Here is a 144,179-nt window from a genome sequence, read left to right on the forward strand (position 1 = left end):
ATATGTATCTTTAATAATATAGTAATTGCTTTAAAAAACCAGGAAGATAAACTATAAAATGAAACAATATGGGTCACTATTAGGGAAGACCCTAGAATGGGGAAAAGGGTAGAAGTTGATCTTCTCTGAATACACCTTGTTTTATACTTTTGCTTTTGGAATCATGTATATGTTTTACATAAGTATAAAATAAAATAAATGTTTTTAATTCACAAAAATAGAAATTAAGAAAAAGACAAATGAATCTAACTCTGAATCAAGTTAGAGGCACAATCATACAGTAAATAACTATTCTAAATGACTTTTTGTAATAGTAATTTGATTGTAATCCCAGAGGGATACTCTCTATAAGAAACTATAAAACAGGGAAACTAGTTTATTCAATGACAACAAAAAATTTGCAAGGAAATTAAAAGGCAGAGGAATGGAGAGGGAAACCCATAGACTTAAGTCTGAGAGGGCGTATCTATGTCCATTGCAATGTATAGATTATATTTAGATTCTGATTCAAACAAAAACAAACATTCTAAGAAAAAACATTTCTAAGTAATATATAAAACAAAACATTCTAAGACACTAGGGGAAATGATACTGACTGGAAATTTCATGATGTTAACAAGCAATTATTAATTTTTTAGATATGAAAATTTTATTGGTTAAATTTTATTTTAAAAAGAGTTCTTAGGCCTTAGTGATACAAATGGAAATATTTAAAGACAAAATTATGCCTAGCATTGCTTCAAAATAATCCTAGGAGAGGGAAAGTGGTGATAAGTATATGGGGCTCATTTATACAACTTTTTATGTCTTTGAAATTTTCCAGTCTAAAAAATAAGTTGTATACAGGGCAGCAGGAGACATAAAATTCTCCCTGAATGGTACATTTACAAGTTTTGTGAGTGAAGTTTTCTTCACACAATTGAGGTCGTTAGCCAGATTTGGATATTTGTGTCCTCTTCTGTGAATTTCAAACCCCTCCAGATAATGTACTCTTTCAGACCACAAGAGAATGATGAAGGCTTTGAGGAGATCAGTATTCAGAGGTTCTTGGGGCTGATTTTAAAACTGGCCTCCACATTTGCTTCCTTCATTCATCTTTTTTTTTTCCCTTCTGCCACCAGCCTAATTCTGTCTTTGCCAATTATGCCTAGGCTATTATAGTCACTACCTTATTAGTTTTTCCTACAGCATAAGGCTAACAGAAGAGAATCATCTCTATAGCAGATTTAGAAGATCTCCCTAAATATAAATGTTTAAAGAAGTCTAACCAAAAAAGTCATAGAATGGAGAGGCACTATTGATGAAAAACATTTACACCAATGATCAGAATTTATTTAGGCTTTTTGTCTAGTTAGGTAAATGATGATTTTTATTTTATTTTTATTAAAATTTTTTTTTAATGTTTACTTATTTTTGAGAGAGAGAGAGAGAGTTCAAGCAGGGGAGGGGAAGAGAGAGAGGGAGACACAGAATCTGAAGCAGGCTCCAGGCTCTGAGCTGTCAGCACAAAGTCCAATGCGGGGCTCAAACTCACAAACTGTGAGGTCATGACCTGAGCCCTTTTATCTCTAGTCCCCCAGTTCTCTCTCTGGAAGCATTGATACTAACAGTTAAGGGTGCCTGGGTGGCTCAGTCATCCTACTGAGTAGTTAATCATCCTACTCTTTTTATTTATTTATTTATTTATTTTTAACGTTTATTTATTTTTGAGACAGAGAGAGACAGAGCATGAACAGGGGAGGGTCAGAGAGAGGGAGACACAGAATCTGAAACAGGCTCCAGGCTCTGAGCTGTCAGCACAGAGCCCGACGCGGGGCTCGAACTCACGGACTGCGAGATCATGACCTGAGCCGAAGTCGGCAGCTTAACCGACTGAGCCACCCAGGCGCCCCAATCCTACTCTTGATTTCAGTTCAGATTATAATCTCATGGTTTGTGGGTTTGAGCCGTGTGTTGGGCTCTGCACTGACAGTGTGGAGCCTGCTTGAGATCCTCTCTCTCTCCCTCTCTCTCAAAATAAAAAAAAAAATAAATAAATAAATAAATATTTAAAAAAAGAATATTTATAAAAAATACTAATAGTCTATTGTCTATTTCTTGAGATATAAATATATTTGCAGAAAATATAATTACATATCACAAATGGTAGATAATTAAATATAATTATTGAATAGTCTTTAACTTTTCCCACTCTGTGATTTTTTAGGGCTTCTTTTTATTTCTGGACTATCATTTGCATAGCCAGCTCAGAAAAACAATTCTGAAAAAATGTTTGCCTCACATTTGTATTTTTCTTTGGTTTCGAAAAACCCACAAAATGTCAGATACAATCACAGACATTGGGATGCAAAGATGAAGAAGGCATTCCTTCAGAGGGAATTCAATCTAGTTCAGTCATGTTTTCAAATAAACAGAGTTAACGACTGACTGTCTTCATGTACTCAACACCTTAATGGGGATGGTGTTAAATATATATTTTTAAAACCTATAATGGCAAAAAAAATCACATTACTCAATTTACTTGAAATATGAAAATTAAAAACAAATTCCCCCCTAAAAATGGTGTACCAGAGAATGTTTACAAATAGCTCAATACATTAATGATTGATGTTTAAAGTTATTTGACAACCATAAAAATACCCTCATTTATTAACAAATTTTCCTGGTGATGAAGAAAACCAACTCACTCTTCTAAGTGCTTGATTATTGGATCTATAGATGATTCAGACCCTTAATTTTTCCATTTTTCTGTGGCCTATTTTTGGGATACTTTATTTCTTAATTAAAATCTCTCTTTAAGATGGCTAGGAGGAGACAGGAAATGAAGGTTAGAGCAAAGCTCGAGTGCATTTAGGTTAGTCATGTAACTCCTTGCTAGCAGCTCTGTTCAATTCCTATGGAGAGAGTCAGGAAAGTCACCAATGACTGTGAGCCTTTGGGACTATCACTGAAGTCTTTTCAATTGTGCTCATGTGTCTTTTTATCGAGATCCTCTTTATAAAAAACACTGTTAACTCTTTCATTGTTCTTTCTCAAAACCAAGCCTCCAATATACTAGGTGTTGTTAATCGACACTGGGTTGCCTAGAAAATGGAGATACGGATTGTTTAAGGCACTTATCTTGAGTCAGTGATAGATCTGGGAAGATAATTTGCCAAATGGCAGCCAATCTCTTATTTTGTCTCTAGTATCTAATACAAACTTAGCCCATACATACTTTATATACTTACAAGTGTTTAACCATGATGTTCCAACAAGGGATAGTGACTATTCTGTAACTGTTTCAGACAATTGCTGACCTGTTTATATTGGTAGCCAGTGTCCTTGCTGAAGACAAAATAGACAAAATGGCAATCATTTCCCAAAGCAAGATTCTTAGTTTAGCTAGGAATGTTTTCTTTATTACTATTTTGGCAGGATTTAGGGCAGGCCAGTGGTGACTGAAAGGCAAGTTTTGTATTATTATCATTATTATTATTTCACTTTTAGTTTTGTACTCATTTTAGCTATGGGTGAGGAAAATAATAAACTTGCCTCTGGCCACTGGCCAGTTTGATTATGCTGTTGCTTCTGTTATTACTGAACACCAAGAGAGTGGACATTATCCAAGGCAAGAAATAATTCAACAGAGACATACAGAGGTGTACCAAAAATTACCATAGTAAATTACTTTTCCATGTTTTGAAACTCAATTTCAATATTTTCCTCATTAACTCTGGACAGTGTTTGAAAACAAACTGCTCCTGACAGAACCAAATGAAGGTCAAGCCTGTCTTTCACACCTGAAAATGAAGTTCTCTGGAAATATAAGCTGTCAAAATATAGCATGAGTAGTATTTATAATCAATCATGTGCTTTGGACTTGGTCAACTATATAGACCATTCTAGAGAAATTGAATGGTGGCAGTGCTCTCTACTGTCATGCTGTGATTTTGATATCACAAAGCAGACATCCTGAAAAATATTCACTTCTGTTTTTGTCTGCTTAAAGAAACTAGGATCAGCGCTAGCAAGTGGAGGAGAGAGTATAACTCCAAACCCAAAGAAATAAAAATAAACTTAAAAAGAGGACAAGATGTTCTAATAGGGCAAGCAAGCATTATGAGCTATTTCCTTTCTTGTAGCCATGTGCAGAATGGTTAATAAGTGGTCAACAGAAGCAGCACTATAATAAGTCTATTGCTTTGTAGCATTAATACTTGGGAAGTCATTAATATTGTTATAAGTTCCTCTTTTAGAAGTCATATATGGTCCATTCTCTAAGTAGGATTGAGCCTGAAATTTCCAGGAAGATGGGTACCCAGAGTTATTTTCTTAAGTATTTTGATTTATTTCATAATTAGAGAATAGATATGTATTTAATTTTTTAAAAGGGTACCCAGATAATGGGTATTCAGGTTGGGAATGAGGCATAAAATTACAAACTGTAGTTTACCACCATTAAGTCATGTCCATTATGGTAGCCATGACCACATGGGGCCACCATCACTTAAAATATGGCTAATGAACCTGAAAAACTGACATTTTAATTTAATTTAAATTTAAAAATACTCAATTTAAATATGTGTAAACAATTCATTTTCATCCTCTCCAATTTTCTGCAACTCTCCTCTTAGTTCGAACCCATCATTCACCATTGGGGTTCTTGCAATAGTTTCTTAACTGCTTTCTGGCCTCTAGTCTTTTTTTTTTTTTTTTTTTAATGTTTAGTTTTTTTTGAGAGAGAGAGTGTATGAGAGTGAGGGGGACAGGGAGAGAGGCAGAGAAAGAGGAAGACAGAGGATCCAAAGAGGGCTCTGTGCTGACAGCAGAGAGCCCCATATGTGGGGCTCAAACTCATGAACCTGAGATCATGACCTGAGCCAAAGTCGGCATTTAACCAACTGAGCCACCCAGGGTCCCTTGGCCTCTGGTCTTATACTCTACCCTGCTAGGCCAGTCTCAAAAGAACTTCCAAATATAATTAAATTTTCAAGCTTTTCTTGAGGTATAAAAGGCATACAGAAAAGTACAAAATTATAAGTATACAGTTTGATATGTTATATCATAAAATGAACACAACTGGTAAATGAACAACCAGATAAAATCACACTGCAGAAGTTCCCTTCCATGATCCTTTTTGATCACTTCCCTCTTCCTTTTCTCCAAAAGTAATATCCTTACTTCTCACACCCACAAATGACCTGTTTTATATAAATGGAATTGTAAGATTATGCATTCCATTATGTCTGGTTTATTTTCTTCAATATTATGCTTGTGGAATTCATCCATATTATGATGTATTTCTGGACTTCATTCATTTTCACTGCTGTGCAGGAATTTAACATATGAATATACCATGATTTACCTATTCTACTCTTCATACAGCCTTTGGATATTTCAAGTTTTAGGCTATTATGAATAATACTACTTAGAACATTTAAAATTTTGTTTTGTGCAGACATTTCTATTTAAAAAAAAATTTAGTGTTTATTTTTTGAGAGAGAGAGACAGATAGAGACAGAGCGTGAGCAGGGGACAGGCAGAGAGAGAGAGGAAGACACAATCTGAAGTAGGCTCCACACTTCAAGCTCAGCACAGAGCCCGATGTAGGGCTCTAACTGTTGACCCATGAGATCATGACCTGAGCTGAAGTTGGACACTCAACTAGCCACCCAGGCGCCCCTTGTACACACATTTCTGTACAATCTATTCCTAGAAGTGAGTTACTGGCTAGTAGAGTATGCATATGCCCAGTTTTGGAAGATAATGCCAAACAGTTTTACAAAGTAGTTTTTATCAGTTTACATTCCTGTAAATAGCATATGAGAGCTTCTGTTCTACATCCTCATCAATGTTTGATTTGTCAATCTTTTTTTTCAATGATTATTTTTGAGACAGCAAGAGCGGAGGAGGGGCAGAGAGAGAGGGGGACAGAGGATCTGAAGCGGGCTCTGTGCCAACAGCAGAGAGCCTGGCACAGGGCTCTAATCCATGAATAGTGAGATCATGACCTGAGCTGAAGTCGGATGGTTAACTGACTGACATACTGAGGCATCCCTGATTTGACAATCTTTATTTTTTTACATGATATCCCTCAAATTTCCTTTTATTAGTTTTTTTGTGGGGCTTTTTTCATGTTTAAAAAATTTTTTTAATTTAATTTTTTAATTCAAATTTTACTTAGTTAATATGCAATGCAATATTGGTTTCAGGAGTAGAATTTAGTGATTCATCACTTATGTATAACACCTAGTGCTCATCACAACAAGTGCCCTCCTTAGCACCCATCACCATCTCTCACACATCTCCCTCCATACCATAGTTTGTTCTCTATCATTAAGAGTCTCTTGTGGTTTGTTTCCTTCTCTTCTCTTCCTCCACCACCCCCACTTCCCATATGTTATCTGTTTTGTTTCTTAAATTTCACATATGATAGTGAAATCATATGGTATTTGTTTTTTTCTGATTTATTTCACTTAGCATAAAATATTCTAGCTCCATCCACGTCATGGCAAATGGCAAGATTTCATTATTTTTGCTGGCTAATATTCCATTGTGTGTGTGTGTGTGTGTGTGTGTGTGTGTACACATATATACCACATCTATTCATCGAGTTGATAGAAATTTGGGCTCTCTCCATAGTTCGGCTATTGCTGCTAATTCTGCTATAAGCAGAATTGGGTGCATGTATCCCTTTGAACCTGTTTTTTTTGTATCCTTTGACTAAATACCTAAAAATACAATTGCTAGATCGTAGGGTAGCTCCATCTTTGGTTACGTGAGGAACGTCCATACTGTTTTCCAGAGTGGCTGCACCAGTTTGCATTCCCACCAACAGCACAAGAGGGTTCTCCTTTCTCTGCATCTTTGCCAACACCAGTTGATTCTTGTGTTGTTAATTATAGCCATTCTGGATTTATCAACCTTTTTAAGTTTATTCTGTGAACATTTAAAGGATTACTGTTGTGCTTTTATTTACATTTCTTGATGATTAATAAGTTCAGCACCTTTTTGTATTAGAAATTTGTTCTTTTGAACTGCCTGCTGAAGTCTTTTTCTCATTTTTCTATTAATTGCCTGTTTTTTTAAATTGATTTGCAGAGTTACTTATATATTCACTTATGAGTTGCAAATATCTTCCATTCCATGGCATTCTTTTCTATTTTTTTTTAAAGTTTATTTATTTTGAGAGAGAAAGCGAGAGAGAGAGAGAGAGGTTGAGAGAGAGAGAGAGAGAGAGAGAGAGAGAGAATGCATGCCAGCAGGGGGAGGGAGAGAATCCCAAGCAGGCTCCACACTGTCAGGGTAGAGCCTGACTCAGGGCTCGATCTCATGAACTGTGAGATCATGACTTGAGCCAAAATCAAGAGTTGGATGCTTAACTGAGCCAACCAGGCTCATTTTTTTTTCATTCTTAATGGTGTCTTTGATGAACATAAGTTTTTATTTTGTTATCCATTTATCACTGTTTTCCTTCATGACAAAGACTTTTTGGGTCCTATTTAAATCTTTCTATATTCCTAGGTTTTGAAGATATTCTAAGTAATCTTTTAGAAGTGTTATCTTTTCTGCCTTCTAGATTTACAATACACCTGAAGTATATTTTTGTATATAGTATGAGGTAAAGGCTAAATTTCTTTCATTTTACCTGATTATCCAATAGTCCCACTATAATTTATTGTAAAGTTTTCCCTACCACTCTAAAGCACTACTGTTGTCTAGGGTGACCAACTCATTCCAAATTTTCCTAATTTTAGCTCTGAAACTCTGAGACAGCCTCAGTCTCAGGCAAACCGGGATGTATGTCATCTTACTTTTGTTATAAATCTTATGTGTATGTAAGTATAGGTCTATTTCTCAATTCTTTCTCCTGAACAGAATAATAAGCCCACTTTGTCTTTATTTTAGCTTTATAATGACTTATTATCCTGTAAAGAAGGTAATCCTAACTTGTTCTTGATTTTCAAGAATCTTGGCTAATTTTTATAAATTTTCCATTTCTATTTTAGAACCAGCTTCTCAATTAATACAAAAGAAAAAAAAAAAAAAAAAAAGAATCCCAAGATTGGGAATGCATTGATTCTATAGATCAGTTTGAGAAAAATTAGATTTTTATAATATTGAGCTTTCTAAGCCATAATTTATTTGGGTCTGCTTTAATTTCCTAAATGTTTTATAGTATTTTGTGTGGAGGTCTTATACATGTATTGTTAGGTTTAAAAAAATTTTTTTATATTATTGTATATAATATCGTTAAATTGTACATTCTAATACTTGTTCCTGTTGTATAGATATACACTTGAATTTTATATATTGGCTTTATATTCAGGGAACTTAAACTTATTAATTCTAAAAGTTTCTATGTAAGCTATATGTAACATTCTTACATTATTTTGGATTTTCAAATAAGTGGCTGGCTCTCACAGCGTATAGTTTGCTGAATTCTGTTTTAGTCCATGTTTATACTTCTTTTCCTGGCAGGGAGTCTCTTGTCTCTATGGTGTGTGCTAGATGCATGGTAGATGCAGCAGAAGATCCAAATTGCTGCTCATGGGCACAGAGTGAGCCTTGAGCTATTCCAAAGCTGTTCCTCCTTTCCTCGATAGTCTGTAAATTGAGTCAATGGTGCCAAATCTATTCCCAGTACTCGTCATTCATTTATGTAGATCCAAGGTTCCATCTGGTATTCTTAAGCCTGAAGATTTTCTTTTTTTTCACATTATCATGGGGTGTAAATATTCAAGGAAAAATTCTTGCTGTTGTCTACAAATATCTATTTCACCTTCATTTTGAATGACATTTTCACTGATACAGTGAATATTTACCAGTTCACAATTTTTTTCCTTCTGCACTATTTAGATCTGAGTCATTCCATTACCTTCTAGCTTGCATATTTTCTTATGACTCTTTTTTTTTAAATAAGGAGTCACTATTTTTTAAAAATATTATGTTCTAGTAAATATTTTTGGCATTCTGACCATAATAGTCTCTGTCAAAACTACTCAACTCTGCCTTTTTAGTGTGAAAACAGCCACAGACAATAGGTAAACAAGTAGGTGTAGCAGTGTTCCAATAAAACTTTATGAGAAAACGAGGCATGACAGATTTGGCTTGAGGGTTGTGTACAATTTGCTGACCTGTTTTATATGTAATGTGGTTTTATTTTGGCTGCTTTTAAGAATTTATGATTGCTTTTAACTAATTTGATTATGAGGTCATTGTATGATTTATGTTATTCTGCTAGGGTTGAGCTTCTTGAATTTTCCACTTTCTTCATTCTGTTCACGTTTTTCTTTACATTCTTTTTTTTTTAAGTTCATTTACTTATTTTGAGAGAGAGAGAGAGAGAGAGAGAGAGAGAGACAGAGAGAGAAAGAGAGATTGTGTATGGAGCATCAGTATGGAGACTGATGTGGGGCTCAATCCCACGTACTGTAAGATCATGATCTGAGCTGAAACCAAGAGTTGATTATTTAACCCAGGTGCCCCTACATTCTTTCAAGCTCCTAGTTTGTCAATTCTCTTTCATAATTTCTGAAACTGTTTTTTTTTTCCCCCCTTAGGTGGTATATTTTCCTCCTTTGAATGCTTGATAATTTTTTATCAGATGCTGGAATTTTACTTTTTTTTTTTTTTTTAATTAGTTTTAGAGAGACAGAAAGCATGCTCAAGCAGGGGAAAGGGGCAGAGAGAGAGAGAGAGAGAGAGAGAGAGAAATCCTAAGTAGGCTCCATGCTGATGATACAGGGCTCCATCCCATTACCCTGGGATCATGACCTGAGCTGAAATCAAGAGTCAGAGGCTCAACTGACTGAGCCACCCAGGTGCCCCTGGAATCTTTCTTAAATGCGAAGTTTATTGTAAAGTGCTGGAGTTAGTATTTGTACTGCCATTAAATTACTCACAGATGAGTTTGATCCTTTCAAGTCCCACTTTTAATCTTCGTTGGATGTAAATGATCAGCTTTTTCCCTAGGACTAATTTCATTCCACAACTAAACCATGGTCTTTTCAAGCAGAAGCATAAGACACAACCCAGGATAAAATGGGAGACTAATCAGTTTGGCAGCTCAGAATGAGAAGACTTGAGCATAGTGAAAGGTGAGCAGCAATGAGTCAACAGAGAGCAGGGAGGGGAGAGTAGAGCAAGGGGAATGGTATGCTAACTGACATTTGCATATACAAATGCCTAGAGATGGCAAGTAATGATTTTGAATAAGAACTATGCAAGATCCAATAGGATTGAGGGAGGACAGAAAGGGAAAAATGGAAGAGATTAAGCTAGTAAAGGAAGTGGAATTTAACTTCCTTTGCTTTAGGAAATGAGTTTGCTCAACTGTTTAGATCATTACCTGTACGTTTTAACAAAGTAGATCTCACTTTTCCTTTTTTTTGAATCATATTTGAAGGGTACAAGAAGTGAAACAGAAATTTTATTTCATAAAATTTATTGGAAGCCTTTATTAATATGTAATTTGCATAAGTCTTTTGCTCACATTTTTCTCCCACTTGTTACTATCTCTCCATTAGAATACCGACTTTGGAGTCCTTAAGCCTTGAGTTAATATCTCAATTCTGATGTTTAAAAATCTCAATTTTTAATTTTTTAGCTGCATGATTTTGAGCAAATTCCTTCATAAGACTATTTATTCAAGTGTAAAGGGCTTAGGGAGAGCAAAGTTATGAGAAAAAACACACAGAAATGTCAACCAGTCTCCAGCACATGGTAGAAACTCAACACATTAGTCCTTTTGGATAAAAGCACCAGGAAAAAAACTCCTTTTCTAGCCCAGAAGTTCTCAACCAAGGAGGCACATCAAAATCACATGAAGAATTTCAAAAAAATATTGATGTTCAATCCTCACATAATTTAATTGGTGTGGGGTGAAGACTGGATATGCTATTATTTTTTATAAACTCTCCAAGTGATTTTAACATGAATGCAAGGTTGAAAACTGATCTAGCTAGAGACAACTTTTTCATCTCTCTGAAATTCAAAGGCTGTGTGTTTGTGTATGTGTGTACGTGTGTCTAGCACACAAAGCAAAATGTGAAAACATGAGATCTATTACGAGAAAAACAACTGCAGGCCATAATTGACACTGAGGAGTGCTGGCAACACACTTGGCTGACTTCTTAGATTCTGTTTTCAATGTCAAATCCACACTGGTTATATAACATTGGGGCTAAAGGTTTTACATAACAAATCCCTTTGAATTTGTAAAACCCAGATTGTTGATTTTATAAAAATCTTTATTTCATTTCTTTAAAAATTATTTCTATAGCAATTTCTTTACAAGATAGCTTTTTTATAAAGCACTGTTTACTTTATATCTTTGTTTTTTAAATCCCCCATTCATTTTGAGATTCTAAAAAGAACTCTATAAAAAAATTAATGTAAAATGAAATAAGGCTAACACTATGATGGAAAGTGACGGTTTGGTAAATACTTAAGAATGTATATATATGGAGCAACTGCTATTTTAAATTTATTTTTTAAGTTTCATTGAGATAATTTTTAATTTAAATTTGCTAGTTGTTGTACTTTAGCTTCTTAGATTACATTACCCAAATTAACCTTACTTCTCCAGATGACGTTACTGAGTTGTTAATAGAAGTCAGCTAATACTTCCTAATAAGTTTTTATAAAATGTGAATAACTTATCCTTCTTTACTTTAGTAATAGTTTTAGAAATCTAAACTCATTAGCAGAGGATGAAAGGATATAGAAAGTATAGCATTCATATGAGAAAAGATACCATACATAAGTGTGCACTATTATTTCTTCTGAAACAATCACTTAAAAAACTCTTTGTATAGAGTATATTATGTGAAGTGCACAATCACAGAAAAAAGATATACTGAGAATTAAGAACTGTAACAACGTATATGACATCAAAATGGTAATTTCCATTAAGATTTGAATACTAGACAGACTGTACCAATTTTGTTTTTCTTCAACTGTCCTTCCTGCACACTCAAGAAGCATTCAGAAAGCTTTTAAAGAGGAAGTATACAAAAAGACAACTACTTTTGTAAATAAACATTATCATAAAAAGAACAAAACTAATTGAAGAAGATTTAGATGAGCTTACAACTTAGTTTTTAAATATTTTTTGTTCTTTCTAGATAGGAGTTAATAATAGGCTTTTGGAACCTGTTACAAGGACCCCCAATACCTCTAGACATCACGAGGGATCTTTATTTCTACATCCAAAAGATTCTTCTGGAATCTTAAGGTATGGAGACAAAAGTCAGATCTCTAGCCCAATGTTGCTTTGTTTCTGATTATTTAGCGAGAAGAGAGGTGGAAATAGAATTTGCAAGAGGAAGAAGAAAGCACAAGGGTTAGGAAAATGGGAAATGGAGCTTCTGGTTATTCTGGTTTCAATTTCAGCAAATGATTAATGTTATTACATTTTTAATCTTAAAAGTCTTTAATTTCAAGTCTTTGGTATTGGTATGAAATTATCATCTGCATAGTCCCAGTATTCTTATATAACTAAAATTTATATCTTAAAAATTTTTTTTAATGTTTTATCTATTTGAGAGAGAGAGGGATAGAGAGGGAGGGAGAAGGAGGGAGAGGGAGGGAGGGAGAGAGGGAGGGAGGGAGAGAGGGAGAGAGGGAAAGAGGGAGAGGGGAGGGAGGGAGGGAGAGAGGGAGAGAGGGTGAGAGAGAGAGAGAGAGAGAGAGAGAGAGAAAATGAACAGGGGAAGCACAGAGAGGGAGACATACAATCTGAAGCAGGCTCCAGGCTCTGAGTTGTCAGCATGGAGTCCGACGCGGGGCTTGAACTCACAAACAAATCATGACCTGGGCCGAAGCCGGATGCTTAACCAACTGAACCACCCAGCCGCCCCTAAAATTTTATCTTTTTCTCATTTTGAAAATTCTATATTACCTTGACACATAAAATCCTTGAATTGTTTGGTATTCATAAATAAAATCATGTGTAGGTCTGTCTTTAAGAAATTTCCCAGAAGTAGCTGAGCCCAGTATTAATACAGCAAGTATTAAATGACCTCACCAATTTCAATAAATACTAACACTGATTAATCATTAATAAATCATTAATTAGCCAGTGGATAACTGAACACATAGGGTAGCTTAGGAATTCACTATTAAGATAAGAGGAAGCTCACAGGAAAGACAGTGTGATAAAAATTCGTCTGTTTCATTCATTTATAGAAAAGACAAATCTCAACAAATGCTGCAAAGAAGGTCCAATTTTAATCCAATCAGGTTTCCTAATTTTCCTGGTGACTGGAAACAAGTTAGAAGTGGGACATAGTGGAATGAAGATGAGGAGTTCTGCTTTTAACTACCCCATTAAAAGCTCGGGAAAAAGATAAACTCCAAATCATCAAAGAACAGTCTTTCCTTAAAATGTTTTCAAAATAAATATGAGACCAATTTCAGAACAATGATTGTACAATCATGGATAAGTTAAAAACCTTTAGGAAAGGGGACAACTGGGAGAACTCTTGAATATGTACAATCAAGACCCAGGAGAACTGACTTGTTTCCCATTCTCTGGTAAAAGAAAATGTGGGATAGTAGGGTCTGACATTTTACCGTTTTATCTGAAACTATGAGACAGAAACAACTGTGCAAAACACAAGATTCAAATGGAAAAAAAAAAAAAAACCCAAATGTACAACTCTAGAAATATGCAATTGATGTTTAATAATCTGAAGATTAACAAAATCAAAGATTTTTTTACTTGACTAGGTTCATTTCCTCTGAATTCTTCTAAGATTTAAAAATAATCTATCACACTTATTGATTTAGAACCATCAGATTTTACTTCAGGAAAATCTAATACCTTTCAAAAAGTTATAATTTTAATGTTAACACAAAAAATTACTTCCTAACATTTCATTTTTAAAAAACTTTTCCGCAGCCAAAGATTCCTATTTTTGAATTACAGTACTGCAAGGCACATACAGAACTCACCTCCTTCAAAACACAGAGAAGATATACTCCCTGAAATAGAATTTTAAAATCCTTAAACAATTAGAAATACTACAAAGTTAGCAATCTTTAGGTAAAAATGTTGTTTCTACAGGATCATGCACCTTTCTTAAAATCAATTCAGCATATATGTATAAATAATCCTTTTTTAAAACATTTGTACTTGAAATGCAGATACAGTGATGCTGAGGACAGCACTAAACAAAAACCTGAAACGTACTATAGTTGATAAGTTTTATGTTATTGCCTTCATTAGAGACTGTATTATCTTTAGCATTTTAAGAGATCTGAATTTAATAATGGGGTAATATACAGGAAACAAAATTTTTTCCATCATTTCTAGCATCAATTCTTTTATAAAAGAGGCTAAATGAGTTATACTTTTTGTTTAGTAAAACTGAGAATGAGATCATTTAAATGCCTCTACTAAATTTAATGCAGCTTAATTAGGGACCAGGTACATACTTTCCTCTGAAAATTTTTGGTCAAGCATGTCTAACCATAAAAGTAAATGGAATTTTAAGAGGTAGTTTTTTTTTTTTTCCCATGATGCATCTGTTAATAAATGTATTGTCAAGAAAATAAAAACAAGCACTGAGTGTGTTTTCTTAAAGTAAAAGGGTCTAATGAAAAGAAAAATAAAAGATAGTTATGATATTTGTTACAATCTGACATTTTAACAGTCATAGTAATAGATGTTTTGTGACCAGTGCATTTTGGATTCTCTCAGGATTAAAATACGAGTCTGCCAACAGTATTAAATCCTCCTCCACCCCCTCCACCAGTTGGTCCACAGCTTCCTGGTGGGTCATTGTCATCAAATCCATTGGGCCGAAATGAACATGAGGCAGATGCAGCTTGTAGGGCCCGGGCACGAGCGTTCAACTCTTGTTCCTAAATTTAAAAAGAATTTTTATAAAATTAAAACCCTAAACACAGTGGATGAGTATATCATCTACATACATTTTAAAACTGACTTAATCCTTAATAAGCATCCCTTAAATTTCAGTATTTTAAAAAATATTTACTATATTAATCCCTGTCAAATCTTACTAAAGTACATAATCACAGATGGAACAAATAAGAATGCAAAATCCTGGGGTAACTCTACAGAATGACAGATCCTAAAGGCCATTCTGTTCAATACCTCAGTTTGCAGAAGAGAAAACTGAAGCCCCACATCCTAAAATTCCTCTTTGGAAATATTAGTGTTCTTGCAAATACTCATCAACACATATGGGAATAGATTTCCTTTCTAATATACTGAATGTAGAATTTAAAGGTTATGACGATGGATTATCTACTCTTTATCAAGTGGGGCTATTTTGTAAGTGGGTGATAAAAGGTATAAATAATGAAAAATCACTGAATGTTTCCTACCCTTAGAATACTTCTCAGTAAATAAAAGTAATATTTCAATAACATTCTTAAAGAAAATGGAGCCTATCTTCTTACAGTATTACTTAAAACTTTTCCCTACCAGTATCATAACTTTTATCAGGAACCAGTCATATTCATTTATGTGCCAGACACATATTAGGTGCTCAGTAAATATTAATGATCATAGATTAGAACACTATTAGCTACTTAGCCTCAAAAGAAGCAAATGTAAATAAATAATGGCAAATTCATTTGGCAAGGTGTCAAACCGCATTCTATAACTGGTACAAACTCCTTGGAAAAAAACACAAAATATTCTGGCATATGCCCATTTTTCTGGGAAACGGTCTATAACTTTCAAATGAAGTCAATGTCAATAAGGTCTAGAAGACACTCTTAATGTGTTAGGCATAATCATCCTGAAGAACTTAAAAATAATTTAACAGTAATCATGAAAACTATACTATTTCCAATTTTCAGATAAGCCCAGTTACTTTGCTCCAACTGGCAAGGTAGTGTTATAGTTTTTAGCTACTTTTTTTAGTTAACTAAAAAAAGCATCTTCACAAGATGCCCAATTTTTTATTATGGAGTAAACCACCAGGCTTACTTGGACATCTATTTTTCACATTATGAACCCCTAATTTCTCAGTAGCATATAGCAACAGCTGTGTGATTCCCAATAGAAAAGATGATAAAGAATCACATACTTTTATAGCTGAATTTGACCTTACATAAAAAAATCCTTGTAACAGAATGGTCTAATTAACCAGTCTCTGGCAGGGCTTAGACAGGCTTTTAAAACTTAATTTGTAAGATACTTCTCAAAAACCTTTTTTTTTTTTTTTTTCCATTTACTGTACTGGTTCCTCTGTATAATGTTTTTCAAGAGACAGTTTATTTTTTAATCTGTGAAAATAAAATAAGAATTTTAAATAGAATAAAATTTTTAGTTTTACAGGTAGAAAATAAAAGCTATGGATATGTAAGAAATAGATACAAAATAAGAAACAAAATCCTCATTGCTCTAGCTCTATAACCTACTAAAGTATCCAAACAAGCAATGAAAATCTGACTCTGTGTCTAAGATCTGGTTTCAGATAGAGATCATGTTCCCTAATGAAATAAATAAAACTGAATATGCAAGGTAGAGTTCAAGAAGTTCTGCTCCCAAAAGATAAGGCAAATTTCATTAAAAAGTAATCCCACCCCCCCAGAAGTAGTGTTAAAGGACATACATAATACAAAATTAACTTCATTGCTTCTGAGACACATGAAAACTGTATTATATTTCAAGACAGAGATTCCCAAGGAAGGAATATTCCTTTTTTGCTTTCTTATCTACTTATATAAATACATAGCTGACAGACAAAAATGTAGGATATTCTGTTTTCAGAAAATAAGCTTAATGGATAGAAGCAGGGAAAACTGCCTTTCATTTTCTTTTAATATAGATGTGAGCATTGTGTGACATTGTGACATTGTATGTAAAAAAATATGATTCTCATAGCGTCTAGAATTTATATTCCAATTTTACATCAGGTATTAAAATCAGTTATTTCAGTAGTGGACTTGGCTTCGAGTTAGTTACTGTTGCTTTGGGACAAATAACTTTCAGAATATTTAGATCTCTCACTCAAGTAACTATGTTAACGTTACAATAATCCATCTTTTATTTTTCTTTAAACTACACATATATATTACGTATACTCTTCTGTATGTACAATAAAGAAAAATACTAAGACATTAAGCTACCATGTCTTCTAAAGAAACAGGAAAGAAACCAAACAGGAAAGGACAGAAGCTCTGTCTGTAGTTGATGCGGGACATGTGGGGATAGCTGGTGATCTTCACAGTGCCGTGCTGGTGCTACTTTCATAATCTTTGTCTCACTGGATCCTAAACAAAAGCATGATTTTTATAGTCCAGACACTAAAATAATAGAGATACTCCTTATGGAAGTTGGACTGAAGGGAAAGAAAGAAAGAAAGAAAGAAAGAAAGAAAGAAAGAAAGAAAGAAAGAAAGAAAAAAGCCCTTCCCCAAATTTACTTCGAGATCCACAATCTGTACTGCGATCCTATGTGTACACACAGGCTATGACACACACAGAAAATGGTTTGGTCATACAGGATTTTTTGCCCAGGCTTTTCAAAACTACTAATCTCACCGTTTCTTTCTAACACATGTCAATCTAGATGTGATTTTAGTAAACTTTAAAAATGGAATCCCAAAAAGAGCTTGTTAAAATGATACAAGATAAAGTTCTAATGTAATGTGAAAAACTAGAAAAGTAGCTACCCTGATATGTACTAAACTGGTAAATTCATTTGCAGCACTACTTAGTAGCAAAGGAACTCAAAATGTCCACTCCACATCCTTACTTTACTTAGACTGGATTAAATTTTTATAATTGTTTTACAAATAGGTATAAAGCTGTATCTTAAAACTAACATATTCTTGACACAGCAATCTATTTTAAAGCATTATTACTATGAAATGAGCACAGACTTTGAACTATATCTCAAAAATGTAAAAAAAAAAAAAGAAAATAAGAACAAAACCATATATATACACGTTCCACGTGTTCAAAACAACATAGTCTCTTAACACAAACTTAAAATACTAGGATGATTCAGTTAAATAGTATGAGTAGTGAGAACCATCACAATTCAAATCAGCACAAATCAATTACATTATTGTATTTAAAAGCAAATAAGACAAATATAAATGTTTAAGTTTCTAAATAAGAGTTGAGTATTTATAATTTGCTTTAAAAAGGTACTTTGGTAATAAGCTTTGACTCAATAGCCTGTCTTAATACTGGAACATAAAAATCTTAATGTAAGATTTGGCAGTATCATTTTTACATTAAACAACTTGCCAATTTGAGACTTACGATGGAATTTAGAACAATTGCAAACACTGAAAAACTGAATTAACAAAGTACATAATAGTTTCCTTTATAGTGACATAAAGGCCTTAAAACAATAATGAAAAGAATGGCTCCTCACACTCAGATATTGTAAATATTGTCATGGGGTAAATAGTAAGAATAAGAAAATCATTTAGAGGTAGGCTGTAATGAAGTAGTTGTTATGGTTATAAGAGTTTTTGGCAATCCAATCACAGAAACAGAGCAGTTCCTCATCTTTTTAAAACCCATGTCCCCCCTTTGATAAATATGCTATTTTACTCAATCATTGATAAATAATCTGCATATTGCTATAAATCAAGATTGCACTGAATCTTATTTTCTAGATTTTAAATTACAGAAAATTCCTATTCCAACCTAACCCTCTTGCCCTTACTCCTATTCTCTAATCTTCAAGAATCATGACTATTAATATCTAGTGCTTATTTGAAATCTAGCAAGAAGGATAGGGTTGAATACATTCTATTACCTTGATCATAAGCCTTCTGACTGGATGTAAGAATCTTTGGTGGTAAATCAGGTTTAATAAATATTCTGAGTTTCTAATTTTTTTCTGTGAAATTTATTATTTTTGTGTGACTCTAGAACATTGCCATACTCGTTTAACAATATATCATGTATCATTATTTGAATATTTTATAATGCAGTCAATTTGAAGACCTTTGAGAAAACTTTCCTCTCAAAATAAATACTATAGTGACCCAATTCTTCTCTTACTCCATCTGTATTTTTCAGCTTTCTGAGTTTCAAACACAAGATTTTTAGAGCTTACTTATGTAAACTCATAAAATCACTTGGACTACCCAATGAATATACCTACAATTTCACTGATAATTTAGTTTTGGTCCTTATGCTGGTAACAAGTTGGCAGGTTTCAAAGAAAAACACTTGCAGCAAGGTCTTTATTAACTTTTAAGTAATAAAATCACTAACTTCCTGCAAAAAGTATATTTGTAAGTAAGTTCAGCTCATATGAAACCTTTGTTCCATGGCTTTTATACACTAATTATTCTATTATCTTTTTGGTTTTATTGCTTAAGTCTTTAAAGAATACAAATACCTTTTTTTACATATTCTACCTTGCAGTGTCTTTTATCTTACTCACCCGAATGTTAATAATTACCCTTAAAATATTTATACAATAGTCTAGAAGGAGTAAATACCAAACAGTAGTTGTTTCCCCTGGTAGGTAGGATTGAAGGGAAGAGGGAACTTCCTATATTTCAGTATGGAATGATTTTACAATGATCACATCTTTTGTAAATTAAAGACAAGTGAAGTCTTTCACACTGCATCTAATTGCAACTATTCATAATTCATAACATTAGAAAGCAAGATAATTTATATAGGCTGAACCCATTTCACATAAACCCAGACTCAAATTTCAGAATTACTACTCTGTAAATTCCTTGAAAATGTCTAAGTTGGGTTTTAAAATTAGGGCACTCACTTCACCACTGTCAATTGCTTCACCATAAATGATGAAGCGTATGTTTCCAACTTACCTGTAAATATAGTTTATTGTCTTTTGTTATAGCATCCATAAGTTCTTTCTGTAGAGGTGGGTCGCCATTTACCCAGAGTCCACTGGTTGAACTGTTACCACTTAAACTATTAGTGCTACTCTGTTTTTTATACAAAAGCACATAAGCTGTGTCCTTTGGAAACCTACTTGTAATTTTCTGCACTGACTGAAATGAAGTAAATGTCACTCTGCTGTCATTAAATAAAAACCATTCTTTTGACATTTCCTTATTTTCTAAATCTTGTTCAATAACTGCACTGGGACTATTTCTCCCGAGTAAATGACTCTGGGAGGACGCTAATGCCAGAGTTTCAGACTGGTGGCACATCTGGTATGAGGACTCTGTACCCGTGATGTTTCTGGCATAAGAATAGTAATGCCCACTTTCAGAGGAGATACCAGAGTGAACGACAACAGAACTTAACAGATACGGCACCAATCTGGAGCAGCAAGCTTCTTCAGTTCCAGAAGACTTTAATTTTTTAGCTAGGTTCTCACTAATATCAGTGAAGTCAACATCTATCGACCAACTTTCTGACAATGAAGAGAAAGTAGTTCTTTTAACTGGCAACTCCAAAACCAGTGGCAGGGACACGTTGTCTAAGATTTTTCTTCTCACATGATACTTCTGATCATATGAAAATCTCAGGAGAGTTAGAATAAGGTATTCAGGCTCCTCTGTGATTTGCATAGTTTTCTCGGCATTCTGCAGAGAGGCACAGTTTTCACAATAATACTGGTTGTCGCCAGTAAGAATCTCTGGAGCCAAAAAATAATTTAGTAAGTCGGTGACTGAAGGTGTGCTTCCACCTCCTGGTCTCTGAGGTACATCTTTATTAACAAGAATCTTGCTAGATTCATGAGGGACAGAAGTGTTATCAGTACAGCAAAACTCATCAGGAGGACTGCGTGACATTCTTTCATTCACAGCTGAATCACAAACAAAGGCAGCTGTTGCTGGACTATAAACTCCTGGTTCTTCTGAAGGTATACTGGCTTGCATTAGATCTCCATCTTGTGTATTGGGTGATGATGCTGCATCTTGAAAAGATAAATTTTCGATACAAGAGGAAGGACAAAAGGCCAGTGAAAGATCAGTAAAGGCTTCCACTTTTTGTGAGGTACTCCTGCAGTTCAAACAACATATGTGAGTTCGTAGTTTTCCTCCAAACATTTTTTCTATTAAAGTCTTCTCACCCTCACTTGTGCAAGGGCTCTCTGTTAGTACAGCTGCCTTGCTCGCCACTTCCTGGAAAGAAGTTTCATTGCACCCCAGACTTGAAGGAGGCTTGTGTGAGGACTGAACTTGCAAGATCTTTTCTTCTTCATGTAGCCTGCAGGAGAGTATATCATTATATAGCTACTTCACTTAAGTTTAAATGTCACTTATTTAAAAATATTGGGGCCTTATATGAACAGCCAAATTATTTTTATCAAATATAATGCTTAATGTAAAAAATCAAGTTTCTCCTCTTTCAATCAATAGGACCACTGAATAGTTTGAGAATGTAGATTACAAGTTAGGGGTTATCACTACCTTATATTCTCATACTTTCTTTAGTAAATTATATATGCCTATTATTTATCTTCTGTATCTTTGTCTGCCTGACATCTCATAGAAAGCCTGGAATAAAGAAACCACTCAACATGTCCTTACCTGAATCAACGGAAGATTGCATATGTTGAGTTCAACTAACTTTACTAGTCATTTACGTAACAGAAGGGAGGCAATCACAAAGAGAAGGAAAAAGATATAGGTTTTACTAACTAAGTGGTAAGGAGACCATTAAATATACCAAACCCATCTAAATATGAACTGGTCTAAAGGAGCAAATATTAAATTTTTTGGTCTCAGGACCCCTTTATACTCCTAAAAGTAATTGAGGAACCCAAGAGCTTTCATTCGTGTGGTTATATCCACCAGTATTTACTGTATTCAAAAGCTGAGAATAAAAGTAATATTTAAAAACAATAATAAAGCCATTACATGTTAATGTTAATAATATTATGAAAAAGTTATATTTTCTAAAACCCAAAAATTTAGTGAGAAGAATGGCATTGTTTTATATTTTGCAAATATTTCAAGTATCTGGCTTAATAAGAAGGCAGCTGGATCCTTGTATCATTCAATCTATTGTGATATGTTGTTCTGGATGAAGCATATGAAGAAAATCTGGCCTCAATTACAGATCTACAGATAAAGAGTTAGAAGGGAAGACCCCTGAAAATGTTTGACGAACCCACAGGAGGTCTTTGTACTACACTATGAGAACAGCTGTTCCAAAGTAAGAAAATCAACAAAAGAAACCAAATTAAAAACAAAAGTATACTTAAATACATACAATGAATGCAAGGTATTTTAAAGATTAACACTTGAAATATATTTTTAAAGGCAAAACCAATATGCTACAGAAATAATCTGTTATGAAAGAAAATTTAAATCATAACTTTAAAATTGCTTTTTACCTGTCTAGCAGAAACCTGAGGTATTCAGAACAGTCTTGCTGTGATCTGGGGGTAAACCATGGAGGTCTGGAAGCCTCAAAGAACACCCGAGGTGCATATGCTTCTCTCTTTTGATATCAGTAGAGAAAATACAAGGAAGTGATTCTCACACCATGAATCAAATAACTGAAATCTTAATATAGGTTTAATAAAATTACACTGTGCTTAACCTTACTACAAAGTGCTACAACTAAATTTAGGTAATCTTCAGTCACAACTTCTCATTCTGCAGGTAAGAATTATCATCTAAAGAAACATGTGACTTGCCCAAGGTCATACAGCTAAATTAGTGCCAGAGGGAGCCAATTAGAACCCAGATCTCTCGAACACTTAATATAATGTTACTGGCATTATCCCTCCTATGACAGTCATGTGCTTGAGTCCATAATTTTTTGAAAAACCAAATTTGAAAAAGACATGTTAATATGTATATATAATTATATATCTATATATAAATATATCCAATATATATTTTGGATAAAGTAATAAGGGGAAAACTCTATAGGGCCATGCATATCTACTTTGGGTGAAAATTTCGTTGACCAGGTACACATTTCATAAATGTACAGAATGTAAGCACTATGTTTAGGGTCCTTGTTGATTTTATTTTTTTAGCATGGAGTTTAGTGAAATGGTTGCTTATGGACTTTGTAGCAATCTTGGTTCAAATCCTAGATTCTGCAACAACAAAAAGGAATTAAAAGGGCATCTGAAAAGATGTGATTATAACTTGAAACTTTAGAATTCTGACATTTTGAATGTATGTGGTATATAGCAGAATCCTCAGTTAAGAAAAAACTTATCAAAGTATGCGTATTGATAGTATTTTGAAGGAACGAACTTTAGCATACTGACTGAACATGAGTTCTAGAGTCATTTAGTTCACATCCCCACTTGTCACTTGTTAGCATGACCTTGAAAAGCATGTGACATAAACTCACTTCCTTCATCTATAAAACAAGGATACTATCTTATTACCTCATAGATGGTTTTTGAGGATTAAGAGATAATACATGTAAACTACTTTGCACAGAAGCTAGGCAAATTTAAATGCTCATTACATGTTAGCTTTATCAACTAAAAAAAAAACAAAACGACTTTTCAATTATATAAGGGCAATCTACCTACTAAAATAATCCTTGTTGGCTTGCTATCAGACAGGGTCTCAACTGTGACAGAACTTTAATTAGGTTCTCTTGTGTGTTCTTTCTTCTTTTCTAGGGAACATGGAACCCTCCTATGGTGTTTTCTAACAACTATGGTTTAATAATGTAATACAGTACACAATATAGTATATGTAAGGTATTTACATCTACATATACACAGATATATATCATATACGATATGCAGTAAACGTAGACTAGTGATAAAGCAAATATATAAGTCAATTTACTTGGAAAAATACTATTTGCCAGTTGGAGGGTAGAGATTTCATCTCCCTTGATCCCGGGACGTTAAATTTAATTTGTGAACATACTTCCCTCAGAAAGTGAATAATAAAATTATCTCTGAGTATATTGCTACTTATAGGCCATCGCTCATATGTTAATTTTTTTCCATTTAAAAAGTTATACTTGAGCTATTTCATAGCTTGTAGATAGGAAACAAGGCATTCTTATCAACTCATCCCACCAATCTTGAAGCTATCTTTCTGCCTCTACCTACCTACTCCTTTAGACCTCTATGAAACTAACATAATCAGAGCAACACCAGGAAATAATATACATCATTTATAAATGATATATATATATCATTCATATGTATTGCTCAAAACTTAAAGTTCCTTGAGCATAAGGATTCCTCTTTGAATACTTATCAGACTCCATATTGTGTCTCTCAAAAATGTCTATTGAATGAATGTTTACTACATGTGACTTTCTTGCCAGTAGCATAAATTCACTTCCTTGGATTAATGTGTGGATGTAAAAGATCATCTTAAAATTTTAGGCCCTAGAACATAACAGATGAAGTTGTTTATCCATTAAGTTCTAGAGCTTAACATTTTGGACATAGTGAGAAGGTACATATTATTAGAAACAGGAGAAAATGAAGCCAATGTACCATAAAATTATTTTAATTGTTCATTATTATGAAAAATATATCCATTTAGTATCTATAACCTATTAAATATGCATTTAAAAAGACTTACATAGAAGCTTATTTATTGAATAGAAAATCAGATTTTATCTATAATAATGAGAACAAAGGGTCAGTATAATATTCATTTACAAGAATGGAAAACAGGAGGAAGAAATAAAAACTTCGATCATATCGTGATTTTAGGCAGGATCTCTTTAGTATATCTAAGTGGATTTATTATATGTTAAATGGTCACATACATATTAAAAAGATTCACCAAGTTTGGAACAATGTGCAAGGAAGTTAACATATATATAACTACACACACAACTCACCTGTGTATGGGCCAAAAAGGCAAAAAGATGCTGTAATTTTTTCATTAATGAATTGCACCCATTTAGATTTAAAGATAATACTTGCCTCCTGAAACTGAAAGAGAATACAACATAGTGATTTTTGTTCACATGTGTACATACACACGCATTTATTAAAAGCTAAAAGGAAGTTAGTTCAAGAAATTATCCTCAAAGTAAAATTTGATTCATTTGATGGCCCTTCACTTAGCAAAGTTACTACTTACAATGAAGTGAAGAAGGAAAGGAAGAATGACAATAAATTAACAGTTACTATGGGACTGGGCAATGGCCCATGTACTGTTGTAAATTATTCCTATTTTCTGGATTAGCAAATAGAAATGAATTACGGTATCAGTTAATAACTTACTTTCATACCAGCATGAAATAAAAAAATGTGTTGTCAACAAAATATACTGTAAAGTTAGAGTTATTTAATGGGTGTGGTACAAGTACAGGGTGGGAAAAGGATAAATTATTCAAAAAAGATAACAGAAACAATAGGTATCCATTTGGAAAAAAATGGAATTAGATAAAATTTTACATTATTACAAATGCCACAGAGGAATAATGAGCTAAATGTGAAATACAAAACTACGGGAGTACTTAAAAGGAAAAAAAAAGGGGGGGGAAATGGAGAGGGGGAAGACTTCTTATAATTCAGACCCCACAAATGAGAAATAACCGATCTCGCTGTACAAAACAAAAACTATAAATGAAACACTCTACAAATTTAAATCACACTGATACGAAGAGAGAATGTAATGAAAGATTATCATTCAGAGTACATATAAATCAATATGAAAAAGAAAAAGACAAAGACCCAAAAGAAACGTGCACAAAATTAAAGAATAGGTTATTTAGAAAACAAACACAAATGAACAAAGAAAAATAGGGAGGGAAAACTCTGTAATGGTCAGCGATGTTGCAAATTAAAGCAAAAAGACATTTTTCCCCCAATTAGAAAATATTTCAAAGACTAATTATATCAAGTACTGCTAAAGGTATGGGGTCACAGGTACAATTGTATATTAGTATGCAAGTTCAAATGCCATAGTCTTTCCGGAGAGCAATTTGGCAAACCCTATTCAAAGCAAATCCTATACATTTGCACAAGAGCAGAGAGATGTTAATTATGAGTAAAATAACTTAATATTCATCAATAGGAGTATCGTCAAATAAAATATACAGTACATCTATTTATTCAGAATGACAGTTCTGTCACTACCCTATCACGGGAATACTTCCAACCAGAATCATTAAATGATAAAAGCAAGTGCTTGGAAAAAGCATATAAATAGGATTATGAATATTTTTTAAAAAACATTTTAAAAATAAGATTATAAGTATTTAAAAAAACTTTTTTTAAATAGCATTTGTTCTTCTTCTAGATAAAATCTTATAACAGTAAAAAAAATGGTCTGAAATGATGCACACAAAACTGCTAACAAATGACCTTTGGGGATGGGAATTTTTTTATACACTTCCAAATTTAATTTTTTAAACCACAAAGGATTTACATTATTACCAAAGGAATAAAATATACTATCTGCCTTTTCTTAGTATCATAGTATCATACAAAAAGATGATACTTTTTGAAGCTCTTTGAATTGCTGTTCCTGGTTATAATTGCTTTGGGTCTTTCCTTTCACTATCCTCTGTAAAATGAGACAGCAGGCCTAGATGACCTCTGGTGGTGAGATACAGATTTGAATTTAGTTTCATGCATAGTATTACTTGTGAGGAAGAGTATACATTTTTTTTTTAATTAAAAATTTCAAATACAAACAAATTAAAAAAATAAAAGAAAACACTAAGCCAAACAAAAAAAACTCCTTAGTGTTAACAGTAGACTCTGGGGCCAGAAAATAAACCCAACTCTTCATCTTTTAGTTTGTGATTCCTCTAGGTAGGCATACAAACTTACAAAGGCTTGGAACTCAATTGGTAAAGATCTGTGGTCAAGATTCATAAATACTCTATTGGTACTGAAGAGAAAAATTCAACCAAGTTTTTGCCTTTTGGAAAATTTTATCATTATTTTGTACCTTTACAGATAGCACTCACATAGCTAACAACCTCTGATTTCCTATCTGTTTGGTTGCAAAAGAAAGTGAATTTGAAAGTAAATCTGTACGAGGACAAAGAAACATATACATTTATACATTTGTTTATTATTTATCAACTTGAGGTGGGAAATAGAGCTTAAACTTCTTTAGCAGCAATGAAGAAGTTATTAATCTGATAAACAGCAAAATACCTGCAAGCAGAAAAAACTAAACATAACTCCCTTAAAAGACATATAGGTTAAAAATACACTGTCTTACAGGATAATAATAAATTAGTACTTGAGGACACTTAAACTCTTTGGAATATGCTCACTTAATCCCTGTTATACTAAAAAATATCATCATTCAGAATATTCTAAATGCAATACATAATATAAATGTAAAGTAGAATTTATATAAGTTAACATTTAATAGTTCCTGAGCACTAAGAGCAATTTCATTTCTGAGTAAGGCAATTATATAAAAATATTAAAATTTCTGCCATTTATAAGAAATAATGTGAAGACAAACCCATTATCTTACATTTCATCACTATGTATCAATTTCTAGAGTTAAAAAACAAAATGTTCAAATTTAAACTTACTCTGTGGCCATAAACAATGCTTGTATAACACTGTTCATATAACATGTATTTCCTAGATTAATGAGGCCAGTTTTCCCAGTTTCAGATTTTCCAGAAAGTCTAGACAAGCAAGATGCCAAAGAATTGGATTGAGAAGTCCAGGCACTTTGATTGAGAATTAATTTAATCTTCTCTTCACTGGGCTTAGGAAAATCCTGTAGATCATAAAGAGGAGAAATAGTTTAAAAATATAAACCATTTTTGTTATTAACACCATAAAGAAGATTCTTCTGCTGACATTTAACCTTTCTTTCCTTCCTTATTTTTTTTTAATTTTTTTTTTTAAATTTACATCCAAATTAGTTAGCATATAGTGAAACAATGATTTCAGTAGATCCCTAATGCCCCTTACCTATTTAGCCCATCCCCCCTCCCACAACCCCTCCAGTAACCCTCAGTTTGTTCTCCATGTTTATGAGTCTCGTCTGTTTTGTCCCTCTCCCTGTTTTTATATTTTTGTTTCCCTTCCCTTATGTTCATCTGTTATGTCTCTTAAAGTCCTCATACGAGTGAAGTCATATGATTTTTGTCTTTCTCTAATTTCACTTAGCATAATACCCTCCAGTTCCATCCACGTAGTTGCAAATGGCAAGATTTCATTCTTTTTGATTGCCGAGTAATGCTCCATTGTATAGATATACCACCTCTTCTTTATCCATTCATCCACTGGTGGACATTTGGGCTCTTTCCAATAGTTTGGCTATTGTTGATAGTACTGCTATAAACATGGGAGTGCAGGTGTCCCTTCGAAACAGCACACCTGTATCCCTTGGATAAATACCTAGTAGTGCAATTGCTGGGTCGTAGGGTAGTTCTATTTTTAGTTTTTTGAGGAACCTCCATACTGTTTTCCAGAGTGGCTGCACCAGCTTGCATTCCCACCAACAATGCAAAAGAGATCCTCTTTCTCTGTATCCTCGCCAACATCTGCTGTTGCCTGAGTTGTTAATGTTAGCCATTCTGACAGGTGTAAGGTGGTATCTCATTGTGGTTTTGATTTGTATTTCCCGGATGCTGAGTGATGTTGAGCACTTTTTCATGTGTTGGTTGGCCATCTGGATGTCTTCCTTGGAGACGTGTCCATTCATGTCTTTTACCCATTTCTTCACTGGATTGTTTTTTGGCAGAAGCTTTTTATTTTGAATTTTTTTAAATTTTATTTTATTTTTGAGAGACAGAGACAGAGTGTGAGGAGGGGAGGGGCAGAGAGAGAGAGAGAGACAGAGAGAGAGAGAGAGAGAGAGAAAGACAGAATCTGAAGCAGGCTCCAGGCTCTGAGCTGTCAGCACAGAGCCCGACACGGGGCCTGAACCCACAAACTGCGAGATCATGACCTGAGCCGAAGTTGGACGCTTAACTGACTGACCCACCCAGGCGCCCCATCTTTCACTTACTTACTTTTGAAATCACCTATAGAACTTGACAGAAGAATGTTTCGAAATAAAACTTTGAGATCAAGGTATACTGTAGTGCTATTCAAAGGCAACAGAACACGGACTTAACACATAATTGAATAAATAATTTGCTTTCAAATTTTCTAGTAAAAATAAAAAATATCTCTTTTTCATTCACTAATATTTATTCAATATTAACCCTTAGAAACAAAAGCTCAAAGAAATCTGCACATGAAAAATGAAAATCATCTAAGCACAATGACCGCTGACTTTGAAAAATAAAACTCAATGTCGTGTTTAACAATATAGAAAATTATTACAAGATACAGATTCTTTTATGTGCTCTATGACATATGAGATACAATTTTAAATCAAAGTGAATTCAAGCACGAATAGAACAATGGAGAATAATGAAAGTTGGTAACATCATTCAACCTTTTTTGGACTGCTATTACCATCTGGTACTTAGACCTTAGAAAACAAACATTTTCTGAAGGAATTTTAATCTCTTGATTTTCTTGCTATTGTTGCCAGCTAATAGAAAAGTGCTTCCCTTGGGTTTAGAGTGAGAACCTTGCTTCTTCTGAGCCTAGTTCAGTTATCAGAATTCTCAATATGTGAACCACTGAAAAATAACAAACAGCAAGAGGTTTCATCTATGGATACAGAAAGACATCGTAGAAAGACATTAACATTACTATTGAATCTATGATAAAAAGCTCCTTTACACAAAGACATACATAAATATCAAAGTGCCATACCAGTAGTATACATTAATTGTGCAAGAATCTTGTGTTCTGGGTTCAACCAAAATCAATTTGACTTCACCCATATAGTAAAAAGAATAAGCTTTGCATTCATTTCAGATACAGAAGAAGTAATAAAGATAATGAGATTTATCTTGTATTTAAGATCTCAAAATTTAACATTTCAAAAAAAACATTATTAACACAACTGATTTCTAATAACTTCTGATTAGTTCTGGCTGAGGCAAGTTCTCCAATTCTTTTGCTATACCCTGATCATGCAGTAAGTTTACTGAGTAAAGTGTACACATTGTGACCCATTCTTTAAGACAAACAGAATCAGTGCTTTTTAGGTCTAATAACTATACAAAGTTAAAAAAGGAGGGTAAGTTCACTAATAACTCAAGTAAAGATTCTATAAAATATGGATATTCATGAATAGTCCACAGCAAAAATGGAATAAAAACAGGTAAGGAAAAAAGTCAAATATTTTATTAAACTGCCTTTCTGGATTCTAAGATAATCTTAATGTATTTTAGCACTTCTGATATTGGGATACAATGGTGATGTATGTATTTACATAATGTAGCATTTCTTTTTACACTTGATCTTTGCCAAAAGTCTGAGAAGTGATCGTGTGCCATTTCTTTTTAAACAAATTTCCCCAAAAGTTGTTATAAATTTTTTTTACATTTATTTATTTTGAGGAGACAGAGAGAGAGAGAGAATGAGAGAGACGGGAGTAGAAAGAGAGGGAGAGGGACAGAATCCCAAGCAGGCTCTGCACTGTTAGCACAGAGCCCAATGCAGGACTTGAACTCACGAACCCGTGAGATCATGCATGACCTGAGCCAAAATCAAGAGTTGGACGCTTAACTGACTGAGCCACTTAGGTGCCCCACAGGCTGTTACAAATTTAAAGATATGCCTCATAATTGATGGCATTGTAGAGCTAAAGAAACATGGTTATTAACTCAGATTAGTTACAGCAAGTAAGAGATTACTTCCTAAATATTAATGAATCCTGATTCCAATTACATTTTCAAACAAAATGCATATTATACAGAATAGTAAATTGAATAGCTGGTTATAGAAATCTTTCACTACATTCATCTATCACATCATGGTCTGCAGCTGTATAAATACTGGTGCAACTATCATCATACCTTTATTGCTTCCAGAATAGGTTCGTAGAGATCTGGAAATCCAGAATAATGATACATCATACACTGTATCAATTCTGTTAACTGCACTAAGAAGGCTGTACTGGAAGGCAGACCATCGCTTTTGAAGGAGTGAACCAAATTAACTACATGAGGAACAATCTGAAGAGAAAAAAGACAAACATTCTTCAATTTATACAAATTGGCAACAAATTCTCTAGCCTACAAATGGAATGCAAATGTTACATGATCAGCAAATACTTTTCTGTATGTTCAGTCACAGCCTTTTTCTAAAAAAGCTATGAAGTTAAAAATTTCGAGTATCAAGGTAAATCTAGTTTCAAAGTCACATATAATTATAATTCCATGAGACCCCTTTCCTCATCCTTATGCTCCATCTAAAACAAACTAAGGTACAAAATAGAAGGCTTAGTTACTCCTGCCATTCTGAAAAATGCCTTAAGTTGAAAAATGTTAGGATTATTATATTTACCAGATTGTTTACAATAGGAACAAATTTTTAAAAGATAAACTGAGAATTAGCTTAAGGGCTCCATCTAGTGTGAACTTTAGATTTTTCACTTGAAAGAATTAAATGCTGTATATACTTTGCACATTAAAGTCTACTTCAAGAAAGTAAAGTAACTAAAATTACAGCTCAGGCTATAGGATTACCTTTCTTTTAGATAAGCAAATAAATGATGTCTTATGTTAGCATGGTTATCCTTATTAACAACTGCCATTCTCCACCTCCAAAAATAGGAGATGGTTCTAAAAGGGAATCAGAGATTTCTAAGAAACTGGGGTTAAAAATAAAAGGGAAATCTAAAACGCTCATTGCTCAAAAACACACAGAAAACAGCATTGATAATAAGCACAAGAGTGTCCATTCATTATAAAATTAGGCTAAAGTCAATACAGTGCCATTACGTATTCAAGATGATATTAACAAATAAACCCTGTTTTGCTTAAATGGTTCATTCCATTAGTACAGTGGTATCCTTGTTCCAACTAATTATTAATTATAATCTATTACTATACATTTATACTTCATATGTAAAAGGTATCTAAGAATATTATGTTCTATTTCTAAAACAATTTTTTGGTTGCCTAGTTGTAATAAAGGTGAAGTTAAAGTTTTATGGTCTCCAAATGGCAAATTATAGTAGTATCACAATCAACTTTCTTTCCTTCCTTCTAAAAAGAACAATCATATTCTTAAATTAACGCTGCTATTCTCTTTTTGCTCTGATTCTATGCTGGAGATCTTAAAATTATATTTTAGCTTTTGCACTACCTTCTTTAATCTTACCTCCATCAAAGGTATTAATTTGACCATGAAACCATCAGTTCCTAATGAGTTCAATCTGCTGCTCTTATCTCTACATTTCTACACAAAGCTGAGTTATAATTTTGCTCCATAAGGCCATTTCTATCAGATACTCTCTTGCTAAAATAGTCAGAAATCCAAAATTATTTTGTTTCCTCACAGGTAAAAAGAAAGAGAGAGAGAGAAGTGGAAGAGAAGAAGAGAAAATAACCAAAAAAAAATGATTATTTAATTTATTTCCAAATCTTCCAAAAGCCTTCCTAGTGTAGATCTGTTCTTTGCAATCAGGTAATATAGTTGTCTGCTATACATCCTATATGGTTAAAATTATCACTGACATAGAAATGAGACTAAGTTTTTCATAGGCATAGATATATATGTGCAAGGAGGCTATTACCTTCTAAATGCTTGGAAGTTGATATTTTTTGAATGAGAAAACCTAAATATTTGTCAACATTACTGTAATACTCATTAAACTTAAGTTACTATTTGAGACAATGTATATAACTTATTAGAAGCTTTGATATTTTTCTTTTGTATAAATTTCTTTCCACTTATAAAAAGCATAAGAAAAGTAATTTGATCTATAAATACACACATTATAACATCAATCTTGGTTTGCTCTAAAATAGTATAAACAGGTAACGTAATGAAGAGTGATGGTTATTCCAGATTATTGCTTATACTTAACAACTTCTAAACCTGAATCCTTCACTGAATTAGTTATAGCTGATTTAACTACCACATGATTTAACTACCACTAGATGCTCAAGTTCATTTTAGTTGAGTAGCTGGTCTGGCTATACAAATATACATATATATGTATGTATATATACATACACCATGCTTACAGTACGGAAGCAATAATTAGATCTCAGTTTTTAGAATTTTCTAAGCCAGATGACAACTTTTAATTTCAGATCTAATGATTTCTTAAATAAATGATTTCATATTTCAATAAGCTAAATATTTCAGTCAACCATTTTTTTTAAACTATATTTTTTTCAGAAAATAAAAGCAATACAACAATATGGAGTATCTTCCATCTTTTAAAAAACTGTGAACAAAGAAATGGGTTTAGAGTATGGCATAAATGACTAATCAGACAGATTAAGAAATGTCCTCAGTTTGAGGAGCAATAAACATTAGAATGGATGACTAAGTTATGTTAGAGAATCTCCTTCCCAGAAATTTTGAAAAGAAAGCTTTTCTCAATTGGCCTACACGATTGTGCCTGAAGAGACACAAATAACTGATGTTCTTTACCTTGTTAAACTTTGCTAGTTCACCTGATGTATTAGCTCAAGTTTTGAGCTTTGCTTGTATAACCAGCAGATATAAGGTTATTGGTTGATGGTCAAGATCACCAATTAGACAATTAACTGTAGAAATTCTCACTAGACTCTGCTAGTATACCTGCTATATTAGCTTAAATTTTGAGTTTTGTTTGTGTAACAAATATAAGGTTACTGGTTGATGGTCAACATCACCAATTAGGCAATTAACTGTAGAAATTCTTGGAATAACACAACCTAAGTGACAATGCATAATGTAATTACCTCTTGGTAAGGTTTACTTTCTACAAAGCCTGCAGATTTTCCTTCAGTGGCAGTGAGGCACTGAGCAGCCTATGCATGTATATGGTTCTTGAGGCTAGTTAGTTATATTTCTAGCTAACAATGAACAACTGGGATTCAGCACTTATTCATCAGTCTCCTTTGAATCTGCTTGTAGTGGGTCCGCATTCCTAAGATTTTTACATTGTGGCTGGATTGATAATGAGGTTCTAGTCCTATAAAACCGAGGATCAGACCCTGGAGGAAGCAAGTAACCAGATAAAGCACTGCCTTTCTGTGATGTGCTAGATAGATAAGTGGACAGGTTCTTTGAATAACATTTTATCATTTCCACCTGTAATAACTGATAACCAAATAACTGAAATCAGATCAAATCAAAACCAGTGATGTAGCTCATTAAAAGTGGTAGGATTCCAGATATATTTTAAAGGTGGAGTCAACAGGATTTGTAGGTTATACGCTGGGAGAGAATGAAGTCTTAGTTCTGGGGCTATAAAACAATTGATGTTTTCACGTTTCTGAAATTCTAGAGCAGTCAGTGGTTTTAAACCATTTTTCTTCTTCTACACTGTTCATACATGAAACAGACAACCATCAGTGACGCAGACATGTGACATTTCTCGTGTAGAACAATAACTTTCAGTTGCTGGTAGTGGTTGCAAGTGGAGCAGTTTTGGTGAGACTCAGACATTCCAGAAATATATTCTTTGGAGGGAAATCCCATAACCTCAATTTTCTAAGAAATCATAAAGCTACAAGAAAATAGATTCAGGACTAACTTACGATCTTTTGACTACATGTAAATGTGACTCAATATTAAACTAAAATTTTAAAACAAAGCTTTTCAATGTAGAAAGCTTGTGTCCCAACTTACCAAATGGAACGCTTCTGGAGAATGCTGAAAACTAAGCAGCATATGTGAAAGAACTGCAAGAGCACCAGGTCTCACAAGAGGAAACCAAAGTCGATTAAAAACCTTCAAAAAAGATAAGACATCCATCTTAAAGAGTTTGTAGGGAAATCATTAACCCAGTCAGCGGTTATTTTCCTTGGACCAAAAATATGTATCTGAGTACCCCCTTTCTGGAAAGTTCTATCATAACATGTTATTAAACTCTGGGAGAGAGAAAGGTGGGAGATAACAACATGACTGACATCATGGGAATGCAGTGGCCTAAATAACTCTTAAAACCCCTTGATCAAATAAAAATCTGTCAAACCTTATTTACAAAGTGATAGTTCCTTTACCCACGCTTCATTCAATTCATTCAACAAATATTTACTGAGTACTTACTACTGCTCGGCATTGTTCTAGGCACTGAAGATACAACGGTGGATTAAAAGAAAAACTCTGATCCGATCAGGCTTACTGTCTACAGGGTGGGTAGACAATGAAAAGTAACATGGAGATAAGTGCTATGAAGAACAGGGACTGCTGAGTAGCAACGGGGTCTGCTATTTTATTATGATATTCAAAAAATTACTCATGTAAAAGGTGACATCTGACTATAAAAAACACTGAAGGAAACGAGAATAATCCTGGCAGATACCTGGGAGAAAAGCGTAATAAGCAAGGCAAATGCCAAGCACTACAAAGGCCCTGAGGCCTGCAGCTTGCTGTACTAGAGATACAGCAAAGAGAACAGTGTAAGCAAAGCACAAAGACTGAGGCAGTAATAGATTTGATGAGAGAAGCAGCAGTGGGCGAGATCACGTAGGAGTTAGAAGACACCTGTCGGGGACCAAGGGCAGGAGCAGGGAGACTACTGCAATCAGTACATCAAGGCATGATAATGGCTTTGGACCAAAGTGATAGTGATGTAGCTGGTTAAAAGTGATAGGATTCTGGATATATTTTAAATGCGGCATCAACAGGATTTGTAGGATAACAGCTGAGAGAGAATGAAAAGAGAGAAGGATAGCTTCAAGGTTTTGGCCTGGGCGAGTGGATGAATTAACTACATAAGATGGGGAAGACCAGTCTGGGAGGGAAAAATCAGAGGTTATCATTGAAAAAGTTGAATTTGAGACCCAAGAATAGACAGGTGGATAGGTAAATATGGTAATAATGGTAAATAGGTAATAATGAATGAGAAATAGAAACCTGGCAGTCATTAACTTAGAAACATTATTTAAAGCCATGGAACATATATGCTCTGAGTATGGATTGAGAAGAAAATGGATCAAAGATGAAAGAAACTCTAAAGCACTCTAAAGTTAGAAAGATCCACTATAAGAGACTGAGATGCTAGTGAACCAGGGCAAAAAAAGAAGTGAACTGGGACAAAATCTAAGTGAGGAAAGTATTTCAAGAGGGAGTGATCAACTGTCAAATGCTGTTGATAGGTTAAATGAGAGGAGGCCTGAGAAATAACTCTGAGTTTAGCAATACTGGAAAGCACTGGTGTCAAAGATAGTTTTGGATGAATGATGGTGGCACAAGCTTGATTAGTTGGATGCAAAAGATAATAGGAGGGGCGCCTGGGTGGCTCGGTCAGTTACGCGTCCTATTCTTGACTTCGGCTCAGGTCATGATCTCAGTTTGTGAGTTCGATCCCCACATAGGGTTTAGTGCTGACAGTGTGGAGCCTGCTTAGGATTGTCTCTCCCTTCTCTCTGACCTCCCCCATGTGCGCACACGTGCGTGCACTTGCACACACACTCTCTCACTCAAAATAATAAACATTTTTAAAAAAGGAAGATAATGGGAGGAAATGTTTTCATATTCAATACTTGAAAACAGCAAAACTATTTTAATTACCTATACTTAAATACCATTTTCAGTTTCTAAAGGCTGTTTCAAAATTATTATTCAAAACAAAACCCAAAATAAGAACATATTCAACATTAGATACTTTACAGGGGACAACTCAAAGATAAAACCATTGATTAGGAGACCATTCATTTTAAGAGATTTAAATACTCCCACTTACCAGTTCTATTTTCAGTAAAGTAACATCTATCAAAATAGTAAACTTCTGGACAGCTGCTAGTCCTTTCAGGAGTGCAATTACCCATGTGTCCACATGTTGAGCCAATGGCCAGGACAGCCAGTCAATCATTCTGAAAATTGAAAAACAAAACTATTAATCTTGAAAATATTTTCAACATCTTTTAGTTGGAAACAACAAGGGTTAGAGTAGATAACCACTCCCTTTGTGACTCAGTATTTACTGAGTTTGCTTATGAAAAGCGTTGTTTTAGATGTAGAAATGAGGGGCGCCAAAGTGGCTCAGTTGGTTACTCGGCTCAGGTGATGATCTCATGGTTGGTGAGACGGAGCCCCACACCAGGCTCTGTGCTGACAGTATGGAGCCTGCTTGGGATTCTCTCTCTTCTTCTCTCTACCACTCCCCTGCTTGTACACTCTCCCTCTCACAAAATAAATAAACATTAAAAAAATAAATAAAATTATAAGATGTAGAAATGAGTATAATGGGTGCTTGTACTCAAGGAGTTTCCAATCTTGTAAGCTGATAGTTTCTCACATATTTCAATAAAAAGAATTTCTGATAAAGGGTCATTTCACATAAATGCAAAGTTTTAAGTTGAAGTTACATAGTGGAATCTAGCATTTATTAGGCAAACTTACTCTACGAAGAACAGTTCAAATGTAGTTCTCTAAGATACAAGGGAACAAAATTTCTCCTTTCTGGTAACTGCAGTCTAAATATGAAATGCACTTTTAAAAAAGACTGTATTTTGAATTGTGAAACAGGTCTCTTCACCTTTCAGTATCCTACCATACCAAGAAAAAAGGAAACGTCAAATAGATAAAAGCGTACTGAAGTGTAAATATACCATATATTGAATTAGTGAGTGTTTATATTGAATTAGTGTTTTTCTTCTTGAGTAGCAACCCAGTTTAATGGAAATAACAGCAAAGTAAGATGGAGTTTGACAGAGACTATCCCCAATGTTAGACATCAATCACAATGAAGAGTGGTACAACTCTTTTAGAAAGCATTTGGGCCAAATGTTCATATTATTTGATCCAATGATCCAATTTTGGGGATTACATAAGAAGAAAATAGTAGTGGATAAACAAAAGTTTTAAAGTCAGAGTGATCTAGTTTCAAAATCTCAACTTACCATTTATTAATTGGCGGAGGGGGGGCTCTAATACCTGATTAAGTTATTTAACCTCTGTGTCTCAGTTTTCTCATCTGGAGACTACAGATAAACATGCTTATTTTACAGAGCTGATGTGAAGACTACATGAGTTAATGTATGACACTGGAAATACTCAATGTGCATGCTTCTCTTTTACCAAATATTAACATATGTGGCAATAAATAATTGAACAAAATGTCCAATATAAATACTAAGTATACAAACATATGACCAAAAGAGCAACGAACATGTTTAAAAAATGGCCTTCTAAATTGACTTGGTCATTTTCACAACAGTTACGTTGTAACTACCTACATTAACACTGGAGTGTTATCTTTTTTAAGGTTTTTGCTCTTAAGATTAAAATGTTCCATCCGACATCAAGAGTGGTCCAAAGTCCAAATGCACATTAACTACTAGTTATCTGTATGTTCCCTATGCTCTCTACACATATTAATTTCTCCTCTTGTTTTTCTGGCCATCTTCTTCTAACAATGATGGTTATAAATCATTTAAGTAGTCCCTGACAGCTGTTCCACATCTTCCAACCATTGTTAAGCTGATTTTCATAAAAGTTTATAGTCACTCTACATACATAGAGTAGAGAGACACTTGTATTTGTGTACACAGAGTAAATTCACTGTAGCACTGTATTTAGGATATGAAAAAAATGCAAACAATATAAATGTCTATAAATAAGGAAATAGCTAAATATACTATGGAACATTATGTAGAGTTTTAAAGAATAAGATGGATGTATATGAATCTATCCATGGGGGTCCAACATGGAAAGATCTGAAATACTGTTCAATTAAAAAAGAAAAAAAGTGCCAGTAAGTCTTTTAAAAACTGTTTTTGTTTAAAAGAAAATCATGTGAGTACATATTGTACATTTTTTGAGTGCAAATATGCACACAGAAAAAGATGTGGTTCAGAGAAGGAGTATATGGGAACACATCTCCTGGGCTCTATGGACTCTGCCCTGTAGGGAGTGGCACTGCTGGAATAGAAACTAGGCTCCCTGGAACACAGGGCCCTGGGCCAGAACTCCCCTTAGGTCAGGTCTAAGGGGGCAGAGTAGAAAATTCCACTTGGCTACGGTTCTTCATTATACCTAATCACCCTATCAGCTTTTTCCTCGCCTCTCCATTTCTAGCTTCCCATCTCATAAGCCTCTACTCTTTACCTTATCCCATATGTACCCAAACTCCTGACCATCCTAAAGAAACTTCAAGTCAGAAGTAACATGAATTAGAAGCCATTCACTCAACAAATATTTGAGTGCCTATTATAAAACAGGTATTCTGTTAAATGCTGAAAATATAATAGTAGTTACAATTTCTGCTTTCAAATTGGTAAGAAAAGTTAGGAAATTTGTCAACAGTTACACAATTAATAAACAGTAAGTAGTACTGCTATTTGAACTAAGGTCTGCTGGTAAGTAGTGGAACGCTTTTAGCTACACTTTAATTATATTCCAATTGTGCTTCAATCTGACAGGACTAGCATATGCCCAAATCCTTTCAGGCACAGGCATTGTGAGATGAGTTATTTTTATGGTTAACGACAGTAATCTTGTCCACCATGCATTGGTTACTGCATGAATTTTAAGGACACTTAACCTTGATATATCAAGTTAATTTCTTACCATTTAAGAACATTTAACTGTAGTTGTAATTTATGTACTTTGAAGTCTTTCTTCCTCCATTAGGCCAAGAGCTTAAGAGCAGTGATCTTACTATTGGGTTTTTGTTTGTTTGTTTGTTTTTCGATCTTTAATCTTTGGACCCCCAATATTTAGCACAGTGCTTGGCACTGAGAAGGAGCTCAAATTTGTGGAATAAATAAAACCATTTCTTTCTAGAGCTAAAAAATATGCAACTTGAAAACCCTTAAAATTAAAATTAGCAATATTATGTAGGATATAAAATAGATTTATTCTTAATATGTGGAGAATAAAACCAATTTTCACTTTTAGAAGGCAGCTTCATGGCTAGATCCAGCCTCAGTTGCGTATTTGTTATACCGTTTTAAAAATTGGGAAATTTCACATAAAAAACTTTCAGGTTTCTTTTGAAAAATCAGATCAGCCACACTGAACTCAAATTTCCTTGTGGCTCAAGAAAAATGGGGTTGAGGATCAGCTTCCTCTTTTGGAAGGTGATTGTGCACCCCATCCCTTATTATTTCAGTTACATACAGCCTATTTCATACTTTAATGTTACTTATCTGGTCCTGGTATGGTATTTGGAGTTCTTTGTATTATAGAAAATAACTGTTAAAGAATGGTAAGTGGTCTGTGTGGGGTAGTACGGACTATGAGGAATTATAAGGTGGGAGTATTGTAAACTAATCATAGCTATTCTTTTCAGTTACATTTGCAACATAAGAGTAATTACTCCAGATACACTGTAGGTTAAATAGGATCATGTACGATAAATCAGAAATGCAATACAAAAACTGGATCACAACTTCCCATCCAAACAAATAGGCAAAAATTAATTATTGATTATATTTTATTTTAAAAAATTTATTTATTTATTTTAAGCAATCTCTATGCCCAATGTGGGGCTCAAACTCATGACTCTGAGATGAAGAGTTGCGTGCTCTTCCTACTGAGCCAGACAGGTGCCTCACAAATATATTTTAAAAACAAAACAAATTCATGGGGCACCTGGGTGGCTCAGTCGGTTGAGCAGCTGGCTTCGGCTCAGGTCATGACCTCACAGTTTGTGAGTTCAAGCCCTGCATCGGGCTCTGTGCTGACAGCTTGGAGCCTGGAGCCTGCTTTGGATTCTGAGTCTCCCTCTCTGCTCCTCCCCTGCTCTCTCTCTCTCTCTCTCAAAAATACATAAACATTAAAAACAATTTTTTTTAAACAAAACAAATTCATAAGTTGGATACTATGACTGTTTGAAAACATTGAAAAATTAGGATTAAGAGTGCTGACTGCCAAGAATTGGAATTTGCACTTGATGTAGCAAGTGGTGAAGTCATTATAATTTGTTGATCAGAAGGGAAAAATGAATAGGTCAGGATGATTTAGAGAAGAGAGCTAAGTCAACTGCTGGCAAAAAGACCAACTAGAAGATTCTGTTGTAATGACTTAGGGCATATAATGAAAAATGTTGAATATTATTCCCTATGCAATGAAGGTGACAGACCAATTGATATCTAATTTCACTTTCAGCTCTGAAATCTATAATTCTCCAAATCTTCCCATTTTATTTAGAAGACCACATAATTTATGATATATTCATCTCAAAGAGAAAGAAATTTTAGTGCAGTTGTAGTCACACTGACAAAGGAATTATTACTGCTAGGCAGGACACAGAAGGAATTTCATTATGGAGAGATGGATGAGATATGAGTGTTTCTCAAAAATAAATGAACAATGAGAATTTTACATAAAGACTTGGAATTCAACCACGTATAGAAGAGAACTGATAAAATGATAAGAATAAATGGAGAAGTAAAAATAGAAAGGACAATATGAAGAAAATCCTAATAGAATGGTGTCACAACATTTCTAGAACTTTAAGAACTATGAATATAAAGATACCAAGAAGATGAAAACAACAATACAGACCACCAAATATGGCAAAGAGATCACCATAAATTGAAAGTAGTGGGGATAGGGGTACCGGGGTGGCTCAGTCAATTATGTACCTGACTCTTGATTTTGGCTCAGGTCATGACCTCATGGTTCATGGGATTGAGCCCTGTGTTGGGCTCTGCTTGGGATTCTCTCTCTCCCTCTCTCTCTCTGCTCCCTCCTGCTCTCTCTCCCAAAATAAATAAATAAACTTAAAAAAAAAAAGTAGTGGGGATAGAGGCCATACAGTAAGAACGATTTATATAGATTTTTCTTCAATATACAAAGCAAGTTCACGTATCTATGGAAATTAAGGAGAGAATAAGCAATGAGAATCTGAAAGTAATAGTTACAGATAAATTGATTCAGTTAAATTTAAGAGCACAAGGAAGAAAGAAGGAAAGCAAGAAGAGAAAGAAAGTCCTTTTTAAACACTAGACAAAAAAGGGAAAAAGGTAGAAAATATCAAAGTCCTCAAAGTTTGTGTTACAGACAGTGAGATATGTATACATGTAACTTTCTGAGAAACCAACATAAATACTTAAGTTTATGTCATGACTATAATTTTATAGCAGGTACACAGAAACCATTTTGTTCCAAATCCCTGTATTTTATTTAGATGTGCTATACACATAGATACACACAGATACACACAGATACACACACACACACACACACACACACACACACACAATTACAAGAAACCCCAGGCAGATATGAAACAAAAATAGGTAGAGAGGTAAAGCTCAATTAGAAAAAGAGTCATTGAAATAAAGAAACATAATAGCTGGAATAAGCTCTATAAATGGGTACCTTTGAAGAAAAAATTATAGCAAATTGTAAGACAGTTCTGATGTTTTTCCCCTTAGCTCTTCACAGGGTTTGCTCCCTCATTTCATTTACATCTTTACTTCATCAGCACTGTCTCATTGAGGCTTTCCTAATCCATCCTATTTAAAATTCCAAGCCATTTCCTCATGTTTTATGTCTTTCCTATCTACTTTTTTCCCAAAGCACTCCTCACTATTCAACATACTAAATTATAATCTTATTTATCATATTTAATAAAATCTAAAACAAAATCAACTTTAGGATGTATAATTAGTTTACATATCACTAAGGCAGGAAAAGTCACGTCTACAGCAAATGACTGCGTATTTCCACATGTTAACATCTCTGAAATCAGGATGCATCTTGGAATCAATAAAATATGTTATTAGTTTACTGTATGCCTTTCCATCTAGAAAGTAAGCCCATGAAGACAGATAGTTTTATCCATTTGTTCAAGGAGATTCTGAAACACTGCCTTGCACTTATGGTAAGTGTCCAATAAATGTGATTTGAATAAATAAATGAATGATTGAGTTAATAAAAGCATGAAAATGTTGAGAAGGATAAATAATCTTAAGTTTACACCTACAGATATATGAATAAACTGCAAAACATCAAGAAGGAGAAAAACAAACATTAGCAGAAAAGCGTAACTACTGACAAAGGAATGACAATTTGACTGACAGCAGACTCCGTATCAGCAACAATAGTTGCCAGAAGACAATGCAGTATTATTTTGAAAATACGAGGAGAAAATGACTATCAATTAGAATTCTATATCTTGCCAAGTTCTCCACTGAAGATTAAGGAAGAAAAAACGTATTTCAAGCAAAGGTCGAGCGCATTACCCAGAAATTCCAGTTGAAAGAGAAAGTAAAAGTATATACTTAGCTTAAAAACAAAACAAAACAAAACAACCCAGAGAGAAGAAATAGGTTCCAGAAACAATAATGAGTAAAGAAATTAGTAAATATATTGATAATCTAATATACAGTAAGCATATGTCTATATTTTTGGAATTAAAGTTTAGTTGAAAACGTTCTTTGAATTACTGGAATGCCTGTCAAATCTATAGTATGGTAAATAATTCATTCCAATTACTTTGGAGAATCTTTACGCATTTGATTCTATGATTTCAGTTTTAAAAATCTAAGTTTTTCCTTACCCACACAATACAACAAAATATCTCCTCCTCCCAAATCTACAACACCATCTATAGTGTCATGAAGAAGTACCTGCAAAGAGCTTGGGTCATACTTGCATCTTTTACATTTGGATCCGTAGTTAGGCTCCTGATGAGAACTGTAATCATCTGAAGAGGAATATGCTGCACAAGGCTTGCCAATGCTACAGAAGGTTCAAATGATGCATCTATTTTTTTAATTAAAAAAGAAAAAGGAATATGGCAAGAAAATTCAAGTAAAGTATTTAGAGAGAAACAATTTACCAAAAAAAAAAAAAAAAAATGTTATTGCAGCAAAGGTGTTAATCAGGAAGCAGTTGTTAATGTTCTATCTCATGGGTAGATGTTAAATTACAGAAATGAGAGATGAGGGTGAATAGCAATGACTGTTCATTACACAGAAAATTACTACAATATAAAAACTATGGTTTGCTATTGCCAGATTTAGTCTGTAAGTTACTTTGTTTTCCTGTATTATTTAATATTAAGTTACTGTTGTGCTAAAATTTTCATTTGTAAGTCAGCAATGAAAGGTATCATTTAAATTCCCACTTTAGACCCTTCAATGTAACTTATAACCATGAATTACAGTAGTCATTATGTTGTTCTAAGGAAGATTTAAAAAATATCTTAATGAAGTAAAAATTAAGGTGAATTTTGAGGGAATTTGCTTAAACTACATAATAATTGAACAATTCAAGGTGAGCACCTTTACTGCTACAGCTGACAAAGTTCTGGGGAAATCTTACAGTTCTAGCTACACTGGTAATACAAGAAAAATTACAATCAAAAGAATAAAACAACTAAGATGCTGCAAATATACACTTGGTAATTCTTTCCTAAACATATTTAATTCATCACAATGCATGAAGCTTGTTAAAACTCTACTCTTATTTCTTTCTGGTTCTCAAGATAAAAGGAAGACACCTCCTTAAGAAGTTGATTCAAACAGCAGCCAGGGAGAATGACTGTACCAAGAAGAGAGGAAGTAAACACAGTTTTGGATCTAGTTTCACAAATTACAGAGCTGAAAGCTCCAAGTCCAAAAAGGAATGTAGATATAAGGTAAAATCCCTGGTGAGAAAGCATATTCTTGCCAATTATTACTTGGCTCCTTCCCACTTTCTAAGGATGTAGTTCATGGGCTATACCCTGAGCACAAAAGCACCTATTTAAGGCCTCATACTCTTTCCTTTCGCTCATTCTACCTGCACCCTTTCTTTCCTACACTACAGCAGACAGAAAATGTCAATATTTAAAAACTACATAATTAACTGGAATAATCCAGTAATAAAACAAACCGCACAGCCCATGAATAAAAAAGTGGGAAAATTAAAAAAAAAAACAACAGGGGAAAAACTCGTAACAACAAGATGACAGAGTCAAAGTACAATAATAACATGATAAACATTATCATGCTGTCATTAGTCACTAATGAATAGAAGCTTTATATAGTAGTTGTCAATCCTCAAAGCATTCCATAACTTCAGCAGAGGCTGGGCAATTAAGCAACTTATTTAGTGCCAAAGATCTTAGACCTCAATGTTCTCAACATTTAAAATAGGAACGCTGTCTTTTTTTTAAGGCACAAAGGGACAGCATAAAAAGGGTAGTGAATAGGAATACAATTTTGGATGAGGGTATGGAGATTTGTTTTCCATTGAAAATGTTTTCAGGGCAGAGAACCAAACATGGTTTTGTGTGTGTGTGTGTGTGTGTGTGTGTGTGTGTACGTGTGCGTGTGTAAGAGACACAATGAATTTCCAAGAGAGATTTTTTTGGAATATAGTAATACTTACCTGTGGAAGAAATGCTTGCAAAAACTTCTTGCAGGGAAGGGAGGAGTGTGGAGGGCTCCGCCTTCCAGATGTTCTGCAGCAAGTTACTCACTTTTGTCACCTGAGACACATATTCCCGCAGCTCCTTCTCCTGGGTGGACACGCACTGGAAATGGCCTATCGTTCGAACAAGCTGTTGACAGAAGGTGATTGACAATTTTCCCTTGGGGATGCACTGCACGAAGTCGCTCAGCAGGTCGCTCAATCGGGCACACAGCTGCGGCTCCGGCCTCTCACACACCATACGTAACACCTCCACTTGAAGCAGGCTGAAGAGGTCTAGCACCGACGGGCAGCTCATGATCAGCTTCAGGCCGTTGTGAATGTAGTCCAGAATGGCTACGTCCTTCCTGTCCAGCGAGTGGTAACCCTGCTGAAGGAGGCCCAACACGAACGTCTTGTTGAAGAAGGACTCGAACTCCGGCCGGTGGTACCGTGCATAGGCCTCCAGCACTTGGTGCCCCACCTGCCGTTGAAAGGGGTCTTGGCCCTCCAGGATGAGCCGGGTAGTCAGGTCAAACATGGCTTCGCACTGCGCCTCGTCCAGCCAATGCTCTGCTGATTCCACCACCTTCCGCACAATCACCCGTTTCAGGGGCAGTGGGTGCGAAGAACTCACCAGGCCCTCCAGGATCTTGTCCATTGTCGCCAAGCTGCAAGGCCAGGGCCACGGGGTTAGGAGCGGGGGCCGACAGTCCCGACGTGGGGCACGAGAGTCCCGTGGCAAAGGGGAACTTGGGGCGCAGCAGTAGCGGGACCGACCACCGCCACCACAGTCTCAGCAGCCACATTTATCGGGTAGGGGAGCCCATCCAAGTCCGGGTGGGGGGTGGCAAGCCTGGGTAGCGTAAGAGCCAGCACCGCCCGTCGCGGGCCTAAGGAGCCAGAGGCCCGCACTCCGCAGACGCCCCGGGCCTGCGTTCCCTCTCAGCATCAGCGCGGAGGGGATGGCGGGGACCCTCGGCAGCGGCGGTCACACAGGGCTCGGGGCTGCCAGCCAGTAGGTGGAGGAAGCTCGCCTTCGCTTCTTGGGGCAGGTGTGGGCGTCCGGCCTTTGGCAGGTCATAAGACGAAACCCGCCCTGGGTTGAGTCAGAAGCCGCTGTCACTGAACGTGCCGGGTCAGCTCCGGAGAAGAGAAGAAGCTAACACACTTGACCCGGATTCAGAAGGTCCCACAAACAGGAAGTGAAGGACTAAGACCCTCCGGAAAGGCCCGCCCCGCCGCCCCTCCTCCGCCCCGCCGCCCCTCCGCCCCTCCGCCGTCCCGCCCCTCTCTCCCTCTCCCCCTCCTCCGCCCCAACTCGCAGACTCCCCGCCCCCCACCCCGTCTACGCGCGGAATCCCACCCCGTCTTGCTACTGCTGCGCAGGCGCGGCCGCTGCCTGTCGAGTCGCGCGGCGACGCTTGCGTCAGTGGGCATCGTGTGTCGAGTCACAGGCGGCTTTCTGGGAGGCGCGGCCGCGAGCGGAAGCTGAGGAGGTGGTCAGGATTTTTAGGATTCCTACTTCCTGATCTCTGTAGGTTCTGTCCGGGTCAGGTTACTCGTGAAAGCCCGAGGAAGTGCTATTTATGTAAAATTTTGTGAATAAGAAAGTTTTGGAAACGCGAGAAGAGCATTTAAGTAAAAAGTAAGGAAGGGAACTCAAAACTGGGATTGAGGAGAAAATGTTTAAGGTCTTGGGTCATTCATCGAGAAATGAATTAAGGCTGTTTAACGCGAATGCCTTTCTCCTATGTTGTGGTTATTAAAGTAAGGACTGTGCTGGCAGCTGCATACACATTTTAGGAAGGTCAGTATTGGTAGAGGTTTGCTTCGTCAAGCGTCTAAGTGTTTTTAGTGAGCTTTTGGAACGTACGGAAAAACTAAAAGCCGTCCCCAAAATAGAAGAGTAAGGAAAATGGCAGGTGAGAAAGGATGAAAGGCATATATTGGCCTATGTCGTAGTAAAGAGTATTTAGTACCTCTTTTTCTTGCACTTCACTTAAATAGTGCTTCGCAGATACTGGGATTTTTATAAATTGAAGGTTTGTTGCAACCCTGTGTCAAGCAAGTCTTTTGGCACGGGCTTTCCAGCTGTTATTGCTAACTTCATAGCTCTGTCGCATTTTGATAATTGTAATATTTCAAACTTTTTGGTCATTACTTGTTAGGGTAATCTGTGAGCTGTGATTATTCACTGGAAGCTCAGATGATGGTTGGCATCTTTTAGCAATATAGTATTTTTAAATTAAGGTGTGTATGTTTTTAGACATAAAGCTATTACACACTTTATAATAGACTACAGCGTAGTGTAAAATTAGCATTTGTATACCCTAGGAAACCTCAGAATTCATTTGACTCCATTGTGGTAATTCATTACAGTGGTCTGGAACTGAACCAACAGTATCTCTGAGGTATGCCTGCATGTGTGTTTGCTGACATTGGAGATGGTTTATAGCAAACAGATGCAGTCATCATGCTTGTACTCTTTCAAATTAAATACCAAAGATTCACAATAAGAATTTAGGTTTTAATCAGAGGCCTTTAAATTGGGAAAACATTGCTTCATTATAGCCCCATTCAGGTTTGCCTAATATAGTTGTGAAATTTGGCATAAATAGCCTATAATGGTGACCAAATTTTAAAGAAATGGTTTAAGATTGTTTACTTTGCTAAATATTGTTTTGCTTTTACCAATTTACAAAATGATTACACCAATATATTTAACATTGTCAATTAGGGTAATCTTAAGAATAGTTTAGATGAGGGCCTCCTGGGTGGCTCAGTCGGTTAAGTGTCTGACTCTCGGTTTCGGCTCAGGTCATGATCTCACAGTTCGTGAGTTGGAACCCCACATCCGGCTCTGTGCTGACAGCACAGAGCCTGCCTGTGGTTTTCTCTCTCTCTCTTTCTGCCCCTCCCCTGCTCGCTCTCTCTCTCTCTCTCTCTCTCTCAAAATAAATAAACACACTTTTAAACAAACAAAAATAGAATAGTTTAGATGAGAAAAGGGTTAAGTAGAGGAAACTTGAGACTTAGTTGGTAGGAAGAAACTGCAGATAAAAGAGAAATAAAACAATTGATTTATCATGCTAGAGCACAGGAATAGCTTTGAAATTCTTCCTTTTCAAATAGAGGGTAAAACCACAGAGAAAAGTTTGACTTTACTGGGAATGGTGCCACATTGGAAGACAAAAATAATGTAGAAAGGAAAACATTAAGAAGAATGAATGGTAGGATGATGAATTTAAGGTGTAGCAGAGATTTGGAATTAGCTTAGTGGAGAATTTGCTAGGGAGCCAATTGAGGATGACTGAAGATTGCTAAACAACAGTGAGGTAATTACCCCAAAATATGCAGGAAGAAATATTGGTTGGTTAAAAACTTGACAAATAACTTTAAATAATTAATGACATTTCATTTTTTCTGTTATGTCTTGAGAAATTGAATGTTGTAAAATAAAATATGTGAGAGGACGTAGTGCAAGTTGTTCTCAGTCTGCATAATACACATAGCATAGTTTTATACTATCATGCTTCCAAAAGCACCATGACTCAGTATTTTAAAAGTACTTCCTGAGTGATAGGTTCATGACAAAAAATATTTACTAGGGGTTTTATGCTAAAGTATTCAATGCATGTTTCCCTGTTTGGCCATTGGTTAAAAAAAATGTACATAATATGCTCTTCTTGTTAGAAGATTTAACTTGAAAAAGTGGTCAACTTTGTATAGTTTATTTTATACCACAACTAAAAGTTGTATAATAGTACCATGTTCTTATTCAACATCTTAAGATATTTTCAGAAGTCTATGGAAAGGTTTTGTTGGAAGTGGGTTATGCCACTGATCATTGAATTAATAGGTGTTATTGCTACAGCCTTTAAAATTTTGTATAAAGATTTACTCTAAGGCCCCAGTTGCAAATTAAATGGTTTTATGAATATCTTAGATCTGGGAGTGGGAGCTAAGTGATGGGGGTAAAAGAGAAAAAGCTCAAGATAAGGAATTATCATTTACCAGGCACCACTATTTGCTTGGGACTCAATATAGTATACTTTATCCTTAGTTCTCAAACAGACTTTTGGAGGTAGACATTAGGGTCTACAATTTATAGATAAGGTAATGAAAGTGTGAGAGGTCAAATAAATAGCTGTTAGATGCAAAGTGTGTGTGTGTGTTTATATGTTTGTGATAGGCAAAGAGGAAAGGCATTTCCAAAGGCAGTGGTTAGAGTTGGCCAACTGCAACCATGCTACTATGAGGTTGTGTTTCCCCAGGATGTTATCATCCTATAGAATCAAAAGCAAATTCATTGTGTAGATTAGAAGGAGCTGTGATTAATAAATCATCTTGTGAATGATTACTAATCACTTTATGCAATTTATGTTCATGTACATTTTTTAAATTGTAAGAAAAAAGGTGGAAAGATACCAATCACTTTGATATGGTGGTATAATATTTTTTATGATTTACATAATGTACACCATACTTCCCTAACTACTCAGTTTTAAAACCTTCAGTGCTTTCCATCTTATTTAGAATAAAATTCAAGTGCTTCCATTAACAATAAGACTCTTGAGTCTTTTCCTACCACTTTCCTTCTTACTATGTCAGCCACACTGGTCTTCTTATGTTCTTCATGTCAAACTATTTCAGGTCTTTGGGCTTTTGTACTTACTGAAATGTTCTGCTCTGGCTGCTATAATTTAAGTCTCTGCTCAGAAGTCATCTCCTCCTAGAGTCAGTTCTAGATTATCTACCACTCTATTATGTTACTCTGTTTATTTCTTTCTAGTACTTAACCACCATGTGAAATTAACTTAATTGTTATTTAATTGCCTGCAGTTCTTTCCACATTTCCTGTAGAATCGAATCTAAGCTCCATGAGGTCAAGAAATCCCAATTTTCTTAGTAAACTCCATATCTAGTAGTTAGAACAAAGTAAATAACCTAACAATTTATCGAACAATTTATTGAACTTTTTGTTAATTTTTTTAAACACGATGAATCACATATTTAAACAAATTCCAAGAAATCTACAAAATAACTTCTAGAATTAGTGAGTTCAGCAAGGTCTCAGGATACAAGATAAAAGACAAAAATCAATTGTACTTTTATATACTAGCAATGAACATGTGGGAACCCAAATAAAAAAAATAACACCATTTATAATTACCCCAAAACAAAAAATTTAGGTATAAATCTTTTTTTTTTAATTTTTTTAATGTTTATTTATTTTTGACAGAGAGAAAGAGAGAGACAGAGCTTGAGCGGGGGAGGGGCAGAGAGAGAGGGAAACACAGAATCTGAAGCAGGCTCCAGGCTCCCAGCTGTCAGCACAGAGCCCGACATGGGGCTCGAACTCACTGACTGCGAGATCATGACCTGAGCTGAAGTCAGACGCTCAACTGACTGAGCTACCCAGGCACCCCGGTATAAATCTTATAAAACATGGGAATTAAACTGAAATCAGTAAAACACTGATGAAAGATATAAAAGGAAATATATGAAGGTACGTATTGTGTTCATGGATTGGAAAATTTATGGTAAAGATGTTAATTATCCCCAAACTGATATACAGGTTTAACATAATTCCTGTTATAATCCCAGCAATTTTTTTTTGTAGATACAAAACTATTCTAAAATTTATATCGAGAGGCAAAGAAACTGGAATAGTAACAACAATTTTGAAAAAGAAGAATTAAGTGGGAGTAATCACTCTACCCAAATTGAAAACTTATTATATACTACAGTAACCAACACAGTGTGGTACTAGCAGAGGGATAGACACCTAGATCAATGGAACAGGTTAGACTATCCAGAAATAGATGCACATAAATATGCTCAACTGGGTTTTGGCAAAGATGCATAGCCATTCAATGGAGAAAGGATAACCTTTTCAACAAATGGTGCTGGAGCAATTGGATATCTATAGGCAAAGAAAAAAAAAACTTGACTTAAACCTCACACTTTATACAGAAACTAACTCAAAATGGACCATAGATTTAAATGTGAAACATAAAATCATAACACTTTTAGAAGAAAATAGGAAAAAATATTTGGGACCTAGGGCTTGGTAAGAGTATTTTGGCATGATACTGAAAGCAAATCAATAAATTGGACTTCATCAAAATTAAAAACTTTTCATTAGTGAAAGACCCTGTTAAAAGATTGGGGGGAAAAAAAGCTATAGAGTGGGAGAAAATATTTGTAAACCAGGTATTTGACAAAAGACTTGTATCTAGGATAAAGACCTCTCAGAATTCAATAGTGAAAGACTTTTGTATATCAAATGACAGTATCAAGAGAGTGAAAAGACTAAACAATGGGAGAAAATATTTGCAAAGTGTACATCTAATAAGGGATTAATATCCAGAATATATAAAAAACTATAATTCAACAACAAAGCAACCCAATTCAAAAATGGGCAAAGGAAGTGAATAGATAATTTGTAAAGAAGATGTACAGATATACAAATGACCAATAAGCACATGAGAAGATGCTTAACATCGCTAGTCAGTAGGGAGATGCAATGAGATACCATTTTATACCTATTAGGATGGCTATTATTTAAAAGTGGGGGGGGGGCGATAGCAAGTATTGGTAAAGATGTGCAGAAATTGTGCATTGCTGTTGAGAATGTAAAATGATGTAGCTGCTGTGGGAGACAATTTGAGGATTTGCTCAAGTTAAACATGGAATTACCATGTGATCCAATCGAGGAATTCCACTTTTAGGAATTACCAAAAGAATTGAAAGCAAGGATTCAAATAGATACTTAAACGCCAGTGTTCGTAGCAGCATTATTCACAATATCCAAGTATTCATTAACAGATGAGTGGATACACAAAATATGGTATATATACACAAGAATATTATTCAACCTTAAAAAGGAGTTAAATACTACAATATCAATCAACCTTGAAAACATGCTAAGTGAAATAAGCCAGACACCAAAGAACAAAAATTATAGGATTCCACTTAGGAAAAGTCAAATTTAGAGACAGTTGAGTAGAGGTTACCAGAGATCAGGGAAGGAGGAGCTTGGGAATTAATATTTAGTGGGTACAGGATTTCTGTTTGGGAGGATAAAAGTGTTTGGAATTTGATAGTGGTGATGATTTCACAACATTGTGAATGTACTTAATATCATTGAACTATACACTTAAAAATGATTAAAATGTTTTATGTGTATTTTACCACAGTAAAAAGTTTTAGAAAATGAGCAGTAAAAAAATTAAGCAATCCAATTAAAAAGCAAAAGACATGAAGGCATTTTACTGAAGAGGATATACAGATGGCACATAAGCACAAGAAAAGATGTTAAACATCAGTAGTTAGTAGGGAAATATAAATTAAGACCACGAGATATCATTTACACATCTATTAGAATAGCTAAAATAAAAAATAGTGACATTACCGATGCTGGAAAAGATGCAGAGAAACTAGATCTCATACATGCTGGTAGGAATGCAAAATCATTCAGCTACTCTGGAAAATTATTTGGCAGTTTCTTAACAATTAAATATGCAACTACCTTATGACTAAGCAGTCAAACTGGGTTTTTATTCCAGAGAAATGAGAACTATTCATACAAAACACATACACAGATGTCCATAGCAGCTTTATTTGTAATAGCCAATAACTAGAAACAACCAAAATGTTTGTCAGTAGGTGAATGGCTAAATAAACTGTGGTATGTCCATACCATGGAATATTACTCAAAAAGAAAACTTGATAGACACACAACTTGGTTGGAACTCAAGGACATTATGTTAAGTGAAAGAAGCCAATCTCAAAGATTATATAATGTATGATTCCATTTATATACCATTCTCAAAGTGAGAAAATTTTAGACATAAGGGACAGATTAGTGGTTGCCAGAGCTTAGGGATGGTGGGGTTGGGGAAGAGGAGGGTGGGTATGACTATAAAGAGATAGCACGAGGTTGATTTTTTTGGTGATGAAATAGTTTTGTGGTGTATTAGTGTGGGCTCTCTAGAGAAACAGAATGGATGGAAACAGAACAATATGACATTTATTACAAGGAGTTCTCTCACACAGTTACAGACACTGAGAAGTACTGGGATCTAAAGTTGGTAAGCTAGAGTCCCAAGAGAGTCAATGCTATAGTTCTAGTCTAAATCTGAAGGCAGGTAGAATGAATTCTCTCTTACTCTGCCTTTTTGTTCTCTTCAGGCTTTTATTGGATTGGGTGAGGCTCACTCACATTGGGTAGAGCAATCTGCTTTATATAGTCAGTCTAGTGAATCAAATGTTAATCTCATTCAGAAATATCTTTGCAGACACACTAGAGATTAATAGCCAAATATCTGGGCACTCTGTGGCTCAGTTAGAGTAATACAAAATAAACTACACAAGTCCACCCTTTATCAACTTGGCACCCACAAACATCTCCTTAAACCATATTTAATCTCCAAATAAAGACAATAACAAGATCACAATTTTACCAAATATCCTGAAACTTTAACCATTGATGTAAAATTAATAGTACTTACACACTATATGTTCCATCTTATGTTACATAAGGGAATAAGAGGAAAGAAAAAATTTCTGCTGCATATATTAATATATATACTAAGCAAATACTTTTGTTATATATACCATGCAAATATAGTACACACACAAAGCTAACAAATTCAGGAAAATACTTATGATAACTACAGTCCTCAATTCTGTAACTGGTGTTGCGGACATAGCTGGTACTTATAAGAACCTTTTCTCACTGTCTTTATTTTCTTTGCTTTCAGCAAGCACTTCATCTGGTTGTGGCTCTTTGCCTGGTAGAGTGACTCAAACCTTTATTCCTGAGGAGTCTGGGCCATTAGTAGTCCTGCTTGGATTCTATTATAGATTTCCACTGACTTTAATCACTTAGGGTATATACTAAGAGATGCCTTAAGGTATCTTAATGTATCTCTTGTATTCCAGACAGTATATTCTTTATCTCCACCGTAGACTAGCAGTCTGATTTCCCTTTCATGGTCAGTATCAATCACCACAACCAGCACAGCAACTCTCTTCTTTGCCTGTTGATTCATAGGTGTGAGGAATCCAATGTGTCCTAGTGGCATCCTTAATTCTTAGTTTAGTGGAATCATTGTGTTTCCTGATGGAAGCATTCCTCCATTTGAAGGAGCATTTGAAGGAGCCAGCAGAGCATATGGCCACAGAGGTATAACAAATTTTGCTAGTAGGTCACCAAGGGTAATAGTGGTGCCACTCCTACTTCTATCCCTTGATTTCTGGACCTGTGAATCCTGGCTGTGAGAGAAATAGCACCATGTATCAGATGCAGAATCAGAGACGATATAGCCTTCTGGAGAACTTTGTTTCAGCCCTGCAAGTTATTGTCACCTAATTGGCACTGTAACAGTCTTTAAAAGGCTGTTCCACTGATCTGTCAAGCCAGCTATTTCAGGATGTGGGGATTGGGGTTGGGGGGGGGGCAAGATAATTCCATAAGCATGGGTCCGTTGCTACATTTTGTTTGCTGTGAAATGAGTTCCTTGATCAGAAGTAATGCTATATAGAATACCATGATGGTAGGTAAGGTATTCTGTGCATTCACGGATTGTTGTTTGGGCAGAAGCATTTTATACAGAGAAGGAAAACCCATATCCAGAGAAAATGTGTATTCCAGTAAGAACAAAACACTGCTCCTTCCATGATGGAAGCAGTCTAATGTAATCAATCTGCTGCCTGGTAGCTGGCTAACACCTCAGGGAATGGTGCTGTATCGGGAATTAATGTTGTCTCTTGCCATATTGGACACTCAGCAGTGGCTATAGCCAGGTCAGTCTTGGTAAGTGGAAATCTATGTTGCCAAGCCTATGATAACCTCCATTCCTGTCACCATGACCACTTTGTTCATGAGCCAATTGGATGATGCAGGGGTGGCTGGGGAAAAAGTGATTGCCCACAGTCTATGAATCAATATGTAATCATATATCTGGCCATTTCTCCTTCCAAGCAAAGTAAACAACCAGGTTCACTGCTCAAAGTTCTGCCCACTGGGGGGAGGTTTCCCTTCACCATTGTCCTTCAGGGATGTCCCAGAAAGAGGAACCGTAGTGCTACAACTGTCCATTTTTGGGTGGTGTCTGCATATTTCCCCAAACCGTCTGTAAACCAGGCCAGAATCTTCCCCTGTCAGCTGATTGTAGGGAGCTTCCTATGAGGCCATAGGTGCAGACTGGGAGAGAGAAGGCAATGCGACAGGAGTGAGGACCATGGGCATTCGGGCCACTTTACAGGTAACTTGTGCTTTCAGGGCCTGCTTAAGTCTAATCACATATATACCATTTTCACCTGATAATGGAGTGCCACGGTGCATGCCACATTTGTGGCTTAGTGGGTCAGATAACCCCCAGTTCATGATGAGCAACTCAGGTCACATGCTATCCTGGTGACCCATGGTTACACATTCAGTCTCTACGAAGACCCAGTTGTAGGCCAGGAGTTGGTTTTCAGAAGGAAAGTCAATATCTGCAGAAGATGGCGGGATTGTGCTCTAAAATCCTAGGGGCTTGTTTTGTGGTTCACCTCTAGAGATTTGTTGAAAGCTCCAAATACCATCTCTATCTGCTACAGACATTTCAAGGTCATTGGATATGGCGGATCATATGGCACAAATAGCAGAGCTGCCTGCACAGCCACCTGGACCTTTGGCAGAGCCTTCTGTTCTAGACCCCAGTCAAAACTAGCAGCTTTTCAGGTCACTCAGTAAATGGAATGGATTAAAAAACCCAAATGAAGAATATGTTTTCTCCCAAATGCAAAGAGGTCCACCAGCAGTTCTGCCTCTTTTTTGGTTGTACAAGGGGGCAGATGCAACAACTCTTACTTCACCTTAGAAGGAATATCTAAACATGCCCTATACCAGTGGATTCCTAGAAATCACTGAGGTAGAAGTGAACATTTGGCATATTTATTTCTTACTTTATGACATACAGATGTCTTACCAATAAGTCCACGTTGCTCACCAGGTCCAATCAGCATTTTGTCATCAATGTAGTAGACGAGTGTGATGTCTTGTGGAAGGAAAAGGTGATCAAGATATGTGTGAACTACCTTATGACCTCTATGTTGGGGCTGGAGAGATAATAGCCTAAGATCGGATAGTGAAGATGTATTGTTTGCTTGCTAGCTGGAAGCAGATTTCTTTTGGTGGTATTTACTAATAGATTTTGAGAAAGCGTTTGCCAGATCAAAAGCTGCGTACAGATACCAGGGGATGTGTTAATTTGCTCAGGCAATGGAACCACATCTCGTAGAGCAACAGCAATCGGAGTCTGCACCTGGTTAAGCTTGTGATAATCCATTGTCATTCTCCAAGATCATCTGTCTTCTGCACAGGTTAAATAAATGAGTTGAATGGGAATGTGGTGGGAATCACACTCTTGTAACTTTCACGTCCTTGGTTGTGGCACTAATCTTTGTAGTCTTTCTAGGAGTATGATATTGCTTTTGGTTTACTCTTGTCCTAGGTAGAGGTGGTTCTAATGGATTATACTTGGCCTTTTCCACCTTAATAGCCCTCACTTCGCACAGGTCAGGGAACCAACATGGGGATTCTGCTAGTTGTTGAGTACATCTGTGAATTCTGAACCTTTGGAAATAACTACAGAATGGGCTAGGGAACTCACTGGGCTCACTGTGAGACAGACCTGAACTAAAATTCTGTTATTCTATTCCTTCATAAGCTCCTACTCTGATTGGTAGATCACAGTGATGTTTTGGATCTCCTAGAATTAGTGTCAATTCAGAATCAGTGTCTAGCAGTCTCTGAAGACTCTGATTATTTGTTTTTCCTGCAATGTAGTTAACCCTGGCAAAAGCCTATATGTCACTTAGAGGAAGGCTGAGAGATTAACAATATAAATATTTGGCAATGTACTGGGGTTCTTCCTCAAGGGTATCCAGCCTTCCCTTCATTCAAAGGGATCTGGATCTGTAAACTAGCTCACAGTCTGAGAACTAATTGAGGGGTCATGATTTTTATGATTCAGGTTGGACTTTTGTTTACCTGACCTAGAACCTTCCTGTTTATACACATCAAGTAAGAATTTAGTAGGCTTCCTATCTTTCTCTATTTCACTTCTAGGAATACCGTGATCAGTAGCCAATGTTATACATCTGTGCAAATCAGGCTATTCAGATTGCTACTTTGACTGTGCTGTCCATTATGGTAACCACATCTTGACTGTCAGTTGAGGGCTGCCACTTCACTTCTGCTACTTTGAGATCCAATTACTCTCATTGCATTTAGATTTTCTAATTTGGTGACTGCGGTCTACATTGTAAGGTCAGGCCTATAGAGATCAGCAATCACTGAGCATTTCAAAGATGCTGAGGCTCTCCTGTCAAATTTTTTACAGTAGTAGTGAACAATATGTTTTATGGGCCCTCCTGGTGTGGGTAAGTAGATATTAAATGACAAGTCCACTTTAACATTCCAATCTCCCTAAGCCTTTGAATCCCTTCTTCTGCATTAAAGCAAGGTAGGTTTGGTATTTCTAATTTGCTCACTATGGGGTGACTGAGATTGCTAAATAAATTAGTATAGTTAGAAGAAGAGAAATCCCTCTAAGCTGGACAATCCTACTTAAGGTATTCAGAATACTAGAAAGAAACAACAAAAGAGACTATGAAGAAGGTATAGTGTGATGGGAAAAAACAAAACAAAACAAGAGAGAGTGGTACCCTGGAAATCATATGAAGAAAACAATTAGCTGCATCTCATATTACTAAGCGGTCTGATATGATGAGGATTGAGAACTGACTACTGGATTTAATAACATTAGGATGAGTGGTTGGATGGAGTGGTAAGTGTTAAAGCTTGATAGTAGACTCAAGAGAAAATGGGAAAGAAATTGGTGACATCAAGTATAATAAACTCTTTCAAGGAAATTTGCCAAAGTGAAGGGGAAAGGATGGGGTGGTAGCTATAAAGTGAAGCAGGACCAAGTAAAAGTTTCATTTTAAGAAAATAGAAAAAGCATGCTTGTTAGCAAATGGAAAAAAAAATCTAGGAAAGAGGGAAAATTATTGATATTGAGGAGAGAAGGAAGAATTGCTGAGATCATGCTCTGGACTAGATGGGAAAAGACCTAGTATACAAGTTGAGGGGTTTCTCTTTGCTAGGAGCATGAACAAGTTCACTCAGTAGTAAGAGAAACAGTAGTTGCAGGTAGGTGGGTGAATGTGGTTGTGGGAGTTTGCAGAAATTCTTGTCTGAATGCTTCTGTTTTATCAGTAAAATAGAAAGCAAGGTCATCAGTTGAAAGTAAGAGTAAAAGAAGAGTTGGAAATTTTAGGAGAGACATCAGTGAAGCTATGTAGGAAACACAGTATGACTCCTAGGCAGCATTAAGGGCCCGTTTGAAATTGGAGATCATGAATGTAAAAAAAAGACCGGTATATTTATTTATTTGTTTCCTCCAGCTATGTTTACATGCACAGGTGGAAGTATGGAATAGGCAGAGAAAAGGACAAAAACAGGGTTGTGGTCTATCCAAACACAAGGAAATAAGAGAAGGGCAGGGGAGTTCAGGGTGTGTGCAAGGAAGTGATTATGATTGACCATGCAATACAAGGTGAATAAGGATAGAAGTTAAGATATGAGGGGGTGAGAGACAATGAATTGTAGAAAAGATGTTAGAACCAATGAATTATAGATTTTGGTGGGGTCAGAGACTTGTGGGAATTCTTCAGATTCCAGCTAGAGGTAGTTAACTAGAAATATAGGAGATGGTGGCCAGAAAGTGGGATGCCTCAAATTGAGATGATTGAGAAACTGTAGTTATTACAGATGACAAAGATGGAGGTATGGTCATGTAAGTAAATAGCTGAAGTAAGGTGGAGGATAAAATCATCAGAGGAGAGGAGGTCAAGGACTGAATGACAATGTACTAGGTGGATCATCTATGTGGACACTGAAGTCACCTGAAAATTATGACATGAATAAGGGTGTGAGATGGTGTTGGAGAGTTAAGAACAAAAATCTTGAAGGAGTAGGATGGAGGAGGATAAGATTGAGCACTGCAGCAAGGAAGAGGGAATTAATGCTGTAGCTTAAGGTAATGAAATTTAAATGGAATGTGTTTATGGAAGAGGGAGGAAGAATGGTATGGAGCAACAGGAAACAAGAATGTTTTCTTCTCTTACATCTAGGCCTCCTAATGGTGGAATGAGGACTTTGAGCTGCAGAGGAGAGGGCTACAGGCTTGATCAAGTTTTAAAGCAAGAAGTGAAGAAAATGTTCAAAGAAGGCCATTTTGCTGATGACTGACTCTCAAAAGGCACAGTTGAAAGATTTAAGGTGTTGGACAAGGGTAAGAAATGGGGGTCAAAAAGTGGATATTCAGAGCCTTACAGGAATTAGAGTCCTGAAGATGAGAGTTTACTTTGGCTTTTTGTGAAAACTAAAATCAATAGGCATAAAGGGCATTCTGAGATTAATCTTGATGAAAGTCTTTGATAGAAGCCTTAAGTTCAGAATTGAAACTAATAATGAAACAAATGTGCACCCTTGGTGCCTATTCAAGGACAAATTTGGGCTTAGTTTACTCATGAGTGAAATACCTGTTGGCAAAATGTCTGCCTCTAAAGGGTATAGGGTAGTATATGAGGTTATGAAGGAATCTGAATACCTTGAAGGTAATCAAGGCATATTATTCATTGCCTTTGGTTTACATTGTATGGCAATTATTGCTGCTATCTCAAAGATTTTCATTATCGTAAGGAGATTTTTCTCAAAAGCTAAGCAATAATTTTTTCCCTTTTACCTGAGAAGAGTCTGTATAACAGTAGCATCTTTTTGATTTATAGACATTTTACCTATTGTTACGTTCAAACAAAATTTAAAAATTTTTAAAATGTTTATTTGTTTTTGAGAGAGAGAGAGAGAGAGAGAGAGAGAGAGAGAGAGAGAGAGAGAATCCAAAGTAGGCTCCAGGCTCTGAACTGTCAGCACAAAGCCCAATGCAGGGCTCTAACCCACATTATGATCTGAGCCAAAGTTGGATGCCACCTAGTCACCCCTCAAATGAAATTTTAAACTTGAAATTTGATTAAAATAAATCCCAGAAGATTAAAGCAATTATAACTGGATGAACATAAATTCAAAATAAAGAAATGATAGGGGGACTCCAAAAATGGCCCTATAAATTGGACAGAAATGTTTATAGGTACATAAGAAAACTATAACGTTCCCCTATGTTTCCTAGAATCATCTACAAATAATACAAGAAAAAACAGTGGGGGGAGGGAGTATTAAGTTTTGTGTATGTCTTGTTTTGGTCAACCCACTTATCTTCCCTAAGACTAGACCTGTGTGTCTCCTCTTCCTCACTTATTTATAACAGGAATTCAGAAATAACCATTGCTACTGTTAAATGTTGAAAGGGAAGCAATATTCTGGTTGGAGACAACCAAGGTGTTGCCTTGCTTGGAGAGAGGTATGTAACCACAGGACAGTACAAGTGAAGTGTACAGTACAGTAGGAGTGAAGCAGAGAGTGAGAAAGTAGGGAGCTGTGGCATGGTTGTAGTTTTATTTTGTGATTGGGGTCTTTGCATGGTCTGAAAATTTGTGTTTGTTAAAACAGGGAGAGGGCTGGAATAGATAATTGTGCAGTGTTTTTGTATAGGTTTTGAAGATTTAGATGAACAGCAGGATTGAGAATTTTTTCACTTACTGTTTAGGTTTTTTTTAAGTTTCTGCCCTGACAATTCATGTGCAAGACACACTTTGGCATGGCACATTTTAGAAAGAATAAAACTAGGGTCTGTCAATAGGTACCTCATAGTTTTATAAAAGTAAATTAAATAAAATGTGCAAAGTACATAGCCTGGTGCTTGGCTTAGGTCGAACTTACTTTCTTAAAAATTTCCCAAGAAATTTCCTATTCATTTTTGAATGTATTATAGAAATAAAATAATGACTTCTGGTTGCAACAAACTTCTCTATTATTTAGATAAGATCTTTAATGCTGTACTATAAAATATTCTCAGAGCATGCTGTATCTCTGTCTAGCACTCAACACAATTATAATTATTTTTTTCTGTAATTCTTGAATATCTTGCTTCAACACTAGGAGTGAGTCCCATGAGGACAGGGGTCATATTTATCTTGGTTCCTGCTCCTTACCCAGCACCTGACACCATATCTCCCAGGACTCAGCACTCAATTATTAAATAATTAATCTTGGTTTTAGTCAAGATCTATTTGGGGATATGCTCATTTGACAAAAATAAATATTTTTAAAGAGAGATTTGACAAGAAATAAGTTCTTCAGTGGTATTATGAATCTTTAGGAATTTTGCATCTTAACTTCCTTTGCTGTAACTGGAATATATGTGTGTGCGCATATGTGTGCGTATATATATATATATATATATATATATATACGCACACACACACACATGTATACGTACACACACAATATATGTGTGTGTGTATATATATATATATATATGCACACACATACATACACATGTATACGTACACAGTTGTATATATGTATATATAGCTATATATGTATACATAGGTACATATATGTATATATGAGTTTTCTTAAGATAATGTGGACATAGTCTGTAGGTTATTAAATATTTAAAATAATGTTTCATTGTCTTATTTCTGAGGCTTTGTACATACTGTTTCTGAAAGATCTATCACCAGCTAGTTTTATTTCTTAGCTGAAACAATATGTGATACTCCGTTACAGGCTCCAATGTAGAAAAAAAATATTTGTATTTTAGGAAAATGGTACTTAAGTCAAGTTTAGCTATAAAGCACTTTCATGTGAAGAGCAATCCAGAGTGTTTATTTGAAGTATCCCTTCAAGCTCTAAGTGGTGGCAAACAAAGCACCAGGGAATTAGGAACAAAGCAGAGCACATTGTCTTTCTGTTTTTTAATATGTTGTATATTTTTTCACTTTCAGTTGCAGATTAGTGAAGAAAAACTATTACTGTTTTTCAAAACAGACCAAAGTGGATTCACTCTATCCTCTCTTTTATGGTGGGCCTTGGGTAAGTTACATAATTTTACCTCAGCTTCCTCATCTGCAAAATGAGGATAGTACCACCTTATTCCTAGGAATGTTCTATGGATTAAATAATCCAGTGTTCATAAAGTGTTTGACACATAATAACACACAACAAATATTTCTTTCCCGTCTTTTATTAGTTGGTAGTTTGGCTGAGAAAAAACAGAGATGTAGGATTTTACTGAGCAATATCCTTTGACACTTAGACCAGGTCTTCCCCATCCCTCCCCTCATCTCCATTCCCCTCCTCGCCCTCCCTTTCTTTCCTCCTTTTTTCCCCATTCTATCAGAAAAGTAAAGGTTGTGCTTTGAGTTGTAATTTGTTTTTATGAGGAAGGTCACTAGGGGATGAGAATAATGAGGGATACATTCTCAACTATCCACATCTGGATCTTGGATTGGTTTAGAAAGCTCAGAAAACTGAGGGGTTGTAGTAAGTTTACTGGGAAGAAAATGTTTAATAAAAGCATTGAGGAAAACAGTTAATAGATTATTAAATATATTTATTATTCATGACTGTACTATAGGTGCAAGAGCTTATTACAGAGTTTCTATATTACAAAGGGACCCATGAAAAGAGACGGGTAGGATTGGTAGGCAGACTAGAAATCATTTTTTGTTTGTTTGTTTTGGTTGTTTATTGGTTTGTTTGAGATAAAAAGGATAGTGATGCACTTTGTTTCTAAGCTTGTAATCAGAACTTTGAATGTAATCTATAAGTGTTTTCTTCCAAAGCCAAAGCCTGTCCCCTTTTAATGTCATTTGTAAGGTAAAGTCAGTGTGACTGTATTTATCTAACAAAAAAATTTTCTATCTAATGTTATCTCATAATTCCATATTTTGGTTCTGGTCAAATCATCTGGAAGTGATGGATCACAAGGATATATTAACCACTCTACTCAATTTAGCTTACAGTAGATGCAAATTCCAGTTATTCATATTTTTCATTTGTTCTACTCCAGAGTTTTTTGATTCTTACCAGTGATATGTACCACAGTAACTTTAACTCCCTGTAGGTTATTATACGGTTAATAAAAGATCTTCCTTAAGAAAGGGAACAATTTCAACTAATCAGCAGTCACAGGCCCCAGGTATTACGTAATTCAGTTAAATTTTTATTAATTTGATTCAAATGCTGGGTCAACTCTATAATTCAATTCTCTTACTCCCTGACTGCTGAAATATTAAGTCAAGAAACTGAACTAATTGATACATTTCTAGTTCATGTTATCCACCCATGAAATAGGTGTGTTCATTGCTGTTAAACAAGTTTTATGTTTCACTCTAAATATTTTGTATTTCTCCAGCACTCAATCACCCCACCCATGATTTTCTTTGATAATGTCCTTCTTTCTTCATTGGAAAGATTGAGGACTATCACATCAATTCTATTAATTTTCCTCTTCATTGGAAAAATGTTTTTGAATTTTTACATACTTTCCATCTTCCTTCTAATCTCAGAAAAGAAAATTTCCTCTTTTTGTTAATTCTGATGCTTGTGCCTTCCATCTCTCCTCACCTTTTGGTGATATTTTGCTTCATCAATTATATCCTTGTATCATCAGTCTCTTTCCATTCTCCTCACTTTCCCTCAACAGACATGTTTTTTTCGTTAATCTTGTTATCTTATTTATTTGCCCTTCAAGAGCTCACGGTATTTTAACAACACTTTATAAAGTAATATATGCCTTACATTGTCTAAACTATATGAAAAAGATTGTACACTTGACTCTTGTAGCTTAGGAGCCTCACTGAGAATTACTAGTAAAACTAACCTTAACCGTGTGATTCATTTTGGCATATGTACTTTTAAATGATTGAAAATAGGTTTTTGTTAATTATTTATGTGATTAGATGCATATTCTAATTTTACTAATTTAACAACAAATTATTTTCCTCTATTCATATTTTACTCAAGAGTGATCTATTAGACAAAAATTGATATAGTTTACCAGAAAAAATGGGTATCATTATTCTTGCAGGAAGAACCCCCTCTTGGGTACTTTTGTATCTCTCTGGGCTTATGATTTTCTACCCTGAAAATCAGACTCATTATTTCAGTGACTGTTTTGTAGTTATACTACAAAATACACTACTGAGATAATTTGCTGTCTCAGAAATTAATCAAGGCCAACCCTATCCTACCAAACCTAGAAATAACAGCAATATAACCTTTTGAAAACCAGTTAAAAAAACCCTCATGCTGCTTTATATCACTTAAATACCACCATGCCATAATGAAATAGCCAAACAACTATGTTTTCATCGCATGGCAAAAATATATGTCTCATGAGATTATGAGAACTGTTGTGATTAAAATACATCACTAACACAATCAAAGCATTATTACCTATGACCATCTGTTGGCATATGGGAATAGCATCTTATATAGAACAAGAGAACAGGGTTGCCTGGGTGGCTTAGTTGCTTGAGCATCCGACTTCAGCTTAGGTCATAATCTCATGGTTTTTAGGTTCGAGCCCTGCGTCAGGCTCTGTGCTGAAAGCTCAGAGCCTGGAGCCTACTTTGGATTCTGTGTCTTCCTCTCTCTCTCTCTGCCCTTCCCCCGCTTGTGCTCTGTCTCTGTCTCTCAAAAAATAAATAAATAAACATTAAAAAAAAAAGGACCAGAGAACAAATTTACATTCATACCTAAATATGTACTTTCAAGAATTAGAGAAATAAATACACAAAAGATACATAGTAATAAAGTTCAAATGAAATATACAAATGTTAGGTTTTTAATGTAATTTGGAGACACTTTTTTGCAGGTAAAACCTATAAAATTATTGAATGTTAAAAACACATTCTGGAGGATTCTTGGAAGATGGCAGAGTAAGAAGCACCAAGAATCTGTCTCCCCATTGAGACAACAATACACTGGCAGAATTTGTCTGCTGCAACTGTTTCAGAACTCTGGAATCTATTGAAGACTTGCAAATTCCAGGGGATATCTTGGATGGCAAATTGCAGTTATTTTGGTCAATTTCAGGTCTTAGCACAGTAGTAGCTACCAATTCCCCACTCCTAGCCACTATGGCAGGCAGCTGTGCACATGTTACTGGATCAGTCTGCACATAGCTTGCAGGAACCAAACTGGGCAAAATAGACCCTGTCCTCCACATCTCAAGGTCTGATCACAGAGATCCAGGTGTCCATTGTTGTACCTCCTCCCATTGTTGTATGGCCCCATCCCCCCAGATGGAGTGACTTCTAGAGATTTAAAGGGCCAACAACTTTTTCCTCTCCCAGTCATTTTTTTCTTTCTGCCCTTTTGAGAGCAAGACATTAAAGATTAGGACATTAAAAAACAACTTCACATATGGGGAAAATTAGAATGTGACTATGCATACTCAGAGAAAGGCTCAGAAAAGACCTGGAAGACCTTAATTTTTTTTTTTTTACATTTTTATTCATTCTTGCAAGACAGAAGGAGACAGAGTATGAGCAGGGAGGGGCAGAGAGAGAGGGAGACACAGAATCTGAAGCAGGCTCCAGGCTCTGAGCTGTCAGCACAGAGCCTGATGCAGAGCTCAAACTCACAAACCGTGAAATCATGACCTGAGCCGAGCTGGACACTTAATGTACTGAGCCACCCAGGTGCCCCAAGACCTGGAAGATCTTAATTTTACATTTGCAGCTGATTCTTGGCACAGAGATAGCCTACAACAGCAACAACAACCACTACAACCACCAAAGACAACAAAAACAATAACAAAAAATAGTAAACCCTTGAGAAAGAAGAGAATCTGATTTCCAGAGTTATCACATTATTACATTCAAATATCTACTTTAAAAATTTCTTTTAATGTTTATTTGGTTTTGAGAGAGACAGAGACAGAGTGTGAGTGGGGGAGGGGCAGAAAGACAGGGAGACACAGTGTCCGAAGCAGGTTCAAGGCTCTGAGCCATCAGCACAGAGCCTGATGTGGGGCTCGAACTCACGAACTATCAGATCATGTCCTGAGCCAAAGTCAGAGGCTTAACTGACAGAGCCACCTAGGTGCCCCTCAAATATCTACTTTTCAACAACAAAAAATCACAAGGTATACGAGGAAACAGGAAAGTTTGACTCATTAAAAGGAAAAAAATACATCAACAGAAACTGTCTGTAGAAACACCTAATGGCAGAGGGTCAGTTAAGTGTCCAACTTTGGCTCAGGTCATGATCTCATGGTTTGTGGGTTTGACTCTGCATTGGGCTTTGTGGGGATGGCTCAGAGTCTGGAGCCTGCTTCAGATTCTGTGTCTCTCTCTCTGTCTCTTGCCCTGCTCGTGCTCTCTTTCTATCAAACATAAATAAAAATAAACATTAAAAAAACTAAGAAGAAGAAAAAGAGAAAACACCTAGTGGCAGGTGTACTACACAACAATTTTTTAAAAATGTCTTAAAGATGTTAAAAGAACTAAAGGAAGATGTGGAGAAAGTCAAGAAAATGATGTGTGAATGAAAGGAAAATGTCTGTAAAGACAAAATAAAATTACGGAGGTGAAAAGTAAATAACTGAAGTGAAAAATTCCCAGAGGGATTCAACGGCAGATTTGAACAGGCAGAAAAAAGAATCAGCGAACTTGAAGATAGGATAATGGAAATTATCAAGACTGAGAGACAGAAAGAAAAAAGATGGAAGAAAAGTGAGCAGAGCCTAAGGGACTTAATGGGACATGATCAACTGGATCAACATGTGCACTGTGGCAATTACACCTGAGAGAATATTTGAAGAAATAATGGCTGAAAACTTCTCAAATTTGATGAAAAAAATGGATACAAAGACCAAGAAACTCAGTGAACTCCAAAATGAACTCCAAGAAACCCTCACTCAGACACTTTGTCATCATAATTTCCAAAGACAGTGAAAGAATCTTGAAAGTAGCATGAAAGAAACAATTTGTCATAGACAAGGGATTCAAAAACTAAGATTATTTCTGATCAGAAACTTTGGAGACTAGAAGACAGTGGGCTGATATATTCCAAATGCTAAAAGAAAAAAAGAAAAACTGTCAGCCAAGAATCCATATCTGGTAAAACTGCCTTTCAAGAGGGAAGAATTAATTAAGACATTCCCAGATAAACAAAAGCAAGGGAGTTAATTACCAGTAGACCTGCCCTGCAAGAAATGCTTAAGGGAGTTCTGCAGGGTGAAATGAAAGGATTTTAGATAGTAACTTGAAGCTATATGAAGAAACAATGATCTCAATAAAGGTAAATACATGGGCAATTATAATAACTAAGATTATTATAATAGTTTGTAACTTTTTGTTTTCTACATGATTTAAGAAACTAATGATTAAAAGCCTAATTATGCTAAAACCCAGTATTATTATAACATTTTTTTTTACATAATTTCAGAGACTAATGCATTTAAAAGAATTATTAATTTATTTTGGGGGCACATGATGTATGAATATAATTCTGTGGCAATAACTGAAATTAATGAGCATGAACTTTAGACAAACAGAATTTTGTACATTATTAAAGTTAAGGTGGCATAAATTCAAATTGGAATACTATAATTTTAGGATATTAAATGTAATTCCTATGGTAATCACAAAGAAAATAGCTACAGAATATACACAAAAGGAAATGAGAAAGGAATTTAAACACATCACTACAAAAAATTAAATACAAAAGAAGAGAGTAGTGATGCAGGAATAAGGGATAAAAAAAGCTATAAGGTATACAGAAAACATAGCAAAATGACAGAAGTACAACCTAACAAGTCTGGATCATGAAGAAAAAAAATTGAACAGATCAATAACAAGTAAGGAGATTGAATAAGTAATCAAAAACCTCCCAACAAAGAAAAGTCCAGGACCAGATGTCTTCATGGGTGAATTTTATCAAACATTTAAAGAATTAATGCCTGTACTTCTCAAATTCTTCCAAGAAATTGAAGAGGAGGGAACATTCTCAAACTCATTTTATGAGGCCAGTATTACCCTGATACTTCAAGAAAAGAAAACTACCGGCCAGTATCCCTGATGAATATAGATGCAAAAATTCTAAAAAAAAAAAAAAAATTCTACCAAATTGAATTCAACCATGCATTAAATGGATCATACACCACGATCAAGTGGACTTTATTTCTGGGATGCAAGTGGCACAACATACACAAATTAATAAATGTGCTATAGCACATTAATAGCATGAAAGAGACAAAAATAATATGATGTCTTAACAGATGTAGAAAGAGCATTTGACAATATTCAACATCCTTTAATGATAAAAAACTCTCAACAAATTAAGTATAGAAGTAACATGCTAGAACACAGCATAGGCTGCATATAACCAGCACACACCTAACATAATTCTCAAAGTATTCAAATCTTTCTCTCTAAGATTAGGAACAAGACAAGAGTGCACACTATTCCTATTCCTATTCAACATAGTACTAGAAGTCTGAGCCAGAGCAATTAGGCAAGAAACAGAAATAAAAGGCATCCAAATTGGAAAGAAAGAAATAAAACTGCCTCTGTTTGCTGGTGACAAAACACTGTTAGAACTAATAAACAAATTCAGTAAAATTTCAAGATACAAAATCAACATACAAAAATTAGTTGCATTTTCATACACTAACTATAAACTATCTGGAAAAGAAATAAAACAACCCCATTTACAATAGCATCAAAAACAATAAAATACTTAGGAATAAATTTAATCAAGGAAGTAAAATATTTGAACACTAAAAACTATAGCGTTGATGGAAGAAATTGAAGAAGACACAGATAAATGGAAAGAAAGCTTGTGTTCATGGATCAGAATAGTTAATATTATTAAAATGTCCATACTCAAGAGCATCTATAGATTCAATGCAATCTCTACTCAAATTCCAATGACATTTTCTATAGAAATAGAAATAACTATCCTAGAACTTGATAGAAATCACAAAAGACCCCAAAATTCCAAAGCAATGTTGAGAAAGCTGGAGACATTACACTTCTTGATTTCAAATTATGTTACAAAGATAATAATAAATGGGGAGCCTGGGTGGCTCAGTCAGTTGAACATCTGACTCTTGATATCAGCTCAGGTCATGATCCCAGGGTTGTGGGAATGAGCCCTGTATTGGGCTCTGTGCTGAGTGTGGAGCCTGCTGGGGATTCTCTCTCTCTTTCTCTCTCTCACTGCCTCTGCCCCTCACCTCCCCTTGTGCTGTCTGTCTGTCTGTCTGTCTCTCTCAAACAAAACAAAACAAACCACAACATTAAAAAAAAAAAGCTAATCATAAAAGCAGTATGGTACTGGCATAAAACAGATACATAGATCAAATGGAACAGAATTGAGAGCCCAGAAATAAACCCATGCATATATGATCAACTTATCTTTGTCAAGAGGATCAATAAGGAAAGGATAATTTTTTTCAATAAATGATGCTGGGAAAATTGGATATTCACATGCAAAAATGAGCATTTTTCACTGTCTTACACCACTCACAAAAATGAACTCAAAATGGATTAAGGATTTCAATGTAAGACCAGAAATTGTAAAACTCCTGGAAAAAAACATAGAGAAAGAGCCTGTTGGCATTGGTCTAGGCAATGATATTTTTTTGGATATGATACTAAAAACACAAGCAATAAAGCAAAAACAACAAGTGAGACCACATCAAACTGAAAAGCTTCAGTACAATAAAAGAAACAATCAACCAAATAAAAAGACAACCTATGGAATAGGAGAAAATATTTACAAACTGTATATCTGATAAGGGATTAATATCTAAAATATATAAGGAACTCATACAACTCAATAGAAGAAAACAAAAAATCCAATTAAAATTGGGTAGAGGACTTTAACAGACATTTTCCAAAGAAGACATACCAATGGCCAACAAGAACAAGAAAGGTGCTCAACATCACTGATCAACAGGGAAATGCAAATCAAAAGCACAGTGAGATATCACCTCACATCTGTTAGGATGACTAGTCTCAAAAACACAAAGGGTAACAGATGCTGGCAAGGATGTGGAGAGAAGGAAACGGTGCTCCGTTTGTGGGAATGTAAATTGTTACTGCCAGTATGCAAAAAGTATGGAGGTTCCTCAACAAATTAAGTATACAACTACCATATGATCCAACAATCCCACTTACAGGTGTATATCCAAAAGAAATGAAATCATTATCTCAAAGAGATAGCTGCATTTGCCTGTTCACTGTAGCATTATTCACAATAGCCAGGACAGGGGAACAACCTAAGAGTTCATCTTGGTCAAATGATGTATTAGGATGAATGGATAAAGAAAATGAGGTATACAACTGACCTTTGAACAACATGGAGATTAGGGTTGCTAACCTTCCCCCTTCCCCATGCAGTTGAAAATCCATGTGTAACTTTTGACTCCCCACCCAAAGGTAACTACTAATAACCTACTGTTGACTGGAAGTCTAACATACAGTTGATTGACACATATTTTGTATGTTGTATGTACTGTATTCTTACAATAATACCTAATTAAAATTTTTCAGTATATCTAGGTTACCCATTTATGGATTTTTTTCAAATTGTCACAAATCTCCAAAAAATTTTCAACATACTTATTGAAAGAAATCCACATATATGTGGACACATGCAGTTTAAACTCGTGTTGTTCAAGCATCAACTGTATATATATGGAATGGAAATACAATAATCCATAAAAAGGAGGGAAATCCTGCCACTTGTAACAATAGGGATGGATCTTGAGGGCATTTTGCTAAGTGAAATAAAGCAGACAAAGACAAGTACTTTATGATCTCACTCACATGTAGAATCTAAAAACATCAAACTCACAGAAACAAAGAGTAGAATCATGTTTGCTGGGGGCTGAGGGGGACAGAAATAGAGAGATGTTGGTCACATGGTACCAACTTTCAGTTAGAAGATAATTTCTAGAGATCTAAGGTATAGCATGGTGACTATAGTTAACAATAGTGTATTTTATACTAGGGAATTGCTATGAGAGTAGAACTTTTACTTTGATGTTTATAGCAACACTATCAACAATAACCAAATTATGGAAAGAGCCTAAGTGTCCACTGACTGATGAATGGATAAAGAAGATGTGGTTTATATATACAATGGAATATTGCCCAACCATAAAGAAGAATGAAATCTTGCCTTTGGCAATGATGTGGATGGAGCTAGAGAGTATTATGCTAAGAGAAGTAAGTCAGTCAGAGAAAGACAAATACCATATGATTTCACTCATATGTGGAATTTAAGAAACAAAACAGATGAACACAGTGGGGGAAAAAAGAGGCAAACCAGGAAAAAGACTTAACTGTAGAGAAAAAACTGAGGGATACTGGAGGGGAGGTGGGCCGAGGTTTGGGTTAAATAGATGGTGATTATTAAGGAGGGCACTTATTGTGATCAGCACTGAGTGTTGTATGTAAGTGATGAATCGCTAAATTCTACACCTGAAACTAATATTACACTGTATGTTAACTAAATGGAATTTAATAAAAATTAAAAAGAAACATTATCTTATGAAGATAAAAATAAAAAGAGTAGGGCTTTAATGTTGTCACCATAACAACAACAACAAAATGTTAATTATGTGAGGTGAAGGATGTGTTGACTAATCTTATTGTATTATATATTTCACAATATATAGATGTATCAGGCCATCACATTGTATACCTTAAACTTACACAATGTTAAATGTTAATTATATCTTAATAAAACTGGGAAAAATTACAGAAGTCCTTCCTTACTTGTAATTATTTTATATGTAAATGATAACCAGAAAATGGAGATTGACAGAATGGATAAAAACACATGATTCAACTATATGCTGTCTACGAAAGACTCACTTTAGATTCAGAGACACAAATAGATTAAAAGTGAAGGAATTGAAAAGTATGCTCCATGAAAATAGTAACCAAAAGAGAGCAGAAGTAGTTTATACTAATATCAGACAGAATAGACATTAAACAAAAAAAGCTTACAAGAGACAAAAAAGGAGATTACATATTATAAAAGGTTCAGTACAGCAAGAAGATATAACTATTATAAACATTTACACAGCCACTGACATTAGCAAAAACTGACAGAATTAAAGGGAGGAATACATTATACTAAGTGGAATGTCAAGTAGACAAAGACAAATACTATATGATTTAACTTGTATGCGTTTTTTAAAGTCTAAAACCCCCACAATACTCAGGAATCGAGAACAAATTGGTAGCTGTCAAAGGCAAGGGAAAGGATAGGGGAAATGGCTGAAAGTGATCAAAAAGTACAAACTTCCAGTTAGAAGACAAAGAAATTTTGGGAATGTGATGTACATACAGCATGATAACTGCAGTTAACATTACTGTGTTGTATATTTTAAAGTTGCTAAGACTAAATCCTAGAAGTTCTTGTTACACCAAAAACTGGAAATGGAAGAAAAGCTTCCAAACTCATTCTATGAAGCCAGCTTACCTTGATTCCAAAACCAAAGACCCCAACAAAAAGGAGAATTACAGGCCAATATCCCTGATAAAACTGGATGCAAAAATTCTCAACAAGATACTAGCAAATCAAATTCAAAAGTACATTAAAAGAATTATTCACTATGATTAAGTGGGGTTTATTCCTGAGCTGCAGGGCTGGTTCAATATTTGCAAATCAATCAATGTGATAGACTACATTAATAAAAGAAAGGATAAGAACCATATGATCCTTTCAAAAGATGCAGAAAGAGCATTTGACAAAATCCAGCATCTTTTCTTGATAAAAGCTCTCAAGAAAAGCCTTATATGAAAGTCCCACAGCTAATATCATCCTCAATGGGGAAAAACTGCAAGTTTCCCCCTAAGGTCAGAAACACGACAGGGATGTCCACTCTCACCACTGTTGTTTAACATAGTATTGAAAGCCCTAGGCTCACAAACCAGACAACAAAAAGAAATAAAAAGCATAAAATTGGCAAAGAAGTCAAACTTTCACTCTTCTCAGATGACAGGATACTCTACATCAAAAAACTGCTAGAACTGATACATGAATTCAGCAAAGTCACGGGATATAGAATCAATGTACAGAAATCAGTTGCATTTCTAAACACCACTAATGAAGCAGCAGAAAGAGAAATCAGGGAATTGATCACATTTACAATTGCACCAAAAACCATGAGATACCTAGGAATAAATGTAACCAAAGAGGTAAAACATCTGTACACTGTAAACTATAGAAAGCTTATCAGAGAAATTAAAGAAGACACAAAGAAATGGAAAAACATTCCATACTCATGGATCGGAAGAACAAATATTGTTAAGATGTCTGTACTACCCAAAGCAATCTACACATTTAGTGCAATCCCTATCAAAATAGCGCCAGCATTCTTCCACAGAACTAGAACAAACAAATCCTAAAATTTGTATGGAACCAGAAAAGACCCCAAATAGCCAAAGTAATGTTGAAAAAGAAACCCAGAGCTGGAGGCACCACAATTCCAGACTTTATGCTGTATTAAAAACCTGTGATCATCAAGACAGGATGGTGCTGGCACAAAAGCAAAAAAACATAGATCAATGGAACAGAATAGAAAACCCAGAAGTGGGCCCACAAATGTATGGCTAACTAATCCTCAAAAAATCAGGAAAAAGTATCTAATGGAAAAAAGACAGTCCCTTCAACAAATGGTGCTGGGAAAACTGTACAGCAACATGCAGAAGAATGAAACTGGACCACTTTCTTATACCATCCACAAAAATAAATTCAAAATGGATGAAAAACCTAAAAGTGAGACAGGAAAACCATCATAGTCATAGAAGAGAAAACAGGCAGCAATCTCTTTGACCTCAGCCAGAGCATCTTCTTACTAGACATGTCTCTGGAGGCAAGGAATATAAAAACAAAAATAAACTGTTGGGACCTCATCAAAATAAAAAGCTACTGCACAACAAAGGAAATAAACAAAGAAAACAACAAAACTAAAAGGCAACTGATGGAATGGGAGAAGATTTTTGCAAATGACATATTGGATAAAGGACTAGTATCTAAAATCTATAAAGAACACCCAAAAAACAGATAATCCAGTGAAGAAATGGGCAGAAGACACCAAAGAAGACATGCAGATAGCTAACAGACACATGAAAAGATGCTCAACATCATAATCATCAGAGAAAAACAAATCAAAACCACAATGAGATACCACCTCACACCTGTCAGAATGGTTAAAATTAACAACCCATGAAACAACAGATGTTGGCAAGGATGCAGGGAAAGAGGAACACTTTTGCATTGCTGGTGGGAAGGCAAACTGGTGCAGCCACTCTGTATGGAGTTTCCTCAAAAAATTAAAAGAAATACCCTACAACCCAGCAATTGCAATACTAGGCATTTTTCCAAAAGATACAAAAATACCGATTTGAAGGGGCACATGGACCCCAATGTTTATAGCAGCCCTATCAACAATAGCCAAATTATAGAGACAAATGTCCATTAAGTGATGAATGGATAAAGAAGATGCAGTATATATATACAATAGAATATTACTCAGCTATGAAAAAGAATGAAGTCTTGCCATTTGCAACAACATGAATGGAGCTTGAGTGTATTATGCTAGGTGAAATAAGTCAGAGAGACAAATATATGATTTCACCCATGTGGAATTTACGAAACAACAGATGAACATAGGAGAAGGGAAGGAAAAATAAGATAACAAAGACAGAGGCAAACCATAAGAGACTCTTAAACAGAACAGACTGGAAGTTGCTAGAAGGGAGGTGGGTAGGGGATGGGCTACATGGGTGATGGGCATTAAGGAGAGCACTTGTTGGGATGAGCACTGGACGTCATATGTAAGAGATGAATCACTGGGTTCTACTTCTGAAATAAATACGTTAACGAATGTGTTAACAAATGAATGTGTTAACGAACTTGAATAAAAAAGACCAAGTGATCATTTCGCAACTATACATATATTAAATCATTATGTTGTATACCTTACACTAACACAATATATCAATTATGTCTCAATAAAACTGGAAAAACAAGGCAGAAATAAACAATTCTACAATAATATTTCAAAGACTTCATTATACTCTCAATATAGGGTAGAACAAACAGACAAAAGATAAGGAACTAGAAGACTTTAAGAATGCAATGCAGGGGCGCCTGGGTGGCTCAGTCGGTTGAGCGTCCGACTTCGGCTCAGGTCATGATCTCACAGCTTGTGGGTTCAAGCCCCGCATCGGGCTCTGTGCTGACTGCTCAGAGCCTGGAGCCTGTTTCAGATTCTGTGTCTCCCTCTCTCTCTGACCCTCCCCTGTTCTTGCTCTGTCTCTCTCTGTCTCAAAAATAAAAATAAACGTTGAAAAAAAAAACTAAAAAAAAAAAAAAAAAGAATGCAATGCAATAAGTGGATCTAACAGATATATACAGGATACTCTACCCAACAACAGCATACATATTCTTAAGTATACATGGGACATTTTCTAGGATAGGTCATATGTTAGGTGACATATTATGTCTCGGTAGTTTAGAAAAGACAGATATTATGCAAGTATCTTCTCTGACCACAAGGGGATGAAATAAAAAAGAAATGAACTATTGAACCATAAAAGGACATGGAAGAACCTTAAATGCATGTTGCTAAGTGAAAGAAGCCAGTCTGAAAAGGCCAGTGAAAAGCCAGTCTAAATATTTTATGATCTCAATTATATGACATTCTGGAAAAGATAAAACTAAGCAGAGAGTTAAAAGATCAATATTTGCCAGAGATTAGGGGGAAGAAAGAGATGAAAAGGTAGAGTGTAGGGAATTCTATGGTATTAAAACTATTCTAATCTATGTGATACTGTCAGGATGGGTACATAACATTATGCATCTGTTAAACCCATAGAATATGTACAACATAGAGTAAACTCCAATGTAAATAAACTATGGGATTTAGTTAATAACAAAGTATTAATATTTGTCAATTGTAACAAATGTACCACATGAACACAAGTTGTTAATAATAAAATTGTGGCCTGAAGGTATGTGAAAACTTTAAACTTTCTGGGGGAATTTTTCTTTAAATCTAAAACTGCTCTAAAAAATAAAATCCATTAAAAACACATTATGAAAGATGCTATTTATCTCATTTGTCTATTCTGGGCCCTGAAATTTTTATTACAGAGTGAAGCAGGGTTTGTTGGTTTTGTGACTTGATTTTAGTATGCTTGCAAGCTAATAAGTTAGCCTGGTAACTGTTTCATCAATGCATGAGCATCAGTATGTTTACATCAGTTCTCCTTGCTTTTCATTCACATGAAGGTGGCACAGAGGACTACACGCCTACTTATGCAGTTGATTGTGTTACGAGAGAAGAATACCACATGTGAGAATCCACAGCTTTTATAGCAGGCAGTGAGCAAGCCTGCTCTTTGGGATGAGTGCATTACCCTCTCTCTCAAGATTGCTCACTGTAAACACAACCTTTAGAAAAGGCCTAGGCAAAGAGTGGTCAGGGCTTTGCATTCCTGGCACACTCTGCAAGAATGTGCAGGATCCTAACTACTCATGGTGCATCACCTCTTTCAATAGGTCCTTTCAGTTATGGTATCTCTTTCTAACAATGCTTAGAGAAAGAAATGCTTCACATTAGGATTTTTAAAAACAACAAATATGCATTGTCATGTGCAGTTGAAAGGTATATCTATATATAGGTATATAAAATAAAGTATAAATTATTCACAAATGGGATATGATGTCAATTTATATTTATTCTTAATAAGCATTTTTCTCTGTTCTGGTCCAATCTAGATTTAATTTCTTTTTGGTCTTCCTAATCTTGCTTTGGAAGTTTCCATGCACACTTTCCATGGAATGGTGACTTTTCTTTTTGTATCAGAGCCTTTATTATTTGCAGAAATTTCTTCTTCTATGCATTTTGAAGTTTCTAGACCTTACTTTAAATGTGGTCTTTTCCTAATATGACTGCTATACACCTTGTTTTCATTGTTATACCCTGATTTCTGCAATGAAAAAGGCTATGGTCTACTTCCTTTGGCAGGAAAAATTCCTTCCTGTTTGATACCAAGACTGAAAACAGGGCCACAATGGGCAGAAACATGGCTACCATAATCCTTCCTGGGTAACATTTTAAAATAATCTCCTCCCAGTTACTTGCATCAGTTCCAGGAAAATTGTTGTTTAATTATTTTATTTTCAATTTTATGTAGGTTGATAAAAATCTGTGGAAATAGGATTCAATATCCAATCTACAGGTGTTTTTTAAAAAAAATAAATGTCCTTAATGAGTAAAATGGAATAAGACTAAATTGAGTACCTGTAGTTTATGAGTATCATTTATGTAATAAAGGTTGTGGGATGCCTATGTCATTTCTAAATGTAATTTCAAATCAAATCAACACTCTTTTATCCTTCAAAATAATATTTTAGTCATACATGTTGATCTAATTATTACTTTTAACAAAGTTGAGAGAGTTGCTTGTATCTCTTCTTTGCTTATCCCTACTGTGGTATATGAGAAAGCAATGGGGAGATGAAACAGCTTGCATAATCTATGAATACAGAGAGGAAAAAGAAACTCACTTAAACCTCTTGTTAATTTTCTTAAAACTCCAGTTTTATTTTATTGTTTCAGAATTGACTGGCCCATGTTTCTTTTTGGGGTACCATAAGGGAAGGGTGAGGGTTATGCTCAGTGGACTATCAAAGGCTCATTATGTTACAGGTTTAGTTAGACATGACTGAGGAGGGATAAAGCAGGTGCTGGCCACACACTTGGTGTACCCCCACCAAGGATTAACAGCCACATCTTCAGAGTCACCTCTAAAGGCTAACAGATCAGGAAAGGCCTAGCTACAGAGCTGACTGATAAGCCACAAGGGGACTTCTAAGAGCTGAACAAGTGCACGGAGGGTGAAACTCATCCTCAAGTAATTTTAAGGTCACAATAGAGCTCATTAAAAGTCTGTAAATATGCAATACATAAATAAATACAATTATAACAGAATGCATCATGGGTAGTAGGTACATGCGCAGACACAAAAATGTAATATAATCACCAACTGTGAATCATAAATGTTGATCAAAGCCAAGTTTACATGTACACAAAGCAGTCTTAAAAGGATGCATGCAGCAAGAGCTTCTCCGGGCCATTGCCACTCTTGCTCAGGCAGTGGCCTGCTTTCACTCTTGAAAATGTGCTATCCTTACCTACTCAATAAACTCTATCTGCCCATTTTGGTCTTAGGTCTCTAATTCTTTGGTGCATCTGGGACAAGAACTACGTGACCTGGTAGCAATTACATTTTGAGAAATGGAGTAAAAACACTAGTTTTCTCGATTATTATTTTTTTGTACTTCTCCTGATGTTAGTAGCTCCCTGGATTGAAGTCACATTTATTTAGAAACTGCACTAATATTAAAATTTTTTTTAATGTTTATTCATTTTTGAGAGAGAGAGCGAGAGAGAGTGAGCAGGGAACAGGCCGAGAGGGAGGGAGACAGATTCCGGAGCAGGCTCCAGGCTCTGAGCTGTCAGCACAGAGCCCGACATGGGATTTGGACCCACGAACTGTGAGGTCATGACTTGAGCTGAAGTCAGATGCCTAACCAATTCAGCCACTCAGGCGCCCTCACAAAAGGTAGATTTTTTAATAATGACACATTTCCATTTTATACTTAGGTAGTTTTCGGTACCTGAACCCCCAAATCCCTAGATTCTAGATTCGTGTACTATAAGCAATCAAAACAGATGAGGTACGTTTTGTTGCAGGCTTTCCATAGATAAGGACTGTATTAGTTTGCTAGAACTTCCATAACAAAACACCACAAACTGGGTGGCTTAAAAAACAAATTTATTTTCTCAGAGTTAGAGGCTAACAATACAATATCAAGGTGCCATCAAAGTTTGTTTCTGATGAGGTCTCTTTTCCTAGTCCTAGGTAGTAGGCTTCTCACTCTATCCTCACATGGTCTTTCCTTTGTGCAATACGGAGAGGTACAGAGGTCTCTTGTGTCTCTTCCTGTTTTTTTTTTTTTTAAGTTTGTTTGTTTGTTTATTTATTTAGAGAGTGCAATTCAGAGAGGGTCAGACAGAAGGGAGAGCGAGAGAGGATCCCAAGCAGGTTCCACGCTATCAGCACAGAGCCTGATGGGGGGCTTGAACCCACAAACTGTAAGATCATGATCTGAGCCAAAGTCAGACACTTAACCGATTGAGCCACCCAAGCGCCCCTCTCCTCCTGTTCTTATAATGACACCAGTTCTATTGGATTAAGGGCCACCCTTACGACCTGATTTAATCTTTATTACCTTTTTATAGGTCTTGTCTCCAAATATAGTCATATTAGAAGTTAGGGCTTTAACCTAATTGAATTTGGGGGAGGGGAGACACATCCAGTCCATAACAAGGACTCTCTCACTAGCATCATTTGGTAAAATGATGATTTGGCATAATTAATGTGTTTGCCAGTTTTGTCATTAGTATGTTCATAAGGAGATTTGACTTGATCAACTTCCCTCTTTTCTAGGGGCCTTCCTGTCAAGGGAGAGAATGGATTGCAGGAATATTGCTAGCTGGTTTCTTCCCAGGCAGGCACTGATATTATTCCTATTTGGAGGTTGAAGAATTGGGGCACAATAAGTTTAAGTTAGGCATAAAGTCAACCAGCTAGTAAACAAAGGAGCCTGGATCACAATGATTGTGGTTTATTAAATACCTACATACATGAGGCACTAAATTGCATATAAATCCTCAACCAAATTCACATTTAATTTCTCAATAGCTTAAAATTTGAAAGAAGATATTCTTATAGGTATATAAAATATACACATGTATAGCAATACATTGAGAGAGAATACTACACAAACTTAGTCTAGTTTTTTCCTTCTCAGCAATGGCAACACCATCTGCTTCTGCAAATCAGAAATGTAGGAGTTGTCCATGGTACTTTTCACTTCTTCCTCCCCATATCCAATATTCTGTTGTTTCTACATTTAACAAACTTCTGTAAGTGATGTGTTTTACTCCACTTTTCCTATACCTCTCATCTAAGTACTGTCTTTACTCTCCTGAACTACTGCAATAATAAATTTCCAGGTAAGAAAATAGCCTATGCCAGCACACTCTTAAAAAATAGTCTCTACATCACTTGCAAAATGATCTTTCAAAATGAAAATCTTATCATGTCATTCTCTACTTAAAATATATTAAGGATCCTCATTCTTATCATACTTATGGAAGTCTTTATTATGGTCTGTGAGGCACAACCTGGTCTAGCTCCCAACTATTTTTCTAGCTTCGATTCACACTATGCTCCTCCTTGCTCTCTGTATTCCAGCCACTCTGGTCATTTTGCAAACTGTTGTGATTTTGGTGCTTTTTCCTTCCAAATAGTTTTTGTATATGCTGTTCTCTTTGTTCCTCTTCTTGTTGTTTGGATGTTTTTAAAGTTATCCTTCTGACATCAGTTATTTTTTACTCAATGAAGCCTTCCTCCACCTGTCTGACAAGGTCAAATTCCCCAGTTGATAGCCTCTCAAGTTATGGACTCTCAATTTCATTGAGAAACAGTTAAGTGAGACTCAATTCCATGAATCAACAATTTACTTAGAACAAATTTGGCAAAAGCCAATTTGCAGATGACCATTTCATCATCCTGGTCTTGGATGGTTCTCTGCAGCTGTCTTTCTGGAAGAGGTAGAGACAGGCAGAAGCTTAACTGTGAAGAGAGTAAACTGCATTTAAAGAGAAGCCCACCATTTGCTTACAGTAGATCATTGGACATTAGAAAAGGGCTTGGCATCTGAAATGTGAAAACATGAAATTGATACTCAGCCCAGATAGTCTGTCGAATTTGGGGCTGAAGATCTGTCATAAAAGGACTGAATTGAAACTTCTGTGAAATGAAGACTTCAAAAAAATCCTCACTAATTCAGTGAATTGGTCATTTGGTGAAATGATGATTTGGCAGACTACTTTTCATCAAATTGATTTTCTAGAAATTGGCTTTTGGCGAACTCACTTTCAGTGAATAGTCTGTTAGGGAATTCAGTGAATCAGTCATTTGGAAAATTGACTTTTGGCAAATTGACTTTCTGCAAATTGATTTTTGGCAAATTGGCCACCTTACAGCATCATGTTCCTCACCTTGTACCAGTTTTCATAGTTAATGTTTTCTATTGGTTTATGATTACTGGAACTGTGGTTCTCTCCTCCACTGTACAAAAGCAACACAAGGGGAAACAATCTGTTTTTATTCACTGTTATATTCTCAGCTTCCAGCGCAGTGTGTGGCACATAGTTAGTACTCAATAAATATACGTAGAATGAACGAAAAAAATAACACAAATCAAAAAATGGAAAAAGAATGGATTTGTGGCACAGCTTAATGGGACTTAATTATGAAATATCTGAAGGACCTGCTTATGTGGCAGTTGCTTATAGGTTAAGTGCCTACATGAATGCTGCATATATATAAGATGGTACCATTTTAACTTAGATAAAGGTTAATAATAGCTAACGTTTATATATTCAAACTTTAGGAAGGTGGGGGGTACCTGGATGGCTAAGTTGGTTAAGCATTCAACTCTTGATTTTGGTTCAGGTAATGACCTCACAGGGTTTGTAAGAATGAGCCCTGTGTCAGGCTGTGCACTGACAGCTCAGAGCCTGCTTGGGATTCTCTTCCTCCCTCTTTCTCTGCCCCTCCCCTGCTTGAACTCTCTCTTTCAAAACAAATATACACTTTTAAAAGATTAGATGGTAGGAAATGAAAAGCTTATAACTTTGAATATCTCTTAGGATAGGCATGGACACGGGAGAGGAGATAGGTTATAAGAAAAGAAGTGTTCCGGATATAGATACAAACGTGATCTAAGAATGCAATTTTGAAAAGTGTCATGGAAGCTAGTGGTTGATGATAGGCTAAATGATGGCATGGCACAGTAAGGGGATTTTTGGGTCTTGTGTATCTACACCAGCACCCTGAGAAACCTCTCAAACATATAACATGTGAAACAGGGTCCTTGCTTGTAAGTATAGCATCAATGCAGAAATCCCTCTATTTACACTGGAACTAAAATAATGTCCTTGCTGTACAAATTGAACTTTAAGACAATTTTTTCCAAGGTCTCCTTCTTACCAGATCATTGTTCCAAGTCCCTGCTATATAGAAATTCTAGAGGTGGGTCCAGTTCTCATAGGATCACCTGGGTGGGAATGAAAGTAACAGAGGTAGAAAATATATCAATGATAATATGGGGAGTGAGGAATGAGATTAAATAATTCATGGAAGCTTTCTTAGCATTACTAAATAGCAATAGTAATAAAAGCATATCTTTCTGTGCAGAAAGATAGAGATCAAAAAAAGAGAATGAGAACTTGTTGCTTTAATGTAAGCCTTTGTATTTGGTGAGGAGAGGTACTTTCTATGTGTACTACATCTAATTTTTATAATAAATTTGCAAATGAAGTTATTATTCTTCCTATTTTATGGATAATGAAACAGACTCAGGTTTCTCAAGGTCCTATATTGAGTGAGTGATCTTGGGATTCTAACCAATGTCTGTCTTATTTCAAAGTCATCTAATTTCTACTGTACCACACTACCCTTATAGGATATTGTTAGTTAGGGATGATAATGATGGTGTTGAAAATTGAATGTTTATTCTCAAGCACATATTGTACAAAACGTGAAGGAAACAAAGTTTAATCTAAGAAATGAATGTTGGTGACTGATACAAAGAGTTAGATACAGGGTGAATAGAGCCTGTTTAACTGGAACGATATGTTACCATAGCCATTTATCAAAACATAGCAACAATATATTGGCAACACAGCTATCTTTGGTTTGAAGATAGTATTGACTGAGAGGCTATTCTTGAGAACATGCCATTGAATTTATCTCTAGAGATTGAGTGTATATTTGAAATAGACTTGGTACATCAAATGAAAGATGAACTGTTCTTGCAGTTTCTTTTCTCAATAAGATGAAAATGTTGATTATTCCTAAAGATTTTAAGAATGTAATAGTGACAGTCCAAAACTGAAATGTTCAGAATGATTTATGAAGCTTTCAGAAAGCTTCAACAGTAGGGAATTGGTCTTGTAGGGAATTGTTAATTTCATCAAATTTTATAGAGGAAACTGGAATGGATTACGTATATTTCTTTCATCACATTATGTTCACTATTTTTACTCTATTATCACCTATGGGAACTGCTGTTGTTAAGCCAGAAGTTAAATATATTATTAGTCATATTCAGTGTTTAGATTAATTTGAGTTAAATACCAGTTTTTTTCATATGTACTAAAAACAAACAAAATACATTTTTAGATTTGTGCATTTATTTATTCTAGACGGAACTAAGGAAGGTATAAATTTGGGTTCCAAATATTTTAGAAAGAATCCAATGCATTATTTACCAATAATTTTTTTTGAAATAATATTTTTGTATACTGGAGTAAGGCAGGATTTTGAAAAATGCTTTTCTCTTTAGAATTGCCTCTACTCTTTATCCATTAAAAAAAAATCTGAACAATTTCCCTTCCCAACTCTTCAAATGCATATACACACAATGACATAAATTTGTGACCAAGATTTGTTGTGTGATGATATGGAAACTCTGCCTTTTAACTTTTTTCCCCCCTAATGGCAGTAAAAATTGTACATTTCCTTTTTCTTTCTGTGAATAATGCTGCTTCATTGATTTTGTGGTGTTATCTGTGAAGGAACTAATCTTGATCTTCCAATTAACTCTTCTGGAAGGTTTCAAAGCAGAGCTTACTCAATAATGAAAAATAAGGTGTTCTGAATATTTCTTTGTCTGACTCTTTTGAGTTGAGAATCAGGACTATAACATTGTCTTGTTTATTTAAAGAGTGAACAGTATTAATTTTGTATATGTTTGACTAAATATGTGATTAGATAAATAATGGAAAAAATGGCATTTATGCAATTTTTTTCAGAACATGGTAAAAAGATCAATTAAATATTCCTAGTTATTTGCACACTTTCAGGTTAATTCTTTTGCTTTGTTAAGCCAAACCAAACCAAACCTTTCTTAAGGAAAATTAGATATAGATGGGGCAAGTTTTTTATATTCCAATCAAGACAAGACAAAATGTTACTGATCATAGACAATAAGAGGTAGGCTAATATCTAATAGATCAGTATTTATGGATACAAATGATATTAGCCTGTTCCAGCCTATCAGGTAAAGAGTAATTCTCTCAACTTTTGCTGTAAGGTCTCTCCCACTTTAGAATTGGCACACAAAATTCAGTGGTATAATTTTTCTCTTTAATAAGATTTCCATAATATATCAAGTGATAACTATTTTACCATTGCCCAAACTTTTTATGGTTAAATTCTTATGTTAAACTAAAAAATTCCGAGTAAATCTTTTCACCCTGCATCTCTTTCAATACCCAAAGTTCTTCAGGTTGTTGGCAATTAAGTTTTATTCATTTATTTATTGAAAACAATATTTTAAAGACAATTAAGAGTTTTAAAACTGCTTTTCAAAACTTCAATACTACCCAGCTACTCTTACTGGTGGACTTCCCTGGGTATTGAAAATAGTTAAAAACATTCACTTCCTTTATGTTTTGAACAATCAACAAAGAACCAAGAACTAGAGTCTTGTGATAAATGAGCTTAACCACGTGTTTTGGTTAGGCCAAGCTTACTGGATATAATAGTATTTGCTATGAAGGAAAGTTTGCTAATATTTTGGAAACACAATTTCTGTCTGAGAGTCGATTATAAGTCTACCTGCTAATTTTCAGGTAGATCCAATATGTGGAGACTTTTTTTCTCCATACATTATTAATTAAGAGACTATGAACTGTTCACTTTATAGTGTACTGTACTTCTATTTTATGCTAATTTGTTTTATTTTTTATTTTTTTTGTATGAAATTTATTGTCAAATTGGTTTCCATATAACACCCAATGCTCATCCCAACGGGTGCCCTCCTCAATGCCCATCACCCACTCTCCCATCCCCTTCAACCCCCATCAACCCTCAATTTCTTATCAGTATTTAAGAGTCTCTTATGGTTGCCTCCTTCCCTCTCTGTAACTTTTTTTACCCCTTCCCCTCCCCCACGGTCTTCTGTTGTTTCTCGGGATCCACATATGAGTGAAAACATATGGTATCTGTCTTCTCTGCCTGACTTATTTCACTTGGCATAACACTCTTCAGTTCCATCCATGTTGCTACAAATGGCCAGATTTCATTCTTTCTCATTGCCAAGTAGTATTCCATTGTATATATAAACCACATCTTCTTTATCCATTCGTCAGTTGATGGACATTTAGGCTCTTTCCATAATTTGGCTGTTGTTGAAAGTGCTGCTATAAACATTGGGGTACAAGTGCCCCTATGCATCAGCACTCCTGTATCCCTTGGGTAAATTCCTAACAGTGCTATTTCTGGGTCATAGGGTAGATCTATTTTTAATTTTTTGAGGAACCTCCACACTGTTTTCCAAAGCGGCTGCACGAGTTTGCATCCCCACCAACAGTGCAAGAGGGTTCTCATTTCTCCACATCCTCTCTAGCATCTATAGCCTCCTGATTCATTTATTTTAGCCACTCTGACCGGCATTAGGTGGTATCTCAGTGTGGTTTTGATTTGTATTTCTCTGATGAGGAGAGACATTGAGCATCTTTTCATGTGCCTGTTGGCCATGTGGATGTCTTCTTTAGAGAAGTGTCTATTCATGTCTTCTGCCCATTTCTTCACTGGATTATTTGTTTTTCAGGTGTGGAGTTTGGTGAGTTCTTTATAGATTTTGGATACTAGCCCTTTGTCTGATATGTTATTTGCGAATATCTTTTCCCATTCCCTTGGTTGCCTTTTAGTTTTGTTGATTGTTTCCTTTGCAGTGCAGAAGCTTTTTATCTTGATGAGGTCCCAATAGTTCATTTTTGCTTTTAATTCCCTTGCCTTTGGAGATGTGTCAAGTAAGAAATTGCTGCGGCTGAGGTCAGAGAGGTTTTTTCCTGCTTTCTCCTCTAGGGTTTTTGATGGTTTCCTGTCTCACATTCAGGTCCTTTATCCATTTTGAGTTTATTTTTGTGAATGGTGTAAGAAAGTGGTCTAGTTTCATTCTTCTGCATGTTGCTGTCCAGTTCTCCCAGCACCATTTGTTAAAGAGACTGTCTTTTTTCCATTGGATATTCTTTCCTGTTTGTCAAGGATTAGTTGGCCATACATTTGTAGGTCCAATTCTGGAGTCTCTATTCCATTGGTCTATGTGTCTTGTTTTGTGCCAATAGCATGTAGTCTTGATGATTACAGCTTTGAAGTAAAGGCTAAAGTCTGGGATTGTGATGCCTCCCGCTTTGGTTTTCTTCTTCATTACATCTTGGTTAGGTTTATTCCTAGGTATTTTATGATTGTTGGTGCAATTGTGAATGGGATCAGTTTCTCTATTTGTCTTTCTGTTGCTTCATTATTAGTGTATAAGAATGGACCTGATTTTTGTACATTGATTTTGTATCCTGCAACTTTGCTGAATTCATGTATCAGTTCTAGCAGACTTTTAGTGGAGTCTGTCGGATTTTCCATGTATAATATGTCATCTGCAAAAAGTGAAAGCTTGACTTCATCTTTGCCAATTTTGATGCCTTTGATTTCCTTTTGTTGTCTGATTGCTGATGCTAGAACTTCCAACACTATGTTAAACAACAGCAGTGAGAGTGGACATCCCTGCCGTGTTCCTGATCTCAGGGGGGAAGCTCTCAGTTTTTCCCCATTGAGGATGATATTAGCTGTGAGCTTTTCATAAATGGCTTTTATGATGTTTAAGTATGTTCCTTCTATCCCGACTTTCTCGAGGGTTTTTATTAAGAAAGGATGATGAATTTTGTCAAATGCTTTTTCTGCATCGATTGAAAGGATCACATGGTTCTTTTCTTTTATTAATGTGATATATCATATTGATTGATTTGCAAATGTTGAACCAGCCCTGTAGCCCAGGAATGAATCCCACTTGATCATGGTGAATAATTCTTTTTATATGCTGTCGAATTCGATTTGCTAGTATCTTGTTGAGAGTTTTTGCATCCATATTCATCAGGGATATTGGCCTGTAGTTCTCTTTTTTTGGGTCTCTGTCTGGTTTGGGAATCAAAGTAATGCTGGCTTCATAGAATGAGTCTGGAAGTTTTCCTTCCCTTTATATTTTTTGGCACAGCTTGAGAAAGATAGGTATTATCTCTGCTTTAAATGTCTGGTAGAATTCCCCAGGGAAGCCATCTGGTCCTGGACTCTTATTTTTTGGGAGATTTTTGATAACTGATTCAATTTCTTCACTGGTTATGGGTCTGTTCAAATTTTCCATTTCTTCCTGTTTGAGTTTTGGAAGTGTGTGAGTGCTTAGGAGTTTGTCCATTTCTTCCAGGTTGTCCAGTTTGTTGGCATATAATTTTTCATAGTATTCCCTGATAATTGTTTGTATTTCTAAGGGATTGGTTGTAATAATCCCATTTTCATTCATGATTTTATCTATTTGGGTCCTCTCCCTTTTCTTTTTGAGAAGCCGGGCTAGAGGTTTATCAATTTTGTTTATTTTTTCTTTTTTTTTTCTCTTTTTTTTTCTTTTTTTTTTTTCAATATATAAAATTTATTGTCACATTGGTTTCCATACAACACCCAGTGCTCATCCCAAAAGGTGCCCTCCTCAATACCCATCACCCACCCTCCCCTCCCTCCCACTGCCCATCAACCCTCAGTTTGTTCTCAGTTTTTAAGAGTCTCTTATGCTTTGGCTCTCTCCCACTCTAACCTCTTTTTTTTTTTTTTTTCCTTCCCCTCCTCCATGGGTTTCTGTGAAGTTTCTCAGGATCCACATAAGAGTGAAAACATATGGTATCTGTCTTTCTCTGTATGGCTTATTTCACTTAGCATCACACTCTCCAGTTCCATCCACGTTGCTATGACCCAGCAATAGCACTGCTAGGAAATTACCCAAGGGATACAGGAGTACTGATGCATAGGGGCACTTGTACCCCAATGTTTATAGCAGCACTCTCAACAATAGCCAAATTATGGAAAGAGCCTAAATGTCCATCAACTGATGAATGGATAAAGAAATTGTGGTTTATATACACAATGGAGTACTACATGGCAATGAGAAAGAATAAAATATGGCCCTTTCAAAAAACCAACTCTTGGTTTCATTGATCTGCTCTACAGTTTTTTTAGATTCTATATTGTTTATTTCTGCTCTGATCTTTATTATTTCTCTTCTTCTGCTGGGCTTGGGTGTCTTTGCTGTTCTGCTTCTATTTCTTTTAGCTGTGCTGTTAGAGTTTGTATTTGGGATTTTTCTTGTTTCTTGAGATAGGCCTGGATTGCAATGTATTTTCCTCTCAGGACTGCCTTTGCTGCATCCCAAAGCGTTTGGATTGTTGTATTTTCATTTTCATTTGTTTCCATATATTTTTAATTTCTTCTCTAGTTGCCTGGTTGACCCATTCATTCTTTAGTAGGGTGTTCTTTAACCTCCATGCTTTTGGAGGTTTTCCAGACTTTTTCCTGTGGTTGATTTCAAGTTTCATAGCATTGTGGTCTGAAAGTGTGCATGGTATGATCTCAATTCTTGTATACTTATGAAGGGCTGTTTTGTGACCCAGTATATGATCTATCTTGGAGAATGTTCCATGTGCACTCGAGAAGAAAGTATATTCTGTTGCTTTGGGATGCAGAGTTCTAAATATATCTGTCAAGTCCATCTGATCCAATGTATCGTTCAGGGCCCTTGTTTCTTTATTGATCCTTTTTCTAGATGATCTATCCATTGTTGTAAGTGGGGTATTAAAGTCCCCTGAAATTACCACATTCTTATCAATAAGGTTGCTTATGTTTGTGATTAATTGTTTTATATATTTGGGGGCTCCTGTATTCGGCACATAGACATTTATAATTGTTAGCTCTTCCTGATGGATAGACCCTGCAATTATTATATAATGGCCTTCTTTATCTCTTGTTACAGCCTTTAATTTAAAGTCTAGTTTGTCTGATATAAGTATGGCTACTCCAGCTTTCTTTTCACTTCCAGTAGCATGTTAGATAGTTCTCCATCCTCTTTCTTTCAATCTGAAGGTGTCCTCAGGCCTAAAATGAGTCTCTTGTAGACAGAAAATAGGTCGGTTTTTTTTTTTTTTTTTTTTTATCCATTCTGATACCCTATGTCTTTTGGTTGGAGCATTTAGTCCATTTACATTCAGTGTTATTATTGAAAGATATGTGTTTAGAGTCATTGTGATGTCTGTAGGTTTCATGCTTGTAGTGATGTCTCTGGTACTTTGTGGTCCTTGCAACATTTCACTCAGAGTCCCTCTTAGGATCTCTTGTAGGGCTGGTTTAGTGGTAATGAATTCCTTCAGTTTTTGTTTGTTTGGGAAAACCTTTATCTCTCCTATTCTGAACGACAGACTTGCTGGTTAAAGGATTCTCGGCTGCATATTTTTTCTGTTCATCACATTGAAGATTTCCTGCCATTCCTTTCTGGCCTGCCAAGTTTCAGTAGATAGGTCTGCGACTACTCTTATGGGTCTACCTTTGTAAGTCAGAGCCTGTTTATCCCTAGCTGCTTTTCAGAATTCACTCTTTATGCTTGTATTTTGCCAGTTTCACTATGATATGTCATGCAGAAGATTGATTTAAGTTACGTCTGAAGGGAGTTCTCTGTCCTTCCTGGATTTCGATGCCTTTTTCCTTCCCCAGATCAGGGAAGTTCTCAGCTATGACTTGTTCAAGTACACCATCAGCCCCTTTCTCTCTGTCTTCTTCTTCTGGAATTCCTATGATACGGATATTGTTCTGTTTGATTGCATCACTTAGTTCTCTAATTCTCCCCACATACTCCTGGATTTTTTTATCTCTCTTTTTCTCAGCTTCCTATTTTTCTATAATTTTATCTTCTAATTCACCTATTCTCTCCTCTGCCTCTTCAATCCGTGCTATGGCTGCCTCCATTTTATTTTGCACATCATTTATAGCATTTTTTTTTAGCTCTTCATGACATTTCTTAGTCCCTTGATCTCTGTAGTAATAGATTCTTTGCTTTCCTCTATGCTTTTTTCAAGCCCAGCGATTAATTTTATGACTATTATTCTAAATTCTTGTTCTATTATATTGGTTAAATCGTTTTTGATCAATTCGTTAGCTGTTGCTACTTCCTGGAGTTTCTTTTGAGGAGAATTCTTCTGTTTTGTCATTTTGGTAGTCCCTGAAGTGGCTCCAAACAGCAGGGCACTTCCCCTGTGCTGTCTGGAGTAACTTGTGTTAGTGGGAGGGGCTGTAGTCAGACCCGATGTCTGCCCCAGTCCATGGCTGGGGCCACAGATTGGTGTGTACCTTATCTTCACCTCTCCCAGGGGCAGGACTCACTGTGGAGTGGTGTAGTCCCTGTCTGGGCTGCTTGCACACTGCCAGGCTTGTGGTGTGCTTCAATGGGATCTGGCGTATTAGTTGGGGTGGATTCGCAAGGTGCACAGGGGCAGGAGGGGCAGGCTTAGCTTGCTTTGCCATGGGTGGTTCCCTGCGGAGGGGCCCTGCAGACTGGGAGGGAGGCAGACCCGTCAGAGGGATGGATCCACAGAAGCACAGTGTTGGGCTTTTGTACCGTGCAAGTAAGTTTGGTGACGGGAACTGGTTCCCTTTGGAATTTCCACTGGGGGATGGGAGAGGGTATTGGCACTTGCCAGTGCCTTCGTTCCCCGCTGAGCTGAGCTCTGTCTTCTAGGGCTCAACACCTCTCCCTCCCGGTGTCCTCTCGCCCTCCCACTCTCCGAGCAGAGCTGTTGACTTTTAACATTCCAGATGTTAAGTCCGACTGGCTGTCAGAACTCATGGAGTCTGGCCCCTCAGCTTTTGCAAGCCAGACTTCAGGGGTTCTGCCTTGCAAGGCAGACTGCCCCTCCACCGCCCTGGCTCACTCCTGCCAGTCCATGTAGCATGCACCGCCTCTCCACCCTTCCTACCCTCTTCTGTGGGCCTCTTGTTTACGCTTGGCTCTGGAGAGTCTGTTCTGCTAGTCTTATGGTGGTTTTCTGGGTTATTTAGGCAGATGTGGGTGGAATCTAAGTGATCAGCAGGACGCGGTGAGCCCAGTGTCCTCCTACGCTGCCATCTTCCGAGAGTCTCCTCCACATAACTGTTATTACAAAATATTATCATAATTGTTCTTTTTTGTTGTTATTGTTGTTAATCTCTTACTGTGCCTAATTCATAAATTAAACTCTCTTATAAGTATGCATGTATAGGAAAAAACAGTATATACAGGGTTTGGTACTATCCATGGTTTCATGCATCCACTGGGGGTCTTTGAACCCCCAGTGGATAAGGGGGGATTACTCTAGAGACAGATAAAAGAATTGCCTAGAAACACTGAGGTCCTACCAGGAAACCATTCCTTTCATTTGTAATTGCTTTTTGTTTGTTTCCATCACTCCAACCTATAATAGAAAATGGAATGTAGGGAGTGAGGAGATAATTCACCCAGAATAATTATATTAACTTTTTAGAGTCACTTTTGTTTAGTAGGTAACCTAATAGGAATAGTTTTTGAGGCAAATTTCTTTTTATTTATAAAAAAATAAGCACCTTTAAAGAATTTTTACATTACAGATGGTCGAAGGGCAAAAATAATGTTTGATTTGCTTGGGGTTATTTAAATGCTGAATGAAGTCTTAATCCTCAGCCAAATTCTTCATCATAGATTATTCACACTATTTAGGACACTTTCCAGTTAAATTTGTGGGTCCTAATGTACTATAGGCATTCTCCATAATTTCACACTTAAATAACTAGCTTATCAAAAATAGAATCTGACTCCAGGACATATGGTATTCTCACAGGTTATTGTTATGTATTTATCAGTATGCAATTATCATTTGTTGTCTGTCATTCCCCATAAATGAGTTTTCATGATTTTGTGGAGTTTTACAGCTCATATATTTTTTTGCTGCTTATAACTTTTCACACATTGTGAATTTGTAGTAAATTTTATTATTGACAATAAATAATAGAACAGTAATAAAAATAGTTTAGTGGAATGAATAGCAGGTAGAAATATGATCAACAACTTTTCCAATTTCTCTTTGAACATGATTAAATTTCAGGAAAAGAAATGTGTATTAGCCGCTTGAAAAAATGCTTTGACGCCTAGCATTGTGATTTTCATATTCAAGGGAAAGTGAATGTCTTTTTCGGTGCTATGTAGAGCTATATACACACCTTGTTTGTACTAACAGTGCTTTTTTGAGTGAGTTACTTAAACTGGTTTTCCATTTGTCAGATGGGATAATGATACATTATAGCATTGTCATAAGTATAATTCAAGTAACCCAAATCAAATATTTATATAAACTCACTATGCTTTTGTTATCTACTGTGCAAGCACCAGCACCTTGTCCAGTATTCTAAGAGATTCCTGATGGATATCTAAATAATTTTAAAACACTTATTATGGAAGTGTGCAGAGGTACTTGAAGGGTTCTGCAAACATTGAATTTGAATATCATTTTTAAGTTAAGTTTTTATTTATCACACACAAATACACAAAACTACTATAAGGCTTGTAACAAAAGCAGCAGTTCTTTTGTCCCCCCTGCCTACCCCCTATCCTGTCTCTGCTGCTTTCAGTACTATTTTAGCTTGTTTCTTCTGTTATTTCTACCATATTTCTAGATTCTAGTCTTTCTTGATTTTTAAATTTCACTATTTTTAAAATTCAGAAATAATTATTATAAAACATTAAAAAGCAAAAAAAGAGGAAATTAGACGATGATGAGATAATAATTTTTAAATTTTAGACTCTGTTTCTATTGATTTCCTACTATGGAAGATGAACATATAGCTTTTGTATTTCCCTCTGTGCTACCCATTACATAACCAGCCACAGACCAACACATTCCTTCACCCTCTTTCCTCTCCATGTAACTGTGTCATAATTTTTGTTTAAATGAATATTTGTACATATATCTATAAATATGTAAATATTGTTCATAGCTAAGCCTAGTTTATATTTCCTTTCTTATACAATTTTTATCTTTCATAGAGTTAACAATTGTTTCATTTAAAAAATTTGCTTTGTTATCTATGTTTCTTCTTTTTAATTATTATTATTTTTTATTTAAGTGTAGTTGATACAGTGTTACATCAGTTTTAGGTGTACAACATAGTGATTGGACAAGTTTAAACATTATGCTATGCTTACCACAAATGTAGCTAGCATCTGTCATCATACAATGCTATTATAACATCATTGACTATATTACTTATGCTTTTATTCTTGTGACTTATTCACTTCATAACTGAAAGTTTGTATCTCTCACTCCCCTTCACCTATTTTGCCCATCCCTCCCATGCATCCCTCTTCCCTTTAAAAACCGTTAGTTTGTACCACAGGTCTGATTGTCCTTTAATTTGTTTATTTATTCATTTTTGTTTTTTAGATTCCACATGAGTGAAATAATGTGTTTATTTGTCTTTCTCAATCTGACCTATTTCACTTAGCATATTACCCTCTAGGTATATACATGTTGTTGCAAATGCCACAATCTTATTCTTCTTTATGGCTGCATAATATTCCTCTGTGCGGGCGTGTGTGTGTGTGTGTGTGTGTGTGTATGTGTGCGTGTGTGTGTGTGTGTGTATGTACACATCACATCTTACTTGTCCGTTTGTCTATCCATGGACTCAGATTGCTTCCATATTTTGGCTATTATAAATAATGCTGCAATAAACCTTGGGGTGCATATATTGTTTTCAAATTAGTGTTTTTGGTATCTATACCCAGTAGTGGAATTATTGGATAATATGGTATTTCTATTTTTAATTTTTTGAAGAAACTCAGTACTGTTTTTCACAGTGGGCTGTATCAATTTACATTCGCACCAATAGTGCATGAAGTTTCCTCTTTTTCCACATCCTCACCAACACTTGTTATTTCTTATCTTTTTGATTTTAGCCATTCTGACAGGTATAAGGTGATATCTCACTGTAGTTTTGATTTGCATTTCCTTGATGATTAGTGATCTTGAGCATCTTTTCATGTGTCTATTGGCCATCTGTGTGTCTTCTTTGAAAAAATGTCTATTCAGGTCTTCTGCCGATTTTTTAATCAAATTATTCTTTTTGGTGTTTCATTGTATAAACTCTTTATATATTTTGGATACTAACTCCTATTGAATATCTTCTCCCACTTAGTAGGCTGCCTTTTTTTAAATGTTTATTTAGTTTTGAGAGAGAAAGGGAGAGAGAGCATGAGAAGGAGAGAGATACAGAGAAAGGGGGAGACACAGAATCTGAAGCAGGCTCCAGGCTCTGAGTTGTCAACACAGAGCCTGATGCAGGGCTCAAACTCAAGAACCATGAGATCATGATCTGAGATGCTCAAGCAACTGAGCCACGAGGGGCCCCTGCCTTTTTGTTTTGTTAATGGTTTCCCTCACTATGCAAAAGCTTTCTATTTTGGTATAGTCCCAACAGTTTATTTTTGCTTTTGTTTCTCTTTCCTTAGGAGACATATCTAGAAGAATATTGCTATGCCAATATCAGATAAATTACTGCTTGTATTCTCTTCTAGGATTTTAATGGTTTCAGGTCTCACATTTAGGTCTCTAATCCACTTTGAGATTAGCTTTGTGTATGGTGTTGAAAGAGGTCCAGTTCCATTCTTTTACATGTATTTATCCAGTTTTCCCAGCACTATTTATTGATGAGACTGTCTTTTTCCCATTGTATATTCTTACCTCCTTTGATATAGATTAATTGACCATATAATCCTGGATTTATTTCTGGGCTGTGTATTCTGTTCTTACATTTATTTTATTAATTTAGCCTCTAAATTTCCTGTGGAACTTTGACATGCTTCTTGACATAGTAAAATACATTGATGATTTGTTAGTTTTACGTTCTTTTTCTGGAGCCAGGGCTCTCAGAGCCCTTGTTAGACCACAGCTGGGATTAATAGCTCAGTAGGCTTGGTGGGACTCCCCTTCACCAACATGCTGAGAATGTTCTCCCTTTTTGGTTTATCTCTTCATTTTAGTGGAGTTTATTCTCCATTAACTACCCAAGAAATGGTGCACTGGAGTAAGTTATTGAGATCTTGCATATCATGAAATATCTTTTCTGCTCTCACACTCATTTAATAGAGGGGCTGGGTATAGCATTTTAGGTAGAAAATAATTTTCCCTCAAAATGTTGAAGGAATTCCTTTTTTTTATCCTTTTGCTTTTCCCCAACAATTCATATGATGAATGAATAAATAAAGAACTTAGGTTTAGTTGCATGACTTCAAGGAACTCAGAGTCTGGAGAATGGGTAGAATATAGAAAGAAAGGGTTAATATTTGTATATTTACCTTATGTAAGGCAATAGTATAATATATTATCTAGTTTAGTCTTCATAAAATTTAACTTTATACCAAAGCAACTGAGATTTGGAGAAGTTAAGTACCCAGGGTCACTCAGTTGAAGTTTTAAATACATGTGTAGCTGTAGTCCTTGTTTCTCTCATTCTCTTAGGTTGCCTTCCAGGGATACCAATAACATCTTATTTGATCTCAGTTAGCAGTTTGGTATTGTAGTTTTTAGGGGCATTGCTCCTGGTTTCACATCTGCCTCTTACTAGCTGTATTATGACTTACTGTGTGTAAAGTACTTAGAGAAGTATAACAGATACTGTATGATGCTAGCTATTGTAAATATTAAAATTGATTTTCAACTGGACTTTTCTGGGTCTTGCTCTCCTCCTCTCTCATTGTATTTGCTTAATTAACTTCTCATTCTTAAAGTTATCACCTCCAGTTTCAGTTCTCTAGTAAAACCATCCAACTAGACAGAGGCTTACCTTCCCAAAAACTAAATGTTTCAATCTCCCTCTCATAGTAAACTTATGGGACTTAGTAATTTTCCCTCCTATCAAAGTTGGTAATTATGTGTTTTTGTAAGTATTTGTTTCAAATCTGTTTTCCCTGTTGAAGTCTGTGTTCCATGTCTGTTTTGCTTGCATTTGTACCTATAGCAAATATTTGGAACATAGGTAGTATATAAATATTTGATGAAATATTAGTTGAATAAATGAATATTGAGCACAGACAAGTCTAAATATATGTTTTTTCTTTACTAAAATGATATATTTTAATAGAAAGTTAGTAAATAACAAACAGCAACTACAATTATTTTTTCTGTGTTTCTTATGCACCTAAGTATAGGGAGAAACTGTTGTTCCTATATGTCTGTGCCAGGGAAGGTTTAGTTTACAGCCCATTAATGGGTTAATAAATGGGTTGCAGAGTCAATTTAGTGGGTTGGGACCATTTTTTAAAAAATGATATGTAAGAGAAGGGAAAATATCAGAGTATATCACATATGATAAGGGGGTATCATCTCATGAAATACTTCTTCAAATTTTATCTACATGTCTATATCTGTAATACAACTATATTATTTTGTGAGGTAGATCACATTATAATAAATAATATTTTTTACTGTGAGTATGATTAAAAAAAGTCTTGCCAAGTCAGTTGCTCTAGGAAAGAGATTGACAAACTTTTGGTGAAGGGCTAGCTAGTAAATATTTTCAGTTTTGTGGTTCATATGGTGTTTGTGGCAACTACTCAACTCTGCCATTGTAAAATGAAAACAGCCATGAAAAATAAGTGAATGACTGGACATAGCTGTTTCCAATACAATTTTACAAAAATAAAAGGCTAGATGAATTTGACCTAGAGGTCATAGTTTGCTGACCCCTGCTCTAGGGGAAGAGGTTGTGGGGAGTCTTCTATCCCTCTCTCTACCTTGTTAGTTGAAGGAGATAGGGAGATAGGCTGCACTCTGAGCTAAGTTAATTTGGGCTCTTATTCTCATTACTTCCTTGCATTTCTGACTATGTGATAGAATTGAAAGAAAGTAGGCAGTGTTTTCTTCTGAGCTTGCCACTGTCCTTACAAGGCTTTTGCCTATCTTTGCATGTTATATACTGCATTTTGCTCTATGTGGCTGGAGGCCCTTAGAGTTGTGCCATCTAGCAGCTGGCTGCCTGGCAAGTAGCTTTAGAGTCTACTCTGTGAATCTGCTTCTCTCCAGGAGTGGGTCTTAAGTTCCAGACTCGGTGTTAGTAGGATGCCCACTTAGGTCTCAATCCATGTTCTCAAATCCAGCTGTTAATAGACCTTAATTTTAAAGTGATTGTGCATTTGTCTTGATTGAATAAAATAGATTCTATTTTTATAAGTTCTTTGTAAGAGTACTTTACAATTTAGAACCCACGGAGGTGAGTTGAAGCTCTCTGAACTTCCAACATTAAAAATCACGTTTTCCAACTATATTTCAAAAGAAGTTAGATTTTCCACTCTCTCCAGAATAATATATGCCTTTCAAACTTTTCTCACTCCAACTAATCTGAGAAATACAACACTCTAGAGTGATTCTTATTTGAAGTGAGAAGGAGTTGTGGAGGGATGAAATCTATTGAGAATAACTGCTTTGGAAGAGTGTGGCAGATGTAATAGATTGGCTACACCAAATTCTTTTGTAATCCCCTCCTACCCCCTTTTTTTTCCTTCTAGGGTGGTTAAAAATCTTAAAGATTCATGTTCTTTAGACTCCCTTGAAGCTAAGGTGAGCCATGTGACATAGTTGAGGTAAATAAATAGAATTATTTTTTCCCTTTTTTTTTCTGGATGAGATGATTCCTAGCAGGTGCCTACAAATGCAACAGCCATATTGCATGCATGGACAGGAAAACTCCCTGCCCTGCCGAGGATGCTGGCACAGGAGATGGAAGGAGTCAGTTTGCTTGATAACACCATTGCGGCTTTGGATCCCCTATGCCCAGACATCCTGTTTCATGAGCTAAATAGGTTCCTGTGGTATGAACAACTATCAGTCAAGCTTTTAGTTTAGAGGTGAACACAATCATAAATGATACCAAAAGAAGCTCAGATTGTTAGATGGAAATTTTTGTTATAAAATAATGTTAGGAGGACATAACCTAGATAATGACAGGGAAAAAAACATTTGTTTGCAACTTAATACTTTGAATGAATGAATGATAAGTTGTAAGTTATTTATAATGCTAAATCTTATTTCTTTCAACACAAGAAGTTATAGTGGGATTCTTAGAACTTTATAATTTTAGAAGTTTCCAAACTAGGGAAAGTTCAGGATTTTTTCATCCACAATGCTCACTGAATACCTGGTGTATATTAGGTATGCCCTATGAATGCATGTTGAAAGAATTATTAAAAATATCATTGAAGGAATAAATGAATGTGAAATATATTTCCTGGAGGAAGTATCATACATGATCTCACCAAGAATATTTGAAAACACAAGTCAAGAAAGACATAGGGGCACCTGGGTGACTCAGTTGGCTAAGTCCTTTTTTTAAAATCTTTTTATTATAATTTTTTAAAATGTTTATTTATTTTTGAGAGAGAGAAAGACAGAGTACAAGCAGGGGAGGGGCAGGGAGAGAGAAGGAGACACAGAATCTGAAGCAGACTCCAGGCTCTGAGCTGTCAGCACAGAGCCCGACCTGGGGCTGGAACTCACAAACCGCAAGGTCATGACCTGAATCTCTGAAGTCAGATGCTTAACTGACTGAGCTACCCAGGTGTCCCAAGTGTCAGACTCTTGATCTTGGTTCAGTCATGATCTCTCAGTTCATGGGATAGAGCCCAAGTAGGGCTCTGCACTGACAGCATGGAGCCTGCTTGGGATTCTTTCTCTCCCTCTTTCTCTCTGCCCCTCCCCTGCTCAAGTGTTATCTCTCTCTCAAAATAAATAAGTAAACTTTTTTTTAAAAGAAAGGTATAGAAATTTTTATACTCATTTCCATTGGTGTCTATAGGTTTAAAAGATAAAACATAGAACCTAATGTAAAAAAATTTTCGTGTTCCAAAAAGACACAATCATTCCCAATTTGAAAGTGGGAAGGACAGCTTATTTAACCTGGGAGTGTGTAAGCAAACAAACAAATGGAAACATGACCTTTGATTTTATTATTCAAGTTGAAATTAATTTCTAAAATGCCCATACTTTTGCCAAACTATTTTCTGGAACTGAAAGGGACGTAATATATAGTAGGAAGCACAATGACATTTTAGAATATAAAATGGTAAGTGTTTCTGACTGAACTTTACAAGTCTGGGAGGGTCTGAGTTGTATACTTTATTATAAAACTATAATGGTAAGTATAGTGCTTTCCTGAGTTCTATACTAGTGAATTATTGAACCTGAGGGTTGTAGTAACCCTTGGATTTGTAGCCAGTTTGTTAGAAATGTGGGTGTCTTGGGGACCCCCTGAACTTGCAGCTGGCACTGGAAGTGAGGGGAGTCTTGCGGAGGACTGAGCCCTTAACTTGTGGGGTCTATGCTGACTTCAGGTGCTTAGTGCCAGAATTCAATTGAAGAACACCCAGTTTGGAATGGAATCAAATATTTTCCAGAAGAAATGACTGGTGTTTGCAGCTCAGTGGCTGCAAACTGTGTCTTGTCTGCCATTAGATTGACTTTATTAGGAAGCACACTCCTTGAAGGAGATTAGTATGCAGGAGGTTTATTGGTGAGTATTCTTGGGATCAACACTTGCTGAAGGGAAGGAAAGGGAGTAAGATTGGGCAGGGGTGAATTAGAGCTGTGATGCAGTCTCAGTGGAAGCCTGCACTGTCCCTCCAATATATTCCACAGGTAGGATGACTCCTCAAAGCTATACCAAGTTGGAGTTAGAGGACTGGGCCTTTAGACCATTGTAAGCTACCCTGAAAGTGGATATAACTTTGGATGAGGTTGTTTTCTTTAGCTGAATTGAAGAAGGAAATTGATGACTCAGGATTGTCTGCTGGTAGCACTCCCAGAGGCCGGGATAATGGATTCCTCATTCTTGAAGGAGAGTCTGAGTGGTGCATCACAGAATCCACCACAGTCTACTCCTTATACAGCTCAGATCAGTTTCTTCTCAAAAGTTTTGAAAGTAGTTTCATCAGGATTCTGTTAGCTAAAACTTAGAAGAGAAAAATTACTAGGAGGAACTATAACCTCCACTATTGCTGGCCTTGCAATTGAGTCTCATCCTCTACCCCCTTTATTATCTTGTACTGCCATCACTTTCAGCTAGACCTTGTGGTCTCAGTGACTTATTTGGTAACATGGCCCAGGCTCTCATCCCTGAGGGATTTGAGCCCTTGATCTATGGAGTCAATGCATTTGTCTATTTACCGTTAAAATTGGGCAAAGAGTACCATGACATACCTGGTACATAGCAGGATCACCTGGTATCAATCATATTATTTCTTGCCCCTATTGTATAACAGCAGTCCTACTTCCTCTTGACAATTATCCCTGAAATATGATGACTTCTTTCCTGCTTGTCCTTTAAAACAAATTGCCTGAAATACATAGACAGCCACATCTTATAGTTCAATGGAACTCTTGCTGTAAACCCTAGTGCAAGCATTCTTCTATTGCGAAACAGGAACTCTGAATCCTAGAACTTAGAACTGATGGTATGGGAAGTTTACATTCCCTACTGGGTCAGTGGAAGTGATGAGAAGCAGGAGCCCCTTGGGTCCCAGGCAAAAGTACTATTCCTGTTGGGGACCTGGCATTATCTAATATTTGTTGATTTGAAGTGTACACTGCATTCTGGAGGGCAGAGCCCTATGTTAAGAAATTATCACATTCAAATATGCTTCTGCTATGCCTTCAGCAGTCTGTCCCCTTGCTTTATGAGACCAGTAGCTTCAGGATGGTATAGTAGGTGATATTACTGTGGCTCTCATGGCCTTTACCCAAGTACAGGTACCTATACTTACACCTTCTTTGCTATTAAGTGGGTCCTTTAGTCTGATGAGATGCTATATCTCATCATGGTGGTGCTATATCTCACTCCCACATGTTGGTGGATCATTCAATCAACGCTCTGAGAGAGGGGAAGTCTGATGTATTGGGGCAGAAAAGGCAAACCAATACCCAGAATTCTTATAAAGATTAATTGCTGCCCCTTTCTGAGTAAAAGTGTTCCAATGCAATCAGTTTGCCATCATATGGCTCGTTGGTCTTTTCAAGGGATAGTGCTTGTTATATGAAGGACTCAGCATTATTGTTGTTGGCAGATTGGACATTCAGTTGTGTAATAGCTTAATGAGTTTTGGTAAGTGGGAGCTTATGCTACTACACTCATGCATGGTCCGTATTCCTGACACCAGAGATACTCTGTTCATGTGTCCATTACACCAGCACTGGGATGGCCAACGACAGAGAATGTTGACATTATCTGATTGAGTCATTTTGTTTACCTGGCTATTTAATGACTATTCTGTGGTGGTTGCTTTCTGGTGGCTATTAAATGTAAAGCGAGAATTTTCACACTTCATGCCCACTCATATATATCCATTCACATACCTCTACTTTTCTCTACTCTTGGTACCAATTTTTGCAGGTTGGCTTCTCCAGGAAGTAGATTTCTAGATAGAATTAGTGTGTGGGAGATTCATTAGGAATGCTTGTGGGATCAATGCCTGTGGATGGATGTGGATGGAAGAAACAGGATAGGGCAGAATGAAATGCTATGCTGCTGCAATGAAGTCTGAATGGAGGCCTCAGCTGACCATAGGGGGAGGTTATAAAGATCAAATGTGCTGAGGAGAAAGGGCTGGGCATTTATACACACAATTTATCAGTTACTGGATATAGGACTGTTAGAACAGAGACATGACTTTGACCAAGCTGGCTTTCTTTAGCTATGACAATTCTTAGAGGATACTGTGGCCTAGAGATGTCTGCCAGAGTAACTAAAAATGGGATAAGTCCTTCATTTCTGGAAAGGATACTGGATGGCACAATAAAGTATCCACTGCTGTCAAAAGTTGGAGGACTTTTTTCAATTTGCACAATCTTAGTCTCTTTTAATCCTTTTAATCTTTTAAACGGCCTCCATAATTTGAGACAGACCTCCTTCCGGGTGAAGCATTCTTCATACGCTGCAGGAAAACACTGTTAAATTTCTTAGTAGCCATTTGTGTAATTGAGAGTCTACTGGGCACCGTCTCAAATATTCTAAGGTCTTAGCAAAAGTCTTACAATGATATCCTTCAGTTGACCTTTACTTTGAGGCCATTTCTTACTTTAAGAGTTTTTTGCTGGAGAGATGTTTTGAGAAATAGTTTTATATTGCAGCCCAGCAAGTCCAGGGACCTCTGTATTTCCTGTATACTGCTTGCAAACTGATTATTTTTTTTCGTTGTAATCTCCATCTTCTTATAAATATTAATTGCTGCCCCTGTGTTTATCATACACAGCTCAAGGAAGACAAGTGCATTTTCAACATTCTGATTAACTCATTAGCTAGATCCACAAATTCATTAGGTATATTATCTAGCTTTCAGGTTACTTCAGCTAACAGTATCGTCAGTTATTACTCCATTACATACCATGAGTTTCCATTTTTTCAGACTCCAATAACAATCATCACCACTCATGAGGTTTACCAACAGTTTGTTTACCATTCTCCCAGCCATCCTTGCTTTGTTTCCAGCTCACTACAGGATCCCAAATACAATGATGCGTGTTGTTTGTTAAGTCAGCATCCTACTTCTAGCTAGCAATTTCTGTATCAATTATTTATTACTGCATTAACAAAGTACCCCAAAACTTAGTGGCTTTACACAACAACCTACTTATTTACTCTTGATTTTGCAATTTGACCATTTTCAGCTGGGTGTTTCTTCTGCTAGTCTTTCTTGGGGTCACCAATGTGGCTGCAGTAATCTGGCTGCTCCACTGGGTTATGTGTGGCTTTTTACTGGTGCTGTTGGCTGAGGGCTTTTTTTAGTTTTAGGTCTTCTCTGCTAGGATAACCTTAATTTTTCAATACAACCATTGCAAATATTCAAGAGGGTGAGAAAATAATTCTAAAGTTTGGGTCCAATGCCTAGAAGTCATGTAGCATTACATTGCCACATTCTACTGGTTAAAGAAACTCAAAGGCCAACTCTGATTCAGGGAACTGGGAAATAGACTGTACTTCTTGATGAGAGAAATTTGATCAAATTCAATATTTGCATTTTAAAACAGTCTTGGTTATCTCTCTTTTGATACCATCTCCAGAAAATGTCTCTAATATTCATCCATTTTTTTATTCACTTCTTTTTTGACTTATTCTTTATACTTATACCTCATGTTATAGTCTTTATATTATTCTTTACTCACCTATACTTACTTATTAAATGTAAATTTAACAAGTATTTGTGGGATACCAAATACATATTAGGCATTGTGATGAGCATTGGAGATGCAAAGATCTTACTTGGGAAACTGATAAAATTAAAAAGTTCTTTTAAAATTGCAAAATTCTGAGAGCTTTATTATGACTTTTGCTTTCTTGAGTTTTAAATGTATTATCATTGTGAAAAACTTATGAATTATGATTCAGTGGAGCCAGTCAGTTGCAAACAGAAGTTATAAAAGCTGAATAAAATGTCAAGATGAACAATGCCTTTCTGTGAATGAATTTTTCTAACTTCATTTTCAGAATAGCTTGGTTCCAAGACCACATAAATTAATAAAGAACAAGCAAAGATTTATTTTTCTCAAAAAAAAAAGACAAAATCTAGGGCTTATTGTTTTCTTTGTTTTAAATGGTGAGGTCTTTTGTTTACTTTTTGTTTTTGTTTGTTTGTTTTTAACAATTCAGAGAGGCCCCTGTAGATAGCCAGGCATCTATAACTGCTGTATCACCACACCTAATGGGCCATGAATGGAAATTATATTTATGGGTGGGGAATTCTTATCAATCAAGAGATTCCAGGTTCATCTCAAGCCTTTTTTTCAAGGACTTCCTGACCTGCTTCCCTCCTTCCCCAAAAGTTAGTTGCTTTCCCTCGGGTTATTACAGCAACTGGTATAGCACCTTGAAACAGTGTGTATGGAATATTTGAATTATTTGTTGGACATATGTCACTTCAGTTATGATCTCAAGAACAAACAATGATTTATCTTTGCATTTTCTGGATCTAGCATGTACTTCATATATGATAGATACCTAATATCTTTGTTAAATACATGAATACATGCTGTGATAGTTTGTCATACATGAATCATGATGAAGTTAGAAATTACTCCAATTGCTTTGTAAACATCTGGAGTGCCAGAAATACCTGTTTTTTTGAATATTTATTTTTGAGAGAGTGCAAGTGGGGGAGGGGCAGAGAGAGAGGGAGACTGAAGATCCAAAGTGGGCTCCATGCTGACAGCAGCAAGCCCAATGTGGGGCTCAAACTCATGAACCATGAGAACATGACCTGAGCTGAAGTTGGATGCTTAACTGACTGAGCCACCCAGGTGCCCCCAGAAATGCCTGTTAAAGTTATAAAAATTCAGAATTAGAAAAGACAGTTGAGTCAATCATATCAATACTTTTTATCCAGCTGAATGAAAAGACTCAGAGTTAAGGGACTGCCTAAGGTAACACAGGTTGTTAATTGTAGAGTAAGCACAAAACCAGAGTATTTACTCACCAGTTCACTATACCAGTGTGTTCTCTCATCCCAAGATCTCTGAATTTTAGGCCTCACTTTTAATTGTGCAGGGTATTCTCCAGTGCTGACTAGGGTAACTATAGCTGACCTGCTTAGAAGAACATGAACATATTCTTTTTTTTTTTTTTTTTAATTTTTTATTTTTTTAAATTTTTTAATATATGAAATTTACTGTCAAATTGGTTTCCATACAACACCCAGTGCTCATCCCAAAAGGTGCCCTCCTCAATACCCATCACCCACCCTGCCCTCCCTCCCACCCCCATCAACCCTCAGTTTGTTCTCAGTTTTTAACAGTCTCTTATGCTTTGGCTCTCTCCCACTCTAACCTCTTTTTTTTTTTTTTTTTTTTTTCCTTCCCCTCCCCCATGGGTTTCTGTGAAGTTTCTCAGGATCCACATAAGAGTGAAACCATATGGTATCTGTCTTTCTCTGTATGGCTTATTTCACTTAGCATCACACTCTCCAGTTCCATCCATGTTGCTACAAAAGGCCATATTTCATTTTTTCTCATTGCCACGTAGTATTCCATTGTGTATATAAAACCACAATTTCTTTATCCATTCATCAGTTGATGGACAGTTAGGCTCTTTCCATAATTTGGCTATTGTTGAGAGTGCTGCTATAAACATTGGGGTACAAGTGCCCCTATGCATCAGTACTCCTGTATCCCTTGGATAAATTCCTAGCAGTGCTATTGCTGGGTCATAGGGTAGGTCTATTTTTAATTTTCTGAGGAACCTCCACACTGCTTTCCAGAGCGGCTGCACCAATTTGCATTCCCACCAACAGTGCAATAGGGTTCCCGTTTCTCCACATCCTCTCCAGCATCTATAGTCTCCTGATTTCTTCATTTTGGCCACTCTGACTGGCTTGAGGTGGTATCTGAGTGTGGTTTTGATTTGTATTTCCCTGATAAGGAGCGACGTTGAACATCTTTTCATGTGCCTGTTGGCCATCCGGATGTCTTCTTTAGAGAAGTGTCCACACCCGAAAAACAAATAACCCAGTGAAGAAATGGGCAGAAAACATGAATAGAACATGAACATATTCTTGATCAGCATGGACTTTCCCAAATTGATTAACTAGCTCCCCAAATCACTGTTTTTATCTGAGAAAATCTGTTGTTTTCAGGAACCATGGTATTTCTGAGTTATCTCTCTCTCTCATTCTGAACTCAGTGTGTCCTTGGTATACAGAAAATGCTAAATAAATATATGTTGTCAAATTTATTAACATTTTTGAAATGTAGCTATTTTCTAAAAAGTTGGGAATACAAGTGTGGAGCTGGGAAGAGACAGGCCTTAGAGATGTGATTATCTGTTTGAGAATGATGAGAAATAAGATTAGGATGGTAGGGTATGGAGTCAGTTTATGAAAAGAATTGAACGAGGGAAAAGTTATTGGAACACTGGACTCTCTGCCTATTGTAAATGGCTATAGACTGTCATGCTTTTTGTGCTGGGTTAAAGAGAGTTATACATTTTTCACTGGGGAATTGGTATGAGTAAAGCAGTATATTGCTACTGCTAAGGTTGATTTGGCAATATATGTAGAGAAAGAGAGACTATATAGAGAAGGAGAGTCAGATATTAACACACAGATTCATACACACACAGGATCTCATTATAATAATCCAAGTGTGAGATCATGAAAATATGGTCGAAAATAGTAATAGGAATGCAGAATAAGGCACAAATATCACATCCTTAGGTTAATTTAACTAGTATTTTATTTTCCAATTTAACTGCTGTTTCTCAGAGTCACATGAATTTTCTTTTTTTTAATGTTTATTTTATTTTTGAGAGGGGGTGGGGAGCACAAGTGGGGAGGAGCAGAAAGAGAGAGAGAGAGAGAGAGAGAGAATGAGAGAGAGAATGTGAGGCAGGCTCCAGGGTCTAAGCTGTCAGCATAGAGCCCGATGCAGGGCTGTAACCCACGAGCCCGTGAGATGATGACCTGAGCCAAAGTTGGACACTCAACTGACTGAACCACTCAGGTGCCCCTGTTTTCTTGCTTTTCTTAGTCAACATTCACTTTGAAATGTTAGTCATTTATGAGGTACTTATGAATCTATTGAAAAAGTCATTATCTATTTTAAATTAGTAGAGGAGAAATAGGCACTGGAAGCTTTCATATATGCAAAGTTCATTTTGATTTGTGTTCATCGTTACTGAATTTTACTTATCTTTTCTCTCATACTGGTAATGTTGGGAGATTTTCTTAGTTTTTTTCACAGGTGTGTCCAGGTCAGAAAAGATGAGAAAAAGAAAGAGAATGTATATATGGGTTTTGAAGAATAAGAGATGAGGGGTGGGGTTATAGAAGCTAATGGAGGAGAGCCAAAAATTATGGATATAGGTTAGATATTTTTTCTTATTCACTTTTTCTCCCCCATCCCCATTCTGGCTCAAGGGTCCTAAAAAGAGGAAGGGCCTTTATTGGATTATAGAACATTCCTGTTTCCCAACCAACTTGATTCAGCACTCCAGTAAGTAGGATGTGTCATTCTTTGTGATCACATTTCTATAGGTTTTTAATCCTGAATAAGCCATATCTTGAAGAGTTTGAAAGCAAACCTACTCTGCTCTTAAATTTTCCATTTTCCCCCTCTGCTCTCTATTACAAGCCTGGGATTTCTGCATAACTGCCCTGTGATGTGGGCTGTCTTTTTCTCTCTCTAAGTGCATCCTTCATGAAAGTGAAATATTTAAGATTTTTCATGTATTTAAAAAGAGAGATCAAATGGTTTTTAAGCAGATTCTTCACTTGACAGAGGAATTAACCATTAGATTACTGTCAGCATAGAGTCTCACAGTGCAATTAAAGTATCATATTAAAACTTCTATTTGTACTCTAAAAAGGTCATCAAACATGACAGAAGGATAAGGGTTGGTAACTGATTCTCTCAGTGGGGTGGCAGCAGGTGGCAGCATCTCAACAGATCACTGAATTCAGTTTTACTGGTTCAAAAACTGATTTTGATCTATTTACCTACAGGTGATAAGCCTCATGCTCAACTAGCTTACAAGATATTGATTTCTCCACCATTTAATTGAGACTACTCTTATTTAGGTCAACCACCAGCCCCTTCTTGCCAAATCTGATGGCTAATTTCCTCCCCTTATGATACTCACATTCTCAGCAATATTTTACTCAGTTGACTGCTCTCTTCTTAAAATTTACTGTATTTGGCATCTAAGCAACCATCCTGGCTTCTTCAGACATCACTGGCTTTTTTTTAGTCTCCTTGGCTTGAATGGCATTTTCTGTTTGGTTTATTCATGGTAGGGTGTTCAGGGTTCAGTCCTTAGCTCACTGTCTTCTGTATGTTTGCTCTAATCTAGACTAGACTAGGCAATCTAATCTAGACTCATTACTTTAAACGCTATTTGTGATGACTCCCAGATTTCTATTTACAATCCTGCACTCTCCATGAGCTACAGACTTACATATCCAACTGCCTGCTTGTTGTCTCAAATAGTATGTCAAATGAGCATCCCAAATTTAACAAGTCCAAAACTGAGCACTTTAATCTCCAACATCCACAACTGCCACCTGGCTCTTATCTTCCCCTTCTCAATGAATTCTTGATTCTTTTTTCTCCTTCATTCCCCAAATCTAGTCAATTAGCAAGTCCTCTCAGCTCTACCTTCAAAATATATCCCAAATTCAAGTGATTCTGCTGTACTCTCATCAATTTGGCTACCACCTAATTCTGAGGATGTCTTGTTAGGTACATTTACATTTATAATAAATATGTCTTTTTCTATTTTTCTCTCTGCCAATATATTATTGTGTTTTTTTCTCATTATATATATATATATGTATATATACGTATGTATATATACATATATATATATATATATACACATATATATGTGGCATGCAAATATATAATAAATATATACCTATGTGTATTTACATATACATGTGTCCATCTATTGTTAAACAACAGAAATTCAACTGAGTAAATTTAAAGACCAAACTGGCTTTATTCAATGATTTATGAATCAGGCAGCATCCCCGTTAGCAATAGAAAGGAGCTCCATTAAGCTGTAGAAAAGGTTTTTAAAGGCAGAAAAGGGGCAGAAAGAGGAAATCATTAGTAAAGAATGCATTGTTTCAGGCAAGGACACCCTCCCAAGAGGAATGAAGGGTTTATTAGGTGGGTTACCTCCTTAGTGCTGATCAGGTAATTCCAGATTGAGTGGTGAAATTTTACATTCCTGGGTGGTTGAAACTGCAGTTAGATTAGGTATAAAGTCTTGATTTGCTGACATGGGGTTTAGCACAAGTGACTCCATTTTGGGAACCTCCTTTTTTAACAGTATCTATAACTTTTGGCCTAAAATTATATTTATCACCTTGGCTAAATTTGTTAGTTCAGATTTCTTTTGTTTCATATTTACCTCATATTCAATCTTTATTTTAAACCCTTCTTTGTCTTTTTGTTTTAAGTGTGTTCTACTAGACACATTTTGCTGAGCCATTTTAAAAATCAATTTTGAGTATCTTTTATTTTAATTAATATATTTATGTTATTTGTAGGTATCATGCTATATAGTTCTACTCAGATTTATTGCTCCATAACATTGTATATTTTTCTTTCTTTTTTTTATTGACATAACACAGCCATGTTTATTTAAAACAAGGCATGATATTACTTGTATGTACATGCATAGAACTTTATCCTAAATTCTATCCAATTTGGAGCATTACTACATACTGCTTTTTACTATTTTCTTTTTCTTTTTTTTAAGCAAAAATATTTTTTTTACTTACATTTTAGTTACTTAACATATAGTGCAGTATTGGTTTCAGGAGTAGAATTCGGTAGTCCATCACTTACATACAACATGCACTGCTCGTCACAAAAAATGCCCTCCATAATACCCATCACCCATCTAGCCCATCTCCCACCCACCTCCCTCTGTCAATCTTCAGTTTGGTGATAGAGATATCATTAAGAGTCTTTTGTGGTTTGTTTCCCTCTTTTTCTCCCCTTTCCCATATGTTCATCTGTTTTGTTTCTTAAATTCCAAAAATGAATGAAATCATATGATATTTCTTTCTCTGATTGACTTATTTCACTTAGCATAATATATTCTAGCTCCATCCACATCATTAAAAATGGCAAGATTTCATTCTTTCTGGTGGCTAAGTAATATTCCACTGTATGTAAATATACCACATATTCTTTATCCTTTCATCAGTTGATGGACATTTGGGCTCTCTCCATAGTTTGGCTATTGTTTATAATGCTGCTGTAACATTGGGGTGCGTATACCCCTTAGAATCTGTATTTTTGTAACCTTTGAGTAAATACCTCATAGTGCCATTGCTAGATCATAGAGTATTTGTATTTTTAGTTTCTTGAGGAACCTCCATACTGTTCTCCAGAGTGACTGCACCAGTTTGCATTCCCACTAGCACTGCGAGAGGGATTTCTGCATCCTCTCCAACACCTGTTGTTTCTTGTGTTGTTAATTTTAGCCATTCTGAACAGGTGGGAGGTGGTATGTATTTGTGGTTTTGGTTTGTATTTCCCTGATGATGAACGATGTTGAGTATCTTTTCATGTGTTGGTTGGCCATCTGGATGTCTTCTTTGGAAAAGTGTCTATTCATATCTTCTGCCCATTTATTAACTGGCTTATTTGTTTTTTGGGTGTTTGGTTTGATAAGTTCTTTATAGATTTTGGATACTAATCCTTTATCAGATTTGTCATTTGCAAATATCTGCTTTTAGTTTGGTTGATTGTTTCCTTCGCTGTGCAGAAGACTTTTATCTTGATGAAGTCCCAATAGTTCATGTTTGCTTTTGTTTCCCTTGCCTCCAGAGACGTATCTCGTAAGAAGTTGCTGTGGTCGAGGTCAAAGAGGATGCTGCCTATGTTCTCCTCTAGGATTTTGATGGGTTTCTATTTCACATTTAGGTCTTTCATCCATTTTGAATTTATTTTGTGTATGGTATTATAAAGTTTCCCAGTTTAATTTTTCTGCTTGTTGCTGTCCAGTTTTCCTAACACCATTTGTTGATGAAACTTTTTTCCATTGGATATTCTTTCTTGCATTGTCAAAGATTAGTTGACCATATAGTTGTGGGTCTGTTTCTGGGTTTTGTATTCTGTCCCATTGATCTGTGTGTCTGTTTTTGTGCCAGTTTCTTACTGTCTTGATGACTACAGCTTTGTAATCTAGCTTGAAGTTTGGAATCATTATGCCTCCAATTTTGTTTTTCTTTTTTCAGGATTTTTTTGGCTATTTGGGGTCTTCTGCGGTTCTATACAAATTTTAGTATTGTTTGTCCTAGCTCTGTGAAAAAATGCTGGTTTTATTTTGATAAGAATTGCATTAACTGCTGTGGGCAGTATAGATATTTAGCAGTTTGTTCATCCAATCCATGAGCATGGAATGCTTTTCCATTTCTTTGTGTCCTCTTCAATTTCTTCCATAAGTGCTCTATAGTTCTGAAAGTACAGAACATTTACCTCTTTAGTTAGGTTTGTTCCTAGGTATCTTATTGTTTTTGGAGAAGAAGATTTTTTTTTAAATTTTTTAAATTTTTATTTGTTTTTAAAATTTACATCCAAATTAGTTAGCATATAGTGAAGCAATGATTTCAGGAGTAGATTCCTTAATGCCCCTTACCCATTTAGCCCATCCCCCCTCCCACAACCCCACCAGCAACCCTCAGTTTTTTCTCCATATTTATGAGTCTCTTATGTTTTGTCCCCCTCCCTGTTTTTATATTATACTTGTTTCCCTTCCCTTATGTTCATCTGTTATGTCTCTTAAAGTCCTTATATGAGTGAAGTCATATGATTTTTGTCTTTCTCTGACTAATTTCACTTAGCATGATACCCTCCAGTTCCATCCACACAGTTGCAAATGGCAAAATTTCATTCTTTTTGATTGCCAAGTAATACTCCATTGTATATATATATATACCACATCTTCTTTATCCATTCATCTGTCAGTGGACATTTGGGCTCTTTCCATACTTTGGCTATTGTTGATAGTGCTGCTATAAACATGGGGGTGCATGTGTCCCTTCGAAACAGCACACCTGTATCCCGTGGAAAAATGCCTAATAGTGCAATTGCTGGGTCATAGGGTAGTTCTATTTTTAGTTTTTTGAGGAACCTCCATAGTGTTTTCCAGAGTGGCTGCACCAGCTTGCATTCCCAGCATATTTTTCTACTTACTGTATATTTTCGCTCCTTTTTTCCCCCCCATTACAAAGATCAAATTTATTTCTTTTGGCTTAAAGTTATATACAATAAAACCTTGGCTTAGATTGCAAGTGACTTGTTAAGTAAGTGTTCTGCAAGATGAGCAAACATGTCTAATAAATTTTAACTTGATAGATGAGTGATGTCTTGCAATATGAGTAGTATGTGATGCCGAATGTCACATGATCAAAACTGAGGCAATGGTTCTTTTTTTGCTTAAATGTTTATTTATTTTTGAGAGAGAGAGAGAAACAGAGTGTGAGCTGGGGAGGGGCAGAGAGAGAGAGGAAGACACAGAATCTGAAGCAGGCTCCAGGCTCTGAGTGGTCAGCACAGAGCCCAATGCGGGGCTCAAACTCATGAACTGTGAGATCATGACATGAGCTGAAGTTGGACACTTAACTGACTGAGCCACTCAGGTACCCTTGAGCCATTGGTTCTTTTCTCTTTCTCTCTCTCTCTCTCACTTCAGGATTGTGGGTGATCGTCTCCCATGCTAGGATGCTTGGTTTCAGACCATGGTGTTTGGCAGAACATCTCATTTTTCAGAACATTGTAAGGTGCCCACAACTGGCATTAGTGTATTTTTTGTCACTTCAAAACCTCTGTAGACAGTCCTTTGCTTTTCCATACAAGAGTAATCTTAGGAATGCTTTGCTTCATTCTAGGTCATTGGATAGGCTCCTTGTTAAAGTTGCACAAAAAGAAAAAGATTCCATTGAGCCCATAGATAGCAGGAATTCCATTAATGTTAGTGAAAGTTATCTTACACAATAACCCTACTCTCTCTTGTCTCCCTCATGGCGATTTTCCAAATTAGTGCAGATTAATTTGTTTATTTTTCTTTATATTTTGTATTTTCTTTATTATTTTGTATTATATTACAGTACTGTAATAATTTTTATATGAATATTTTTTGGGTTGTGGAATGAATCATCTGAGTTTCCATTATTTCTTATGGGGAAATTCACTTTGATATATAAGTGCTTTGGATTACAAACATGTTTCCAGAACTAATTATGCTCACAAACCAAGGTTTTACTGTATTCTATTTTGTCTTCATGCTGGTTGCCTTTGTAATGCTTGTTGCCCTTAAGACTGGTACTGATGTTTATGTATCCCAACTAATTTATTTTATTAATGTATACATTTCTCTTTCTCTTAATAAGACAAGTACTTTAATATATTCTTATGCCTTTTTTTTTCGGTTTCTCTCTCTATGCCTATCATAGAAATATTATCCAGAGTATTAGTTCTGGGTAATAGATATAATTTATCTTTCCCTGTTTTAAATTTTTTAAATTCATCTTTTAGACAAATAGAAACTTTGCCAAGATATATAATTACTCTTACTTTGCATGTCCTTCTAGTATGTGCTGAATTTAAATCCTACCTTCCTTCTTTCTTCCCTACCTTTATTTGTCTCTTTCTCTCTTTTTCTTTTTTTCTTATATTTTGGCAAGTAGTATTTAACATGGATTTCTGTGTGGCAGACCTTCTGAGACCCTGTATGCCTAAAATTATTTTTATTATATCCTCACATTTTAATTTTGCTTTATAGGAAATTCTAGGTTCAGAGTTCTTTTCCTTCAATGCTTTAAAAATATTACTTCATTGACTACTTGTATTTATTTATGGGTGCTGAGATGTCTGAGGACAATTTGATCCTTTTTTTTTTTTCTTAATTGTAGGTGACAAGCTCTTTTACTCTGGAAACTTTCTAGAATTTTCTCTTTGAAATATACTATAATGTGTCTTGGCATGGAGTCATACTTCTCTGTTACTTTATGAACACTTTCTACTTGAGATTTGTCATCTTTCTTGAATTCCTGGAAATTTATCTTCATTATTTCTTCAAATATTTCTTTTTCTCTAATTTTACTGTTGTCTCCCTCTAAGAATCCTGTGACCAAATTTTAGCATTTGTACTTATATATTCTTAGCTTTTTAAAACATTTTCTATTTCTTTATTTTTTCCTCTAGCCTTTTGAGAGAATTTCTAAATTTGATCTTATTTTTTAAAAATACCATCTTATTCTATCATGTTGTTTATTTCAACTGTTATATTTTTTAATTTTTCCGTATAGTTCTTTCTTTTTATCTTTTCTTATTCTTGTTTTATGCTAATGATATCTTCCTTTATCTCCCTAAGTATGTGTATTATGTTTGGCTTAAATTCTTGGTCTGACTAATCTCAAAATTATGCTTTAGACAGTGTTTAGATTGTATTTTCTTTTATAGAAAATGTACTTCTGTAATACATTGTCTAATTATTTGGATTGTGAGCTTATGACTCTCTAGCAATACCAGTGACTGAAGGATACTGTTTTTCTGGGAAGGATATAAATCCCTGGCCTAGTTCATTAGAGATGATTTTAAAGGGAGGGGCAGACAAAGCCCAAGGCACCACTGGCTCACCAATTTTTACTCCATTTGCAACATTCCTTTAGGTTATTCCATCACTCAGTGACCTCTCTTGTCAGAATTCCACCTGTAAGCGCCTATGGAGAAGCACTTCAGGAAGAGGTGTCTTACTATGTGTCATTCCCCAGCCTTGACCTTATTGAAGAGGAGTGGAGAAAATGCCACAATTCTCTGATCAGCTCCAGCCCTATTTCAATCACAGCCTCCAGCAAAGTTTTGCCCTGACTTGACATTATCATGCATACATAGTCACCCAAGAGGTGGGCTATTGCTAGTTGAATTCTGCAGTGAAGGGGCAAATAGTAACTATCCTAAGACAATTGTAGGGATGGACAAGAATACAGCCTAAATATTTTTCCCCAACCTGTCTTTTCACTGCAGTCTTTTCTGCTCCTCTCTGCCCCGGGCTGTAGCCATACCTCCAACACCTGTTCAAGACACAGTCTTTAATTTCTGCATGGATGCCTCCTGCAGCCATCATTGCTGTTAATACCTGGAATCCTGTGTTTTCCTCTTGCTTTTATAGTTTCTCCAGGGTTGATTCTGGTTAAGACAGCCAGCAGCCCATGCTAATTTGCCATATTGAAAATGTAATTTAAATTTAATAGGGTTAAAACTCACTTACTCTCACACAAATCTTGAATAATTTCAGTCATTCTTCAAAAAAAAAATAATAAGTGAGCCTTTTTTATGCTTCTGTCTTTGACCTAGGAAATAGTTAACACAAAAACTTAGTGAAGCTTAAAAAGCATAGGAGAAAATTTATTTACCAGCTTGTGAAACACCCCTTCCTCTCTGTTTCCTTGCTTTTATGAAGACAAATGTCAGTCTTTTTGAATCATTATAACTTTTTATACATACTGGATAGTTAATCGGAAAACCAGGTTTAATGTCTCATGCTGCCATGTTCTAGTTAAATTTTGGACAGATTCTTTAAACTTCTAGAACTGGAATATCTCATCTACAAGTTGAAAGGATTGGAGTTCATGACCCATTTCATCCTTTTTTTTTCTTTTTTTAAGCTTTATTGAGGTATAATTTATGACTAAAATTATAAGATGTTTAAAGTATACAACATGATGACTTAATATATGTATACACTGTGAAAAAATTACCCCCATTGAGTTAATTAACACACCCATTATCTTACCTATTTACCTTTTTTATGATGAAAACATTTAAGTTCTACTTTCATAGCACATTTCAGTTATAATACAGTATTAGCAACTATAGTCACCATGTTATTCATTAGATTCTCAGATTTTATTCATCTTATAGCTGAAAATTTGTACCTTTTACCAACTTCTTCCTATTTTCCCAACTTCCCAGCAGCCACCAATCTACTATTTCTATGAGTTTATTTTTTATTTTTTATTTTTCTTATTCCACATATAAGTGATACCATGTAGTATTTTTCTTTCTCTCTCTGGCTTGTTTCACTTAGCATAAAACCTCCAGCTTTATCCATGTTGTGGCAAATGGGATCCATGTTGTGGCAAATGGCAGGATTTCCTTCTTTTTAAGGTTGAATTATACACACACACACACACACACACACACACACAAACACACACTATATATGAATCTATATATCTATGTATCTCATATCTTTATCCATTCATTCATTCATCCTTTGACAGACATTTAAATTGTTTCCATGTCTTGGCTATTGTGATTAATGCTGCAGTGAACATGGGAGTGCAGATATCTTTTCAAGATTTATGATTTTATTTCCTTTGGATATATATTCCAGAAGTAGAATTGCTGGATCATATGGTTGTTCTACTTTTATATTTTGAGGAACTTCCATAGTGGCTGTACCGTTTACATTCCCACTAACAGTGTGTGGTGGTTCCCTTCTCTCCACATCCTTGCCAGCATTTGTTATCTCTTGTGTTTTTTGATAATAGCCATTCTAACCAGTGTGAGGTGATACCTCATTTTGGTTTTGATATGCCTTTCCCTAATAGTGATGTTGAACACCTTTTCATGAGCCGGTTGGCCATTCATATGTTTTCTTTGGAAAAAGTCTATTTAGGTCTTTTGCCCATTTTTTAAATTGGGTTATTTATTCTTCTGCTATTGGGTTATAGGAGTTTCTTATATATTTTGGATATTAATCCCTAATTGGTACGTGGTTTGCCTGTATTTTCTTCCATTCCATATTTTGCTTTTTATTTTGCTGATAATTTCCTTTGCAATGCAGAAGCTTCTTAGTTTGATGTAGTACTATGTGTTTATTTTTGCTCTGTTTGCCTTTGTTTTTGGTATCAAATCCAAAAAAAATCATTGTGATTTTTTGGAGCTTACTCCCTATGTTTCCTTCTACAAGTTTTATGGTTTCAGGTCTTACATTCAATTATTTAATCCATTTTGAGTTTATTATTGTGTATGATATAAGAGAGAGGTCCAACTTCATTCATTTGCATGTAGCTACCCAGTCTTTCCACCACCATTTATTGATTTCCCTATTGTGTATTCTTGGCTCCTTTGTCAAAAATTAATTGATGATATACATATGTGTTTTATTCTGGGCTCTCTATTCTTTTCCATTAGGTTCCTTTCTACTTTGTGATTTTATGACTACGATGACATAGAGCTTTCAATAATTTATTTTAAGTACATTCCTAAGGTCTTACTGGTGTGAAATCCTTATCTACCATTGATGAACAGTCTTATAAAATTCTGCAGATAAATAATAGGTAGTATGAAAAAAAGCAAACTATTATCCTCCTGGGTTAGCAGTTGGCATGGATGTTCACTTTAAAGCAGTGGCCCTCAATTTTCCGTGCTCATGAGAATGAATTATAGAGTTAGAAAAAAAAGTATAAATATATTTGCCAAATTTATTGCGGCTAGGCTACATTTTAAATAATTAAATCAGATTCTCTAGACACGGGGACAAGGCCTAGATATTTTTTAAATGCTAGGTTTTTCTAATTTGCAGAGAAAGTTGAGAGTAATTAAAAGTCAGTAGGCTAAAAGTAATTGAAGAGGCAAAAGTGAAAGAAATTCAGTTCGAACCGTTCAGTTTGAACAGTTTTGAAAAAGTTCAAACTATAAGTGACAATTTTGAAGCAATTATATGACAAATTTAATAACTCAATTGAATTTTGGAAATACATGATTTAAGAAAAATTTAAAAAGAAAATTACTACTAAAATACAAGTTAAAACTCCTTTTCTAGTTCAAGTTTGTGAGGTATATTTTTATAGATGTTGGATATAATACACAGTGATTTTTGTTCCTCTTTGGACTGTTTGGGAGTAAAATGGAAATCCTGTCAAGTTTCAGGCATTTTCTCATTTGATTTCTGAAATTGTTTAATTTCTAAAGATAAGTATGAAAGGAAACTTCAGAGGGCAAAATGATTATTTCACTAAAGCATATGTAAGAAGTACTCATTATCTAAGTGTAAGGAATAATTAATAAGTGGTGTATTAGTTTCCTAGGCTTGCTCTAACAGGTCACCACCTTTGTTTCTTAAAGCAAAAAAATGTATTCTCTCACAGTTCTGGAGGGCAGGTGTCAATAGAGCTGTCCTCCCACCAAAGGCTCTAGGGGAATCCATCTTTTCCTCTTCCAGTTTATGGTGGTTCCTGGCATTTCTTGGCTTGTGGCAGCATAATTCCAGTCTCAGCCTCTATCTTCACATGGCCTTCTTTCCATATATCTTTAGGTGTTTTTTTTTTCTGCCTTTCATAAGGATACTAATTGAATTTAAGCCCCCCACCCCCATCCAGTATTATGTCATCTGGATCCTTACTCTAATTACATCTGCAAAGACTTTATTTCCAAATAAGGTCACATTCTGAGATTCTAGTAGACATTAATCTTTAGGGGTACTGTTCAACCTACTACATGAGGTAAACACCATCTATGATGCTGGTAGGAGTCCCCTTACTGTGGCAGGATCTAATAGCCCCAAAGTCTTTGGAGAGCTATTTAGATCAGCGAAGAGGTGCCCTGCCCAGATGGAACACACTCACATAAACAGTCCTTATAAATTTCAGGTCTTTATTGTTTAAATGTCCCCTTGCCATAGTTGTTTCTTCATGTTTTTTGATAAGCCCCAGTGAGTCCCCTTGACAGATGAGCTACTGAGTTCTTATTGGTGAGAACAGTTTTTGTCAGAATCAAATGGATTAAAACAACTTCACTTAGGTCATAAGCAGGTGGATTTGAAGTCATATTAAACCAATACACAATCAATAGAAAAAAACAGCAAATATATGAAGAGATATTATGTGTTCTGCATTTGATGTCTTAGATTGTTTAGTAGGGAGCCTGTGGTTTTAAGTGCTAGATTAAGGAATTATTAATGGCTGAAGAATTAAAGGAAAACAGTTGATGGGGGAATTTGAGGCACTTGGAGGTAGTAGTGTGTCTGTATCAGTGACTTTCAAAGTTTTCAGACTCTAGGGACACCTGGGCACCTGGACACCTCAGCTGGTTGGGCATTCGACTATTGGTTTCAGCTCAGGTCATGAACCCAGTATATGGGATCTAGCCTGCATTGGACTCCTTGCTGAATGTGGAGTCTGCTTGAAGTTCTCCCCCACCCCACCCCTCCCCTCTCTCTCCATCCCTTCCCCCACTTGCACATGCTCTCTCTCTTCTCTCTAAAAAAAAAAAAAAGAAAGAAAACAAAGTTTTCTGACCCTAACCTCAATAAATAATAAATTTTATATTGTGTTGAATACACAAAGGCATAAACACACATAACTTAGAAGTTTCAAAAATCAATACTACTTCCTCTACTACAAGGGAAATATTAATGCTTTTTCTTCTCTTTAATTTCATTTTTAATAATGAAAATCATGACATCTGTTATGTAGTACACCTTGGCTTTGGACTGTCAATTTGAGTGTTGGCTAAGATTGGTTTTTGACTGTGAGAAGGATTATATATTTTTAAAATATTTATATTTAATATATTATAAAAGTATTCTAAATGTTTCTAAAACTTTTTTTAAATTTACTTCTTAAAATTTCTTATAATCTACTTCTTAAAATTTCTAAATTAAATTTATGTAAAATAAAACAAACATCTTTTGGAAGACTTGATTTATGATTACTTAATCCAGTTGTAAAGATTAAACTTGCTTGAGCAGTAAATCTCATTTACAAGTTTAATTACATATTATGAAACATTCAAATTGCATTTAATAAATTTAATATGTTTGATTTTCCTTTTAAAGTACTTCAAATGCCTGACTAGGCAAATGATGATTTTATTAAGTAACACTCCTTCAAAGTACTTAACTCTTTTAAATGTAATTAATTAAACTTAGAAATGAAGCAAATCTCAGGTTCTTTAAACATGTTCAGGATGTGAAAAAAATCACTCCCAAACTTAGTCTAGAGCAAGGTGGTCTACTAACCTTTCTGGAAAGTAATTTGCATTTCTGATTAAATGTTTAAGCAATTTTACTAATAGATTTGAGAGCCTCTTCTGAGAAACCCACTTTGATTGTCAATCATGGAAGGACCCTAACAACTTTTAACCAGTCTTACAAAGAGTGTAACAAGCTTTAATTAGGTCTTCTATACCTAGTCTCACAAGGACTATCTAACTAACCACTCTTTTTTTTTTTTTTTTTTTTTTTTTAAATCCTATGAACTATCACTAACAGGACGCAAATCTTTGAATTGGTTCTTTTAAATTTTTTAAATGTTTGTTTTTGAGAAAGAGAGAGAGAGAAAGAGAGAGACAGAACATGAGTGGGGGAGGGGCAGAGAGAGACGGAGACAAAGAATCCAAAGCAGGCTTCAGGCTCCAAGCTGTCGACAGCACAGAGCCCGACGTGGGACTCCAACCCACGAACCTGTGAGATCGTGACCTGAACAGAAGTTGGACGCTTAACCGACTGAGCCACCCATTCTCCCTGAATTGGTTCTTTTAGAAAGGCCTTCCTCATAGCAAGTTTGAAATAAAATTTAAAATAAAATAATATGTAACATGCTTATGTTGAAGGATAATTTTTTAAAAGAGGCAGAATCTTGGATCTTGTACAAATATAAAATAAATATGTGTGAGGCATTTTATTTAATGAGGAAACCAGCAATATATAAAACAGAAATCAGTGGCAATCAGGAATTGTGAATGAATTTGCTAATAGATACAAATAAGTTCTTCTTTGGAGTGGAGGTGATGGTGGTGAAATTGATTACAATTTTATGTCGCAAAATTCCTTTGAATCTTTATGGATAAGAATCATTTACATGCTATAATTTTTTAAAATAATTTTCAGAATTATATAATAGCTTAGTTAGAGATAATTAAAGAGGCAGACTCCCAGATAACCTGGAGACATGCACTAGACAATGCTTAGCATTCTTTTGAGAGGATACTCATTAATCTTCCTTTTTGCCCATTTCAATGTCTTTCATGATTTTTCCACCTGATGATCATGATAATATTAAAGATTATTCTTATACACACACACACACACACACACACACACACACACACGGGTCTCATTGAGTTTAGCCTACTTTTTACATAGGTACAACAGAGTGTTAATATATGTCTCCTTGAATTTGCTTTACAAGTCTAGAGTCATACTTCATATACCTAGAAAAGGGACCCTTATAACAAGACAATATTCCAAATAATTGCAGTAATCTTTCCTACTTTAATTTATTTAGTTCTATGTATTCTTGTTTCACTGGATCTTAGATTAGAAATCTGCTTTCATGAAGCCTTCTGTTTCATGGAAAAAAATCCTGAAAATCAATCCACTGGTGGTTGTCTAAACAATATCAACTCAAAAACCACACTCCAAAGTCAATTATTTGAAGTGTCAGTGGTTTAAAGTACCTGTTAGAATCTTTTTTCATGAGGCTCTGAGACTCTCCTTTGTTCTTTGGGTTTTTCCCCTTAATTAATCAGAGGTGTAATAAAGCCAGCATAAAACACAGAAGATTGTTCTAATAAGAGACAGAAGTCTAACACATTTAAAGTATTAAAAATTCAACTTCCATATTTTTTCAGAATTTTAGAAATATTTGATTTATGTAAGTGCCCATTTATCTGTAAAAACTAATCAGAATAGATATCCTTTAAGATAAGAGACCTCATAACTAATTTATTAATATGTTCCAGAGATAGGAAAATATTTTATACTCTCAATGAAGAGTGAAATGCTTTGAAATTAAGTTAAACTCTTGTACCTTTCAACTTAAGAATCAGAAATCTGAAATCAATTATACATTTTCTATTAGAATCACAAAACTAATCTGTTACATTCTTTAATATGCCAGTTCTTTTGAACATTACAAGAACTTTAAGTTAAAAAAGTATTCATTAACTCAAAAGTATTAATACTGTGGTTTGATTTACTTATTCATTTCTTTACTCTAAAACTATTACGGGAATTAAAAGATACTTGCCACTGAAAGAACAATTTTGTCATCTCGTACAAATTGAAGTTATATCAACAATTCACTTCCATGCTGTTGTGAACAGGCCAAGCATTGAGGCTGGGTCATGGGGTCTGTTTTTGCAGATGTGCGGGTGTTTCTTCCCTAGCAACAAATAATTTTATAATTTCCATGAACATAGAGTCCTTCAAGTCCATGCACCTTAGATGTCTTTGGTTTTATAACCTATTATTTTTAGGATAAAATTATGTCCTTGTTAAATTCTTTCTTTTGATTTGACAAGGGAAATGTCTATACCCCTACCAAGGCTGCAGTAAACTTTTTTTATATCTTGATGAGATTATGCATTTCTTCAACTATTCTATAATATTTTAATGTATTTATATTACCTTATAAGACATCTTATTGACATTCCATTGGAGCTTCATTACTTCTCATACCTATTACTAAGATAATTCTCAAGTGATGCAGTAATATTACAACATTCCATGCCCTGGGCATCTTCGTTCTTATTAGTAAAACAAAACCAAATACCAAAACAAACTCAACCCAACCAACAAAAAATAGCAACAAAAACTGATGACAAGTATATATTGTTAAATGAGCATGTCTTTTGAAGGCCTCATCTTTTTCTCAGTCTTCTTTCAGAATACCTACACAAGAAGACTTTCTAAACTAGCTAGGAAGAGGATAAAATTTTCTGAGTATCATTACACAGAGAAGAATTATATTGCTTCTATATGTCACTAAAATTACCAACAGATTCTGCTGAGTATGACATTTATTCCAAACATGATAGAGCTTTTAAATGAGAAAACTCTGTTCAAAAGCATGTTTTTGAACTCTGTTCAAAAGAATGTTATCTGACATTCTTATTTTTCACTCTCTCTACTCAGAGAATACCCTCTGCTCTACATTTTCTTTGTGTTCCTGAAACATGTTAAGTTTATTGCAGCTCCATTCCCACCTCCACCCATTCTCTTAGAATGCTCTCCTTACCCAGAATGCCTTATAAAGCTCCTTAGCTTTTCTAAGTTCTATAATCTTTTCAGGGTCAGATTGAGCCCGCCTCCCCATTTGAGGTTTTGGGGGTTATTCTGGCCCTCAGTGACTTCTCTTTATCTCACATTTTATGGCATGAATAATCTGCTTCAGTCAAGTTAGCACTAGTATTAGGAATGTTAATTTCCATTTCCCTGAGTCAAATTTCTTTAGGCAAAGAACCTGGCATATCATTAGGATTGATTACCAACAGGGTTTAGCATGTGCTGAGGACGTAAAAGAGTGTTAAAGGAGATAAATTAGAGTCAAGATTCCTCAAGGGCTTTGACTTTTATCATTTTATTCTTAGCACTTAGCACTGGCCTTAACACTCATTAAGTGTTAATTGAATGAAACATGATTTTGGGAAATACTTTCTAATCTAAAGATTGTTCTAGTCAGTGTCTAAGTAAAGATATAAAGTGATGTTGAAACAGTTAGCTTTTCATATTGTGGATGGATAGAACTAGAAGACAGTTTTCTTAATAAGCAGTGATAGCCAGAAGTTAATGTTACTATGAGCTGTTCAATAAATATGAAATTACTGTGCATTTGTCACCTGGTATCTTTATTCTAACACATTCCTAGCCTATAAAAATATACCTGGATTGCTATGGGAGCAAAATATTTTGTATTTGTTTTCACCTACACCCTGTAATTTTATTCTGGCCACAATCTGATGCATGTGATTCATTCAGACTTGAAGTATTGTCTTCAGTAAAGCTAAACTTGAACTAGATTGTAATCTCCTTATCTCCTAGGTCACCATTCCCTAAGGATCCATCTTGTGATTTTAATTCACATATGTAACTTTCCTCCTTTTGCCTCCTTCATTCCATTGTAGTAACTAGGCACAACATCATTATCCTCTTTGGCAAGTCTTTTAAAGTGTAACAGAAGGCTTTTTCATAGATGTTGAGTATGTAAGCTGCATAGAGATAGGCAATCATAGGTTCATAGCATATGTTTAACTAATAAATATAATTAAAGTGTGAATCCTAGTAATCATTCATGAACAAATCTCAAAACACCTACTGAAAAAAATCATCAATAATATCTGGGTACTAATATACATTAAGTGAAATATAGGAATACATGTTTATATTAGTAATCTATTGCTGTGTGACAAATTACCACAAACTTCATAGTTTTATTTATTAGCTCAAAATTTCCTGGGTCAGGAGTCTGGGTGTGGCTTAGCTTAGTTCTCTCCTCAGGCTTTCAGAACACTGTAATCTAGATGTCATCATGGCTGCATTCTGTAGGGTCTCAGGATGGATTTACTTTGCTATATTGGTTATTTTAATTTAAAGTTACTTAAGAGATAGCCAGAGCAAGAGGAACACTCTGAGCCCCCTTTGTCTCCAGAAAGCAGGAAATAAATCTCCCATGTGAAAAACACCCTTCTTGAACCAGGAGGTAGACATCCTTATTGTCAATGATAGGGAATTCGTGGCCAACATTGCCTATATAAACAAATCTTGTTACCTTTTTTTTTTTTTTTTTGAGACAGAGAGAGACAGCATGAACGGGGGAGGGGCAGAGAGAGAGGGAGACACAGAATCGGAAACAGGCTCCAGGCTCTGAGCCATCAGCCCAGAGCCCGACGCGGGGCTCGAACTCACGGACTGTGAGATCGTGACCTGAGCTGAAGTCGGACGCCTAACCGACTGAGCCACCCAGGCGCCCGTCTTGTTACTTTTATTAATTTACTGTGCCAGCCTAAATTCTGTTTAGAATTCCTTACTAACTGAAGCTCTCAAGCATAAAATAAATTTTCTTTGTCTTGTCAATTCCTTGCAGATTTATTCCTCTTTGTCCAAAATGTATAAAAGCTACCTTCTTGGTCATTTCTTTTGGTCTCAATTTTATTATTGGGCCTCCATGCCTATTTAATTAAATTTTGTTTTTTTCTCATGTCACTCATGTCACTTCCTTTCTGGAGCTTAGGATCCTCTTCCAAGTTCATGTGGCTGTCGGTAGAATTAAGTTCTTTGCAGTTGTGGGACAGGTCTCCATGTTTGCTGGCTATTAGCCAAGGGCCTTCTCAGTTCCCAGAGGCCTTTACAGTTCCTTGCCACATGCCCTGTCAAAGACTCTCTCACACATGGCAGATTACTTCTTCAAAGCCAGCAGGGGAACGTCTCTGTCTTGAGGAAGGGCCCAGTCCCTCTTCCAAAGGCTTTCACCTGATTGACTTAAGGTCACTTAGATAACATTCCTTCTCTCCTTTACTTTTTTCATCTAATGTAGCCTAATGACAGGAAGGAAATCCCATCACATCCACATATCCCACCCACACTCAAGAGGAGGAGATTATACAAGGCTGCATCTCTACAGTAGGGGATGGAAATTTTAGGAGCCATCTTAGAATTCTGCCTACTAGAGTCTTCAAATCTTATTTCCCCCTTTGTAGTCAGTTGTTCTAGGGAAAATGGCAGAGGCCTAGGAGTAGGAAGCCAGGATCAGGTCCTGTCTCTGCCACTGACCCATTGATAAATTTAGACAAGTCAGTTAACTCTTTTAGGAGGAACTAGATTGTTTCTGCATTATTTTTTTAGGTGCTGATAGTCCAAAATTCCACAATTCTATCTTTTTTTTCTTTTGTTTTTAATCTTTTTTTTTTCTTTGTAGGCAGAGGAGACACAATATAAGACACATGGTTACAATTCAATAAATGTTAGTTTAGTGAGCTAAAAAATTCACCTTATGTTATAATGTGTATACAGAAAAATTATAGTTACTGAATGTAGTCTACAACTAACTTGCCCTTTCCATATAACCTTCATCAACTAATCAGAAGGGAGAAAAACCCAACTTAATATCCAATGTAAAGCTTATCTGGTTCAATAATTTAAAACTACTTGAGCAGTGTTTAATACCTCTTGGATAAAAATGCTAAGCCCTTCATATAACTTTCTCTTCTTCTCTGCCTTCTTCCTAAGGCAGTGTCCGCATCTATGAGGGGTAGATGATGATAAGGAGGATGGGTGAGCTGAAAACATCTTTATCAAAGTAGAGAAGTGCTGGTATCTTCAAGTGTTATCCTTTGCCTCCTCCGGTCTTCAGATAATATGCCAGAGTACCTGGATGCAGTATTTCTTGCTGAATCTGTGGCTGGTATAATTTATATTTCTTGCTTGGCTTGGTCAGGACCCAGCAGCACTCCCTGATTTAATTGGTCTTACTTGGGCTCCTGCAGGTCTCCTTTCCTTGACATTCTCCTCACCTTATCTAGTATTGCTTCTTCTCTGGTTGAAACTTAGGAAAGGAAAACAGGGAGGCTCGTGTCTGCCTATTGTACTTCCCTTGTTCCCATGATTCTTTGGGCCAGAAGAGTAAATTGTGTTTCTTTTGTGTCTATAAACTTCTTCTTACTATCTCAGAACTATTCTGATTATCTTAACCTGAAGAGCTATCTTTACACTCTTGGAGGATGCTATAAGCAAAGCAAAGCCTTCCCTGATTGGCTTTTCATATACTAAAAGGCAGATAAAGGATTTTGAAAATCCTTTCCCAAGCCAATAGTCTTGCTTTTAAATCTAAGATTCTAATGTGTAATCATATTTGGAATGTCAGTTATTGAATATTAACTCAGTCTTTGCCTTTACATTATTTTTACTACAAATTCTAATCTACCCTAGGCAATCAGACAGCTAGAGTAAATATGTGCTCTGGAAGATTTTTTTAAAATTTCTTAAATCTTTATTTATCTTTGAAAGAGATACAGAGACAGAGTGTGAGTGGGGGAGAAACAGAGAGAGGGAGACAGAATCCAAAGAAGCAGGCTCCAGGCTCTGAGCTGTCACCACAGAGCCTGATGTGGGGCTTGAATTCAGGAACTGTGAGATCATGACCTAAGCAGAAGTTGGAGGTTTAACTGACTGAGCCACCCATGTGCCCCATCTGGAAGATGTTTTTTAAATACTATTATTGCATCACTGAAGTTAGTTATTAAAGTACTATTACTATTATCCTGGTCATTTGTGTATTCCCAGTGCCTGGGAAAATACTTGGCATATAGTAAGTAGGCTCTAGCAATAAATGTAAAGTGAATGAATAGATAATTGTGTGAATGAATGGAGTGGAGAAAGTCTTCTTAGGAAACCTGTTTTGCAGCATCAAATAATCTGAACACCTTTTCCTGTCTTTTCCTCCTCAAAGTCTTATTTGCCTAGATCCCAGAGAATTCTGTATTATTTCTTTCTGCTTTTATTTGCTGTGTATTTTTCTCTGGTAGTTTTACATCTTTTTTGATTAAGCTACAAACCAAGCTATCCTCAAAGTACATTCAGCTAAATTAAAAAAAAAAAAAAAACACTTTTTTTTTTGGTCAAACTATGTCTTATTTCTCACTAAAAATTGGAATTTAATTTGATATGTGATTCTGTAAGAACTACTTGCTTATTGGTAGGGAGGGTAGAGAGACATGATTTGTCTATTTAAGCCTATCATTTACATTTTGTGATGTTAACTGAGGAGGAATGAGGAAAAGAAGTAGTCATAAAATCAATTGTAGTAATAATAAACTAACATATATTAAGTGCCTATTTTGTATTAGATACTATGTTAAGCTCATTTTATATGACCACATTTATGTTTCATAAGAACACAATAACAGATATTAGTGTTGGCCCAAAGTATAGTGAGGAAATTGAGCCTCAATTTAAATAACAATAACTTGCCCAAGACAAAGTTATAAAGTGGCAAAGCTGGAATAAACTAATCTCTGTGAGATTCCAGAGTCTGTAATCTTTATATTCTGATATACTGCCCTGGATCTTGAAAATAATTCAAAGATAATTTAAAGAAAAATGAAATTAAATGCTAAACAATAAGAACTTGAGAGCAGTTGGTTTTATTCTATTAAAACAAAGAGTATGTAGATAAGAGTAGGTGGGTTGGCATTTTGACCAAAATTTGTAACATTAAGAAAAAAACAACAACTGTTATTGAGGGGAGCAATGAGAGGCTTCTGAGCTATTTAATGAAAAAATAGGAGGAAGTAAAATAGGAGCCAAGTATGGTTAAAAAAATAACATTTGGTGACTTAGGTATATAGACAACACCACCACCCAGAGAACTTGAATTAAAAAGCAAAATTGATTGCAAGAAATTGTAAATGGAAGGTGGAGGTGGAAGGTCCAAAAGGATTTTGGTATTTGTGTTCTTACATTACACACATACTATAGTTATAATTACAAGGATCAGAGTTGCATGTGGAACGCAGACATTTGGGAATTTAGAAAACTATTTGCTAACACAAATAATAACATTCTTAAAATATGTTACTCAGACTTCTATGGGCTTGGAATTATACACTATTTAATAAGATTATCTTACAAAGGTACATATTTTCCAAGATGTAAACTTTTTCCCCTAGAATATCCCTTGTGAAAAAGTAATTTTAAAAACCAATAAAAAGTAAACCAAGGCCAAAAGAATAACAACATCTCTCTCTCTCTCTCTCTCTCTCTCTCTCTCTCTCTCACACACACACACACACACACACACACATCTTCTCTCCCCCTCATCTACTCAATATCCACAATAGAAGATTTCTAAATTTCTGAGTTTGAAGTTTAATAATTGACAATCTGTGATGCTATTTATCCTTCACTTTTAGTTTTTTTACTTCCCCAGTTATCCTTGTAAATCAACCTTTGTGTAAATCTCAAGTTATTTAATAATGATAAATTTCTAGAACATAATATATTAGGCATTGATTTAATCTAGCTCTGTGGCAAATACCAGGAGGCTGAATATCACTGCAATTGGCTAAAATTTATTTTAATTTCACAGTTATATTTCTTCCCCAAATTAAGCTTCTGATTAGGTCATCCTATATTGGGACACAATATTCTTCTTATGTTTTTATCTTAAAGAAGTCTCACCCTAAAATTGACACTAGGACTTTCTCATGCCTTTAAAAAATTTTTTTCTTAACGTTTATTTATTTTTGAGACAGAGAGAGACAGAGCATGAACGGGGGAGGGTCAGAGAGAGAGAGGGAGACACAGAATCTGACACAGGCTCCAGGCTCTGAGCTGTCAGCACAGAGTCCCACACGGGGCTTGAACTCATGAACCGCGAGATCATGACCTGAGCCGAAGTCGGACACTTAACCGACTGAGCCACCCAGGCGCCCCTAAAATTTTTAACAAAGATCAAAGACTTAAGCTCTGATAATAAAGATGTATGCATGGTGTGTGTGTGTGTGTGTGTGTGTGTGTGTATGTGTTGGGTAGGGCAGGGAAGGGAAGAGGGAGGAGTTAAAATGCATACAGACAGACAAATATACAAATATACCATAAGCTAATTGAGAATAGACTAGGAAATATAATTAGTTCAGTTTTAGTGCATAATATTTATGTGGTTTGTAGTCATTTCTGTATAGTTAATTACTTGCTGTCATAGTGTAAAAATGGGTGCTAAGTATATCCCTACCACCTGCTGTGTCAATTAGCTCATTTTTATGATATGGAGGTTTTGGACCAAAAGTCTTATTGTGATATGAATGTGTCCTATGGAGCCAGGAACAGAAATAAGTGGTTAGTGAATGAGAAACAAGGATTAAAATGTATGGAGCCAGAAGCTAGTCTATGAGAAAATTCTTACCTCCATCATTCCATCTCAGAGGATGATGTGTCTCAGACCTGCCAGGGTGAGTCTCTCTATTAACACTGGATTCCATCCCTTCAAGCCTCTTCCAGAAACTTGGTCTGTTGTTTATACCAGTGTGTGCATTTATTGTGTCTGGCTGTTCAGATAATAAAAAATAAATACCTTCTAGTTTTAAATTAGACCACTTTTGAGAGATCTACCCATTTTCTAGGTCACATTACCAGTGTAATGTATGGGATCATTTATTTATTCATTCAGTAAATGTTTTTAAAAATTTTTTTAAATGTTTTTATTTATTTTTGAGACAGAGAGAGCACGACAGACAGAGCATGCAGACAGAGCATGAGCAGGGGAGGGGCAGAGAGAGAGGGAGACACAGAATCCAAAGCAGGCTCCAGGCTCTGAGCTGTCAGCATAGAGCCCGACGTGGGGCTGGAACCCATGGACACTGAGATCATGACCTGAGCTGAAGTCGGACGCTCAACCAACTGATCCACCCAGGCGCCCCTATTCATTCAGTAAATATTTAATAAGCATGTATGCATCAGTTTTCTATTGCTGTGTAACAAACTACTCCAAAACATAATGGCTGAAAACAAAAACAGCTATTTATACTGCTCATGAATCTGTACTTGGCAGCGTTTGGTGTAAATAGTTCATCCTTTTTTTTACACGGTATTAGCTGGGGTGGCTTCACTGGGAGCTGGAGAATTCACTTTGAAAATGGCCCATTCATATGGCTGGTAAATTGGCGCTGGCTGTTGTCTGGGAGTTCAGCCAGGGCTCTGGGCCAGGGACTTTGATACCTCGCTACGTAGGCTACTCCATGGACTGCTTGGGCTTTCACACAGTATAGTGGGCGAATTTCAAGAACAAGATCCTGAGAAAACAAGGCAGAAGTGAATGATATTTTTATGACCTAGCTTCAGAAGTCATACAGCATTATACCTCTATATTGAGCAAAGCAGTCATTAAAGTTCATTCAGGTTCAAGGGGAGGTGACATAGGCACTCATAGTTGATGGATGGGTGTCAACATCACATTTTAAGAACATATGGGATATTGTATTCATTTTCTAGGGCTTCTGAATGGTTTGAAACAACAGAAATTTATTATCTCATGATTCTTGAGGCTGGAAATACAAAATCAAGGTGTTGACTAGGTCATGCCCTCTCAAAAACTTTAGGGAAGAAATTGTTTCATGCCCTTCTCTTAGCTTCTGGAGTTGCTGTCAATCCTTGGTGTTCCTTGTCTAGTAGATGCATAACTCCAATCTTTGCCTCTGTCACCACATGACAAGCATTCTCTCCCTGTCTGTCTGTCTCTCCTTTTAAAAATATTTTTTTAATGTTTTATTTATTTTTGAGGGAGAAAGAGACAGAGCGTGAGCAGGGGAGGGGCAGAGAGAGAGGGAGACACAGAATCCAAAGCACGCTCCAGGCTCTGAGCTGTCAGCACAGAGCCTGATGCAGGGCTTGAACTCACCAGCTGTGAGATCATGATCTGAGCTGAAGTTGGATGCTTAAGTGACTGAGCCACCCAGGTGCCCCTCTCTCTCCTTTTTTTATAAGGATAATTATTATATTCGATTAAGGGCCCACCGTACTGTAGTATGGCCTCATTTTAGCTAATTATATCTGCAGTGGCCCTAATTCCAAATAAGGGCACTTTCTGAGGTAGTGGTGGTTAGGACTTCAGCATATCTTTCTGAGGACACATTTCAACCCATAACAGATGGGAAGTGTGTTTTCTTTGGAAAATATAATCTGCAACATTGTACTAAATAAATAGGAGGCACTATTATGTGTGTGTATATATGTATAGGTGATAAACTGTATAGGTGATAAACTGGTGATTTTTATAATCAAGTCTCCATTAAATAAAACTTTGTCTAGTGCTTAGAACATTGCTAACATAGTGTAGACACTCAATGTAATATTCTGAATAGATAGAATGAATGAAAATAAAGACTCCGTCCTGATGGAGTTTACAGTTTTGACTAATACAAACAACCAATCAAGTTATCACACAACTATATAAGTACAAGCTAAAGTACATGCTATTTCTTCATATTTAATTTACTAAGCATATATTTCCTGTTGGGTATTTAAGAAGTGGGTATAGAGCAGTGAATGAAACAAAATTCCTGTCTTCATTCAATGCGGAGAATAAGTAAACAAATATACATAATAAGTAAGATGGTGATAAGTATTATGGAGAAAAAGAAAGAAAGAGAAAGGAGATAAGGAGTGTGGTATTGTCATGGAAACCCAGGTTTGGCTGCCCATTGCTCAAAAGGCATACTCAAGAGAGAAGGAGTTTTGTCTGGAAAGGAGTATGAGCTTTATTCAGGTGGCTGGCCACCAGGGAAGAAGGCAGGCTTTTGTCCAAAGACCAACTCCCGGGTTTCTGCCTGGCCCAGAGATTTTTAAAGGGGTTTAATCAGTTAAGGGTGTGCAGTGGTCTGTGACATTTCTCGATTATGTGCAGACTTGGTGATGTCACCTACAGTGTTGTCTCAGTGCTCGGAGGTTGTGCAAGAAGGTCTGGTTGCTTGGTATCCAGGGGTTGTTCAGGAATACTCTGTTCTTTCTGCAAAGGAGGGCAAGGGCTACACATATGTAAAAGGAGCTCAGTAAAGTCATTTGACCTTGAAAAAGAAAAACATTTTGCTAAAAGATTGCTGGACCAATCAGAAAGCTAAGGGGGCTTCAGACAGACTTGCTGGTGTCTGTCGCCTGGGAGTGCTTTGCTCCTTTATTCCTCAAGGCCAGTGGTCTGCAAATCTCAAAGAAAGTAAAGTAGTTCTGATACAGATCAAGGGCCTTAAGTCAGCAAGCAAGCTAACTTGGCTTCAAGTTAACCCTTCAGACCAGGTGGAGTGCTATTATAGAATTGGTGATATTCACATAGGATGCTCCTCAGTCTGTATTACTGAGGAAGTAGCATTTCTGCGGAAATCTGAAAGTAATAAATAAGGAGATAAGCCATATGTATATATGGGGAAGATGTACTCCAGCAGAGGGCAGGTGAAGGGCAAAGTCCTTGAAATAAGAAAGGGTTTGGCATGTTTGAGAACTGCTGCATGGAAACTGGAATGGAATGAGTAAGGGGGAGGAAGATGGAAATAGAGATCATGGATTTATAAGCAAGCCAGTGCAAGGACTTTGATTTTTACTTCAACTGAGATGGAAAGCCATGAAGGATTGAGAGGAGAGGATTGATGTGGTATGACTTTTGCAGAATCTCAGTTGAAATTCAGCTTTCAGCTTCTATGTAATCTCCCCAAATAAAAAAAAATATACATTGTTATGAGAATATGTAGCAGGAGGATCTAGTGATCTAGTCAAGTGGTGGGGAGTTTTGAGCTGACAAGTGGGAGATGATAATAGTTCTCCAATTTTATCTCAATTTGATTTCCAACACCTACAGAAGTTACATTATTTACTTTCTCATATTACATGTCAAACTCTCTCTAGTATTTCAAATACCCATGTATTTGAAAAGGAAAAAAAAATATGTAGTCATGGTTCCACCCTAATTACACTTTTATTTAGGAGCAATAAGGATTATTCATACCTACAAATAGGAAACTGAAGATTTTTCTATTATCTTGTCATTTAGAAAAATAATGCTTGGTCCAAATGATAAAAGAAAAATAAATTCACTTGTTAATGGGGAGAAAGTAAAAATTTAGTTCTGTGTATTATGAATATTTTTAATAATGATGCCATGGTTATAAAGTCAACATAATGGCCTTTAATAATATGATGACTTGAAATGACCTCTTTACCATATACTACCTGTTATGGACTGAATAGTTGTATCCCCCCAAATTCATGTGTTGAAACCCTAATCTCCAAAGTGATGGTATTTGGAGATGGGACCTTTGGGAGGTTCTTAAGTCATAAGAGTGGGGCCCTTATAACACAACTAGTGCCCTTATTAGGAGAGGTGGGAGAGAGTTTGCTTCCTTTCTGCTCTCTGCCATGTGAGGATACAGCTGTCTGCAAATCAGGCAGAAGGCCCTTACCAAAAATTGAATCTGCCAGCAGCTTGATCTTGGACTACCCAACCTCCAGAAATGTGAGAAATAAATGTCTATTGTTCAAGACACCCAGTCTATGGTAATTTGTTATAGCAGCCATAGCTGAGACACTACCCAGAAATGAAGAAATGATTTTTAAAGTTCTTTAGTGAACTTATGTCTATGGATATTGAAAGATTACACATTTCTTGGGTGTGTTGGGAAACACAACTCCTGATTAGGGTTTAGCAAACTTTAGCCCATAGGCTAAATTCTGCCCACTGCCTATTTTTGTAAATAAAGTTCTGTTAGAAGCACCCATCCATTTACATAGTTTTTGTGGCTTTTTTTCTACAATAGCATAGTTAAGTAGTTGCGACAGAAACTGTATGGTCCACAAAGTCGAGAAACTATTTTACTATCTGCTCCTTTATAGGAGTATATAAGTTTGTTTCCCCTGCTTAAGTGATATGAATGGCAGGCTCAGAGAGGAAGGTCTACACTTCTAAATCTCAGCAAGGTAAAGTAATTATTGTTACTGGGGAGAAATTTATACAACTGAACTTCTTGGCAATTAAAATGTTTATTGAGGAATAAATGGGCATGGGGCATTTATCTAAAACTGCTCCAAATGGCTTTTTAGATTGTTCACAAAACCACTTCTATTTCTGTTTCTATATCAGTCAATAGCACCACTTTAGTTGTCCAAGTCAGAAATCTAGCCAATTTCCTAACCCCTCTCAGTCCTTCTCTACTTTACACCAACTCGGTACTTTTCTCCATTCCCACTGTCACCCTGGCCAGGCACCTGGAATTCTACAAACTTGCCTGCAGTGCTGAAAACATTTCTTAACAGCCTTTTCCACCTCCAAACATTCTTTTATTTTCAATCTCTATCCTACACAGTGACCTTTTAAAAGGCCCAGTCCCCTATTTATATCCTTCAGTGGTTTTCTATTGCCTTTAGAAATAAATCTAAACACTGGAGCATAATTTATAGAGTCCTTCACAAATGGCCTTTATTTGACTAACTTCTCTTTACCCTTTAGGTCCCAGCTTACCTGTCACTTCCTCTGGGGGTCCTTCTCTGGTACCCAAATCTGGTTTAAGTCACCCTCAGATGACTTAAGTGTCTCCTAAGGCACTTTATAGTTTCTTGTTATAGAGAAGAACACACTGCATTGTAATTGTTTAATTGTCTGTCTGAACACTGTAATGCTGTGAGGGCAAGGACCATGTCTTCATTAACTGGGGACACATTAAGGAGGAAAACAGACATAATCTCTGTTGTAAAGACACTTGCAGCATAGTGAGAGAAACTGATATTTATCAACTAATTACTGAAATATAAATAGCAGCATCCTGTTTGGATATTTTAAACTGAGGTTTCCTGCCCCTTTTGACTGAAATTATTTTTGTGGTCTTATGCCTCTTTACACATTCACTGATTTAAGAAGAAGACAAAGATAGGCTAGAATAATGAGGTCACTGATCAGTTTTGAATTTAATAGTCCATAGGCAGACAATAGTTTTGAAGCCTTTTAATTCAAGAACTAATCACCCTCAAAGGGAAAGGGACTTCCCAAATTCTAAAATCTTTTCTTTAGTAATCAAGAATTAAAGCTTGGGTGCTATGGTAGAATCTTACTATAAGCTCTGGAGGAGGGATACAGGATATGTTACACAGGGAGAAGACAAAAACTCTCTTTGGGCTGGGCAGAGAAGACAGGAGTAAGAGAGAAAGGAGAACAAATATGGAAAGTTGCACACCAGAAGCCTTCCCACTCTCCTATCTTTTTTCCCTGAAATATAAGCTATGTGGGGGTTACAGAAACCCCAGGATGGGGTTGAGAAATCCAGATCAGGACTTGTTCTATTCTTCTCTTTCCATGACCCCGGGAAGGTGAGAGCATCTTAGAGAAGCCCTGAGTTTAGCATGGTGCTGAAGCAACATGGTATGTAGATGATTGATAGCAATTGCTGATGTAGGTGGCCCTGTAAATGGGCTTGATATGGGGAAGGGTTGACCCTCCCTCACTAAAGAGATATGGAACTCCAGATTCAAGTCCTGTTTGGTAGGGAGGGTCAATGGAAAAAATATAAGAACCGAGAGAAGGTCTTGTTTATTGTCGTATTCCAAGCATCTACTACAGATTACTGGCACATAGTAGTGTATAATAAATATTTATTGAATGAATTCAATGAATGAAGAATCAGAATACAGGGGGAAAATTGAATTTTCATTTATTAAAAAGACATTTTTGAAGGAAATTGTCATGTAGATTCTTGACAAAGTCACTTAACTGAGGAATTAATCTTATATATTTTTTTAATTTTATTTTTTATTTTTTAAAATTTACATCCAAATTTGTTAGCATATAGTGAAACAATGATCAGGAGTAGATTCCTTAATGCCCCTTACCCATTTAGCCCAAACCCTTCCAAAAACCCCACCAGCAACCCTCAGTTTGTTCTACATATTTATGAGTTTCTTCTGTTTTGTCCCCCTCCCTGTTTTTATAGTATTTTTGTTTCCCTTCCCTTATGTTCATCTGTTTTGTCTCTTAAAGTCTCATGTTAGTGAAGTCATATGATTTTTGTCTTTCTCTGACTGACTAATTTCACAGCATAATGCCCTCCAGTTCTATCCACGTGATTGCAAAAGGTAAGAGTTCATTCTTTTTGATTGCCGAGTAATACTCCATTGTGTGTGTGTGTGTGTGTGTGTGTGTGTGTGTATACACATTGTATATACACAATGTATATATACATTGTATACGTGTATATATATATATATATATATATATATATATACATACATTGTGTGTGTGTGTGTGTGTGTGTGTGTGTATATATATATATATATATATATATATATATATATATATATATACCACCTCTTCTTTATCCATTCATCCATCGATGGACATTTGGGCTCTTTCCATACTTTGGCTATTGTTGATAGTGCTGCTATAAATATGGGGGTGCATGTGTCCCTTCGAAACAGCACACCTATATCCTGTGGATAAATGCCTAGTAGTGCAATTGCTGGGTCATAGGATAGTTCTATTTTTAGTTTTTTGAGGAACCTCCACACTGTTTTCCAGAGTGGCTGCACCAGCTTGCATTCCCACCAACAATGCAAAAGAGATCCTCTTTCTCTGCATCCTCGCCAACATCTGTTGTTGCCTGAGTTGTTAATGTTAGCCATTCTGACATGTGTGAGGTGGTATCTCATTGTGGTTTTGATTTGCATTTCCCTGATGATGAGTGAAGTTGAGCATTTTTTCATGTGTCAGTTGGCCATTTGGATGTCTTCCTTGGAGAAGTGTCTATTCATGTCTTTTGCCCATTTCTTCACTGGATTATTTGTTTTTTGGGTGTTGAGTTTGAGAAGTTCTTTATAGATTTTGGATATTAACCCTTTATCTGATATGTTGTTTGCAAATATCTTCTCCCATTCCGTCGGTTGCCTTTTAGTTTTGCTGATTGTTTCCTTCGCTGTGCAGAAGCTTTTTATTTTGATGAGGTCCCAGTAGTTCATTTTTGCTTTTGTTTACCTTGCCTCCAGAGACGTGTTGAGTAAGAAGTTGCTACAGGCAAGATCAAAGAGGTTTTTGCCTGCTTTCTCCTCAAGCATTTTGATGGCTTCCTGTCTTACGTTGAGGTCTTTCATCCATTTTGAGTTTATTTTTGTGTATGGTGTTAGAAAGGGGTCCAGGTTCATTCTTTTGCATGTCGCTGTCCAGTTTTCCCAGCACCACTTGCTGAAGAGACTGTCTTTTTTTAAAAAATATATGAAACTTATAGTCAAATTGGTTTCCATACAACACCCAGTGCTCATCCCAAAAGATGCGCTCTTCAATACCTATCACCCACCCTCCCCCCCCTCCCACCCCCCATCAGCCCTCAGTTTGTTCTCATTTTTTAAGAGTCTCTTATGCTTTGGCTCTCTCCCACTCTAACCTCTCTTTTTTTATTTTTTTTGCTTCCCCTCCCCCATGGGTTCCTGTTAAGTTTCTCAGGATCCACATAAGAGTGAAAACATATGGTATCTGAGACTGTCTTTATTCCATTGGATATTCTTTCCTGCTTTGTCAAAGATTAGTTGGCCATATGTTTGTGGGTCCATTTCTGGGTTGTCTATTTGGTTCCATTCTTCTGAGTGTCTGTTCTTGTGCCAGTACCATAGTGTCTTGATGATTACAGCTTTGTAGTATAGTGTGAAGTCTGGGATTGTGATGCCTCCTGCTTTGGTTTTCTTTTTCAAGATTGCTTTGGTTGTTCACGGTCTTTTCTGGTTCCATACAAATTTTAGGATTATTTGTTCTAGCTCTGTGAAGAATGCTGGTGTTACTTTGATAGGGATTGTGTTGAATATGTAGATGGCTTTGGGTAGTATCGACATTTTAACAATATTTGGTCTTCCCATCCAGGAGCATGGAATCTTTCTCCATTTCTTTGTGTCTTCTTCAATTTCTTTCATAAGCTTTCTATAGTTTTCAGTGTGTAGATTTTTCACCTCTTTGGTTAGATTTATTCCTAGGTATTTTATGGTTTTTGGTGCAACTGTAAATGGGATCGATTCCTTGATTTCTCTTTCTGTCACTTCATTGTTGGTGTATAGGAATTCAACGGATTTCTGTGCATTGATTTTATATCCTGAAACTTTGCTGAACTCATGAATCAGTTCTAGCAGTTTTTTGGTGGAATCTTTTGGGTTTTCCATATAGACTATCATGTCATCTGCAAAAAGTGAAAGTTTGACCTCCTCCTGGCTGATTTGGATGCCTTTTATTTCTTTGTGTTGTCTGATTGCAGAGGCTAAGACTTCCGATACTATGTTGAATACAGTGGCAAGAGTGGACGTACCTGTCTTTTTCCTGACCTTAGGGGGAAAGCTCTCAGTTTTTCCCCATTGAAGATGATATTAGCATTGGGTCATTCCTATATGGCTTTTATGATCTCGAGGTATGATCCTTCTATCCCTATTTTCTTGAGGGTTTTTATCAAGAAACCTTGCTGTATTTTGTCAAATGGTTTCTCTGCATCTATTGAGAGGATCATATGGTTCTTGTCCTTTCTTTTATCAATGTGATGAATCACGTTAATTATTTTGTGAAGGTGTCTTTAGGTCTAAAGTGGGTCTTTTGTAAACATCATATAGATGGATCTTGTTTTCTTATCCATTCTGTTACCCTATGTCTTTTGATTGGAGCACCGAGTCCATTGACATTAAAGGAATTAATGAGGTAGAAAAATTGCAATTAAAAAAATTAAAATTAAAAATTAAAAAACACATAAACACAGAAATCGAATAGATGATGCTAGATAGATCCTAGGTGTGTTTTGGTCTGGGTGTTGAAAGTGGTTTGACAGTTTAGAGAAAAAAAAGGGGGGGAGAAAAAAAATCTTTTGAGAATTTGAAAAAATGAATACACTGAAGTAGACTAAACTGAGATGATGGGGATAAAATAGAATTTTAAAAAATGTACACAAAAGTAAAGAATATAGAAGAAAAAAAGTAAAGAAAAATATTTTTAATAAAAATTAGAAATCAATATGAATATTTTCATTTTCTGTATTTAATAAAAAAGAAAAGAAACAAAAAAGATAAAAAAAGAAAAAAATCGTTTGAAAATTTGAAAAAGTCAATAACTGTAGTAGACTAAAATAAAATGATGGAAGTAAAATAGAATTTGAAAAAATTTACATAAAAGTAAAGAACATAGTAGTGAAAATTAAATAAGAATATTTTTAATAGAAATTGAAAGTCAAAATGAAGTTTTTCTCTTTCTGCATTCAAGAAAAAGAAAAGAAACAAAAAAGAGAAAAAAAGAAAAAGAAGGAAAAAAAGGAAATTGTTTGAAAATTTGAAAAGGTGAATACACTGAAGTAGACTAAAATAGAATGAAAGAAGTAAAGTAGAATTTGAAAAAAATTACACAAAATAAAAAATATAGTAATAAAAATTAAAGAGATATTTTTAATAAAAATTGAAAATAATGATTTTTTTCTCTTTCTGTATTCAAGAAAAGAATTGTAAAAGAGAAAAAGAAAAAAGAAAAAGAGAAAGAAAATTGAATAGATGAACCTGCTAACAGATTCAAGTTGGACTGAAATTGCTTTGTTTTCCCCCAGAAGTCAGTCTATGTAGCTCTTTATAGTCCATAAATTAAGCTGGCGGTGAGGCGTGTGTTCTTGAAGAGTGAAGTTGTCCCAATTGGGCAGGGCTCAGTGTAATGGCTCCACCCTCCACTAGATGGCGCTGCTAGACTACTGGGGTGGATTGTTGCGGAGCTTGTAGGTGCATATATGCATGCGCGGGAGCAGAGAAAATGACGCCACCCAGCTACCCAGTCTGTTCTCCCGGATCAGCAATCATGCACCCGTCCTCTGTCTTCAGCTCTTGTCCACTCCCCGCTTTTTCAGTCTCTGTGACCACACCCCAGGCAGTACCTCTCTCCCAAGTTTTGTCTCATATGTGGCTGTTTTCCCTGGCCCCTTCCAAAGGACTGCAGTTTTGACCCGCTCCTCCCTCTGCGGGAGGGTCTCACCGAATAATGGCCGAATGAGCAGTGGCTGAATGTTGGCTGCACCCAGGAACGTCTGCTGGACCCTGCTGCTGCCGGTACCCCGAGACAGGTACCAGTCCATCCCAGGAAATGTTTGTGAGACAGTGTAGCAGCAGCGTTTCAGGGATTATGGAAAATCACAACACACATCTGGCACCAGGATCTACCCTTAACGACCTTGCCCCAGCACCAGCGAATGTGGCTGCCTTCTGGGGTCTGCTTGGACCAGGTAGCTTCAACAGTCTCTCCAAATGTCCTTCCAGCAGTGGAACCACTTTTCCCTGTGTGGCCCGAGAACCTCCTGGACCTCACTCTGTTCCTGGGGATTCACCCTTCCCACCAGACCACCGCTAGGTATCAAGCTGCAGAGTTGCAGCCTTTGTGCTCCCCTTGTTTACAGTCTTAATGGAATTTAAACCCTCTCCTTTCTCCTTTCTCCTTTCTCTCTTTTTAGTTTAGTTCCTGTGGCTGTTTCCAATTTTCTGCCTTCTCTCCAGCTGCCTTTGGACAGGGTGCTTTTCCCATATCCTCCCCTCCTCCCCAGTCTCCATCCTCTCTCCGCCCGCAAAAGCGGTTTCCTACCTTTCACGGCTTCTTGATCCCCAAGTTCAGCTTTCTCCCTTGTACTTGCTGAATTCTGTGGTTCAGATTGTTGTGTTAATCCTCCAATCAGTTTTCTAGGTGTGTAGGATGGTTTAGTGTTGGTCTGGCTGTATTTCATGGACTTGAGACACACAAAAAGCTTCCATGCTGTTCTGCCATCTTGGCTCCTCCCCAGAATTAATCTTCTTTAATTTCAGGAAAGGAACTTTATATCCAAGTGATATAAAGTAGGTCATAAAAACCTTACATCCATGGATCATTGACATGGCTCTAGAATCCATGGATTGTTAATCATCTTGATAAAACTCTGACAGCTGACTTGATCTAACCCCATTACAAGTTGGTCCATGTCTTATGTTTTTAATTTCTAGTGCATCAGTGACTGTCTAATGCCTAGCACAATGTTCAGTGCTTAGATAAGACTCCAAATATATTTATTGAATGGATTGTTGAAGAATTCATCCAATCTCCAGGTCTGAAAACTTTGGAAGAAGGAAAGATTTTCTCTTCTCCTAAATCATATTTGTACTAATTATCTGTGGAGGGGTTCTGAAAGTTATCCCAAGATGCGCCATTTTGGCATGCAGATTATTTCAAGTGGAAAGCAATCAAGGCCCAAAAGACTCAGGAAGAAACTTTGACCTTTCCCTTAACTGCCTAAAATAGTTTAGATAGTGAAGTAGCTCCAGGAATAGAGCTATCACCATAGATAATTACACTGTGATGTGAACTAGGGGTGGTAGATAGGGAGGAACTTCCCAAAGTCTGTTTGTTAAAATTCCTTTCTGTATCCGATTGTTTCTGTATGGCCCAGCAAATATTTGTTTACCAAACATTTGCTCTTTTTCTACTTCCTATGAATTACTTCCTTTCCCTTTGAAGTCTTAGACCTTTTCCCCCTTCTTCTGAGTTCAGGATGACATATAGACCTCATTTTGTCTAGCTGTCTTTGGAATTTCATGTTTATGTGGATTCCCTGTACAAATGAAATTAAATTTGATTTTCTCTTGCTAATCTATCTCATGTCAATTTAATATTTTGATTAGCTAGAAGAATCCTGCAAGACAGAGGAAAAATTTTTCTTCCCAACATCTGCCTAGCATCAGGTATAAGTAGGTTCTCAACCATATTTGTTGAAGAAACTGAATGAAAAAATAAGAAAGAAGGAGATGGGCATTGTAGCTCATCGTGCATACTTCTACCAAAGAGATCTTTTCAAAGAATATATGTTGCTTAAAATCTATTCTTTCTCTGTATTGCCTTCAATATCATTTTCAATGTGCTTTTGCCATAAAACCATATTTAATCTTATGGTCATATAAGCATTATGAAAGGATATAGGATATATATTTAAACTAATTAGCTTCTTTCAATTCTGTTTTTTATTATTTTTCAGGAGGGTGCACTTTTAGGAAGAAGCTTTGTTTTCCTGAATGAGATGATATGTGAAAGAATAAGATATAGAACAAGTGAAGGCCATGGTCTGTACAGAAGGGGTAGAGAGACCTAAACATCTGGGTGTATGGATGTAGCCCACATTTAATTTTTGGTCAGAAAGTCTTCCTCCTTGAATGTGGTTTGGTTTCTGCCCATTGAGACACATTTGTTTGTTACAATACTTGTTTTCTGCTGGTGTCCACAGCTGACTTCTCTGCCTGGTAAACTTGTGCTTTACTCTTTTCCGTATGGTTAAGATATGATTCTGATTGCCCTTCCTCCTCACATGGCCTCTCTTTAGCCCTTGATAGTGATAAGGCCTTTTGAGTCTCTGCTGAATCCTCCATCTGACCTTCATCAAGGATATCTATCCTGCAGTAGAAGCTGTGGGTCAGCAAATCCCACGATTGGCCTATGGGCTTTCATCTCAGCATCTCTTGTCACACAGGAATAGAGGTGGGCCCTGTTTATGGCTGACCATACCTCTCCACTGTTTCACCCATACTGGGTATGGCCCTTTATTGGTCAGGAGCCCTTCTGCATAACGATCTCTCAGAGCTCTAAAGAAGGAATGTTCCTCCCAGTCTATTATATCCATCTCCTCCCACAGAGCCTTGAAGGTAGGAGGTTGGGGCACATATCTGATTGCTTATCTTCTCTACTTCTGTTCCCATTTTTCTCCTCTAGATCATCAGGTTGGAAAGGATGGACTTTCCCCTTCTCTGTGGCTGATTAAAATATTCTATGTCATTTCATTTCTTAAAGCTATGATTGTGAGTAGGTATAGGGAGATAGAAAAAAAAACTGCTTACCTATAGGGAACATACATAGGAAGCTATTTTTAAAATATTTACTTGCTAAACTCTCAGAATGGGTGATTTAGATGAGAACCAGATATATTTAGGTTTCTCTGTGTTCACTAGGTTAAGTAAATCTGAGGCACTTTCTGATGGAATGCCAGACTAGAAACTAATATTTAACCTAACCTCTGATGTTATTTGATTTCTTTGGTGATCAAAGTTATTCCTGGAAGTGGAGATATACTAGTTTCATTCTGAATTCTGGGGACACTTTATTTAACTCTGGTGTGGTAACCTAAGTTTATACTTTTGTATAATAGAACTTAACTATCCTACAGTAATTATCTCTGCTTAAAAGTCTTTCTCCTTTAGACTTATATGAATTCAGAGTAGGATCTTGTTTTTTCTTACATTTGCTATCATTACATCCCAGCAGTCAGCACACAGTAAGTGAAAACTGGTTGTTGAATAAATGACACAATTTAAACATATGGTTAACACATGTTTTACTTTAAAAGTGGCAATATTATAAAAGGCCACAAGATGGGCTCATTACACTGTGAAAGTTTATGAAACACTCTTGAATTATGAAATTAACGTTTTTTCCTTGCAAAAAATGAGGATGACTTCATATATATTTCTTTATCTTAAAAAGGAATTAAAGTGCTTTTAGTGACAAATCTTGGCAACATTAGTCATTTCCTTGTCTAAAGAATTGTATTAAAAGAAAAGTCATGGTGTTATTTAATTACTATTCCCTCTTGTGACTTTGAAAAACATCAAGGTTTTATCTTTATTACTCTCTCCATATATTCCTTACCATAAAACTGAAATATGTGTCTTGATGCTTATGGAATAATTATGTTTCTTCTTCTTTAAATTAAAATGGTGTTTGTCACGCTTAGTAAGTTGAATAAACCACTGCTTCTTGAAAACTGACTATAGGGCAGTCTACACTACTATCTCTTTTGACACTTATTAACTAGATGAGGAAACTGGGGGTCTGAGTTTAAGGCTTGCCAAAGTCATCTGAATAATAATTAGAGCTATGTTTTAGTGGGAAAACAAAAACAGATCAAATAAAAACAAAAACAAAAACAAAATCAAAGAAGTGAGGTAGTAAGGGCTAGCAATAAAGCATGGTGACATGATAAAGTGACTGAGGTACTACTTTAGATTGGATGCCTTCTTTGAGGAGGTGACTTTGAAGCTAACCCAGGAATGTTAAGAAGGAGCCACATTTGTGAAGTTCCGGGGAAGAGTTTTCCAAGCAGAAAGAACA

General features: G+C 35.9%; 1 protein-coding gene and 1 long non-coding RNA gene across 2 annotated transcripts; one reads left to right on the forward strand and one right to left on the reverse strand.

Annotated features, from left to right (window-relative positions):
- Nucleotides 1-13,650: 13,650 nt before the first annotated feature.
- Nucleotides 13,651-46,413, reverse strand: USP38 (ubiquitin specific peptidase 38). Its single transcript, XM_042935408.1, has 10 exons — nt 45,158-46,413; nt 43,411-43,546; nt 36,570-36,699; nt 34,511-34,612; nt 30,733-30,891; nt 27,388-27,581; nt 24,718-24,811; nt 22,265-22,371; nt 19,779-21,132; nt 13,651-14,853 (listed from the first exon to the last, which is right to left on the reverse strand). Exons 1-10 carry the CDS (start codon nt 45,837-45,839, stop codon nt 14,692-14,694), a joined length of 3,120 nt encoding a protein of 1,039 aa, XP_042791342.1. The 5' UTR covers nt 45,840-46,413; the 3' UTR covers nt 13,651-14,691.
- A 190-nt stretch (nt 46,414-46,603) lies between these two features.
- Nucleotides 46,604-76,819, forward strand: LOC122216982. The gene is made up of 4 exons (XR_006201226.1): nt 46,604-46,826; nt 59,375-59,535; nt 62,150-62,237; nt 76,479-76,819. It is a non-coding gene; the product is annotated as an uncharacterized LOC122216982 (long non-coding RNA).
- The last annotated feature ends 67,360 nt before the right edge of the window (nt 76,820-144,179 follow it).

The sequence above is a fragment of the Panthera leo genome, chromosome B1 (genome assembly GCF_018350215.1).
Source record: "Panthera leo isolate Ple1 chromosome B1, P.leo_Ple1_pat1.1, whole genome shotgun sequence".
In the NCBI taxonomy this organism is placed as follows: domain Eukaryota; kingdom Metazoa; phylum Chordata; class Mammalia; order Carnivora; family Felidae; genus Panthera; species Panthera leo.

Bases quoted from the DNA above. Each gene is read 5' to 3' on its own strand.
- USP38 (XM_042935408.1), bottom strand. From the start codon at position 45,839: ATGGACAAGATCCTGGAGGGCCTGGTGAGTTCTTCGCACCCACTGCCC. The intron at 36,700-43,410 runs GTACTTCTTCAT...TTCAATTTTCAG, and splicing joins ATGACCCAAGCTCTTTGCAG to AATGATTGACTGGCTGTCCT. The intron at 21,133-22,264 runs GTAAAAAGCAAT...ACTCTCCTGCAG, and splicing joins CTCAGGTTTCTGCTAGACAG to GCTACATGAAGAAGAAAAGA.